General features: G+C 39.6%; 5 protein-coding genes across 5 annotated transcripts; all 5 read right to left on the minus strand.

Annotated features, from left to right (window-relative positions):
• Nucleotides 1-723: 723 nt before the first annotated feature.
• mrc2 (mannose receptor, C type 2) lies at nt 724-37,085 on the minus strand. The gene is made up of 28 exons (XM_056239804.1): nt 36,741-37,085; nt 30,090-30,527; nt 25,280-25,453; nt 24,962-25,126; nt 24,670-24,783; nt 21,615-21,758; nt 21,142-21,333; nt 20,753-20,907; nt 19,900-20,004; nt 16,767-16,882; nt 16,504-16,652; nt 16,152-16,369; nt 15,121-15,263; nt 14,146-14,233; nt 12,147-12,309; nt 11,840-12,003; nt 11,194-11,362; nt 10,853-10,995; nt 8,679-8,793; nt 8,308-8,465; nt 5,533-5,641; nt 5,209-5,447; nt 4,964-5,129; nt 3,512-3,661; nt 3,301-3,420; nt 3,027-3,206; nt 1,932-1,958; nt 724-1,802 (listed from the first exon to the last, which is right to left on the minus strand). Exons 1-28 carry the CDS (start codon nt 36,865-36,867, stop codon nt 1,582-1,584), a joined length of 4,452 nt encoding a protein of 1,483 aa, XP_056095779.1. The 5' UTR covers nt 36,868-37,085; the 3' UTR covers nt 724-1,581.
• Nucleotides 37,086-41,498: 4,413 nt separating this feature from the next.
• tlk2 (tousled-like kinase 2) lies at nt 41,499-59,681 on the minus strand. Its single transcript, XM_056239794.1, has 21 exons — nt 59,045-59,681; nt 58,129-58,211; nt 53,577-53,648; nt 51,679-51,745; nt 50,549-50,592; nt 50,329-50,427; nt 48,625-48,732; nt 48,441-48,533; nt 47,662-47,772; nt 47,420-47,556; nt 45,464-45,616; nt 45,305-45,371; nt 45,103-45,200; nt 44,864-44,945; nt 44,474-44,565; nt 44,093-44,182; nt 43,746-43,915; nt 43,505-43,640; nt 43,212-43,323; nt 43,000-43,107; nt 41,499-42,065 (listed from the first exon to the last, which is right to left on the minus strand). Exons 2-21 carry the CDS (start codon nt 58,207-58,209, stop codon nt 41,892-41,894), a joined length of 2,094 nt encoding a protein of 697 aa, XP_056095769.1. The 5' UTR covers nt 58,210-58,211; nt 59,045-59,681; the 3' UTR covers nt 41,499-41,891.
• A 669-nt stretch (nt 59,682-60,350) lies between these two features.
• mettl2a (methyltransferase 2A, methylcytidine) lies at nt 60,351-66,364 on the minus strand. Its single transcript, XM_056239878.1, has 9 exons — nt 66,186-66,364; nt 65,201-65,289; nt 64,498-64,745; nt 63,946-63,995; nt 63,800-63,860; nt 63,575-63,714; nt 61,482-61,588; nt 60,986-61,051; nt 60,351-60,810 (listed from the first exon to the last, which is right to left on the minus strand). Exons 1-9 carry the CDS (start codon nt 66,347-66,349, stop codon nt 60,662-60,664), a joined length of 1,074 nt encoding a protein of 357 aa, XP_056095853.1. The 5' UTR covers nt 66,350-66,364; the 3' UTR covers nt 60,351-60,661.
• A 20,565-nt stretch (nt 66,365-86,929) lies between these two features.
• Nucleotides 86,930-108,622, minus strand: itgb3a (integrin beta 3a). Its single transcript, XM_056239876.1, has 15 exons — nt 108,460-108,622; nt 108,151-108,236; nt 106,084-106,288; nt 104,935-105,187; nt 104,674-104,836; nt 104,196-104,357; nt 102,424-102,519; nt 101,879-101,968; nt 101,395-101,529; nt 100,255-100,684; nt 96,828-97,050; nt 89,936-90,033; nt 89,449-89,568; nt 88,947-89,113; nt 86,930-87,178 (listed from the first exon to the last, which is right to left on the minus strand). Exons 1-15 carry the CDS (start codon nt 108,518-108,520, stop codon nt 87,113-87,115), a joined length of 2,355 nt encoding a protein of 784 aa, XP_056095851.1. The 5' UTR covers nt 108,521-108,622; the 3' UTR covers nt 86,930-87,112.
• A 6,639-nt stretch (nt 108,623-115,261) lies between these two features.
• On the minus strand, nt 115,262-116,028 carry rprml (reprimo-like). Its single transcript, XM_056239833.1, has one exon. It carries the CDS (start codon nt 115,696-115,698, stop codon nt 115,354-115,356), a length of 345 nt encoding a protein of 114 aa, XP_056095808.1. The 5' UTR covers nt 115,699-116,028; the 3' UTR covers nt 115,262-115,353.
• Between the last annotated feature and the right edge of the window lie 28,151 nt (nt 116,029-144,179).

The raw sequence follows: 144,179 nt of genomic DNA on the forward strand, positions 1-144,179 counted from the left end.
TCCCTTTGAATTAAGTTTATTTTTCTTACCCTATTGGCAGATACTTCACCTTGTTTGTTTTAAGAATAAACTCACTTAATTTTGATACATCTTTCAGAAAGCAAGAAGACTAAATAGTTATTTGGCTTCTCAAGTAAATGTATCTTGATTTAAGAATGTTTAGATATTTGTGCTGGAAAACAATACTAAGGACTTTTCTTTTGCAGCGTAACAGCAACAATCCATACAACTTTACCCATTTGTAATAATAATTTGACTTGATTTCTTTGGCAAACTTATCCACAGCACTAAAACACACTTATCCACAGCACTAAAACACTCTTAGATCAGCCATCTGTGCAAATATCCAGCAGGGAGCAGTAACGCAAGTCCCCTTTCAGTCGCCAACACTTCCCGTAACTCCTGCTCACCTAAAGTCCCTCTGTACTGAAGCCCCACCTCTTACTGTCACCTCCTCTCCATCTTCTCCTCCCTTATCCCTTTTTGAAGAACCCATTCAAACCTTCACTATTCTCTCTCTCTAATGCCTTGCCCTCTTCACTCCTGTGTTCTGATTGGCTCCAGATCTGCTCCACTCGCTGACTCGACATTCCACAGCTGGCCACAGCAACGTTTCACCTCGAGGCCTTGCCAAGAGTCGAGGGGGAAAAAAGCAAAGCAAGAAAACAGGGAAAAAGAAGAACTGGAAAGAAGAACTAGAGAAAGTAAAGAAAGAAGTACAAGTTTAAGTTTCATTCCATGTACTGTTTGGATTGAGCTTTTACATGAGCTCATCACACCGGCTGAGATCAAGCAAACCGTTACAGTGAGATCAGACTTCCTGTTAGGCAGCTCTGCGTTCAGCGTGTGATTAGAGAGAGAGAGAGACACTGCGGTGCTTGTCACAGGCTCATTCACATGCACTTTCATCTGTCTATTTCTGTTCGCAGTTCTTTCTTTTTTTTTTTTTGGGGTTCTGCACCACTGAACTTCAAACATACCATCGTTTCATTTGATGTGTAATTATTATGATTATCATTTTCAGACGGATCAGCGAGGGACCTGGATTCTGACCCAGAGATAATCAAATTCAGCTGCACACATTTTGAAAAAGAGCAATAAAAAAATGGCACAACAAATAACTTCAAAAGTCACAGTCTGAAAAAGAAATACTGTTGTGGCGTTACCTTGTAGTGTGTGTGTGTGTGTGTGTGTGTGATTGTGCGCTCATAGTCTGTAAGTTCCAGTCAATGTGATTTTTAGGGGGCACTGTTCCCTTTTGGCACTAAAGGATAAAACTATGAGATTAAAAAAAACACATATAAACTATTTCAACTTCCGGATAAAGAAACAAAAAAAAAAATGCTATTTTCCACACTAGCCAATCAAAACAGCTCCTCTGAGATGGTGGGATTTGATTGGCTGACAGACTTAGATGGATTGACCTTAGGAGAAAAAAAAGTGTCAGCTCTGTTGATTTTGGTTGATCATCTGCTGCGCTCTACACAGCTCTCTCAGTGTCTTTAAAAAAAAAAAAAAACTATTTTTTCCTAAACGTAAATTCTCTCAGTCAGTTGCGAATCAGTTTGAACACATCCAGCATTATTCGCTCTGTTCGTTCAACTCCATGTCTGAAACAAGAATGTTTTTTTCTGATTCTTCAGAGGGGGCGGAGTTAGTGCGGCTGTACCGAGCGCTCTCATAGGCGCCCGTAGAGCCAAAGCTCCGCCTACGATACAGATAAATCCCACCCACCACCAGAGCGATCAGAACAAGTGCTGCCACCAGGACCTGAATTAAGACATGGAGATGGTTGACCTCAGCTGGAAGAAAGAGAAAAAAAAAAATAAGAAAATGACAAGCAACTTTAAGATTATTCATTCAACAGGTTTTTGATAATGTTGTCACCATATTTTAGGTAAATGTGAGGTTTAAATATGATTATAACTTACGGTGAAATACAGGATCTATTGCGGCTCCTAATGAAAAAGGGAAATACAAAAAAAAAGGAAAATTGGGCTCAAGATTGTGAATCATTGTATTAGCATTTCTTCCATTTCATACATTCTTAGATATTTATTTTTTCCTTGAGGTCAACTTATCATTTTCAACATTTCTTGTTATAAACTACTGTTTTTGGTTGGTAAGATATTGTACTGTTTTAGAAGTCTCTTATGTTCAACAAGGCTGCATTTATTTGATAAAAATACAGTAAAAACTGTAATATTGTGAAATATTACAATAAAGCAATTTATTATTTTAAAAAGCAATTTATTCATGTGAAGGCAAAACAGTCATTACTCCAGTCTTCAGTGTCACATGATCCTTCAGAAATCATTCTAGTATGCTGATTTGATGCTCAAGAAACATTTCTTATTATCAATGTTAAAAATATTTGTGCCACTTAATATTTTTGTGGAATTGTTTTTCAGGATTGTTAATAAATAGAAAGTTCAAAAGAACAGTTTTTATAATATCATACATGTCTTTACTCTCAGTTTTGATCATTTTAATGCATCCTTGAATGTATCATTACTTTTGCATGACCACCATTTATCACCTGCTTATTGACCTTTAAAAATCAATGAGTCAGAAAAATCATTTTTTCTGTTGTGCTCTTGATTGATTGATTGATTGATTATCCCAATGGGGACATTTTTGTTGCTTGTGTTTCAACAAGTTCTTAAAGGTTCATCAAAAAATTCTGTCATTTTTAATTCATCCTCAAATCGTTCCAAACCCTTAAGACATTCGTTCATCTTCAGAAGACTAATGAAGATCTTTTTAATGAAATCTGAGCTACCACTTCAAGCCCCAGAAAGGTAGTAAAGACATCATTACATGAGGGGGATTAATTAATGACAGAATTTTCATTTTTGGGTGAACTAACCCTTTAAGAATTCTATGTACACATACTTTTGGAGTCTGGATGAGTCTGGATGAAACTGTGGTTACACATAGGAATGTTTAAATAAGTTGGTGCTCTTGTGTAGCATTTTTCTATATGCAGATATATCATGTTTCCATATGCATGTGACAGTCAATACCTCGTGGTCGTTTACAGATGACTCCATGTGTACGGTTTTTACAGGACCCAGGCCTCCAGAGGCCCGTGTTGCTCTGAACCCAGAAGCAGCTGTTGGCGGACAGCATGCTCAGATTAGCGTCCTGCTGCTCCCAGTTACTGTAGTCCACTACTTCACTGTCGGACCACTCCAGACTGCCTTCTGTAGAATCAAAGACAAACATGGAGGTCTAAATAAAGGAGATCCAAATTTAAGGTCAATAAAGAAAACAAGTGTTAATTATTAACCATCTTGCCTTTGGAGTTAAAGACCATTCCAAGCCAAGCGCCGTGGGCCTGTTGTTGAAAACTTTGCATGTGCTCCCACACAAAACCATTCTCGTTTTCATCTAATATTGACAACAGCTTAGCTCCCACTGAGAAAAACAACAACAAGATTACCGAAGTTTTATTGTGTAATATGTTCCTGTGCTGTTCTTGTTGGCTTTTCCTGTGTGTGGACGTTACCTTTGCCACACGTGCGTATGGCCTCGTGTTTAAACTGTATCTCGTGCAGGATGAACGAGTAGCAGTGATTTCTGAAAGGAACCCAGGACCAATTACCTACAGGATGTGGGCAAATACCTGGATACATCCACCTGTGGTCTATCCTTCTCTCTGACAGAAACAGAACAAGCAAAATGCTATTAGAACACGCCTGCAAATGTAGTGCAAAAATAACACCACAGACACAGATCCAAACACACATTGGCTATGTCTGGAATGGAACATTTGTAAAAAAATAGTTTTTGGTCATTTAAAATAATGTGGAAATAAAATACTGTTTAAATATTAGATGGAAAACTCAAATTTAACAACTTACAAAAATTAGATATGCCTTATAAACTAAATGAAATAAATACGTTTTAGTGCTAAAATTACTCAAACTAAAACTGAAATAAAAAAAGCTGTATAGAAATATAACACAACTAATAAAAATGATAAAAGCAAATGACTTAAACTAAAATTGTCTGAAAATAATACAATAATCAGGGGTGCACATAACGATAAAAATAAGGACTTTTGCTTTGAGTACCAACATTTTTGGGAACAGGTGAGTTACTGGAGTAGGATTATTCTCCATCTCTGGTAAGAAAGCAATCATGATGATAAGTGTGTTCATTAGTGATGGGAAACCGAGGCTTTCTGAAGCGTTTAAAGCTTTCATCAAATTGTGCCGAAAATCGGTCCAAAACATTCAAACGGAATAAAATGGAATCCAGAACAATTAAAACGGAATTAAAAAATAAATTGGAACATCATCTACCATGTTTGAGAGAAAAGAAGATAGTGAGGAGAGCAGTCAGGTGGAAAGTGATGACGACAGATTGTAGTAAAGTGTGAGGGCAGCAGTGGCTCAGTGGTTCATGTAGGTTGTCTACAAACCATAAGGTTGGTGGTTCAATCCCCGGTTCCACCTGACCAAGATAGGTGTCCATGAGCAAGACACCTAACCCCAGCTGCTCCCGACGAGCTGGATGGCGCCTTGCATGGCTGACACCGCCGTCGGTGTATGAATGGGTGAATGTGAGGCAATATGTAAAGCCATTGGGTCTGTGAAAGCGCTATATAAATGCAGTCCATTTACCATTTATCAAGCAGCATATATGGTAGGTGCTCCCTTGAGAACCAGACCTAAAAAAGTTATGTGCACCCCTGGATATAATAGTATATAAATACTACTACTAAAATAACTATTTTATACACTGAATATTGCTTGCTATAATAAAAAAAAGTACAGAAAATCTGTATCCCAATCAAAGAGTGAGCTAACTTTGGATGCATACTGCACATTTTGGTCAGTGTAGTAGGCTACTTCATCTGGAAATTCCATGCATTTAAAAAATTTACATTCTGTCCAAAGAATATTACACAAAAGTATAGCATGCCATTCTGAAATATACTGTAACATTTCCTTACCTGTGTTAATTTCACAGATGGCTGCATTTAATTTTGTATTACAAGCGGCCACAGTCCATTGGCCCTCAGTGGTCATGTGACCACATCCATACATATGATTGGGCTCTCCATCCCGCCAGTCACTAAAAGAGATCTCCTCTTCGCCCAACCATGTGTAGCTTCGCCCCTGGAAATACAAGAAGCTTTTGCTGAAGCTCTGACATGTCAGGAGATGAGACGTACAACATGCACAACATGTCACTCACCCCATCGTTGTGTAGTGCAATCCAGGCGGGTTTGCGGAGAGTGCTGAGGAGAAGGGTGAGGTAGGCATGTTGCCGTGGGTCCCGTACTGCAGCCAGTGTTCCATTAATGGATTCACACACCTGTAGAGCTGCATGCCAGTCCAGACTCTTCTGCAAGATCCGGTACTGCACGCCATCGAATTCTAATGAGCCATCTAATGATGGGGGAAGAGGGTCCAGGCCAGGGGGCAGGGCAGGGTCTGGAAACACATGCACACAGGAAATATAACACAGCATATGCAATGCATATTTGTGTGTGTCTGTGAATTTGAGATGTTCCTGTACCTTTATCCTTCATGCAGATGAAGCCATGTTTCTCTGTGTCACACTTGCGAGACGCCCACATGCCCATCATCCGTTGAGGACTACCGTGGAGAAGCACTACGCAGTTACCCTAATGGGACACACATATTCATATTGATGGGTAAATTTCTAAGTTTACAAATAATAGATACTACAGACAGACAGACAGATAGACAGACAGATAGATAGATAGACAGAAAGACATATAGATAGATAGACAGACAGACAGACAGACAGACAGACAGATAGATAGATAGATAGATAGATAGATAGATAGATAGATAGATAGATAGATAGATAGATAGATAGATAGATAGAAAGATATGCATACAGACAAATATATAGACAGACAGACAGATAGATAGATATATAGACAGACAGACAGAGAGATAGATAGACAGACAGACAGACAGATAGATAGACAGACAGAGAGACAGACAGATAGATAGATAGACAGACAGAGAGACAGGTAGATAATAGTTATAAGACAGAAGACAGATAGATAGATAGATAGATAGATAGATAGATAGATAGATAGATAGATAGATAGATAGATAGATAGATAGATAGATATACAGACAGATGTATAGACAGACAGACAGATAAATAGATAGATAGATAGATAGATAGATAGATAGATAGATAGATAGATAGATAGATAGATAGATAGATAGATAGATAGATAGATAGATATACAGACAGACAGAGAGACAGGCAGATATATAGACAGACAGACCGACAGACAGAGAGACCGATATATATATATATATATATATATATATATATAGATAGATAGATAGATAGATAGATAGATAGATATACAGAAAGACATATAGATAGATAGACAGACAGACAGACAGATAGACAGATATACAGACAGATAGATAGAGACAGATATATAGACAGACAGACATATAGATAGAGATAGATATATAGATAGACAGGTAGATCTATATATTGATAGATATACAGACAGACAGAGAAACAGACAGATATATAGACAGACAGAGGTAGATAGACAGACAGACAGATATATAGACAGACAGAGAAACAGACAGATATATAGACAGACAGAGGTAGATAGACAGATATATAGACAGACAGACAGATAGATAGATAGATAGATAGATAGATAGATAGATAGATAGATAGATAGATAGATAGATAGATAGATAGATAGATAGATAGAGAGACAGAGAGACAGGTAGATAATAGTTATAAGACAGAGGACAGATAGATTGATAGATAGATATACAGACAGACAGACAGAGATACAGGCAGATATATAGACAGACCGACAAATAGATATATAGACAGATATATAGACAGACAGACAGATATATAGACAGACAAACAGACAGATAGCTATATAGATAGATATACAGACAGACAGAGAGACAGACAGATATATAGACAGACAGATATATAGATAGAGATAGATATATAGACAGACAGAAAGACAGACAGGTAGATAGAGATAGATATACAGACAGACAGATATATAGACAGACAAACAGACAGATAGCTATATAGATAGATATACAGACAGACAGAGAGACAGACAGATATATAGACAGACAGACAGATATATAGACAGACAGACAGATAGATAGACAGACAGACAGATATTTAGACAGACATACAGATAGATAGATAGATAGATAGATAGATAGATAGATAGATAGATAGATAGATAGATAGATAGATATATACAGACAGATAGATAGACAGACAGAAAGATAGACAAACGGACAGACAGACAGACAGATAGACTGTCTGTATCTATCTATCTATATGTAAGAATGATAATGTCAACAATTAAGGAAGTAGCTACCTTTGTTTTTCTTTATTGTTTTTCGCTTAACTGTAACAGTCCGGGGTGGGTCTAAATAAGTTTGACTTCTTCCCACTCCATTTCGAGCAATTGACTGATTTATGTTGTCAAAAATCCAATGCTTCTTATTGCCTTTGTTATATGTCACTATATTGCTCGAAATAAAATAAATTAATTCATTCATTCATAGACAGACAGACAGACAGACAGACAGACAGACAGACAGACAGACAGACAGACAGACAGATAGATAGATAGATAGATAGATAGATAGATAGATAGATAGATAGATAGATTTAGTCATTATAGATAGATAGGTAGATAGATAGATTCAGTCATTATAGATAGATAGATAGATAGATAGATAGATAGATAGATAGATAGATAGATAGATAGATAGATAGATAGATAGATAGATAGATAGATAGATAGACAGATAGATAGATAGATAGATAGATAGATAGATAGATAGATAGATAGATAGATAGATAGATAGATAGATAGATTCAGTCATTATAGATAGATAGGTAGATAGATAGATTCAGTCATTATAGATAGATAGATAGATAGATAGATAGATAGATAGATAGATAGATAGATTCAGTCATTATAGATAGATAGGTAGATAGATAGATTCAGTCATTATAGATAGATAGACAGACAGACAGACAGACAGACAGACAGACAGACAGACAGACAGACAGACAGATAGACAGACAGACAGACAGACAGACAGATAGATAGATAGATAGATAGATAGATAGATAGATAGATAGATAGATAGATAGATAGATAGATAGATAGATAGATAGATTCAGTCATTATAGATAGATAGATTCAGTCATTATAGATAGATTCAGTCATTATAGATAGATAGATAGATAGATAGAGTCATTAATACAAATAAAAAAACAATCCAGTACCGGGCTTTTCATTTGTCTGTTGTCCACTGGTTCTCCAGGGGCCCAGTTAGTGTAGCTAAGCAACCCAGGTTCAAACCACCTGAACTGAGCCTGAGATTCTGAAGTGAGCCCCACCCACACATGGAAACTGCTGTTGGGTAACACAGTCAAAAGGAACGCTGACGAGAGAGAAAGAAATCGATAAAATTCGAGGTTAGCCTGGTAAGTTATTGCAACACAAAAAACAGGGCCCTAGGCACCACACACGTTGGGGCATGTTAGTCCCAAGATTCATAATAGTTATCTATATGATTCTTATACTTTCATAAAAAAAAAATTCTTTTTCGCGTAACCTAGCTTCACTTTCTATAGTGTGAGTGGGTTTGATTTACCCTGAACTCTGTGGTTTGGCACTGTCACTAGCGTGGCTCTATGTGTCAGACACGTCTTGGAGGCAGCCTCCCAAGTGCTACGACTCGACAGGTCCTCTCCAAACACCTTATAACACTGTTGGAAAATGAGGGAAAGAAACAGAATTCAGAGATTACTGATATGTGAAAATGTGCAATGTGAATATTCCTGGGAGAAAGGCCAGCTCTGTATTTCCTTACATTCTAAAACACATCAAGAGAGTCAGCACACTCTACCAAAGAAGAAGTCATCAAATGTGAGATAAAAACAATATTTTACTGGAAAAAAGGGCAAATGTTTCGGTCACATGTGACCTTTGTCAATGTCAAGCTTACAATCATAGACAGTAAAAGAAATGGACACAGCGACCCCATAGACTTCAACGGAGAAAGTCAATTAGAAGCACTCACTTCCTAATTGCCAAGCGCACTGCGCAGGCTCAAACTGAGCTTGACGACGTAGATGTGACGTGAGCAACCTGTCTCACAGTTGTACGTCTTCTAGTAGCTGTGCCAAGGGGAATCTGAATCATTCCCTTCCGAATCTTGCAGAGCCGGAGATCGTGAGTATTAGCTGTCCATGAGCTAGCAGCAGGAGCAACTTTACAACTCTCTATGGGCTTCTCCCTTGACTTTATCAACCTCCACGTCCCCCATATTGCGCGCGAGCTTCTACTTCTGTCTATACGGTAATTTCTCTACTGTGCGACAGAGAGTCGCGTGTTATGACGCAATCGTTAGCCTATTTTTACAAAAACTGCTTCTACGGGGCCATAACGTAAGATACAAGGTAATGGAGGCTTTATACATTGTCGTGTTTCTTTAGAAATAAACAATGGACAAATGGAGTCTTTAAACGCCTCAGATGTAAAGTTATTAAAATGAATGGGAGTCAATGGAATGCTAACATGAGGTGAAGGCTTGTTAGCCAATGGCGGCCCCCGGGGAGACTTCAGTTTCCGGCTGGTGGATTACCCCCTTGCTTACAATCAAGGGGGTAATCCACCAGCTGGAAACTGAAGCTTCGCTTGGGAGCCGCCATTGTAGCAGACTATCACTTGCTGTTAGCATTCCATTGACTCCCATTCATTTTGGCGTCACTTTGACAGCGAATAACTTTACATCTGAGGCGTCCAAAGACTCTTTTTGTCCATTATTTATTTCTTAAGAAACACGACAATGTATAAAAGCCTCCATTACCTCTTACGTTATGGCCCCGTAGAAGCCGTTTTTGTAAAAATAGGCTAACGATTGCGTCATAACCACGGGACTCTCTGTCGCACAGTAGAGAAAATTACCGTATAGACAGGAGGAGAAGCTCGCAGGCAATCTTTTACTGTCTATGAGGCAATCAGGTGGACATGGAGGCATAAAGTCAAGGGAGAAGCCCATAGATAGAGAGTTCATAAGCAACGGGACAAAATATTTCAACAACAGATTTGTTTCAGATTTCAATTCAGATTCGTCTCGGCACAGCTACTAGAAGGTCAGAACGGTTGCTCACATCACATCTACGTCGTCAAGCTCAGTTTGAGCCTGCGCAGTACGCTCAGCCATCAGGAAGTGAGTGCTTCTAATGGGCTTCAATTTTCTCCATTGAAATCTATGGGGTCGCTGTGTCCATTTCTTTTACTGGCTATGCTTACAATGCTTAGCGCAGGAGCCATCTTAATTTAAGGAGTCACATGGTTACATAGATCACATGATCAACCAGTATTATAAGCATCATGATATAAATAGATAGTTTACATCAAATTAGAGAACAATAACTACTTATATGATTAACAAGAAGAGTTCCTGACTAGTCTTACATTCTAAAGAAAAAATATATATAATCAAAATGTAATATCTTGCTTCATCAGTGAAACGACAGATTTTCTGACTGGTCTGATTTTTATCCATTTATCCCTGTTTTTACCCTACCTTTAAAAAAAAAAATCACTTTTCCTGATCTAATAAATTCCTGAACAGTTGCAGTTAAGACAAAGTAATGATACATTTCTTAAAAAGTATAAAGTTTATATATATAAAAAAATAGATGAACCTAAAACCAAAAGGCTGAAATAACAAAATTTGAATGCAAACTATTTTTTTTTTAACTACAGCGTAGCCTTGCAAGTGTAAAAGTAGACAGGTTATGGGAGTGAATTTCTGACCTTGTGTAGAAAAGGACTCCAGCCCTGGGGGCAGCCGGCGGGTATGAGAGGAGGAGCGGGTGTGGGAGGGATGGTACCCGTCACATTTACCCTCTTACACACGTACGGAAGATCGACGTGACACCTCTGGTCTGACCAGTCACCTGAGAAAACATTAAAGCAATTCACTTAACTCACTGCTGTTGAATCACATTATTCCACAAAATAACCTGGACATTCAAAAGTGTTGAACCTTAAGCCCATGGACCACTAAGTTTATTAAATTATAAATGTTTTAAAATGTGCAGTCAAAACCGGTGCATGTCAAATCAAGGTAAAGATGACATATTTTCTGGTCAAACCTTTTGAGGCGGAGATTTGGACACATTTGGGGTCTTTGCTGATTGGTCGAGGCTGTCCTAGTCCCCAGGACACATAGTTGAGCACCGAATGATCAGACCACCTTAATCTCCCATCGTTCTTAAATGTGTGTAACCCAACCCACCACAGATCATTTTCTTTGCGGGACATCTAGACACAGTGAAATATACAAATCTTGGTTGGTATTTCAAATACATTTCATATACAGTTAAGATTAAAAGTGTATATATATATATATATGTGTGTGTGTGTGTGTGTGTGTGTGTGTGTGTGTGTGTGTGTGTGTGTGTGTGTGTGTGTGTGTGTGTGTGTGTGTGTGTGTGTGTAAACTATCCATTTAAAATATCCACCCCAAAATGAAATATTTTAAATTTACTCTCATGTCATTCCAGCTCCATATTACATTCACAATACAAATCACTATTACCAGTCAACGCCCTGATATTCTGTCTGAGATTTAATTTTGTGTATCATATAAGAAAGAAAATAATGTAAGGTTGTCATGACATGAAGGAAATGCTGACAGTATTTTCATTTGGGTGAATTATTCCTTTAAGTCTAGATCACAATAGCTGTCATAAGGATACATCTTAGAGGAGAGTGTGTGTTTGTGTTATGTGTGCATACCTTGCGTAAAGTGCTAACCAAAAACTGATTCTCCTTAGGAGAGTGCATGGAGACCAGAGAGGCGTCGAACCAGGAGCAGATCCTCTGAGCCTGGTCCCACGTGGAGCGATGTTCAAACATTTTATACTGGGCCTCCTCAAAGTCAACCCACTCTAAACCAGTGTCTACACAAAGACACACACTTATAGTAATCTCACATTACTTAGATTCAAAATCACAAACAAGCTTGTTTCGATTATATTACGGTGTTATATTTCTAAAGGCAAAAAAAAAAGAAGATAACATGGTAACGTGCACTGTGACAGACCTTCATGGCTCTCGGGTTCCTCATCTACCTTCCCTTTAGGTATTTTGCAGATCCAGTCTAGCTCAGACTCACAGTGTGATACCAGCCAGTTGGTGTCAGCCATGTTAGCTGCTCCGCACTCAGCAGAACCATAATTCCCTCTGCCAAAGTTCTGATAGGCCACCTGAAAGAGAAAAAAGATTATAGACTTTATATTGTAGAATTCCAAGAAAAAAGCTAGTGTGGCGGTACTATAGTAAAGTAATGGTAGCAGATCACAATACCATGGTACATTGATATTTGCCAAGGTACTTCAAAGAATACAATGGTAGTACATTTTTGTTAATTTGATATTTTAGTTCACCCAAAAATGAAAATTATGGTCCGTAAGATTTTTAATTTTCTTTATTTTTGAGCACAAAAAGTATTCTCGTAGCTTCATAACATTAAGGTTGAACCACTGTAGTTACATGGACTGTTTTTAACGATGTCTTTACTACCTTTCTTGGCCTTGAAAGTGGTAATTACATTGCTGTCTACGGAGGGAAGAAAGTTCTCAGATTTCATCAAAAATATCTTCATTTGTGTTCTGAAGATGAACGAAGGTCTTATGGGTTTGGAACAACATGAGTAATTAATAACAGAATTTTTATTTTTGGGTGAACTAACCCTTTAAAGGGGTCATATAATGGTACATGCACTTTTACAAGTTGATTGTACTGAAATGTGTGTTGGCAGTGCCTGTACACCACCATCATAAACTGATAAAAATCCATCCAGTGTTTTTGTTTTAATCTCCTTATATGTTTTCCCCTGCCTCAAATTGAGCCGTTCGTTTTTGTGACGTCAATAAAACGGACGCCCCTCCCACGATTGTTGATTGACAGGAGTCAGCACAGGAGTTTCAACACAGACCCGCCCTCGCTCGTGAGAGCTGTCAATCATAGTCTGCGCGGACCGGCGCGATCATTGTTGATATGCTGGAGCACTGTCTATGAGCAGAATGGCGTCTAAGCGATTGTGGTGTTCTGTTCTTGGGTGTAATAACGAACACAGCAGTCATTTTAATGTTCCCAAATCCGAACCGCTGAAGACGCAGTGGCTGAGTTTGTTTTCGAAGGGAATATTCCCCACGAGCAACGTCAATGCTTTCATGTTTGCGCGAATCATTTCACACCAGACTGCTTTATAAACGAGGATCAGTATAAAGCTGGATTTGCTAAGAAGCTGCTCGAATAAAGGAAGAAGCTGCCATGAATAAAGGATCGGTACCAGATATTCGTGTTCCTGCTGAATCTCCAGAAGAACTGAAGTGAGTGTAACGTTTTATTAAACTTTATATTAATATATTAATCTTTGCAAATCGCTAGCTGCACGCTTCACAATGAATGCGGCTAAGGTTTACACTCAGGGTACATTACGGCATGTTTTCTATGTACGACGTTCTCAATATAATTCATAATCCCACGTTTATACTGAACAATCTCTATGGCTCTGTGAACAATGCGTTATGGTTATTGTGTTACAAACGGTGTATGCACAGAACAGAGGGGCGGAGTGAGCGCAGCTCATGATCATTTAAAGTCATATGCACTGAAACGGCGTGCTGAAAACAGAGCTGTTTTTGACCAGGTAAAATAAGTGTTTTCTTACAATACTAATGAGAATTTTTAATTAAAGTATATTACAAAGTTTTAATTTAGACCCTAAAGAATCATATTAGCTTGTACAAAAATGGCATTATATGGCCCCTTTAAGAATCTATTTTTGCTCTATGGCAGTGGCTCTCAAACAGGGGGTCGGGGCCCACTAGAGGGCCTCAGCAAACTTCCAAAGGGCTCTCATAATTATTGAAAATTAGACAAAACAAGCACTAAATTCAACATTCTTAATTCATACTGGATATCATTTATTATCCTGGCTTAGTATTAACCATTCATATTATTAAAATATTCAGTATACACACTGCTGTAGTACAATGAAATACAATGAAAAATTCACAGTATTTTCAGAAACTCACAGCTGATCCGTCACTCCATGTCCAACTGTCACTATTCCGGCGTGAAATCCCGATCCATATCCAGTGCTGCTCATGATCCTCCGCCTCCCTGTCCACACAGCCAATCAGAAAGCATATACTACTATACCTTTAACAGGCAGTTTTCACATGATGCATTCTACTCATAAAAGGTAAGTTCGACTAAATGAGGCGCTGCGCAGACCAATCGCAATGAATTCTGATTATACATTTTGTTAAAGACGAGACCAGCCGCCCCAAATCAGCTGCACAGGCTCTGAGGACGACACAGCTGTTTCACTATCGGCCTGATTCGCATTCAGCTCAGCTGATGCTCACAAATTTGTGTTTTTAAAACAGTAAAAACTCTTCTCATGTAATCTTACTGTTATATTGTGTCATATTTATCCAAATAAACCTGATTAACATCAATAAAATTATAAATATATAATATATACATTTATATTATTAATGTCTATAAAAATATAGAGCCACTTTATTGGTATTTAAATACTACAGGCTTATGTTGAACTTTATTCTTGTACATTTTGCACTGTATTAAGCAGTACATAAAGTAGTGAATGAAAAATGTTTCTGTTGCTTCATGAAAACCTCTGAAACTTCAGTGTATTTGACAAATATTGCATCTAATGCACTTCATCTGTGATAATGTACGCAAACACCTCGTGAGCGTCACTACAGGACTACAGGAAGTAGAAAGTGTCTGACTTCTTGTCTCCGTTTTCAACTCCTCCCCGCCTGCAACAGGCACATCTCGCCCGTCGGCGGAAGCCTAGCATAGTTCAACTATTGTTTAAGATAATAACTAATCTTACACATAAAAAACATAAAGACATTCTATTTCTGGAGTATTTGAGTGTAAAAACTGGTGAATAAAGAAAACTTTACAAAAACATGAATTCTCACACCCTCATATGTTACAAACACAAACCTGAACCCTTCATCACACACACCTACCCGAAGGCCTCATGGAGGATCTGGAAGACAAAGGCTTCTTCCTCCGGTGTGCTGAAGCTGGCGAGCTGAGCTCCATGTTTCTGGCAGAATTTGTGAGCTTGAATCCAAGTCAATCTCTTCTCCAGTGCGCTTGCATGAAAGACCTACAAAAGCACAGCGATCACTGACACCAGGGCTGGACAAAATTCAGTTTTTAAGAATATGCTCAGTTTCTGAATTGAACAGCAACACTAACAGGAGGTTGATCTGGAATTTGAATCGGAATGACAGGAAGAAGAATTTACTGGATACTTCAACTCAAAAGATTTGTGATTATTAATTTTGTGATAAATTTGTGGTCATTAATTGTGACATTTTATTCCATGATAGGTTTACTTATTTCTAAACAATTACTGTCAAAACAATTAATGCAGTCACCAAAAAGAGATTTTAATTTCAGCACCATGAAATATCCATGATTTGTTTGACTGCATTGTAAAGACTTTAGGTTAAATTAGAGAGCAATCTGGGAAAATAAATGTTTCAATTGTTAATATAATATAATCTATCTGAAAAGATTCATACAAAAAAAACCCGACACTAACAGAAATTAATTTGTTTAGCACTTTTCACAATACACTTTGTTTCAAAGCAGCTTTACAGAAAATCATGATGTTAATTTTAATAATATCTAAATTTCTTCATGCCTGGTAGTTGCATTTAGCAGACTAGTGCTGGGCCATAATATAGTTTACATTTTGCAACGATACAAGCAATCAAGCAGTTGAGATTTACTAATATATATATATTGCCCTATGCGAAGATAAAGCTTTTTTATAAAGAGCTGGGTGATAATAGAAATGAATTTTGCAATTTAAAAACATCAGACTGTTTGATTTGCTATATTGTATATATCGCTGTATGTGAGTGAACTGTATAGATCTAGATATAGATTTATATATAGAATCTGCATCCAAATACAAATTCAGTTCAAATTGGAATTTACAAGCCGATTTCAATTCCAAAGTGGTGCACAGCTGTGACAGACACACCTTGTAGCAGTGGTGGAACGTATTGGTGCTTTTCCATTCTGATGGGCATGACCCTGTCAGGGAGGGCGTAGGCTGAGGAGCAGGAGGGCTGGGGATGAAAGAAGTGTCCTGATTCTGTTTGCAAATGTATTTGGAGCGGACGCTGGCACAGTCCTTCACCTCCCACAGACCCATGGCCTGACCTGCCACCATCACCACACAGCCTCCCTTCATCCGTACTGCACATCAAGCCGGTTCATGATTAGCATTTTTATGGTTTAGTACCAAATGATAAAAGGAATGATATATAGACACAAGCTATTCAGCTCCACACATGCTCATCTCATAAATACGGCCGTGTGTGTTTCTGTACCTGGTTCGTCTCTGTTCCAGTTGGTGTATGTGAGCTCGTCTCCCGTTATCCAGTGGAAAGGGCCGGTGCTATTCTCATTATACAGGCCGAGCCAGAACTGATCAACAGACCGTCCGAACACCAGGCTGCTCACAAAGGCCTGCTCAAACCTGGAAACACGCACACAAGCACCTCATAAGTTACTCTATAATTTAGTGATTTCAGGAAAAAGCACACAAGCTGAATACAAATCCAGTCCATGTTGCTAGGCTTGTGTCCAGTACCTGTTATTAATAATGGCGAGCGTAGCATTGTTGCTAGCGCACATTCCTTTTGCATCACCAAAGGGTAGAGATTCTTCTCCAACCTTGAAACAGGAAGGACTGTGCCATCTCCAGCCCTGAGGAGATTCACCAGAGGAAAAGAGTTTGCTGGGTTATAATGCATTATATTATTCTTGCTTGAAAAATATTGCACTGATAGATGCTCCCAAACAGTTCAGCATTTTTTTTAACCTAGAGATTTTTAAATGTTAAATGTTTTATGTATCGATACACCTGAAAGAAAACCATTTGTGGGGGCATAATCTGGAAATTTGTTTGAAAATTATTTCAATTGTTTGCATTTAATTTTTCTAATTAAATGCATGCCCACCAGCACAAACTAGCATAAACCAGTCTGGACTAGCAAGGAATTAGACCATACTGGTCTAAGCTGGTTCTGTTCGTAGGTGAATTTGACCTATGGCAAAATTAATTAAGTCCCCCTTCCCCCCTCCCAAAAAATTAGAAGAACAAAACATGCACACACACGTTTGTTTCACTATATTAGTGAGGACATTGCATAGACTTCCATTGTTTTTATATCAGGTTAATGATATTTTATTTTGCCTACCCCTACCCCTAAACCTACCCAATTACAGAAACATGTGCAAAACACTAGATTTAAATAGAAAGATGTTTTGGACGATTTTTAAGCCTTTTTAACCAGTGAGGACCAGTAAAATGTCTTCACTCATCAGTTGTCATAATATTTCACTAAGTGAGGACATTTGGGCTTCACAAGTACAGAATAGCCAAACTTGTACACACAAATACACACATACACACACTGACACCCACATTTTAAGGAATGTATCTAAATGACACGTCAGCACTTGGCACGAGGCGGTAACTTGACCTGTCTGCCGGCTGTCTGTTTAAGACATAACTGAGAGACAGATGTGTTCTCTCATTGTCTGACAATGACAAACTCACAATGACTTTAATAAACATTATATGCTCTAACTAGATTTTCATCTACAGAAAGTGCTTGCTAAGCAGCAAAAGAATAGTTTTAATGCCTTATAAATTAATTGCAATTTGTAAAGCTCAATACAGGAAGAACGTGGAAGAGAGATTAACAATAATATGCAATGTAGATACATTTTGATTTCAAAAGTTTGGGGTCAGTAGGATTTTTAAAAATATATTTGAAAGAAGTCTCTAATGCTCACCAAGGCTGCATTTATTTGATAAATAAAATGTATTATTACAACTTAAAATAACTGTTTTCTATTTTAATATTATCATGTTTAAGGTTTTCCCCCCTCCATGTTAGTTCTTGTGTCTTGGTTCCCTTGTGTGCGCTCATTTGTTTTCATAGTAATCCATTGTGTTCACCTGTCTTGTTTAGCTCCATATTTTGGTCTTTATATTCATACCCTCACTCTGTTCAGTTCAGTTCTGTGTCTGGTGTTGTGTATGTTAAGCTTGGTTTATGTTACTCCTGTGTTGCTCTCCTGTGCCAGAGTGTTTTGTTTTATTTAGTTCAATAAAGTAAGACTGCTGCTAACACATCCTCTCCTTGCCTCATTGTGAAATCAACCATGACAAATATATTTTAAAAAAAATTACAATTTATTCCTGTGATGTCAAAGCTGAAATTTCAGCATCATTGCTTCAGTCTTCAGTGTCACATGATCCTCCAGAAATCAGTCTAATACGCTGATTTGCTGCTTAAGAAAAATTTGTTATCATTATCAATGTTAAAAATAGTTGTGCTATTTAATATTTTTGTAGAAATCCTGATTATTATTTTCAGAATTCTTTGATGAATAGAAAGTTTGAAAGAACAGCATTTATTTGAGATAAATCTTTCTTAACATTATACTGTAAATGTCTTTACTGTCACTATTGAGGAATTTAATGCATACTTCCTGAATAAAAGTAAAATCTTTGAATGGTGGTGTAAATAAATCAATCAATCATAATAAACCAATCAATATTCAGTAGGCAGATTTTGTGCTAATGGAATTGCTGACGGTTAGATTTTAATGAATGATCATTCTATCAGTGTAAGTCAAAAATTGCTGAAATGATCTACAAAATGAAGTTTTAATGGGACTGGAGTCCCATAAGTTAATTGTGGAGTAGAAAAATAAAAGGAAAATTTAAAAAAAATACTGGAAAGCACTGTAATTATATGAAACTGACGAGGCACACGTCACTTTTACTAATGCTTTAATGTGATTAAAACAACCCCCAACCCTAAATATTCAACTGGAACAAACAACCATCCATTTGTGCTACGGATATGAATGAAATCTCAAATTGTGCGGCTTACTAAAGAAATGTGTGCTTTTATTTCTTAGATCCCACAGACCTGCATTAGAGGAGGGGCCTGAGTCATATCTCTAGAGCAGACCATCACAGTGCAACCACCCAGACCTGCATAGCAAGCATCATACTAAAAACCAATCTGAACACTTTTACGACCAAAGAGCAACGCCCTGGTTTTGCATGTGCAAGAAAAGAAGGGAAAGAAGTAACTTAGTCAAACAGTCTAGTAACCTCTGAACTCTGACCTAGCTGATGGCATCCAGGGTCACAGTTCTTATTTAACAGGGTCACAGCAAGATAACTGCAATAATGCACACATGCACACACTCATTCAAAACAAAGGGGTTTCATGTAGAGAGACCTGAAAGAAATGGGTGGAGGGGTGACAGACAGAGGCAATGAGAATGAAATTTCGCCGATATATGCATATTTTGTGTCTGGGAGTGCAACTTGGTCCATGACCTCAAACTTTTTTGAAAACAGTTATGAGTTATGAAGACTAGCGTGTGTGAGTCAGACTTCACTGTTTATTGTATGCTTCTGGCAGGTCTGGGTCTACTGACCACATCTGGAGTTTTAACAGCATGACACAGCAGCGACTGTGAATAGAGGCTTTATGCAGAGAGAAAGAGGGCGATGGGGGGGGGGGGGGGGGGGGGTTGGGGGGATCCAGCTAAACAGAAGAAACAAACAGAAGTCTGCAGGAGCTGCAGAGAACAAAACAAGAACGGATAATTACAGGGTTAAACCAAATGAAAAGGGAAGAATGACAAAGACGAATGGAAGACGGAAGGAATAAGGCAACAGAGTGATTTACCCGTTTGCAGCCGTGGTCCTCTATCCGGTCGTCAGCCTTCTGAGCCGGTTTCTTACAGATCGAGGGCAGCGAGTAATTACATGGGCTATCGTTCCAGCGGCCCTCCTACAAACACACAAACACACACACATACTGTATAATGAGGGGTTATCGCTATGAAGCTGCTGTAAATTTAGCCTTTTAGGACCGCTGTCTTAATCATGAGTTTAAAGAAAAACTGATTTATATCCATTAGCATCAGTCAGACAGTTCTAAAAAGGATAAGGTTTGAAAAAACATTGCATTAACACACTGTACCTTTAACTGAAACTTTTAATTGAATCCCAAAACACACCTGCCAAGAACCCGTCTGTCTATTTCATTCAAAAATTATATTTTGTAACATTTTTAAATTACAATTAAGCTCATTCTACATTACCAAATGTTCAAAAGTTGTTGTAATTCTTTCCAAATAAAAAAATCTTACTCACCCCAAAGTTTTGAACGCTAGTGTATAATGTTACAAAAGCTTTCTATTTCAGATAAATGCTGTTCTTTGGAACTTTCTATTCATTAAAGTATCCAGAAAAAAAGAATTTGTGCACAACTGTTTTCAACATTGATAATAATAAGAAATGTTTCTTGAGCAGGATCATTTCTGAAGGATCATGTGACACTGAAGTTATGAATTCAGCTTTGCCGTCACAGGAATAAATTACATTTTTAAATATATTCAAATAGAAAACAGTGGATCAAATAAATGCAGCCTTGGTGAGCAGAAGAGACAACTTTTACATTAAAAAATCTTACAGATCTAAAAGTTTTGAACAATACAGTGTGTAAATACACACAACATATAGTAATATATACTCACAGGACCCCAGATGGTGACACAATCCTCGTTAACGCTTCGGAAATTGTTGGGTTCAAACGGATGCCAGTAAGTGAAGATGACTGGAGTGCGATCTGTCCATTCAAAGTTCATCTGCATAGCTGTATCATGTAGACCAATCCACAACTCCTCTATGTCTAAGAGACAGGAAGAGAGAGAGTCTGAAACATCATGGAGATTGTGCCAAATGATATAAAATATTAAGTTTATTTTTTTCTTTTTTAATGTATTATCTTAAAATGAACCAAATTTAGTGAGGTTTATGCTCAACAAAAAGAAAAGGCAATTTCTTGTTTTTACTGAAAAGACTAAAAGACTGATAAAGAAAATGCTCTCTGTATATTTATAAATGGGCATTAGCATGTCTATACCTTTTTTCATATGCTTAGTGATAAATTCGAGTGCTGGGAGGGTGTGAATGCTAACAAGGTTAGCCTCCATCTTCTGACATATTTTGTGGGCGGAGCTCCAGTCCAGGTTGTCTGAGTTTAGCCTATAGCAGCTCGCCTGGAAGTTCTGCCAGCCTACATCACATTGGTACCGCCCATCATCTGCCCAGGAGTCTGTTTCACACACAGACACAGGTGAAATCTTCGAGAACAAAACAGACTTTCAGGTAGATCAGCAGAATCCAAACTCTAAGGCATGTAAAAAAAGCATGCAATTGAATTTTGGGTCAAGATACTTAAATTGCATGGCTGGGCAAGACAAGGTTTACCTATGAAATAAATCAAATCATATTTAATCATTTAAAGTATAAGTGTAAGCAGTGGTAACATTGCTCTGTACATTTATATGTGAACCACAAGCCACAAATGTGCATTCACACACACTGCACACATACCTGTGGTGAAGGGGTCGAGTGTGGCATTCGGTCGTTTCTTGCAAATGTAAGGCAGAGCTACTGAACAGTCCCGGTTGTGCCAGCGACCCTGAGCATCGGTGCTGATCACTCCACAGTTTTCCTCCTCGTCATAGCTTGGCATTTCTACAACACAAGCACAAGCACACATGAGATAATAACACATCCTCCCTAATAGAAATGCAAATGAGCTCATACATATCCTCTGTTCCAAATAACATAAAAACTACTAAGAACTCTAAAGAGAGCAGAACAATGTAGAAAAAAGTCTTAAAGTAAAATCTTGTTTCATATGTAAGAAAAATATATAGTCAGCTGGTTATTATTGGTTTATTGTTTGGTCATTATCAGAGGTCTAATAATGACCTGCTGACTGTACATTATCCTACTTATTACATGGCTACTCTGCAGTCTGCTGTATTTCCTCTTTGTCGCCATCTCTGTTCGAAATCTGCAATTGCAGTTATTCGTGGAATTATCAACTTTACGTGAGTTGTGCCTCGGGCACGGCACAGCGCGGATGAACTCAATGTTTGAGGAGAGTGTGCGGCTGTCAGTCACTCCGCCGGTGTGGATACTGTCATTCGGAATCACAGATTCTACTTTTTGGAAGTATGACCAACATAATAATTTTCACCGGAAAATGTCATCTGAACAAGTAAGTAACATCCACTTTTGTTCTGACCAACTAAGGGGAAAAAATCATTGCAGTAAATCGCGCTGATTAAATCTAATCGCTTATCATATCACGTCAAACCATGCAAATTAGACTTTGTTCTCAAATTGTTAATGTTCAACATCAGCATTGCGTGTGTCACGGAGCGCTCAGCTACGCCTCCCTCTGGTCTCTCTCCGGAATTTTAGAACTGCACTTCCCATCTCTCCCTCTGGTCATTATCAATCTCCATCCCTGCCTGGTTTATCTGATCATCCTCATCACCGTCACCTGTTCATCATTATCTCCCCTTTATCTGGACTGTCCCTTTCATTTTTTTGATTTGCGAAGTCTTGTTTTGCTCTGCAGACATTACCAAGCGTTATTCCCTGTCTCCTGTTATTATCTGGAACTTAGATCTATGCCTGGACTCTAGACTCTGTGAACCTTTGCTGCCTACCTTGACCTTTGCCTGTGTTTCATTACGAGTACTGGATTGTCCTTTTATCTGAGCCTGTTTCTGTTCATGTCTGCTTCTCTCTGCTTTATTGCATGTGTGAATAAACTACTGCAAATGGATCCAAACGCCTCTGACTCAACATTACAGAGTGACTACATTTAATGCCCTTCCGATATGTATCCTTGTTTTTGCATGGGCCCAGTTGCAGTCTCTTTTTTTCTGTAGCCCCTCCGAAGTCTTTTGCATTTTACATCGGGTGAATCTCCAGTTGTCACTGGTGATTGTCGTTTGAAACTTTCTGGATCCTCCATCAAATTGAAAAATTTAATTATAAGTGCTGTGAGAAAAGGCTATGAATGTCCACCTCCAGCATCCTCACACGCAATATCGCCTACTAGCCGAGACTCCTTCTTTATTGTGTACAGATGTGACGTAATGACGCAAAGACATGCTCGAATTTCCCACGGAAATCCACCAGTAACACTGGAATTAAAAACATTATTACAAGCTTACCGTTTTGAATCGAGCTAAGGCAAGCCGATCGTTTTGAACACTGGCTGGTTATGTATTTGCTCAAAAATGTATTTGCTTAAAAAGCTACGGACTGCTAGCCTGGATGCCAGCCGAACTTAGCCCCGCCCACAACATTTGAGGATGGGAAGTTCGGTCTGGACTTGATCCGTTGTTAAGCAAGTATGCCCGAACCAAAGCTGTTAGGACCAATCAAATTGGCAGGGCGGGCTTTATACGATGATGGACAGATGATCAACCGTAACGTAATCATCCACGTCACCAAATAGCGCTTGGGATGAATTCGTTTACAACTAAGAATGGCTGCCACTGGCGAAATTAGATGTGTAGATTCAGCCATCGCGTCTGTTATAGAAGATGCAGACAGCGCATTCATTTTAAAAGAGGAACAGAGAACCGCGATCAAGGCATTTTCTTTGCTGTTTCGGTTGAAACACGCCCCATAATCACAGCCCAATGGAGGAGTAGGAGGTCTCTGCGGAACAAAAGTGGGTGTTTCTAAATGTGTGGGTGTTTTCACACTGGTGGGTGTTTATAAATCATGCAATGAAAATGATGCCCTTCTCCCGACCCCACCCCTAAGACCTACCCACACTGTGACGTGGGCAAATCAGGCGGTTGAAATCAATAACGCGGTTGAAAACGCCCCTCTGTTTATGGCCTCGCCCCCTGATCTGGTAACTCCTATTACCGTCTGCAGAGACCTCTATTTGCAATGGAGCAGTATCAGACTCACATTCTGACTAGAATCAGGCTAACGGACTGCAGCTCAAACAAACAAGTAACTAACTAACTAAGTACAAATATTATAAATAAATTCAGTACTGTTTAAAAGTTTGGGGTTGGTAAGATGTTTTTAATGTTTTCAAACCTGCATTAATTTAACTAAAAATACAGCAAAAACAATAATATAACATTGTGAAATATTATTACAATTTAAAATAAACTGTTTTCTATTTAAAATATTTAAAAATGTTATTTATTCCTGTGATGTCAAAGCTGAATTTTCAGCATCATTACTCCAGTCTTCAGAGTCACATGATCGTCCAGAAATCATTCTGATACGATAATTAGGTGCTCAAGAATCATTTCTTATTATTTGTTTTTATCATTGATTTTAGTTTAAATAATGTAATTACTGTATGTGAGAAGAAACTGTGCTAAAAGTGCTACAAAAGACATGAAACTACCACATAAACTAGATGTAGCTAAACTTAAACAGTGTAGCTGTCATTATATGAAAATATTTGACTGCAGAATGCTTCAATTGTCCAGAATCACATATTACACAGAGCCATGAAATAAATGAATTGTTGCTAACATTTTTAATAGCTAAAGTTCTACTAATTCAGAGTCAGGGTGGGTGTGGTTATATGAGGCTGTGGTCTCACCTGTTTCCCAGTTTAGGTATTTAAGAGGGGCGGAGTCAGCCCACTGCCAGCCACCATTGAGATCCAAGTCATTCAGTCCCATCCACAGGGTGGCGCTGTACCCAGTTATCAAACCTACGGTACACACACACTTTATAAACACATTCCACAGAGTTTAAAACAAAAGTGAGAGAAGCCATTTTGGTCTAGTTTTTCTGCATTTACCAGAATCATTTAATTTTAATCTCTTTCCAAACCAAATCATTCACTAATGTAATGAATGTAATCGCGTTTATTTGCCTCTGTCTCTCACCGTTGATATAGATTTGTTCCTCAACTTTAGTGATGCTGAGCAGGTCTGCTCCCTGCTGTTGGCAGCTGGTTCGTGCTTCACTCCAAGACAGCGTGGCCTGAAAGTTAAACTGGTAACAGTTATCCATCAAAGGGTTTATGTCCCAAAATGTCTCACAGTCGGCACCTTTGGAAAGAGAGAGGGATGCATTTTAGTGAGCAGGAATGTGTACAGTAGTCTCACATTCCCGCTGCCAGACTAAAACAGTGGAAGAATGTCCTGAATTTAACAGGTCAGGTCTGTTAATGACGTGAACAGGATTCAGCTGAATTCACTCACTCTTTACTGGGCAGAAGCCCCAGCGTTGGTCCTTTCCGTAATCATGGGTCGTGGCACACCAGTGAAAACCATCTTCCCTGCCCACACTGGTGCAGCTGTGGAACCACTGGCTATCATACAGGAAGGGAAAGTAGCATGGGCTGCCGTGAGAGTTTCCTTGGATGGTGTAGATTTCTATGGAGAAGAAGAGACAGAGAAACACCGGAACCCTTACTCCAGAGAGCACTCATGATTCCCCGGGGTAGACAGATATAAATATAAAGCTTGAATATACAAACCTATAATGAATAAATGTAAATGTATAAGAGGAGAAAGAAGGATTTATCATGAAGAACATAACAGCCGTAGCCGTACTATATTTTATTGCCGTCTATTACAGTTTTTCTCAGTCGCTTTGGTGCATTTCTCACATCACTATTTACATTTGCACAACGGTTAGTTCAACCTCCACAACATTTAGTCATTTGTGCACATCATAGTAGCAGTTTCTCATTCCTTCCAACAAATTGCAAATGCTTTTGGACATGCATCAATTGCTTTCATACAACTCTCTGCTGTTTTATAACATTATCATTTGCTTATGTCATGTCAAAATTATGTCAAAATTAACTATACTTGTGAATGCTGAACAGTCATTCCATATATAAAACTAATAGTCCTCATTTCATTGCTTGAGTCATCACATACAAAAATGTTAAACTAGTTGTCAAAATCTGTCAAGCAAATTTTACAATTATTTTAATCTTTTTTTATCTTCTTTTTTTTTTAAATAATCTTTTTTTATCCTAAATTGAACAATTTCTCTCAGGTGAACCTCAGCTTTCACTGATGAGAAGGGATGTGCATAAATGATTTACAGTACTATGTTGTATGTTCAGTTCCAATATGTACTGTAATATTGTTTACAGTTGTGCACAGCTCTAGCCAAAGGGAGTTTATGTTTTTTGTAAATAAGGGTGTCTTTTTTCTTTTGCACAATGCTGTGAACAAATTAGAATTGCAAAGAGCATATGCAGTAAAAATGTGAAACATACATATTCAGTGTACTCAGTTACCTCACTAAATACAGTAACGTGTAACTTTACTGTAGTTTTCAAATGGCTGTGCAAATAGTATATAGTGCTGTCTTGAGCATTTTCAGGTAGTGTCACCATGATCTGACTTTTTTGCATTGGAAAACATTTACAGAGTAAACTGTCATAATGAAAACATGACAAAGCCATTTGACTATCTTGTTCATAAACAATGGTGTCAGGACTTTTCATCTTGGTGACACTGACACTTTCATTGACATGAATACTTGCTTTTGAGGAATGAGCTATCCATTTTGAGCAAGTGACACGCTTTTGCAGGTTATCAACTAGGCCTAGGTTTAACTGCATTAACTGTTGTGAAAATGTAAATAGTGATGTGAGAAATGCACCAAAGCGACTGAGAAAAACTGTAATTTTATGCAAGTTTTAGTATCAATAATCCATTCCACCATATAGAAGTTATCCCAGAAGTAACTTGCTTGTTAACTATGTTAACTTTACCTGCCAGTCATGGGTGAAAAATGCTTTTCATTTGGTGAGACTATGTGGCCAGACATAACTGTTAAAATAGGTTCCAATACCACTAAAAATGGCATTGTCATACCCACTTTTAGACGGACAGACATAGATAGATAGATAGATAGATAGATAGATAGATAGATAGATAGATAGATAGATAGATAGATAGATAGATAGATAGATAGATAGATAGAGACACACAGATAGATAGAGACACACAGATAGATAGAGACACACAGATAGATAGATAGATAGATAGATAGAGACACAGATAGATAGAGACACACAGATAGATAGATAGAGACACAGATAGATAGATAGATAGATAGATAGATAGATAGATAGATAGATAGATAGATAGATAGATAGATAGATAGATAGATAGATAGATAGATAGAGACACACACACACACACACAGAGATAGATAGATAGATAGATAGATAGATAGATAGATAGATAGATAGATAGATAGATAGATAGATAGATAGATAGATAGATAGATAGATAGAGACACACAGATAGATAGAGACACACAGATAGATAGAGACACACAGATAGATAGATAGATAGATAGAGACACAGATAGATAGAGACACAGATAGATAGATAGATAGATAGATAGATAGATAGATAGATAGATAGATAGATAGATAGATAGAGACACACACACACACACACAGAGATAGATAGATAGATAGATAGATAGATAGATAGATAGATAGATAGATAGATAGATAGAGACACACAGATAGATAGAGACACACAGATAGATAGAGACACACAGATAGATAGATAGATAGATAGATAGAGACACAGATAGATAGAGACACACAGATAGATAGATAGAGACACAGATAGATAGATAGATAGATAGATAGATAGATAGATAGATAGATAGATAGAGACACACACACACACACACAGAGATAGATAGATAGATAGATAGATAGATAGATAGATAGATAGATAGATAGATAGATAGATAGATAGATAAAGACACACAGACAGATAGATAGATAGATAGATAGATAGATAGATAGAGACACACACACACACACACACACACAGACAGACACAGATAGATAGATAGATAGATAGATAGATAGATAGATAGATAGATAGATAGATAGATAGATAGATAGATAGATAGATAGATAGATAGATAGATAGATAGATAAAGACACACAGACAGATAGATAGATAGATAGATAGATAGATAGATAGATAGATAGATAGATAGATAGATAGATAGATAGATAGAGACACACACACACACACACACACACACACAGACACAGATAGATAGATAGATAGATAGACACACACAGACAGTTAGATAGATAGATAGATAGATAGATAGACACACACACACAGACAGTTAGATAGATAGATAGATAGATAGATAGATAGATAGATAGATAGAGACACACAGATAGATAGATAGATAGATAGATAGATAGATAGATAGATAGATAGATAGATAGAGACACACAGATAGATAGATAGATAGATAGATAGATAGATAGATAGATAGATAGACACACACAGACAGTTAGATAGATAGATAGATAGATAGATAGAGACACACAGATAGATAGTGGAACTTTCAGAACTTACACAGTTTCATTCTTGTATACGCAAACACACTCTCACACACACACTTAACCACAAAACAGCTCTCTGTTGGCATATGTCTGTAGCAACTTTCTGTCAAGAACGACCCGCCACAGCACTGAGACCAAGAAACACAGAAGTGAGAGGAAAGAGAAGGAATCTGTGCTGTGTGTGAAGTGTCTGCTTCTGAAGGACTTTAAGTTACCATTCCACTTAATGATTCTGGGTCCTAAACAATTCCATAGACAATTCTGCTAGGTTTTTTTAAGACCACCACCAATAAATACACATAAATAAAAATTAACAATTAAGCTCCATCCATCGACATGGGCAGAAGAAATCAGACTCTCAAGAACCATTAACATAACCAAATGTCATGAAATTAAAAAAATGTAATGGCTCTTTAGCCTACTATAAAACCACAATACCTATCAGTAATGATATGAACTAAAAATACATGTATGAAACTATACTGGTGGGTAATGAATGACTGTGATTTGAGATGTAAATGAGTCACTATGAGACAGATTGTCTGATGAGACGACTGGGCCTGTATACAAACACAGGCAGACTTTTTAATTGGCTTCTTTTTTGGTGAGTTTCTGATCCAAATTTGGAGTTGCCCTTTGCAAAAAGTCCACACTCATGGAGAAAATCCTAGTTTAACTATTACCGAGGTCCAAAAGATATGTGGCCTTAAAATGCCCTTTCCTCTGTCCAGACTACCTTCCCTTACCCTTTGTTTCTTTTTTAAATCATCTTCTAATTATTTATTTGTTCCATGACCTTTAATATATATATATTCTAAAACACAATGTCCTAACCATGTGTGACAGCGACAAAAGTAATGTAAATTGAGTTTTTGTCCAAACCATCTGCGAGCGACAACAGGCAGGACATTTTGTTGATTGCTTAGTTTATTTGTCATGTTTGGTTGCCCCGCCCACAGTGCAATCTCATTGGTCCGAAATCCCGATCCACATGGCTGTACACTACTGTCCAAAAGTTTGGGGTGAGTAAGACTTTTATATTTGTGAAAGAAATTAATACTTTAATTCATCAAGGACACATTAAACTGATGAAAAGTGACAGTAAAGACATTAATAAAAATTATTTATATTTCAAATAAATGCTGCTTTTTGTTTTTACCTTTTTATGCATCAAAGAATCCAGATTTTTATCACAGATTCCACAAAAATATTAAGCAGGAAAAACTGTTTCCAACATTGCTAATAATAATAAATGTTTCTTGAGCAGCAAATCATCATATTAGAATGATTTCTGAAGGATCATGTGACACTAAAGACTGGAGTAATGATGCTGAAAATTCAGCTTTGTATCACAGGAATAAATTACAATTTAAAATATATTAAAATAAAAAACAGTTATTCCAAATTCTGATAATATTTCACATTATTACTGTTTTTACTGTATTTTTAATCAAATAAATTCAGATTTTTCAAAAACATAAAAAAAAAAACCTTTCCAACCCCAACTTTTGAATGGTGTTTTATATTAAACATCAAATATGTTCTGATTGGCTGTGATTTGCTTCAGTGTGGACAGATAAATTACTGGTTAGGATATCATCTAGTAACTGTGAGAAAGAGAGAAAATAAACAAAAACATTTAATGTGCTGACCTCGGTACGACTTGGCGCAAAGGTCTTGATTGTCATCATAGACTCGCCACAGGAGCTTTTGGGAGGGGGGTCTTGCAGGCGGGACGGCTGTGTCCGAGACATTGCCGCTGTTGAGGAGTAATTTAGGGGAGGGCAAGTAACTTTCAAGTATCTCCAAGAACTTGCTGCAGCTCCAGGTCCAGCGCACTCGCGGAGGCTCGTAGTCGCACCGAAACACGCCCAGTCGTGACTTGTTGCCAAAAGTGCTCACGTTGCCCACGGTGATGCCCAAGCAGAGGGAGGAGCCAATGTTGAAGAGCCGCCCCCTGGTTACCCACTTCCAAAGCTGGGCGTCACCCTTGCAGGAAGAGGAGAGGTGCAGCATGTGATCTCGTACCCCCAAGCAGCCCTGCGCTCCCTCATGGAAAAACGCAAAAGTGTCCGATTCATCTGTATGTGCTGTTGCAGAAAGAGAGAGAAAAGAAGAGTTATTAGCCAGACATATTGTAGAAGAGACATCTGATGACCCTATAATTGTAAATACGGAAAGATCATAAATGCTTTGATGCCAAGCCTAGACATTTACAGAGGTTTTTAATGATTTTACCCACCATTAAGCCAAATGACTGATCTGACAGAAACAATTTCCATCAAACTCTCAATGTCATGTGAATGTCATGTGACCAAAACTGTTTTTGTCTCACAGCTATTTTCATAGTATATTATTACTGCAGTAGGATAAGCAAGCAAACCCGTTTTGATTCTCTTTCACCCACTCTAATGTTCAATAAAAACAAGTAGTTCACAGCCAACACAAGCAAAGCACAAATCCAGCTCAAACAATCCCACAGAAAGTTTTTATGTGCTTCAACTCGCCTCGATTGTAAAACACTGATTTAATTACAGGTGAAAAGTAATTGTTTTTAGGGAAATTGGAATTTCAGGTTACAGTCTGTGTGTGTGGCTTCTGTGTTTTGCTTTGGTTTTGGAACACATCATATCTCTGACTGCAAATAGATAGTAATTAACAAGAACAAAACGAAAAAGTGCAGCAGAAACAGCCCTGAGAGAACGCAGACATTGGCAATATTCCTCTTTTGTGTGAACACACACTTTTATCCCAGTTTCATCATAACTGAGAATACTCCAGCACCCATCAGTGGTTTGTGGTATTCTGAAAAGAGGAGGCGAAACAACCTCTCTGTGTTTAGATTTTTTTTTTTAGTCCATAAAGATGTATACATTCAAAAGTTTTTGAAAGAAGTTAGCGCTCATCACAGCCTCATTTATTTGCTCAAGAATACAGTAAAACGGAAACATTATGAAATATTTTTACAATTTAAAATAACTGTTTTCTATTTTAATATATTTTAATTTAATTTTCAATCATCATTATTCCAGTCTTCAGTGTCACATGATCCTTCAGAAATCATTCTAATATGCTCATTTGCTGCTCAAGAAGCATTTCTTATTATTATCAATGTTGAAAAAAGCTGCTTAATATTTTTTTCAAAATTGTTATACATTTTTTCTGATAGGCTAAATAGAAAGTTAAAAAGAACAGTATTTATTTGAAATAGAAATCTTTTATAACGATGATATCCGAGTGGATGAACTGTTTCGATGATTTGTAGACCAGTTGCAAACATAATAGGTGGAATTACCCTGTTGACAATCAATTACTGATGTCAAACTTTATTTACTTCATTGAGTTTAATACGTCATTGAGTTTAATCTCATATTTCACAATTATTTGTTTTCATTTTGTTCTGTTGATTATTTTCCTATTGAGGAGTAACTTCCTTTTCTTGCCTCCTTGGAAAAAAAAGTGCCTGCATGTCATACATTATAGAGCTGCTGTACAGGATACTCACAATGCATTAAGAATAAAGAAAAACATTGGTATTTGAGTATATGTGTTGTTTAGCGAGAGAAGGAAAAGGAAAAGAGATGGCTAGGAGGAGAGTCAAGTAGAAGGCAGAAGAGCCAAACCCGGCTTCCATTCTGCTTTTCTCTCTCTTTATCTGTCTCTCTAGTCTAGTGCACCCTCTCATTCCTGCAGGGGGGAATGCAAGGTTACAACCACAACGTCAGAAAGAAAGAAAATCAGAGCAAAAGAAAGAGAGCCTGAACGAGATACCCGAGAGCTGTGTTTCCGAACACAGTAGTTCTAAAGCTGGGGAATGGGAAATGGGATCACTCTAAAAACAAACAGGACTTCTCTAAAAAAACAGAGACAAAAAATTAACTGAGACCCTGGGAGACTTTCCGAATATCATCAAGCAATGCTCGTCTCAGACATATATTTCCATTTAAGCATTCTGTAATTTAGATAAAAATATAGATATATAGTGTTTTTAACACTATATATCTATATATCTGTTGCCCTGGCAACAGATCACATATGGAAAAATCCTAGATCAAGTGTCTAACGAACGAGATGTGAACAAATCCAACCTGATTCCACTTAATGACATGCAATCCGTGACTAAAACAAGTCTTTCCGTCTTCCTGCAGAAGATTTGAGAGCACCATGTGATCTGAGCGAGTCATATAATTGGTGGAGGTAAGACCCTGGGGAGACATACTTCAGGAAGGAAGGACGGTAAAGACATGCGTGTTCACACAAACTTCAAAGCGTTTCTCTCCACTCCTGACAGATAAAGGGCAAAGCAGGCTCAGACATTTCTTCAGCATCATATTAATGTCTTCACCATGAATCAGGGCTTTACTGCATGAGATGAGTAATTATGGGCGTTTGAATAAAGGCAACAACAAATTGCAATGTTCGTTTATGATCACAAACTCTGATCAAATATTTCCAACTTTTGATGATCAGGTCAGGATCTACATTTCCAGGTTTTGTCTCAAACTAAATACCGGTATATAATTAATGATAAAGTCAAGTTTACTTTGGTACTACTTAATGCAGAATAAAAATAAAATAAATGATAATAATAAAATAAAATAAATTTAAACATTAAGTACTACTACTACTACTACTAATAATAATAATAATAAACCTAATTTTCATATCAATAAGTTAATTAATTTAAATAATAAATAAATAATTACTTAATAAATACTTAATAAATAATAATAATACGTTTACTCTACTTTTTCTTATTGAGGGCCAAATAAATAGAACTGAAAATTAAAAATAGTACTTAAATTTAATATATATATATATATATATATATATATATATATATATATATATATATATAAAATAGCAAAAGCAGCAGCACTTTTAGTAGTAAATAATTTTAGATTTAAATTTAAAGTAAAAAAAATTAAGTTTAAACTGGTAAAAAAAAAGTAAAAAAAAGATCTGTAAATCAGCAGTGGTTGTGTGATTAAAGAGAGATGCATAGCTATGATCTGTCTAAAGTACAGTTCTGAGAGGCAGAACAGCATCCATTAGAAGGTTTTCGGACAGTTATTGAGTAGGCTCACACAGCTTACAGGAAGAAACTCTTTTTTCAGCCTGTGGTTTTGGCACAAATGCTCCATTAAACCACCGTCTTCCATGGTAGAGATGAGAACACATCATGGCACGGATGCTGCTGCACAGCTAAATAAACTGTTTTTGCGATTACTGATTACATAATGCTGATGATGACATCGATAAGTCTAGTGTGGGCGAAAATGGTCTCTTTGTCACAGTCTGTGGAATGTTCCCGATGAATTGTCTTCTTAAGGTTTAAAGTTGGTAAAAACAGATCTGACGCAAAACTTCCCATCTGAAACAGTTACCTATCAAACGCCAACTCGGAGCTGAAGCCAACTCGGAGCTCGGAGCATTTAACATACTTCTATCGCCAACATATAACTAGTCGATGCCTTCTGAATTTAAAGTGTAATCCCCATGACAAAAATACAAAGGACACCACAGAAGGGAAAAGGCAGAAGAAACAGGCACACATTGGGGGGGGACTAAAGTCTGAGCGTGAGCTTAGTCATGTGGTGGTATGTGGTTTTCCCGAACCCTTATTCGAAGCTACCAAAACTAAACGTTTATTATTATGACAGATGTATTTTTGTTTCTCCCTTCCCTTTTTGGAGGAGGGCAATGAGTCTGGGATATAAAATGAGAGAGAGAGAGAGAGAGAGAGAGAGAGAGAGAGAGAGAGAGAGAGAGAGAGAGAGAGAGAGAGAGAGAGAGAGAGAGAGAGAGAGAGAGAGAGAGAGAGAGAGAGAGAGAGAGAGAGAGAGATGGAGTTGGGGGAAGGAAGGTAACAAGCCAGCTGGGAGACAGGGAGGGGAAAAAAAGAAGGAGTGAGGGAGCAAAAGGAAGGGTGCAGAGAGAGGTCAGGGTTTTAGTTGATTCTTTTATTCTGTAAACACAGGTGATTGACCAACACACAGGAAATTCCGGCCAGTATTTGTTTCTTAGCTCCCGTTACTGAGCCCTCAGTCAGACTCTGACCTGAGATCAAACCCCAACTGAGGCAGAAACAGGTCTAATATAAGGGTCCCCACACAGGTTTTTGCATGCATTGACACACAAAATTAGAAAAGCATCAATAATTTGAAAAATAATAATAACACTCAAATATTATGAACAATATATTGTTAGGCCTATATTAAAAGTGTCAAAAGGCATGTCTAATCATTAATATATATATATATATATATATATATATATATATATATATATATATATATATATATATATATATATATATATATATTTGACCATATGGATAATAAATCTAAAGCAGCTCTCAGAAACAAATCTAAATCTGAAGCATCACATGGTCAGTGGTAGAAGATGCTATTTATTTTCTATAACACCTGTTACCAATATTTGGTACCAAAAAGTTTTCACCTGCTAAATGTATATAAAACAATCATTTATTAATTATAATTTTATTTTAAATATATACAATATTTTTAAGTACTAAAATATTAAAATGTATCAATAAAACTACTAAATTAATTACTAAATTAAATTAAAATTACTATATTAAAATTGATAAATAAAACTTGGCTACTGCTGAATTTAAAAAAAAAATTATTCACTACAATAAAATAAACACACAAATGTTAAATAAGTTCAAAAGATTTTGTTGTGTGATTAGTCAAAAAGCTCAAGACCAGAGGTGACACGGGCAAAAATAACCATTTTAGGATCTAGGCTACAAGAGAGAATAAGAAAACTTGCAGCTACTCATGCTAAGAATATTCATAATTCTGTCTGCATCCTGCAACTCCTACAGCAATCTGCGCTGTCAGGTCTTCGGTGACGTATTTTAGCTCGTTTAACAACACTGCTCTGTTCTTTAGAAGAAAAATTCCCTGACACAGAGGTGCAAAACCCTATCCTGTGTCTGCTGAACTGTGAAGTTGAGAGAAGCCCTAAAAAGTATACAAGACCTGCGAGACGTAGACAGCCCTCAGCTGCGGCTCGTTATTGTGTAACCGGATATTTAGGACACATCTGCTTAGCTTACTTACGGGATGAGAATCAAGCGCTTGAGAACACAGGTTAACAGAGCAGTGAGAAACCAAGAACATGCTTCTGCAAACAAGCACAACGACTGTCCCTTTATAATTAAAAATGTCCTTAGTTTCGCCCACTAAAGTTGCGGTATAAAACATAAGAGAAATGCCTAATGGTGTTGCATCCGATGATGACCCCTTTAACAAGACACGTAGGCCTACTCGTTGGTGAAGGAAATGAAGCGAACCGAGTCTTAGACCAGCTAACAATTTTACGTTCTGGGAACGTTAGTTTTTTCCCAAGAACGTTCCATATTGGTGATCCAGGAAAGTTTTCTTAACGTAAATAGAACGTTCCCTTAAGGTTAGGGGAACGTTCTGGAAACTTTATGGAACGTTCCCTTTAGGTTATAAAAATAGAACCTAAAAATAACCTACAGGGAACATTCCCAGAACGTTCTCCTTAGGTTAAACCTAAAAATAACCTACAGGGAACGTTCCTAGAACGTTCTTGTTTGGTTCCCAAAAAAAATAACCAAATGGGAACCGTACGGGAACGTTAGGGGAACGTTCTGTGTTTGCATGGTTTGATTATGCCAAGCAGTGTACAAAATGAAGGAAAATTACAGCTATTGTTTGTTGTCAGTTTTAGAGAAATACTTATGATGCCTAAATGTCATTTGTAGAGTTTAGCTTTCTTCTTTATAGTAGCTATAGCCTATCCATGAAATTTTTGATAAAGCATGTAAAATATTTTCTGTCGCGATCAAGCGACTCCGTGTTTTTAACGAATCAGTTGAGAAAACGATTCAGCGACTCAAACAACACACAAAAGGACATTCTCTTGTCGCCACCTACTGGTGTACTACGTAACCTGAAGAAAGCATCAATAAACGAACCAGTTAATGAATCTCTTAGTGAATCGATTTAAATGATTCGAATAACTGGAATGAATCAATATCCACACCATCAGCGCTTGCAGCCTCGCACTCCCCTCCCCCTGTTCTCTCTTCCTCTTTTCACATCTGGTTCCACTCAGAGTTTGGACTTTCGTGGCATTCCTTCACATCAGTGCACCCGGAGCCAACATTACACAACAGCACCCCAAATAAAACCAAGCCTCATTATTAGAGTTATTTCTAATTCACGAAACACTTCAACAATCACGAAAACAAAGAAGTCAGGGGAAAAAAGCAAAAGTGATAATAAAGCGTGAATATTTCCTACCTGAGTGCACGGTGGTGCTCCGCTCCAGGCTTAATACTAGAAATAAATATAAAGTGCATCTGCAAACATTTATCCACGCGCGACTCCAACAGCCGTCCCGGTGCCCGCCACCGTGCTGATGATGCATACCCGCGGAGAGGTGAAACGGAGAGAAACACGTCTGTTTGCCCCCTTCCCTTTGAAACAGAAGCAGGGCTTGTGAAGGACAGACGGGCTTTGAGAGTGTCAGTGTCGCTGTGTGCGTGGACTGTGATGAGTTCGGAGTGAATGAGCGGGGCAGACCGTTCACTTTCACTGCACACGCACACACTCACACGTCCCAAGAAAATGAAGTGGAAGAGGCGGAGAAATAAGTTTGAATGACTACCCGACACCCGGGATAAGTGTCCAGGGCTGAGAATTTAGCAGACTTTCTTAACACTTTGCTCTCAGGCAACAAAAATACGACATTGTTCTTTGTGTAGCCTAATAGCCTATTTACTCACATGCAACACTAGCTTGAGGCTACTTGGGGAAAGAAATAGCGTTTTTGGAAGTCTCCTCTGACAAAAAGCAAACGTGCTACCTATTTTCTGCACATGAAGTTAGACAAAGACTTACAATGCATTCCAGACCAACATTTCAGTGGAAAGTTTATCTATTTCTTAACTAATCAGAATCATTCAACCTGAAGTAATGACGTAGCTTAATGACCCGTGTAAAGTATTGCTGTGGTTTTATGAATGTACAGCAGAGCAGTGTGATGGATTTTTTCATTAATAAAATAGTAAACTGTTTATTAAACTAACCATGTTTCTAAAAACTTACCTTACTTCCCTTTTAGGCCTAACAGGCTAACAATTCTAACACAATGTACTAAAACGTTCTGTCCTGTGTTTTTGAATGTTGTATGTTGTTTTGGCATACCCCTTTAACTTTGGTTGTGTGAGTGTAAAAATAACAAATATGAGAAATTAAACTAGACAGATGTCTAATTTTGAAACCAAAAACAGAGTTTGGTTCTACCTGGTAACAGAGGGGTTTGCATGTGAAAACCAATCATATTGTGGGGAAATTATGTAATGTCTTATGTTATTTTTCCCATACCTCATTATATCCAAACTGTTTCGTGTTAACTGGTGGGATTCTCAATGGAATTTGTCTGAGATCCTCAGGCCTTGCTTAATGCTTGGAAATGTCGAGAACTCCCTCCCGGCCGTGATTAAAGCATTTAGAGGACATTTGCTGAAGTCTGTCTGTTTCTTACTGCTGCGCAGCAGGTTAGTTTAGGGAAGCAAGTCAGTTAGGAGACCCAGATATACTAAATGTCGTGGAAGTTAGGGGACGTCGATTGGAGACGAGACCCAGGTACGTAGTTAGGTTTAGGAAAAAATCTACCACAGTGGCCTACAATCTCCTTGCTGAGTATTGAAGCTGGGTTCTGCTGATGAAACTGCAAACTATCCTTCAGTACATTTTTCTTCAATTGATTATACTTTTGACCCCTGGTCTTCATTCATCATATCTGGTCCTTGGGTCTTTAACTGTAAAATCCCCTACAATTTCAATTATTCCAATTACAGGAACAGAAAAGTAAAGTAAACTTTCTATGGACATTACATTTACGAAAGCTTGCAGAAAAGTGATTCAAACAGGAAGCAAATGTTGAAGGGATCGGTATTGTGCTTTTGGCATTTTCTATTTCTTGCACGATTCAGTTGAGCAATCTTCGTGAAACTACGAAGAGGTGAGAGAAGAATACTTGAATTCAAGCTGTGGTTGTTCTCGACACTCCTTGTACCATTTGGTAATCCATGACCGGTTCTGTAATGCAATCGCACACATGAGATCACAAGGCCAGAGTAAATAAGTGGGTGGAGTAGTTGGGTTGGAATAGTTAGACAGGCCTGGTTTGGTGGAAGTAATCATCTACAGGTTCCAGCTGAGCCTAAGTGTTTGTCCAAAACAATCCCCAAATGGTGAGTCACAGAGACTGGAAGTCTTAAGCTGGGGGAAGGGTTTTTTGGGTGCCAGTTTGGTAAAAAATAAAAATTTAACATGTATAAAAATAAATAATGCAGTGTTATTATCTTCACAGAATGTCTGAAACTATTCAGGTTCAAAATAATTATAATCCTCCTTGTAATTGGGTTTTGACTATGAAGTTCAACAGCTGCTGAAGAGGGTTGAATAGTCCAAATGCATTTGGCTCGGCTTCAGACTGAATAGGTCAATGATTCATCAAGCACCCATCCAAACTATCTGTTTCTGATTGAAAGAGAAATATAGGGTTTCAGAGATTTCACAACCCATTCCCTAACACCACATTCTAACATCGAAAATCCACAGGCCATCAGTATAATGCCTTGCCTCCCCAACATTATTCCAGCAGCTTTTACATTGAATTTGACTTCAACAGTCACTCTGCAAAGGCAACGCAGTTGGAAGAAAATCACAGCGACAGATACCCTGAGGTGAGATGCGGCCTTTAACTGTATGTATACGGGTACATCTCACCCACTGAACGAATGTGTGACGGATAACAGAAAAAGAACAGTTCGAACCACATTTGAGAGCATTTTTTAAAACAGCAGGTGATTTATCCATAAGTCTGTTCAAGTCTAATAATCAACTTGCGTCAGCATCATGTTGACAGATGATGTAATTAAAATTACACTGTTATGATTATAAAAGTATATATTTGAGACTTTAGACTATATAGATCTATATTTATATGATACTAGAATTAATCCCTTTTGACATTACAGTACAAAACAGCTCTTTCGGCATTATCCTGAAGATTGTAACCATTCATTTCATGTGTAATAGAATGTAAGAGAGGCTCTCAGTAGCATGTGTAAAAGTCACATCCTTTTTGATTTTCCCTGCAAAGTCCTTCACATAAAAATCAGTCTACAGGGTTTCATAGACAAAAAAAACAAGAGCTTACCCAAATTCCTAGGTTAAGTTTTGTAACAAGCTGTTCACACACTGTAAATAAAAAAAGTGATTCATATATGACAAATACTTGAGGGAATAGTTCACCTAAATATGAAACAATTTTTCATCTTTTACTCCGCCTCAAGTTGTTCCAAACCTGCATGAGTTTCTTTCTTCTGCTGAACACAAAAGAAGATATTTTGAAGAATATGGGTAACCAAACCCCATTGACTTCCATTATATTTGTTTTTCCTACTATGGAAGTCAATGGGGTCCATCAACTGTTTGGTTACCCATATTCTTCAAAATATCTTCTTTTGTGTTCAGCAGAAGAAAGAAACTCATGCAGGTTTGGAACAACTTGAGCCGGAGTAAATGACAAACATTTGGGGTGAACTATTCCTTTAAAGTCCCCATGAATTCAAAATTGACCATACTTACTTTGTTTGCCTAAAATTGATGGTTTTGTGGTGAACAATTCATCCATGCAAGTCAATCCACACAAAAAAAATGTTTTGGCTTCGTAATCTTTAATCAAAATCTGACATTTCCCCTCCCCTCTGCATTGGAGGACCTTTCCTTGATGACGTAGGTTTGACGGTTTGGGCGTCTGCTTAACATCCGTAACCACGCCCCTCCAACTGACAGTAGACAGGCTGAATGACAACACCTACTTTTCTAGATCCAATCAGGTGCTAGTTGGAAAAAAGCCACGCCCACTATTTTGCCTCATTTAGTATTCCGTTTCTCTCGGAAATACGTCACAACACTGGAGAAAAGTCGTTTGCAACTTCCGGTTCACGGGGACTTTAATATTAGAACACTGATTTAGTGAACTGGCAGAATTAAATCTGTTTAGACCATATCTGTAAACGAGAGCAATTTAGAAGACAAATAAAGCAGACAACACAATATATTAATAACCAATAGTATTTAATGATCGCTCCGATTTTCTGCCCTGTACCCCTGAACTAGCTCCGCCCCCGCTAGAGAGTTCTTTCCCACAAACAGTAAAACAGGATCAGGCAATTAACCGCATCACCAGACCTAAACATATATGACTGTGTAATTTTTGAACGCATTTGTGTCTGTATGTGTGAGGCACAACACTTTTAATCAATGAAAAATAAAATCTAACTTTATCTCATTTTCCAACATTAGATTGAGTCCAAAGACACAATGAGAAACAAGAACATACTTGGGGAGGAGGAGGGGGAGGAGGGGGGGGGATCACTTAGTGTCGCTAAATCTAAAAGAATATGCTTCCTAAAATTCATGACATACCAGCATAAAGAAAAAAAGAAAAAAAAAGGACAAGAAAAAGAAAAGAAAAGTAAACACTCAAGTCAAACAGCACCACCTACCGGTAGAGCTCAGCTTTGGTCATAGAATACGGGTGAGAAAGACAAAGACAAACACCTCCAGAGACAAACAACTGGGCTAGACCTGTCCATCTCTCACAAGGAACAAACATCTGATTCCCAGCATAGACAATCAGCTAACAGAGGTCCTGATGCTGATTTGGCCTCAGCATTTATTATGTGATCGGAGATCAGAAAGGCGTTTAAACTAGGGCTAACTATTGTTGAAATGAACCCACTGACAGTATTGCTTCCAAAAGTTCATAGATCCATTCCAGAGGCAAAAAATAACAAGTAAGAGCGAGGAAAATGGGCCGGGACAGGCTTTGTGTCAGCAGGGAGCGTCTCCAGATTCTTTAGGAATATTGTACACTTGAATGCACATTAATATGAGTGGGCTTGTCCCTTCAACGGTGTTGCCATGTAAGAAAAAAGAAAAAAAAATTCAAGCTGACCTCGTTATAAATGTGTCTATACATGTGTATGCATGTATTTGTGTATTGTGGGGTGCAGGGCATATACCAGTCTCTCCCATCAGTCTGAGCCATTGCAGTTCAGTCCTTCTCATGTAATACACCCTTATTTTGAATTCCTCTCGCTCTGTCTCACACTAGGGGGCGCTTTTTAGTCCCCACCCATCCAAAAAACATTAAATAAAAACAAAACAACCCTCCAGATGCCTGGGAGAGGAAAAAGGGTGGAGGGGGATGCGTCTCGTCTTAATCCCTCTCTTACTCTTTCCTCCTGCTCCCTCGTTTGGCAGGTAAGGGGTTCGAGACCCCTCCCACTACACTGCAGAGAGGGGCGGGGCAAAATGCAAATGCCCTACAACCCTTCCTTCCATCAAAACAAGCGAGGATGGACGGGGCTCTCAATTTGAGGCGCTGCTGTTGGAGGAGCTGGAGGTGGAGGCGACGGCCATGCTGTTGTTACCGGTGGCAGCCACTGACTTGCGTATGTGTGGGAGGAGGTAGGGATCACTGGCTAGCTGGTGAACGTCAATACGATCCTCCTTACGGTACACCAAACATCTGCGAATGAAGGCCTGAAGTAGACAAGGAATTCATTCGCATTAGCAAATGTTCATTTATCATAGCATGTTCAAGCAGAACACCATCATAAAAGTCTTTCAAAAATATACATTAGACACCAAACTTTTGCATGGTAGTGTAACTAAATTGTTATTATTCCAATAAATATGAATAAATGTCAATTTAAAGAACTAGGGATGATTTATAATTATAGTCAAATGCAGAAGAGAGTCACGATGTTTAAATCGAAAAAATTGTACCACACTGGAGATATACTCCTGGGACAATTTGGATGTAAAAGGGATTGATAGGAGAACAGTAACCCTTATTCATGACACTCAGATACTTCAACAATCCTAGGACTGAACTTCTCTGCTCTGAGATCACACCATGGCCAGCTTCAACTCATCCTCCCACCAAATGCTGGAGTGATGTATCCCGATTGTCAAGCAGAAGGAGTTGGATTAAAATATTCCGAGTGATATCAATCCACAATCTGCCTGGAATCATATTCACACAATGTTGGCTCATTTGTCCACAGCAGAACTGGCCCCCCGATTGAGCCTAGTTTCTCAAGGTTTTCATCTCCATTCTGTCACCTGATGGATTTTGGGTTCCTTGCCACTGTCACCTCTAGCATGCTTAGTTGGGGACACTTAATATTCAGTAATATTATTGATTTGACTGCATTGACACTATTGGATTGAACTGAGCTGGAGATTACATCACTGTTCTCATTCCATAATTGCTGAACTTTGAACTATTGTCTTTTTAAGAGCTGCTTTACAGCAGAAATGAATTCTGTTTGCACTACTGATCAGTACTTTCCTGTTTATCCCTGTAAAGCTGCTTTGAAACGATCTGTATTTGTAAAAAAAGAGCTACATAAATAAAAGTGACTTGACCATGAAAGAAAAGACAGAGACAATGAACTGTTTACAAAGGTACCTTAGCTTCAGGCGAGACTCCTGGTTTGGGAGGAAACTGCACCTCTGTGGCTTTGAGAATAGTGTTCTCCTGGAGGATGTCCTGTTGGGATTGATTATGACCGAACGGCTGTGTGGAAAAGTATGAAAATGATGAGGTGAGAAAGCTACTAATATCTCAGTGGACAGTGAGTATGCAACCAGTATTAGAAAATGTACAAGTGTGTCTTTTACCTTCTTCCCATAGAGGCACTGGTAAAAGATGACTCCAACGGACCAAACATCCACTTTGTTAGAGATCTTAGGTGGCTCTTTTCCAACCACAAAGCATTCTGGGGGAAGATACCTAGAGCAGAGTAAGGCAAGAGTTTTGCATTTTGGGCTCAGCTGCTTATCCAAACTTTCAAACCATAAATGACTTAACACTACCTTAAAATCAACATTGTCAACTTTGTGTTTAGGGAGATTTCACAAAATTTGACCAACTTCAAGAACTTCACAAATTCTGGTCATTGCAGACCACTCACCAGTATGTCCCCGCCCCCTGTGACGTCAACTCCATGCCGTCCACCCCATAGTTGTCGTCGTCCATGATCTTGGACAGCCCAAAGTCTGTGATTTTTATCTCTCCACATGCTGTGCCATTCACCAGCAGGATGTTACCTAGACAAACACAAGGATCAAACCTCTCCATCAAAATGGTGCCGTTCTCATTCTCGGCCCAGTATAGAAGTTCAATGGTCTGCGGGTGTCATACGCATGTCCTACCTGGTTTGAGGTCGTAATGGATGATTGGTGGGCGGATCTCATTTAGGTACTTAAGAGCATTGACGACCTGCATTATGATGGATCGGGCCTCTTTCTCTGACATTAGCTTGTGCTGCTTCAGGTAGAAATCCAGATCGTTCCCCTCACAGTACTCCAGAACAGTGCAGAATCTAGAAACAATACCACATAAAACAATTTATCTCTCCACTTTAAGGAGTGAAACAATGGAAAACAAAACTGCACCAATCAAATAGGTTGATTACCCCAAATTAGTGAAAATGATCTTGAAATGAGTTTCAAATCAGAGACAATTCGTATTTCAATAAGACAAGAGCAAGTTTACTCACGAGTCAGTATCCAGGGAGAAGTAGTCATACAGTTTGACTATTCTGGGATGGTCCAGTTCTTTATGGATCCTATATTCTCGACAGGCATGCCTAAAAACATTTCATGTCAACCCATTTTAATTAATAAGTGGTGCTGAATAAACTTTTCTTTGACAGAATAATGAACCATATCTGAATCTTTAAACATAATGAGAACAATGGTATTGGTATACAAGTTAATCAATTTTAGTCAGGATTTATATTTTATATTTTTAGAAATCAGGCCTCAGAATTCCAGTCTGGTTCAGAAAGAGGAATGCATTCTGGGACAAACACACTTGGCTCCTAATGCTGAACCAGTAGTTTTTAAGAAACAAGGCTGGAGAAGGTGTTTGCACTCACTTGTGATAGTTCTCTTTCTTTTCATCTCTCCAGTTCTTATTAAGCTGGTGAATTTTCACAGCCACGTACCTCTGCTCAGTCAAATCAAAGGCCTGAAGAAAGAAAATAGAACAGGAAGAGTGAGTCAGACATAAATATCAGCACCAATCGATTAGTGAAGCTGCCTAATTTATCTACTTTTTTTCTTATATTTTCATTCTATTGCGCTCCCTCCAGCTGTTATTGAAACAAAGAATGTGTCTTATGTGAACAGCCCATGATTTCTTCTTTAAGATGCCCAAGTCTTCCAGTCAACCCAATGACTAGTTGATTATGAAGATATGTAGATTTGACCATCCCTAAACCCAACTACACATTCACATACATGTTTCCCATCACAGATCTGCTTACCTTGTATACCTCACTGAAGCCTCCTCTGCCCAGCAGATGCAAGAGCAGGTAACGGTCATTTAGCGTAGGATGATCTTTAAACCTGAGAGTCGAAGAGACAATCGGACAATGATGCAATAGATAAATCCACCATAGACCCCGTTTAAACTCAGAAAAACCCTCAAAAGCCCTCTAAAAAATAAACCCTGTACTGAAACCAAAAAGGCGAAAGTGTGGAAATAAACTTTGAAAGTGCATACTGGGAGTTATCTTCATTGTGAATTCTCTTGAGCTCTCGGATGTGAAGATTACGCACGCGCTCCAACCGTTCCAGCTCCACTTGAATCTCCGCTTCCTCCTGCCAGACAGACACACACACACACACTTCAGACATTAAGACCTGTTTCCATGACAACACAAATTTAATCACACTTGTATGTGTGAATGTGATGATTTGAATACCTTCTTCAGGTGTCCGAGTCTCAGTTTAAAAATTTCTTCTTGCTCATGGTATTCTGCTAAAGATAACCTGTGAGGACATAAACAAATTAGGACAAAATCCATTTAAGTTGAATCGCTAAACTACTCAAAGCCTAACATGAGGGAAGAAAGAAAACTCACATCTCGTTCTCCGCGCCGTTGCTCTTGCTCTTGCGTTTGTTGGGTTCTAGGTTGGGAGGAGGAGTCTGACTGGCGTTGGGCGGTTTCCTCTTCATCAGCAGTTTCCTCTGCCTCTCTATGTCCTCTCTCTGCCCATTGACTCTCTCCTGTTGTCTATACAGACACACAGCAGCATAAGAAAGTTAAAGGTGCTCTAAGCGATGTCATGTGTTTTTTAGGCCAAAACATTTTTTGTCACATACAGCAAACATCTCCTCACTATCCGCTGGCTGCCTGTCCCCTGAACACACTGTAAAGAAACGCGATCTCTGTAGACAGCCCATGCTTCACAAACAGCACCAAAAACAAACTGCAGCGACCCGCTCCCCAAAACATAACAAACTGTTCCAGCCAATGACCGACAAGAAGGGTTTGGGGGTGTGGTTTGGGGGGTTAGTGTGCGGATGAGGAGGAGGGAGGGTCTAGCTAGCCTCCGTTTTGTTTGACAATAGTTCGAACGTCAACAAGAAGTGACGTCACCCAGGATCGCTTAGAGAACCTTTAAGTCTGATGATCAGTAGTTTCAGGCTACAAATTCAAAACATTTTTATTTTATACAACACATTTCCTAGCTTTTCTTTCCATATTTCATAGTATTCATAAAGTTCTACACACCCTCCACTCTTTGCATGTTTGTTTCTTAAATATTTTGGCTAATATGATTATACTATCTTATACTAGGGATGCACCAATACCACTGTTTCCAAAACTAGTACGATACCGATATGTTTATTTTTGGTACATGCCGATACCTCTATTTTCATTACATTTATAAATTTAAAAAAAATATTGTGTAAAAAAAAACAAAAGAATACGAATCATATTAGTTGGCTTAATAAATGTAGCTAATTGATATTTCCTTCAATTATTAGTTGTGCTTAATTATGCATGTTAAAGGGATGGTTCACCCAAAAATATTTTTTTTGTCATCAGTTACTCACCCTCAAGTTGTTCCAAACCTGTATGAGTTTCTTTCTTCTGCTGAAATCAAAATATTTTTTTGTACCATTCAGTCCTTAATATCCTGACTATTCCCAGCTTTATAATTTAATATAACTCCTATTGTGTTTGGCTGAAAGAAGAAAGTAATATACACCTAGGATGGCTTCAGGGTGAGTAAATTATGGAATAATTTTCATTTTAACCCTTTAATGTGTCAAATCAAATTTATAACATGCATCATTTTGAACTATTTATTTTTTAAAATCTCTTTTAGTGGAGAAAATATGAAGAAAAAAAGGGTCTGGGGTTAACCCAAAAAGCACAATACTACATTGTTATGAAGAGTTAACATTCTTTTAAAAATTATGTTCATAATTTTAACCTAACATTTACTTTTTTTTTTAAGTCATATCCATTGCAATAAAAAAAAAACCCAGATAATTAAAAGAACACAATTTTTATCTGCTCAGCATATAAAAAAAATGCTTACTTTTTAAAGAGTTGACTATGATAAGAATTTACTGTGATTCTGAAACAAAAAATCCGCAAACAAAGCACTTGCGTCACTTTACAAAATTGAGGTTAAATCATTAGAGTCACATGGATTACTTTAATGATGTCTTTACTACCATTCTGGGGTTTGACAGTGGTAGTTGCGTAGCTGTCAATGGAGGGACAGAGAACTCTCAGATTTCACTAAAAAGATGTGTTCCGAGGATGAAAAAGTCTTCCAGGTTTGGAGAGAAACGAGGGCGAGTAATTAATGGCAGAATCTTTGGGTGAACTAACCCTTGCTGAGAGGACAGTGTTCACCAAGTTGTTGTCTGTTCGTTCGTGCTTAACACCATTCCAGCTTCCACTGATATGTTCATGGTGAAACGGACCATATTCTGTCAGCGCATGTCAAGTGTGCGTGTGTGCAACATTTGCGTAGTCTCTGAAGTTTGAGAGCGTGTGTATGTGCAACTCACGTACTTGACTAGATTCTGAAAGGCGTAGCCATCTGTCCACTGCTCAGTAAATGAGGCCCCGTGCCGTACGGTGGTGAAATGGCCCAGACGTAGCCGGTCCTGCATGCTCTTTTCTCTGCAAGCAATTTTCTCCTGTTTGGACTGAAAACATACCCACAATTTATTAATTGCATTATTATAACAACGTAACTCATACAGAACACTACCAGACATTAACCATCACGTCTTCTCTGAACACACATTTACCTTTTCGATAAGCAGTTTCTTACTCATGGTCACACATTTATTGAGTCGTTCTTTACATCGTTCCAGCATCTTCTGCTGCTCATCGATTTGTCTGCGAAGGTCACAGTTCACCTGCAGCGCACAAACACACCAACATAAACACGGTATTCTTCAGGAATGCATTTTAAAAACAGATATAAGCCAGATTTCATTCATGTTGAGTCAGTGGCATTCACGGCTTACAGATTCATAATTAAATCCCACTTTGTGTGTACACTTTTGTTCAAAAGTTTTGGGTCAGTTTTTTTTTTCAGCTTTATGAAAAAAAGTCTCAAGGCTTTTATTTAATACAAAATACAGTAAAAGCAGTAATATTATGAAATATTATAATTTAAAGACTTTTATATATATATTTTTTTTTAATCATTACTCCAGTCTTCAGTGTCACGTGATCCTTCATAAATCAGTCCAATATGCTGATTGGCTGCTCAAGAAACAATTCCTAGTATTATCAATTCTGAAAACAGTTAATATATTTGTGGAAACCATGATTTGTTGATGAATACAAGATTCAAAAGAACAGCAATTATTTGAAATAGAAATCTTTTGTAACATTACAAATGTCTTTACTGACACTTTTGATCACTTTAAAGTGACCTTGTTGAATAAAAGTATTAATTTCCTTTAAAAAAAAAAAATTCTAACACACCTGACACTTTTGAACAGTATTGTAAATAGCAATGATGGGCAGCAAAATATCTAGCAGATTTTCATATCGATGCTGTGTGTGAAAGTCGTACCCTGAGCAGGTCGTCAATACGTCCCTCTTTCTTCTCCAGATCTGAACTCTTACTGCTCTCCAGCGCTGCTAACTTCTCCATTGTCAACTCAGACTGAGAATGAATGACCGAAGCTGGGTGTTAGCGTGAGGATCTGAAAGTGTCTGTGTAGGTGTGAGCGTGTTTTTAGAAGTGTGCGTGTTACCTGTGTGGCTCGGTGCTGAGTTTGTGTAGAGGCTGGCTTGTGGGAACAGGAGGAGTGGGAGAGGTCTGTGGTTACTGAGCCGATGGAGGAGGGGCTTCCTTGCTGCACCTGTCAATCAAAAACAAAAACTTATTTCCATCAATACAAAACACGACCCTTTGTCTTTGATTAAACGAAATTGCCACTTTGCATTTGCCAGTCCTCTGCACTGCAACTATAATAATTTTTATTATAATAATAATAATAACAATAATTACTGCTAATGTGACAGTACATGAATAAATATAATTATAACTTCGATTATAATGCTTGTTCTGAACTGCTTGGGCACAGCTACAGCAATAACTTGTCATCTTACTACTAAGCATCAGTTACAGCAATACACAATTTACAATGCACACTATATGTATGCACACTCTCATCCATATGTATGCACCTCTCTATATTCAGGATCTTCTACATAAACATTCACCGGGTCGGCTCTTACGGTTTTCTGGTCTGGACCTCTTACTTGTCCCTAGAACACGTCTTAAGACTAAAGGGGATTGTGCTTTTTGCACTGTGGCACCGAGGCTTTGGAACTCTCTTCCATTAGCACTGAGAACTGTGGGTTCTGTTAATTCTTTTAAAAAACTCCTGAAGACGCATCTTTTTGGACTTGCTTTTATTTAACAGCAGTGGTTACTTGTCGTTTCATGTTTGTGAAGATTGTTTTGTGTGTTGTGTTATGGTGTATTTATTGTATGCATGTTTTGATCCTTTTTATTAACAGATTGTAAAGCACTTTGTGACTTCTTGTCTGTGAAAGGTGCTATATAAATAAATTTTACTTACTTACTTACATACCTATTCAGGTATTTAAAATTTAATTTTTAATAATCTATAGTATTTATTGTTGTAGAGCATTGCTCAAAGTGTTGTTTTTACTGCCTAAATGCAAGTTAAATATATATACATGGCTGAAATTACATAATCGATTAAAATACTACACCCAAAAATTTAAATTCTGTCATAATTTACTCGCTCTCATGTTGTTCCAAACCCATAAGCCTTTGGTTCATCTTTAAAACACAAATAAAGATATTTTTAATGAAACCCGAGAGGTTCCTGTCCCTCCATTGAATGTCCAGGTAAACAAAACCTCATAAATACGTTGTAAAACAAATCCATATGAATCAAACAGTTTATTGCCAGTCTCGATCGCTTTATATGATGAGCAGTTTTAAATTACATCTAAACAATTATCGACAGATTTGACACGGATAGATAGAGCACATCACATCTGGTAAGCGTGTGTGTGTGTGATGGTCGAGAAACAATGAGGTTTGTTCTAGTGTGTGACACACATGATTCCGTGTTTACCATATGTGATGCGCTCTATGTATGCAAGTTAAACCTGTTCATCATATAAAGCGATCATATCTCTTCACAAGACTTGTATTAAACTTTCCGATTTATAAGGATTCATTTAACTTTTTGGATCGTCTAAATTTTAGTTACCAGGACTTTCAATGGAGGACCAGAAAACTCTCAGGTAGGCTTGCTTGGGTAGTCGATGTTACCGGTGTTACACAGTGTTCAGAGGGTTTAGAACAACATGAGCGTGAACAAATGATTCAATTTTCATCTTTGGGTCCCTTTAATAGTTATATCAAATCACTACATGAATAGAAAGAGAGGTCTGGCAGCAAGAAAGAAACTCACGGCAGCAGGAGGGTTGGAGAGAGAGTGCTGAGGAGAGGACCGCACCACTGGAGGAATGCCACGTGCTGGACTGGTACCAGTACCACTACCCCCTGCAAACTACACAGAAACACATGACTGAGAGGTTAAATCAGAGGAAAAGAGCATGGAAATAGAAGTCAAACCACAATGCGGGTCAAATGGCTATTAATGACAGAATGAATGAACTACATGCACCTACCTCAAAATAATCACTAATTTTGTGTCCTCTCCCTCCTCCTTTGCCTAGGTGGGGGAAATCAGAACAATAGTCATTAAAGGGATACTTCACCTCTGGAAAGATGAATGTGTATTTAAAATGGGTCATTTATGTAGAAGAAATGTGAAATTATTTTTGAATTTGGAGCTTTCTAGACTGAGAAAATCCAGAAAATGTATTTTTGAAAAACAACAACTCCCAGAATGCACTTGCTTCGCTGCCCTAGGAGGCCACGCCTACCGGTAACAGAGCGCAGTAGTTAAACAACAAGTCTAGGCTACTAGTGAGTCTCCGTGATGAGTCTGCCCGAAAATGTGTTTCGAGATCGCCCAAAATGTCCGGGATTCGGTTTTTGCGTTCTACAGTCGCCATTCATTATGTTTACTGTGGCGAGCAGGACGAGGCTAGGCCCGCGGGAGAACTGCGCGAGGCCGGTGGCGTGATTACCGATGAGCGACAGCTGTGAGACGCACCGGTCTCAAATCTCTCACGGAGGAGCAGGAATTTTCTTAGCAATGTTAAAACGCACATCAAGCGATCACTTGTTTAGCGTTCATGTAAACACTACATTCAGATTCACCAATCGGAATGAATTCAGTTAGATTGAAACAAAAGGTGTGCGTGTAAACAATGAATGGCGACTGCAGAAAGCAAAAGCTGAATCCCGGACATCGACGGCCGGACATGTCCGGGAAAAAGAGGATGGTGACCCCTACTACTCAGCTTTCTCCACAGAACAAGAGCCTGATAGCTTAGCTTCCAAAAAAAGATGGCTGACACTGTGTACATTCTGTGAGTGAGATCCCACCCTCTATGGGCGGGTTGAGAACATGCGGGACAGCCCCTACTACTGGCTGTAGTCTTTAGCCTCTGGCCAAAAAATCGATTTTTGCATCATCTGAGGATTTTTTTCCAGACAAAAAATACATAAATCTCTCGTCTCAGGGGGATATGAGGGTGGAAAGCACGGTAATTCGAAAATACTACAGGTTTTCTACTAATACAAAGCTTAATGCTAAATCCTAAAGTATCCCTTTAAGAGAAAATACACTCTAAAAGACATAACATTGCCAAATGCTCTCATAGCAGGTCTATCAATCACATCAACTTACCCTGGTTGTCAAAGGGGTCTCCTTTCCTTTTACGTGTTCTCTGGTCATTAGATTTCTTCTCTGGGGTCTGAGTAGGGAGACAGAGAAGAAGAAGAGAGAGAGAGAGAAAGAGAGACAGACATTGTAAGCTGCCAGGCGAATGCTAGAATCCATGACATCACCTCATTCCACAACCCCATTCATTCCAGAAGTTTCCATTGAAATGTTAGAGGCTCATACAACCTGAAAGACTGGACATCAACATACAAAGACACAACAATCTCTGTATATCTGGCCGGTTTCAAATAAATTGCCTCAGTTTTAGTTTACAACATCTAGTAATGCTGTTTTTTAACAAAATGGTTAAAGTGTAACTTTGTAACAATAGAAAGCGGGTTGAGCGGGCAATGTCGGTACTAGTATATATAAATGATGGTTACTACCGTAGTTGTCCATGTTACCTGGACTTCCGTGAAAACTACAGATTATACTTTCAGCTTTATCACTGAAAACTGTATCGTTCTACGTCTAGACCTGAATTGTTGCACCTGGGAACAACAATACAAGTCAACAACATTATGACTAAAAGTTTACTAAGAAGTATTTCCTACTGGGCATTATGGATGTTGTTTTCCTACCTATTTGGCAAAAGGGAAGACAGCAGCCTTATTTCTCTGTTTTCTCTAGTCAGGTAGCACAGATTTATTTTTTCTTCACCTTTGCACTGTATAGGCAGCCAAGTTTATTTGAAAGCCCATTTTGCAAGCAGTGAAGTAGCCCTTTAATTGTTCTTCATATTTCATTACTTCCCTGTTCACAACGTGGACGTCAACCATAACACTTTAAAAGTTGTTCTAATTCGAAGTCCAGACCACAACTATAACAATAACAACACAGAGGAATGATATTGTTGGAGTCATTTTCAGCAGGGCTGCCCCCTCACAGTCAACCAAACGTTAGTCAACCAAAATTTATCTAGGCAGTAGGTCTCCAAAAAAAAAAAAAAAAAAAAACTCCACAAGAAGTGGCGAAGTCTCGCAGTCCGTGAGGGACAGATCATTAATGGTGAGTCCTTGTGACAATTACAGTATGTCCGGTAGGAAATCCAGACGTTCGTCAATCATCAATCGACCTCAAATATGGCTTATTTGAAATTGAAACGTGCAAGTGGCAGCAACTTTATATGGCTGCTAGCTATAAGGTTAACCTAGATAGCATTATCCGTTAGAACACAGCACGATCACTAGCATTTTTTCTGATAACAGCGGAAACAACTTAAAATACTAATTTATCACGATACAGATAAGAGCAATACATCATTTGAAACTTATTTGCCTAAACTCCGTTAACAAAAAAAACAGGATGCGCTTGCTGTCGTCTGTCTCCGTGAACTAGAGCACGTCACAAAAATTAAACGAAACTCAGCATAGACTACTTGCCTCAGACATGAGCAAAACAAAAACTCAGTTAAATAGTCAGTTCTTTGAGAGAACATTCATTCTAAAATTCATTGTTAATTTTTTCTCTACACTAAAATGACGTACTATCTGTTTGCCTGCCCAATGGCAGACAGGGTCATTATTTCTGAAATTTCTTAAGTTGAAAATATTTGCACACTTTTGTTGTGCATTTCAATGACTAACAAAATCCAGATGCCAAATATTAAAGAAAGGAAAAACTAAATCCAGGTGTAAAAGAAACAGAAGCAACAAAGTCTTCAACCACAAGCACTGTGTTATCTTATTGGTGAAATAAATAAAACATGGCACCAACTACAACATTTTGAACACCAAGCTGGACCTCCCTGACTGTCAACATGATGCAATTGTCAGCTAACATGTTTCATCTACTATAGACCGAAGCAGAGATACTTTAGAGACTCAATGACTTTTTCGCATCAACACAAAATGTGTACTAACCTCCAGCTCTTTGTCACTGAGGGAGCCCACGCTACACAAGCTCTGGTTAGATGACTCGTTGTGTCCAGAACCCTGTAGAGAGGAAGACAACGGATAACTGGATTTGCATTTCCTAAATCTAAAGATCGGTGCTTGTAAGGCAGGAAAAAAACAGTGATATAAGTCTTTAGTTCAGTGAAAATGAAACACATAAAAGCCGCTTCGTAGTTGGCACCAATACCTTTTCAACTTCAATCCAGCAACTTTGCAGTGTACTTCGCAGCATGAAAAACTAAACTTGCATTCAGATTGTGAATGGGTAATAAACAGAAAGCAAGAGAAGAGCCCTTTATGATCACTAAAGCAGTCAATCTCTAAAGCAATGAATTCTGCACTCTCGCTAAAACTCCTGTTATAATAATAATAATAATAAAAAGCTGTCTTGTACAATGAATCTCTAATTTAGATTATGTGTTCACTTTGTTGGTTATAATGAAAGGAATCACAAGCGTGCGGCTCACATTGTACAAGACAAAACCTTGTGAGTTTTAAGCAGTGTTAAAGCAACACCAAGTAACTTTTCCTCTGCGGTCGCCCTACAGGTTGGAAGCGGAATTGTCCATTACCGCTGTCGTAAATAATTTAGCCTACCGCAGCCTACTGTCGCACGCACACTCGTTGCTTATCCAGCACCGGCTTTGGAATGAACAATGTCCACAGACAAGGTAGAGTATGTTGCATGATTTCATGAAAGTATAATGTATTGCGACATCAGAAACGAAGAAAAAAAAAAAAGAAGACTATTGTAACGCTTGACGTAAAGCAAGTCAAATTTGTAGTTTTCTTATGTCTCATTAGAACAAAAGAAACGCGACCCGATCTGGCAATCTTACAAATATATAAATATAAATGATTTATGTAGAAAACATATAGTAGTATGTATACAATTATGATTTCTTTTTTTTTCATTTTCTTTATCTTGATTTTCTTTGGACATTTCTATGTGAGATGTGACGTTATCCTGCATGTAGCATTTTGTCATAAGGCATATTGATAAATGACGCATTAGTTGTTTAATGCATTCGGTTGATTAAATTGTCAATATACTTTAATATGTGTGCTATGTTAATTGTGGGGGTAAGGGCAGGTGAGCGAGTTATTGTTTTGTATATATGTCTATGTTTGTATTGTGTTTTTGTATATGTACTGTGTGGTTAACCTTTGTGTCTGTACATATGTATGCTGCAGGACCCCCTTGAAAATGAGATGATACATCTCAAGGGGTTATCCTGAAATAAATTCAAATTCATATGATTGTGATTTGCTTTAATGCTTAACGCCTAATGTATATATATATATACACACACACACACACACAGTCATGCTCAGAATTAATGGCATCCCTGGTAAATATGATCAAAACTGGCTGTAAAAAATAAATCTGCATCGTTTAGCCTTTTGATCTTTCATTCGCAAAATTGCCAAAACTCTAACCTTTCATTGAAGTAAAAGAATTGAAAGTGGGGGGGGATCACATTATGAAATAAATGTTTTTCTCCAAAATACATTGGCCACAATTATTGGCAGTGGCACCCTTTTATTAAATACTTTTTGCAATCTCCTTTGGACAAGATAACAGCTCTGATATTTCTCCTACAACGCCTGATGAGTTTGGAGAACACCTGACCAGAGATCAGAGTCCATTCCTCCATAAAGAATCTCTCCAGATCCTTCAGATTCCCAGATCCATGTTGGTGCTTCTTCTCTTCAGTTCACTCCACTCATCAGGTCAGGGAACTGGGACGGTCATGGCAGAAGCTTCATTTTGTGCTCCGTAACAAATTTTTGTATCAATTTTGATGTTTTTTTGGATTGTTGTCCTGATGGAAGATTCAACCACGGACCATTATAAGATTTCTAGCAGAAGGCGTCAGTTTTTGATTTATTATCTGTTGATATTTGATAGAATCTACGATGCCATGAATCTGAACAAGAAGTCCAGGACCTCGAGCAGAAAAATGTACCCACAGCATTAAAGATCCTACGGTATATTAAATTGTACACATGGGATACCAAACAAATACAAAGCAGCGTCTATCGGAGGGTACCGAATATTCCAAGTCCTCTGTACTTCCGGTGCTGCAGAAATTCTGGTACCGACATTTTTTTTTTTAGCACTGACTGGTATTGATAGTACCGGTAGGTTTGACAACTCAAATCAAAATTTTCTTGAGGTCAATATCAGCCATGTGGGGTACTGGAAAATGTTAAAAATGCCCAAATAGCTTTAAAATTATTATTTCTGGCATTCACGTATACAAGACCAACACTTTAATTATCCGATCAATTCTGATCCCATCACAAAATAAATTGGGTTACAAATGGCAATTCATAATGACTTCAATTAATTTAGCTAATTGTCAGATTTTTATCAACAAAAAGCAAAATGTGGATTTTTTTATCTTTTTTTATTTCTGGTTTCCCTCTCTGTTTTCCTATTTCAGAGACTAATAATTGCTAAACCTGCCTCTAATTCGCTCTTCTCATTGTCTGTAGACCTACAGGTAAATTATCTAAAACTGAAAAGAGTTTAATGTTTTGGGTGAAGAAATTAACAAAAAAAAAGTACAAAAAGTGTCGCTTTTTGCTACTTTCTCGCTGAAAGCTCTAGTTCAGCGAGAAAGTAGCATACGAGTTATTAATTACCTCATTACCTCAGTTTTTATACATGTTATTAATGAGCCCGTGTTAACTCAAATAAAGTTGTGTAAATAAAGCCTTCCTGCTTTGAGCTAAACATGCAATGAAATACAGAGAGAAAGAGTGACAGATGCTGGTCACTCTGGTCAGGTCAGGCTAAAACCCTCCACAATCCAATAACAAAGTGATAAACACCCGTGCAGCAAACCTACAGACTATTCTTAATCATTTACTTGGTAAATTCTCACACCAAACCAAACAGATGCAAAGAAAACGGTCATACTAACTCTCACACAACATCCAGCATTGGCCAGTCAGTGGGGAGGACTCTCATGGCCATGGCAGTGACCAATGAATGAACTAACACTGAAAAACTGGCAAACCTATTGTCCTACTCATAACTGATCCAAATCTTTTCCTCAGTAAAAGACACACATTGCAAATGCCGATTGATATCCAAAGTCTTTCTGTGGTTCCCCAATACTAAAATGACTGATTCAATAGAAAAACTGAGACAGATCAGTCCGCAAGCTGTTCAAACACAATCATAACTACTTCTCGATGCATTTAGAAAAGTATTATTTAGAATGCATGTAAAACAGCTTTTTCCCCCAAAAAATGTATCTGATGCTTGTACACTAGATGAATTGCTCTTTAACAGACATCTTGGAGATGTACATGTGCTATCTGGGTACATTCAACTTTGACTGAAATACCTCAGAGAGAGAGACAGAGAGAGAGAGTTCAGCAGAAATGAGTTGTTCTTAGCGGACTAATAGGACTAGTGATGCATGGAATTTTCAGCAAATAAAAAAAAAAAAGGAATTTAAAATGAAGTAATCAATTAATTTCGGAGGGCCGAAATAATGACTGTAACAGAGACGTTTAATTCGATATTTTGTGCAGACAATGTGGGTAAGCTATACAGATAAACATGTCAGGAGTGTGGACACACTTCACTGTGATCAAAAATTATGCTAGAGTAGAAGTAAAAAAAAAACTAATTCGGTTGAAAATATTGAGGGGTGGCTTGTTGCCAAAGACCTTTAATACAACTGGTTTAATTTATCACATGAGAAATTGACACCCAATTCAGTTACCCAGTAACCCAAATTTTAAAGTCACTGTGAAATAAAAATTCTTGTTTTTTTATTGCAATATTTCCTATAAATTATTTATTTGTGAACATCATTGTTTTTAAATTCATGTACCCTCATAATATTTTATTAAAATAACTTCCCCTCTCTCTTGCAGTGACATCTCTTCTCTGATGATGTGAGGCCGTCACAACCCGTCACTCACGTGACATCACAGCAATAGCAAACCACAGCCATCCATCCAATCAAAATCAAGTCCCGCCTTACATTTCTTCTTGTTCGAGAGTTTCACTCATATGGGACAATAGGGAAGAATAGACTATCGCAACTTACGTTTCAGGCCTACTTTAATTACCAAATTTTTTTTTTTCATTTTTCGATTACATGAAATCTTTAATAAACAATAAAATAAAATAATAATTTAAATAAAAAAATAATAATTTTGATGCATCATAAATGGGACACCACCTTCACTTGACAATCAAATATCTTTTTGGTCCAAAATGCTGTCCCTTCTTAGACTAATGCTAATGACATACATGAGCTTTTGCGGAAAATGAGTGAAACAACAGCTGGGCAAAAGCAAGAGGAAAAATGAACTTAACATGCAACTGAAACTGAATGTACGAAAGCAGACAGGCCCAGGGCCTAGAAAAACACATGAATGAGTGAAGATGATCTAATGTGAGAGGGAAGGTATGTGCAGGGGTTAATGATTATCATAAACAGATAGGGATGATGGGGGCAGAAATATATCAGTTTGAGACCGGACAGACCTTGGCAACTCCGACTCCTGTGAAACGGGCCTCCAGCAACTCCTGCCTGCGAGGATCCAAGCTGTGCAATTCCTCCATCATGGCTGGAAAGAGAAGAAGAGAGTGTGCATAGCATTATGTAGCCATAGTGATGCTGACAGATTGACGGGACAGTGATGTGTACGACATGTTGAGTCATGTGTCCCCAATACATGTTTTCGAGAGCATTCTGAGATTCATGACTCAGCCTCGCCACCACCACTCATTCAGTCATAACTCACTCCAATCTAAAGCCATTTATCCTATAGATAACCTCTATCATGCAAGATCTTAAGACATGTCAAACCACATGCAACACATAACCTGCAGTGCATTTAGCAAAGGAACGTTGTTTCTTATTAATCAATCTTGTTCGCGACTAGAAAACAAATGCAATCGGTTCAAAATCATACACAGTTATGAATATTATTCGAGGAGGAGGCAGGGGGAAACAGGCACAATGAACAACTCTATATCTACTTCCTAACTAACCAACCAACCAAACTATTACAACGTTAGAGCCACCCCACCACCGATTTATATTTTAGTTAAATCTCACCCGTTGCACGTCTAATATGATTTAAAGATTCAATTAGTCAGGATTCCCTTGAATTTTTAATATTATTTCAGGATTACTTGATGAATTGGCATGGTTAAGTTCTCATTCTAGTCCAATCATTAGATGTGTGCGATTGATTGAAAAAACCGATACAAATCAGAAGAAATAACGTTTTAAAGGACAAAGGGTTTCACACAGGATCAAAACAAAAGAAACAGTATCTAAATACCGTCTCAGTATCGCTTTACCCCTGGGTTTTGCTTCTATTGTCTGTTGTTTCTATATTGCCCAGCGAATTCTTCCGCTAGCCTCCTTAAACCGCAAGATCTGTCTTGGTACCTGTTTTATCGAGGTATTTTCTCCCGCTTGCCGATTAATTAGATCTCCTTTCTTCGACCGTTCTCCTCCTCTGGTCTCCCGTCTCGCCCTTCCCGTCTCAGCCCGACATCTCAGGGCTAGGCCTCAGCCGAAACCGCGAACCTCGCCTGCGCTCGGTGCCTGCTGTGTCGCTAGGGGACGCCAGCTCCGCGTCCTACTGTAGTCCGAGGACTGCGAGAACTTCGAGGCCTTGATCTCCCGAACCCGCCTTTCTCCGCTGGCCTTCTGCGATATCTATTTTCTACCAGATCTGAGGCATGTGGAACCTCGCTGCAGATCCACACCTAATGATTTCCCATCCAACATTACTCGATTCGCTTCGAAGTTATTTAATTGTGGTGTTGTTTTTGAGATATTTTGTTTCTCTTGTTTGTCTTCGCTGCTCTGGGTCAGCACCGAACCGGGATCAAGTCCTGGAATGATAAATTGGCTCTTTAAATTCCGTTCCAGTCTAACGTCTCCTTTTAGAAAGATTAGTTGATGTAGACGAAAAAAATAATTCCCCCAATCAGATTCGCGAAATCAGAATCGATTCGGTTCTCATTTTGTGCAATGTAAACAATAATCGGTAAATCTCATATTTTCTCGTGAGATTGTGCAAAACATTTCTACCTTTCAACCACGCCCATTTCCACTAGCAAACACTTATCAATGAAAGGAAAAATAAAGTTTTTTTTTCTATATTTTTATTATAGGGTTTTATGCTGTGCACATGCAGCAACATTATTAAAGAAATATTTCAACTTTCCTGTGGAATGTTTCCCCCCAGCTTTTGCATTCAAACAGCATTAAATAAAGGGTATTAAACTTGAAAAGAAAAAGTAACAACTTCTTGGACAGTAACACAAATTGTCTTGTATTATAGTGAGTATTTAGGTGAAATGACAGAAATAGTGATTACTGCTATTGGTATAATATTTCACTTCTCAATGGATGTATACCATGTAAAATGTAAATAAAAATGTGATTGTTTTCACTATAATTTTTTCAATAAAATCATCTGCTAAATTAATAAATGTAAATGAATAATTTAACTGTAAACTTTTTTCCATTTTGAAAATAATTTTTGCACTTACAAAGTGTAATCTTTAGCCAATCAAAAAATTCCTCATTTACAGGTTTTCCACGAATGTGGGAATCCTGTTTTATCGACCTCAGAGCCCATGAAATCAACATAGGAGTTATGTGGCTTTTAGTCCACATTTAGCTTTGTGTCCAGTAAAGGACTAAAGGCAGAAGGAAGAAAAAGTAGCTGACAATCAGAAAGATGCTTTTATTTAATACCGTCATGTAGTTTATTCATAACATTTAAAAAGTCCTTAAAAACATCACTCAGTTGATGAACAAACAGTTTATGGTCCTCAGATGCATCATGTCCTCCATCAGCATTTCCAAGTAGGCTGCATAAGATTGAGTCTCCATTCCACTCAGTGCGTTCAGCACGCTTAATGGCATGTTTCAGCACCGCAATCTTCAAAGTTGTTACAACCTGTCCATCATCTTTAAAACAACCATGTCACCACATCTTCGTGGTTCAGCCCAGATGTTCTCTATCTCTCCAAATAAGCAACCTTGATTCTAAGGCGGCGCCAGGACCTTACGATACTTGCACTGTAACCAGACTCTGTACATTGTCAGCTGCTTTCCTCTGTTCACCTGTAAGCGCCGGTCCACCATGTTCTGGACCTTCTCCAAGCCAGCACTGGAAAACAGATCATGCAGCTCATCTAGAAGAAAATGACAAAAGTAAAAAATATATATCCCTGTAAAATGTGTGCCATTCTTTTATTAACTGTATTCATATTACTCTGTTATTCTGTCATGATATATTGTGCAACCAAAGCTTATTCATCAAATAGAGGTTCTTATAAGCGTACAATTCAAGTATAAACAAGCAATTACCTTGTGTGAAAAAGTAGACGCGTGTCCCATCCCCTCTAACATAGAAATTTTCAGACAAGCACCTCCCTGATTGAGTAAAGGACAAACAATTAGCCCTGTTGTTGTATTGCTGTTGTTGTTTACTGCAATATCAGCTTCACAGGCCATTTATAGGCAGATGTGGTCAATAAACACAAACATTTAATAATGACAAATTAAAAAAAATTGTACTCAAATTTTACAAAACAAGTTCTTCAAAGTTTGTGCTGATAAAAATCATGGTCTCTTTACATTAAAAATAGTGCAGACCAAAATATGTTTTACAGTAACGGAATGCTACAATATTGACATTTTGGTGGTTCTTCTCCCATCACAATTAGGCCTACTTGCTGCATTTGTGCAAGTGTTTTGAACGTGACGCAAGACAACCTACTGCAATCCGAAAATCTTCTTTGAGAAATTATTTTTAAAAAAAGTTGTAACATCAAGGATGAAAAAACAAGGATGTAACATCTACCTTTTTTGAAACGAAGCTGTGCCATGTCATAGCGACCATAGTCTCTCAATAGTAACACTCCTCCGGGTTTCAGCAATCGTGCTAATCTATTAATGGAGTTCTGCATCCTGAAACAGATGGAAGTTGAGAAGTTAATGCACTGCTAGTGGTGGACAATCAAGAGGGACGACAGGTCACTCTGTTATGTTTATTGTGTGATAATGACATTGGCCCTGCTGTCAGCCGACTTACAATAGCACACTCATTACACAGTTACATTTTAAACAAATTAATAGACATGAAATAGTGGCTATTTCAACCAAAACTGACCAATCAAAATTACATATCATCTACCAATAGTTTCGACAGCTTTTAAAGCCGTGGTTCTTCAAGACAATATTCAAAGACCTTTGTATCTAAGCTGATATGTACTTATGTTGTAATTAAACATAAGTACATATGGAAGATGGTTGAGAACCACTGTTTTAAATATTACTTGCTTTATGGTAACAAATCATTTGCAGGGTACAGGCCGTTCTAATTAAGCATTTTCTAATATAATTTTCAAGACCTTTCCAAAAAATGTTCAGACCTGCACATCATTCCATCAGCTTCAATGCGAACAAACAAAAATCACCCTGCTCAACGGTGATAAACAAATGAACACTGGACCCTTTTCACATTCCTGTTAAAGCTGCAGTCCGGCATTTTTCCTCTTTGTCGCCATCTCTGTTTGAAATCTGTAATTGCAGTTATTCGCGGAATTATTAACTTTGCGTGAGTTGCACATCGGCATGAAACAGCGCGGATGAACACAATGTTTTGAGACTGCGAGTCTGTCAGTCACCGCGCCGATGTGGAAACTGGCATTCAGAATCACACATTCTACATTTGGAAGTAGGCCTACAGTATGACCATGACAACATACGAATTTTCATCGGAAAAATGTCATCTGAACAAGTAAGTAACATCCACATCAACTAAGGGGGGAAAGCCTTGCAGTAAATCGTACTGATTAAATATAACGATCGCGTCAAACCTTTCAAATTATACTTTGTTCTCAAATTATCAACATCAGCATTGTGACTACATTTAATGTGTATTATGATTACCCTGTAGTTCAGTTTCTATTTCTGTGCAGTCTAATTTCTAATTGTCATACCAATAAATTAATGTTTCTTTACTGGTTTTCTTTGAGAAAAAAGAAAAGAAAAAAAAACACGTATCTGTAATCCGATGCATAATTAAAACTATATATAATTTCGGACGAGGCCGGTTTGGTTTGCTTGGAGTAGAGGTGAATTGCTCCCTCTCATAGCTAGCTCAAAATATTTACCATAATAGCTAAACGAATAAAGACAGGAAACTCAGTAACTGTGTGAATTAAGCGAACAAGTGTGCTACTGTTACACGATTGAACTATTGAAATGTCTTACCTGTCCTAAAAGAAAAAAAGCCGTCTCTGCGTCCGTTTTGAACCGATGTTTATCCTTGTTTTCGCGTGGGCCAGTTGCAGTCTCTTTTTTCTCTAACGTTACCCACTCCGAAGTCCGAATTATTTGGGGTTTTACAAGTGGTGAATGTCCAGTTGTCACTGGTGATTGTCGTTTGAACCTTTCTGGATCCGCCATAAGTTTAATTATTTAATGCTGTGAGAAAAGGCTAAAAATGTCCACCTCCAACATCCTCACGCAATATAGCCGACTAGCCGGGACGCCTTCTTTATGTGTACAGATGTGACGTAATGACGCAAAGACATGCTCGAATTTCCCGCGGAAATCCACCAGTACCACTGGAATTAAAATCATTATTACAAGCTAACCGTTTTGAATCGGGCAAAAGCAAGCAGATATTTTTGAACACTGGCTGGTTATGTTTTTTTTAATTATTATTATTTTGGATAATTTTTAACCCAAAAAAGTTACGGACAGCAGCTTTAAATTCTGTACATTATGTTTTTTAAAGAAGAAAAAAAAAATCTATTTAGTACTGAAAAAAAAAAAATAATAATAATAATAATACCTTTTTAGAGGGAGGGGATACAAATAGTAATATAACAAGATAAATATGTCTGTCCAAATTCAAAACTCACCCACGGTGTCATTAACACTCACTTCTGTGGATGCAGGGCAGACAGCACAAATATGAGGACAATGACGTCCAGACTGCGGTCTGGCATTGGATACTCTGCAGACGCATCACTCATATCATGGACAAATGCGTGACAGCGCGACGAGTCATACTCAGGGTTTGACTGCCAAAAAAAAATGTATCAAACAAGTTTAAATAAAGGCCTGCTATGTTTAATTAAAAGAGATTAAAAGCTTCCTGTTACTTACTTTGACAAGGTCAACAGCCGTGCTGGAGAAATCACAACCATAAACAAAGAGACCTGGGTCACTGTAAAGCAAATAGAAAAGAATTTTTCATCTGCATGAGTAACAAACACTCTGGACAGGTCTGGTTGGTTTATATCTGGACTCACTTGTTGGTTTTTAAGATGGGAAAGACTGTATTGCCTACTCCACAGCCCACCTACAGACCCCCAAACACACACACAAAAGGTGAAAGTGAGCATATTCTACTGACAGGGCTTTCATTTTATTACTGAACAGTTCACCCAAAAATGTAATTGCTCACTCTTAAGACCCATTCAAACCAGGGATGATAACTATAATGTTTACGATTAAGATCTAAATATATTAACAAAAATAGAGTCCATACCACAACTATAATGATAACAGCACAGTGAAACAATATCGTTGGAATCACTTGCAGAACAGTTTTTCCACAGCCAATCAGGATCTATCCTGCTTTAAAAAACTCAAGCATTTAAAGTGGCAGAAGGGCAGGCCAAACTGCAGAAATATTTCCCACTGGTGCATGTTTTAATATAATCAACATTTTTTTTTATAATTATGATCATTCTTGGTGCGAACAGGCCTTTATTCCATATAATGAAAGTCAATGGAGTGAGGTTAATAGTTATTTTGGTGAACAGCCCCTTTAAATGCATCTACTGTATTACAAAACTCACCTCCAGGATGCGATAGGATGCAGAGGCTCCAGGAAATGTAGTGTCTATGTGCGACGAGGGAACATCTTCACCACCATTTAACCCATACTGAACTGCGGTTCCCATCTCCTCACTGTCATGTGGAGCCTTTTGTCGAGGGGCCAGCTCAGGGAACTCTGTAAACAGCCAGTGGCGATCCTTGAAGAAACGGTTCTCGTGAATGGTGTAGAAATCGTTCCAGTACTCATTAGCCCTGCTGTCAAACTCCTCTGAAAGAGAGATATGAACAAAGAAAAGAAAAATCCCTATGAGCAAGTCTTTGTAACCAAGGCAGCAAAAACCTGCTGATAGAAACAGTGTTGTTGTTATTGTAAATTAAAATTATTTAAAATTGTTTTATAGAAAATTGTAATAAATTAAATATAACAGAATAAAACCTAAACTTAAAAAACTTCAAAGAACCCCCCCCCCCCCCCCCCCCCCCAAATGCATTTGCAACTAAAAATAAAACTGAAATAAAATCTAAATAGAAGTAAAACAACTAAAACTAATAAAACTGACAAAAGCACATAAAATTAAAATGAAAACCGAAAATATAAAGATAAACTAAAAGCTAATTAAAAATATGTAACTATATTTAACTGTATTTTTGCATCTTTCAATTGTATTTTTATTATTAAAGCATTATAAACATTAGGTGGGTGATAGATGAAGTGTTTGATACCTTGTTTTTCTGCTGGGAGAGGTTGACCGTTTTCCTGCACTTTCTTCTGGGCAGCCTCCTCCTGTTCTGCTGACCACTCTACATTATCCCTACAAGAGGTGAAACACCATCACAGTGAGTGAGAACGAAAACAAATCAGGTGTATTAAAATGACGGTCGGACACATATTATTCTACTACAATGACGGACAAATATAATTGTACAATTATGTTGATTAACTAACTACAACAGCATACTTTTTTGTTACATATACTATTAACTACAGCTAATCAATGCTTTATTTTGTCATTCTACATCCATCATATGTGACCCTGGACCACAAAACCAGTCTTAAGTTGCACGATTTGTGGCAATAGCCAACAAAACACTGTATGGGTCAAAATTATCGATTTTTCTTTTATGCCAAAAATCATTAGGATATTAAGTAAAGATCATGATCCATAAAGATATTTAGTAAATTTCCTAACTTAAATATATCAAAATTTTATTTTTGTAAGTGGATGCAGCACAATCGGCAACAGAAATGGAAACCTTTAAAGGTGATTTTCTCAATATTTAGATTTTTTTTTGCACCCTCAGATTCCCGATTTCAAATAGTTGTATCTCGGCCAAATATTGTCCTATCCTAACAAACCATACATCAATGGAAAGCTTTCATTCAGCTTTCAGGTGATGTATAAATCTCAATTTAAAAAAAATGACTGCTTTTGTGGTCCTGGGTCACATTTTTCATACATATTCTTCATATTATACATTCATATATATTCGGTATTCTGATAATGGTCAAATATAAGTCCTTTAATTTAATCACTCCACAATATAAAATATGACATGTTTTGAACTTTCTAAAGAATTAAGTTCCCACCCATTTTGACATCAATTTCCATGACTTTTCCATTCATTTGTGATTACTGTAATATTGTGTTTGCAGTCTGGAGTTTGTAAGTGTGTGTGTGTGTGTGTGTGTGACAGCCAGTTCACATACCACGCGTTGTGCTGAAACACCTGTCGCGGGTCTGTGAGGAAGCGAGTGCCGAACTGCGGTCGCTTCTGGGCCTCGGTGAAGTCCTCCGTGGGTCCATTAGCAGTTTCTGGCATGTTTTCTACGGAGGAAGAATCAGCAGCAACAGCAGGTACCGCCATGATCATGTGAACCGGATGAACATGGTTGTTCAGCTGTTGTTCAGTGCGAGTGTCTCCGCCCAGTTCTGCTGTTCGCAAGGAAATATCGCCACCTACCGACCGTTATCAGATATTGCGCATAGACTCCATCGTGAGAGAGTGGCTTCTTTTATCACAATATCACAATTAACGTTAAGTTGACATCATGATTCAGTTGTTTGGATTTCAATGGTAGGCCTACTATGTAGCATCTAACAATTATATAATAATATACAATAATAATAATAATTTTTGATTGGAATATATCAGCACAAACATGATTAACATGGTTATAAAACATTTTTAAGGCTCAGTTCGTTATAAGTAAAGTTTCACAGGAGGCAATCGTAACAATAAAACACTTGTTTTATTGGTTACAATACAAAGCAGTTAATGCAAAATAAAATTAAATAAAACTTAAAATCAACTTAAGCTAAAAAAAACTAGCCTTTAACCAGCAATATTGTAGATGCTGTTAAGCGCCCCTCGGGTATCCTTCACACAGGCAGCATCAGGGACGGACTGGGACTAAAAAACGGCCCTGGACTTTGACTAGGCCCGGCCCAAAGCAATCGGCGCGCGGAAACTCGACAACAACAACAATAACGCCTGCTGCCTGGCATGAGTGTCACAAGACTTTAATTGTGGCTCATAATACTATACCTAGCTAACAGCAAATTATACAATCTATTCCATGCTGTCTTAAAATGAATTTATTACTTAATAATCTTAATTAATTTATGCAGTAATTAATCTTAGCTACTGCACAAATAATAATACCACATCTAAATGAAAATAGGCTACACCATTACAAATGTAACTTCTGTATTCAAAATCTTCAAAGTTTGTAAGCATTAACTGTAACGTTACCAACATTTTTAAAAGTAAAAGCACAACATATTTCTTAATATTAGCTACTGCATGTGGCATTTTACAGCTAAAATGTTGAAGTTTAGCTGTTTTAACTACTGTAATCATTAAAAATGTAGCAAGCTGAATATCACTTCCTAACATCATAGCAAGTAACTTGCAAAGTAATTTCTGATTAATTCGGTTCGTCAGTAGTAGAGATAAAAGCCCGCCCGCACTTGATTGGTTGGGTCCTTACATGCGCTTCGTGAGGCACACGCGCATACTAGCACACACACGCAAGGTCTCTAGCTCGCTCCCTCTCTCTCCCGTGCGCGCGCTACGCATGCGCACTCTTATTCGCTCTAGATTCCGAGAGATTTTAACTAATTTGCGGGCATCAGTGAGCCGCTATAAATATGCGGGGAACTTCCGGGAGACTTGGGATGTCTGTGACTGCGTGTGTGGCGGGTGGTGGGCCGGTGGCCCGGTGGGCCGGCCCGCCGGCCGTCCTGGAGTACCGGCCGTTCTGTGATTCTCCAGATCACACAGATGGCCAGTCCGCCCCTGGGCAGCATCTGAGGAGGCCTTTACTCCTCAGACTTTTTTTTTATATTATTTTTTGGGCAATTCCACCTCAATATTAGTCATTAATTCATCAATGTCCTGTAATATCCAATCTTCATCAGTCTCTGTATCTCTTGCTTAACCCGTCGGACTTCTTCACTGAAGCGTTCATCTGGCTCACTTCTTGAGGTTGCAGCATGCTCTCTTCATCCCAGTTTGTCTTCTCGTTAACCTTTTGTGGTTGCCGGTTACAAACAGTACATACGCTACAACTTTCACAATTTTCTGCTCATCTCATCTTGTTTCAATTACACACAAAATGCAACATCATTCTGAGTTGCCATTTGCACAACATAGCATTTCACCCGGCATTAAATCGAAAGCAAGTAAATAGCATAACAGGTAAATAATAATAGCAATCTAAGGCATTAAATCAAAAGCAAGCAAAATAACTTTGAAACAGCAAAATATCAATATCCAAAACAATATATATATAGAGAGAGGTAATAATGCAATTTAATACATCACCAGAGAACAGTGGCGTCATGCCCATTCAAAGTGAGGGGGCACGTGCCCCCTCAGATTTTTCCTCCCTGATAATTTTTTATTTCTTCAGTCTTGTTATAATCAGATTCAGCGCGTTGTTCATCTTCAATCCGCAGCGGTGCCGAGCGGAGCGCACGTCAGAAACAGAGGACAGGGTGTGTGTGTGTGTGTGTGTGTGTGCGTGTTCATCTGAGCCTCATTGGTCTGTCACTGCTCGTCAATGTCAGAATATTTGAGATGACCAATCAAATCAAAGTAGGCGGGCTTTATGTTCACAGAAGCTGAGCGCGAATTTTAGCAGTGAGACTCGACGCTTCAGTGTACAGTCAAGTGCGAGATGTAAGTAGCTAAACTAAACATTTCATATTTGACAGTTTTTTTAGTTCATAAATGTTAAACGAAGGACAAACATAATCAGGCACACGAATGTACTTTTGTCTAATTTCGCCATTTTGAGCTGAAAATAGGCCTATGTAACATGACTCGTAATGTAGGCTAATAATTAGTTTACTGTCATTGTGAGGGGAAAAGACGTTTTCATTGTTAGGCACAAGAAAGATTAATAATGAATGTGTACATATTGAGAATTAATATAGTACAATTTGTAGCCTTAAGTAAATTAAAAAAGCTCAGCTTTAGGAGGGGAAGGAAAGATCAGGAGACTGAGAGAAAAAGAAAGAGTGATGAATAAGAGGTGAGAGCAGGTATTGACAAATAGTCTGCCCACTGACATGGTTTCAAAGCTATTTCTTATCCTTTTTTTGGCCTTCAAACGTCTTGAAATGCACATATCAGAGAAATAAAAAATTTGAACCCCCTACCCACCTCAAATTTAGGACCTCTGTGATTATAAAGCCCTGTCTACGGCCCTGTATTAGGCATAAGATCAATAATGAATGTGTACTGTGAATGAATTTAATAAACTTAGTTAGGCTACCTAGCTTTCCTAGTAGCTTTCAGTAAATAAATTCGTCTGAGAAAATGATTCATAAATCAACCTATCAGTTGACCCTATGTTTACTTTCTTCACTGACAGACAAAAATGAAAAGCCTATCAGTCAAAGCTCAACTTTAGGAGTTTTTTTGGCCTTCAAAACATCTTATAATGCACATATAAGATACACATATACTTTAACTTAGTCCTCAGATAGAGGAGGGTTGCTGCTAGCTCCGTTAAGGTATTTCTGTCCCTCCCAAACTGCATTGAAATAGTATGTTTCGCAGCCAGAATTAACAAATTTTTAGGGGGAGAAACCCCCTGACCCCTCCTAACATGATCCATATCACCCGTCAGAAAACAATTGCAACGTCTCAGATTGTGCCCCCCCAGAATTTTGGCTTGCATGACGCCCCTGCCAGAGAACCATCTAGTGCAGCTGCTGTCATGGAAACAACAGTTCTAGAAGAGTTCGCTGAAACTCCAGAAGCAAGTGCATGTCTTGTATCTATGGCAACAAAAGTTTCAGAGGCAGCTGCAAGAATGTGTCAAACTAAGCCTGGGAGCAATGTAAAAGTGTTATTTTACGTCATACTTTGCACTTCATGTTGCACTTCATCATTATCATAAGACGGCTGTCATCAATTGCTCATATTCATGTCAAACTGAAGAGCGTTCATATTAGAACAATATTTTCTTTAAAATCTCTTCTGGGCTTTGACACTTCATGCATTAATGAACCCACTTGTGATTGATAAAGACATGGATTGTTGTTGATATAAATGTTATCTGTGCCTGACTGGGATATGACAGACCACTCTTCTCTTCAAACAAAGGAATCATCACTGCAGTCACGAAGAGCAACAGGATAATAGAGAGACCACCATGACATCAGGACCCTTGGGACTAAAAATAGACCAGAAATGACAGATTGGGATGTAACGACTCGTATGGCAGTTTATAAGAATGAGAGATTACGTGCAGAGTATCTCTGAATAATACTTGACAACTTGACAACCTCTCCCCTGGGTCTTTAACAGTGTAGGGATTTTCACTAAACTCTTTTAGTCTTCATTTTTTATAATGTGAATTTGTGTAGTAATTACATAAGTTACTTTCATTTTTTATGTCCTAAACCTGTTCTGTTTTTCTTTTTAGAGAGCCTAAAATCTAAAGGCAATTACTGGACCCCAAAAATGAAAGGCACACTGTGGAACTTTTCAACCTTTATAATATATTACCAAAACCCATTGAGATGGTACATCGACTTACAATAGGTTGAATGACACGTCTGCCGAAGCCTGAAGGTGTCTGTATCGCTTTTACTAGCACTATGTAACTTCGGGTTTCGGGTAGGAACCCGAGCACAAAAAGAACTACAAAATTCGACCGCTTTACGGTACACGTCACTTCCCCCACCACCACAACTTCCTCAAATTCTAACGTGAGAGCTCAACTCGCGTTTGATTGCCGGCGTCTGTATGTTGTCGTCATGGCTGAATCAACAGCTACTCGGAAGAAAGCGAAGAAAGCAAAAATTTTGTCAGAGGAGACCAAAAAAAGAAAAAGGGAGAGTTTAAAATAAACATCGGCATAAAAGTGTATATATAATGTAATATTTACTGCGAATTCGTGTAACAAAACTGATATAAGTCACAACATACTGCCGTATACAAATGTAAATGTTTTTTTTTCCTTTCCGCTCATATATGTTTGTATTTGTGTAAAAGGAAAAACAAACTGAAGACTACAAATAACGGAAATATGTAGTGAGTTATATCAGTTTTGTTGCACGATTTCCCGACTACTCGATTTCATCTCCAACCCATTGCAAAGAGATCCTGACGACCCTAATTGTTTGCTTCAGGTGTGTTTGATTAGGGTTGGAGATGAACTGTGCAGGACAGACGATCGGCAGGAGCAGGATTGGGCAACCCTTGTCAATGCGACTTACCTGATCAGACATTGTTTTCTGCGAATGCTACTTTTATTCAATTTGTTTTTTTTATAGGATTTATATTATTAATCTTATATTTATATTATTATTTTGGTCAGTAGTGAATCGATTAACTTTCTCCAACATACAAATCAAATGCCGTCTGCACACACATAAAAAGACACGGGAGGTTGACCGGTTGACTGTTTGTTGACTTTTGCGACAATGCTGCGGCGCCTGTGCCCTCTAGGGGCACTAAACATGAAAATTACAGGTCGAGCGCACCCTAGTGGGCAAAAATTCCACAGTGTGCCTTTAAGTCTGTAATTACACTATAGGCCGTTCAATTTCTCATTAATGCAATTATCTAATCAACCAATCACATGGCAGTTGCTTCAATGCATTTAGAGGTGTGGTCCTGGTCAAGACAATCTCCTGAACTCCAAACTGAATGTCAGAATGGGAAAGAAAGGGGATTTAAGCAATTTTGAGCGTGGCATGGTTGTTGGTGCCAGACGGGCTGGTCTGAGTATTTCACAATCTGCTCAGTTAATGGGATTTTCACGCACAACCATTTCTAGGGTTTACAAAGAACGATGTGAAAAGGGAAAAACATCCAGTATGCGGCAGTCCTGTGGGCGAAAATGCCTTGTTGATGCTAGAGGTCAGAGGAGAATGGGCCGACTGATTCAAGCTGATAGAAGAGCAACTTTGACTGAAATAACCACTCGTTACAACCGAGGTATGCAGCAAAGCATTTGTGAAGCCACAACACGCACAACCTTGAGGCGGATGGTCTACAACAGCAGAAGACCCCACCGGGTACCACTCATCTCCACTACAAATAGGAAAAAGAGGCTACAATTTGCAAGAGCTCACCAAAATTGGACAGTTGAAGACTGGAAAAATGTTGCCTGGTCTGATGAGTCTCGATTTCTGTTGAGACATTCAGATGGTAGAGTCAGAATTTCTGACCATGTCCATCCCTTTATGGCCACCATGTACCCATCCTCTGATGGCTACTTCCAGCAGGATAATGCACCATGTCACAAAGCTTGAATCATTTCAAATTGGTTTCTTGAACATGACAATGAGTTCACTGTACTAAAATGGCCCCCACAGTCACCAGATCTCAACCCAATAGAGCATCTTTGGGATGTGGTGGAACGGGAGCTTCGTGCCCTGGATGTGCATCCCACAAATTTCCATCAACTGCAAGATGCTATCAATATGGGCCAACATTTCTAAAGAATGCTTTCAGCACCTTGTTGAATCAATGCCACGTAGAATTAAGGCAGTTCTGAAGGCGAAAGGGGGTTTAACACAGAATTAGTATGGTGTTCCTAATAATCCTTTAGGTGAGTGTATATATTTTTACAAACCTAAATGAAGGTCTTACGAAAGAGTTAAATAAATCAGAATCAGAATCAGAATGAGCTTTATTGCCAAGTATGTTCACACATATGAGGAATTAGTTTTGGTGACAAAAGCTTTTAGTGCACAAACAGAATGACAGCGACAAGACACTGATAATAAAAATATATAAAAATATACAATATACAAAATAGACAATATGTGTATGTACAGTATGTTAGTTAATGGTGAGGCAATACCAACAGTTTCTGAGAAGCCAGTGAAGAGTCTTGGGAGATGGTACGATGGGGATCTAAAGGACACAGCTCGAGTGGGAGAAGTTAGACGACAAGCAGTGGAAGGGTTGAAGAGCATAAACAGCTGTGCTCTACCAGGCAAACTAAAACTTTGGTGCTTTCAGTTTGGTCTACTGCCAAGGTTGCTGTGGCCACTGACCGTGTACGACGTTTCTTTGACAACAGTGGATAAGCTGGAAGCGTTGATAAGTTCATACATCAGGAAATGGTTGGGAGTTCCACGCTGCCTCAGCAGAGTGGGACTTTATAGTAAAGGAATATTGCAGCTGCCAGGCTCTGCTATAACCGAGGAGCTTAAGTGTGCCAAGGTCAGACTGGAAATGACCTTAGTAGAGTCACGCGACAAATGTGTAAGGGAGGCAGCACCTGTGTTAAAAACTGGTACAAAGTGGCCAGCAAAGAAATCTGTGGTAGAGACAAAGGCTGCCCTTCAAATTGGTGATATCGTGGGACAGGTACAGCATGGAAGAGGGGGTTTTGGGGTCAGTTTAGCTCCTCCTAAATGGCACAAGGCAGGCCCAGCTCAAAGGAGGAAGCTGGTAGTCAACGAAGTGCGAAAGCAGGAGGAGAGGATGAGGTGTATAAAGGCCATTTCCCAGGCCAAGCAGGGAGAGTGGATGAGATGGGAGAGTGTGGAACAACGCAAGATGGGCTGGCAAGACCTTTGGTCAATGGAAGAGAGTAGGATCAGTTTCCTTATCAGGTCAACATATGATGTTCTGCCCTCTTGTGTCACAATCAAAAGGCGGAAGCAAAGATGCAAGTAACACTTATTTATTATGAGGACAGACGAAAGTTCAGAGATACGGGTGGGCTGGTGGCATAGGGACTAGATGGTCAGGATGCGTGAAGTGGTGCGGTGAAGAGACGATGGTGAGACAAACGTAGAACTCGAATCCAGACGAAGAAACAGGAACACAAGGCAGGAACTGGACACCGGAACACCAACACGAACCACATGAAACAACGATCTGACAAGGATGAGAGAATGACGGTGAGTATAAATAGTGTGGTGATGATCAACTGCAGCTGGTGAAGGATGATGAGCAGCTGGAGCGGATCAAGTGATGTCATTCAGACACACCCCTCACACACGTGCATTCATACAACAACATAAACACGAGACTAGAAGGAAACAGAGAAAACGTCTACCGTGACATCTTGTCCTTTGTGTTCATCACCTGCCACATTAAGGCACATTTTGACAGGATGTAAGGTGGCTCTTAGCCAAGGTCGGTTTACTTGGCGCCTTGACCAAGTACTGCGATGTTTGGCTTTAGCATTAGAAGGCAAGCGTAACATGACCAATAAGTTGCCACCTGTTCTAGCAAAACATTACACGCAGAAGACAATATTCCTCCGCCCAGGCGAGCAACCACCAAGAAAAGGTGTTAAAACCAATTCTCGCCCAGGACAACTGGAAGCTGCTAGGGACTGGAAAATGCTGGCTGATCTTGACCAACGGCTTATTTTTCCACCTGAGATTGCCACCACTAACCTACGACCAGATATTGTTTTGTGGTCTGGATCAGCACGCATTGTTCAACTGATAGAGTTAACAGTGCGGGTCTGTGAGGAAACAGATTCTAGCTGGCTGTGTACAGGCCGCCACGCTACGGTTTCGTAGAATTCTTGAAAAACTCGAAGAGTCTGTTGGTTTATTTGTATAGTTTGCATAGTAAGTACAGTTATTACGTTCCTGTGTATATTGCGTGAATGAGGGTTGGTGATTGGGCAGAAATGGTGTTTTGCGGTAGGTAGTATGCCATACGGCAACATGACATCATGACTTTGCGTAAACATACACGCCACTTTCAATTCAAGTGGCGTGTTATCTATACGCATTTTGAGGTATCCGCGTGTATGTCCACGCCGAAATCTTTTGCGTGTATGTCTACGCCATTAAATGTCCGAGTGATTCCGCGTGTATGTGTACGCCGTTAAATGTCCGAGCGAAACGAAGCAAAATCTATATCTAGATCTGTGGAGCGATATTTCTTTTCCTAGGATGGTAGGAGAAGACTCATAAATGGTATTAACCCCAGTGACGGGTAGGTTTAGGGACGGGGTTGGGGTAGGTCATATATTTATATATACATAATACAGTAATATAACGTTAAGTCAAAGGCGTTGATAAACACGCTGAAAAGCGATTATGCGTGTTGATAGCACGCCAAAAATGAAAATACGAATTGGCGTGTCATACATACGCCATTTCATGAGATCAGTCTGCATACGGAACCGTTGCCACTGAACCTACTTTAACGAAGACAGTGGGGCTCGACAGCCTTAGTCAAACGGGTTGGCGCGTATGGTTGGGTTGCGTAGAGATTGTGAGATTGTGGTTAGGTCTCAGCAGCAGGAGGGATGTAGAGGTCAGTAAGCTGGGCTGATTTGAGTTGGGGACGGAGGGGGGTGACTCTGGGACGCCAGAGTCACTGTCAAGCCCTCTTGAGGTGTCGTGGGCTAGTCGACGAAACATTGAGGACAGAAGGTGCCCACTTGAAGACCCTAGAGATGTCCCCTACTCGGCTCAATCCAGACGGTTGTCGTGCTGGTCCACTAGGGAGACCACACTGTAGTTGCAGCCGTTGTGTGTACTGACACGCCAAGTACACTGCTGCCGTTAACGCCGGACAGAAGGAGATTCACATCACCACATGGAAGGAAGCGTAAATGGATGGAGAGGCATAGGTTACTGTAAAGCTACGTCTTAGTTTTACTTATCTTGGCGAAAGCCGAGTACAAATCAGCATGAAATTTTAACATCTACTCTCGTGTAATGGAAATCAAAATTATATACAAATGTAAGGGACGGTAAATAAGCGTTATAGGTCCAGCAATGTCCTTCAGGTATGGGCCAACAACAGTCTTTCAAATAACTTCAGGAACGCATGCGACAGATTTTCCTTCTGTTCGTGTAGATATGCACGACTTAGAGCATCTGCTATTTATAGTTCCTTACCAGGTTTGTACATCACCTTCAGATTGTATCTCTGTAGCCGTAAAAGCATTCTTTTCGTAAAAGCATGAGCCTGATGCAGCGGCTTCTTAAATATAATCTCTAATGGCTTGTGGTCACTTTCAATCATGATTTCCTTTCCGTACACATACTGGTGAAATTTCTCACAACCATAAACTATGGCCAACAACTCCTTTTCAATTTGTGCGTATCTATGGTGACAGTTGTTCAGTGCTCTCGAGCCATAAGCCACTGGCCTTCCTTCTTGCCGAATCACAGCTCCTATTCCTTCTGAACTGGCATCTACCGACAATGTGACCGGTTTGCTCACATCAAAGAATTTCAAAGTAGGACTTTGAGTAACCAAATATTTCAGTTTTTCAAAACTTTGCTGTTGAGCATCCTCCCAGTGCCACTCTGTCTCTTTCTCCAGCAATTTCCTCAAAGGTGCACTTATGTCAGACATATTGGGAATGAACTGTTGAACTGCACTGGGAATGTGCCAGATATTGCACCACTCCAAGAAATCTTTGCAGTTCTTGCTTGCTTTGTGGTGGTGGAATTTCAGTCACTGCCCTTACTTTTTCTTCGTCTGGCTTAACTCCTTGAGCACTCAGTTTGTGTCATATATTTGATCTCCGTCATTCTTATTTTGCACTTGTTCCTGTTCAGCTTTAAATTGTTTTTTCTTGCACATTCCAGCAGCTTTATTAGCCTTTCATCATGCTCTTGAATGGAATCTCCCCACACCAGCAAGTCATCGATGATATTTACCACACCTTCCAGTCCTTCTATCATTTGTGCAATGGATCTCTGAAAGACTTCTGACACTGATGATATACTGAAAGGTAACCTAAGAAAACGGTATCGCCCAATTGGTGTGTTCATTGTGCAAAGCTTTGAACTTTCACTTTTTTATTGCCAGATTAAGATCTTTAGGATCCATACAAATGCGCATTTTCTTCGATGTAACTAGTTACCATGCTGTTGACCCATTCAGTTGGCTCAGTTTGCTTTGCGATGACCCCCATCTGCTCCATTGTTTGTAGTTCTTCAACCACTTTCTCTCGCAGAGCTACAGGTAGGTATCCTTCTTGGCGCATACACATCTGGTCTGATATTTGGATCAATTTGTATGTGGTGTTCTCCTGGTAACAAAACAGCCTAGTCCTTCAAATAGATCATCAAAATCCTTGAGAATGTCTCTGCTCTTTTCAATTTCATACAGTCTTTTAATCATGCCCATTTTTTGACATGCAGATCGTCCTAGAATGACAGGTGCATCATGCTTCATTATTTCAAACAGGATTTTGTATTACTGTCCTATGTACACACAATTTAGTGCTTTCTTGCCCAATGGCGCCATCTTGTGTCCAGAATATGTAACAAGTTTGCAGCTTGACCTCTGCACCCTGCTATGTTTAGCAACTTGTACTCTCTTTCTGACATGACATGACATTACATTCAGCTCCTGTATCCAGTGTCACTTTTACATCATTCTTGTTTATCTGGATTGTCTCGATCCATTGTTCATCCTCATTACTTGAGTTGATGGACATTACCCTCATTACTTGAGTTGATGGACATTACATTTCTTTCATTTTCCACTGTTACTGTACCAATAAACATGTTACCATCTTGTTCAATCACGTGCATTCTTTTACTATGACTCTGCAGGTCTTTGGAATTACACATCTTTGTAAAATGGATGGAATGGAAATGGAAAAATGGAATTTTCTTCTGACATGATTTACATGTTTTCCCGTAGGTTGGGCATTTTCTGTACTCGTGCGTGTTGCCGCATCTGCTGCATTCCTTTCTCATCACTGACGTCTGCTCTGATTTGGTGTCTCTTTTCTTTGGCTTTATGGATTCAACTTTGTGTAGATTTACTTCATCATTGAGTGCTTTCATCTGACTCGACGTGATCTCGCTGGCCCTGCAAATGTCTATGGCCTTTTCCAATGTGAGATCCGTTTCTCTTAGAAGCCTGCCTTTTAGTTGATCGGATCCTCTCTTATGCCACATACAATCCTAATCACGAATTAATGAATCGTGGAGATCACCAAACTCACAGTCTTTTGCTTTGCTTTTCAGATCCGTGACGTACATGTCGATTGTTTCAGCAGGCCCTTGCGATCTCGTGAAAAACACATGTCTGATGTACGGTAGGTTTTTTCGAGGCTCACAGTAATTTTTAAACTTGTCTTTTAGTACTTGTATTTTATTTTTCTCCTCTTCTGAGAACTCAAATGTATTACATACTTGTATGGCCTCTTCCCCCGCCACGTGCAGATGTAGCACTCCTGTAAGGGAGCACGTTTATCAATAAACAGTCAGACAAGATGCTTCATTTACAGAGTTTTTACTTAGAATGAATTGTGGCAATAAATGAACAATTATTACACAACAATGCATGAGCTCTATTATTTATATAATGTTATACACAAGTGCATGAGCTCTTATGTAATTCCCCCTTTAAATCAACGCATCCCAAGTTCACCGTGAATAAATGAGTGCACTTAAAGTATGCGCATTGCGCATCCTAAAACAGCGACACTCTCTATATTCACAAGCCCCAATCTCACATAAAACACACGTGACAACACATATCATAAATCGATCTTTAACTAAACAACGTTAAATAAATTCAACCGCATACATTTAATCACCCTACCGACACACACATGAACGATTTGCGCGCGAACCACGTGCTCCCCAGCTGATAACTCTAGCGTTTTACATCGGATTCGCCCCGTATCGCACTTAACCCAACAATACAACACAATACCTAGCAAAAATAGATTTAGTAACACTAATATTCACATGTGTGCAAATGTACGCTTCATGTACCTGTAAGGGAGCACGTTTATCAATAAACAGTCAGACGAGATGCTTCATATACAGAGTTTTTACTTAGAATGAAGCGTCTCCTGAGAACTCCCCAACTATTAATAACCGCACGCGCACACACACGACCAATCAGATACACTCATCCCAAACATGTCATCATTACATTTTTAACCTCATACGAAATCACTAAAAATATGAATTAATGCAGAACATAAACATTTCAACGTACTTAACAAAATTAATATTTTATAATTATTTAAAGTGATTACTGGATTAAACCTCAGGTGAACACATACAGTCAATCTTGTTCACATTTTACTCAGCATATTACACAGAAATGTAGCACACTGCACCGTCTCAGACTTCTCTGCTACTCCGCTAGCTAGCGAGAAAAGACCGAACCTCTGTATCTTCCTCCAATTTTCCGAGAGATTAATGGCGGTGGTGACTGTAACTGTGTCATCCTCTGTTTCTGCGTTTCTATCCGTTTTTGTTTTTATTCTGACACCATGTTCTGTTCTTTAGACCGACAGACGAACATCAGACCCTGTCATCACATAACTTTATTATACTCCAGTAACAAAACATACACACGTGACTCTCGATGTCATTATATCAGATGACCACTAGATGTCCTCATAACCTCATATATGTATAACATATCTAATATGTTACATTACAACGAATCTATTATTTTTCCAGTCATAGACCAGCGCTCAAGCAAATGTGTTTTCGCACTGACAACAATCTGGTGGTGGCTGCCAACTCTCTCACGCATTGCAGGGTGAGACTCACGCATTATTGATCCTTTTCACACTCTCTCACGTGACGCCACACATTCATTTTCTCACGCAGAAAAAAAAATGCGAAGCAAAGAGGACACTGACACCGACAGACTAGAGAGCAGGTTACTTTTGATATGAAACAAATTCTCAGCTCTCAGATTCTGTCCATGCTGGACATAACTGCCTTCCATAATTCTCGCTCCAAGCTAACTCAAAAGTTGGCAGCCCATGACTCACGCAGCGGAGGAATGGAAAGTTGACAAGCCACTAAAAAAGTATTGACGAATCACTTAATCTTTCAATTAATTAAAATTGATTAAACTAAATTCTATTTATTAGAGGTTAAACTACTGGAGTCACATGGATTACTTGGTTTCTTTACCTTTCTGGGGCTAGGGTTGCGAAGCTGTCAATGGAGTGACAGAAAGCGCTCATTTCATTAAAAAGATCGTCATTTGTGTTTCTGAAAATGAACGAAAGTCTTACGGGTTTGGAACGACATGGGGGCGAGTATGCCAGAATGTTCATTTTTGGGTGAACTAACCCTTAAAATAAGAGTTGGGAATAGGGCCAGCCACTTTAGACTTAAAGCATTAGGCCTCTCACACTGCAATAAAAATCATCATACCTGAATTCCACCTGTAGAACAGTCATAGTTCCCAAAATGTTTTGACAAATATGACCATCTGAGCTTTACAGAGATGGAACAGGTGTGAATTCTCGCAGAAACCAGCCTCACTGCAATTAGTGTTTGAGTTGCACGACAAGATGTAATTTGTGTTTCATTTTTGAAATGCTTTTTCTCACCACCTGTTGGTACAAGTCACAGAGCAAGTGTGCGCTATTTTGCCTCGCGGTTACTCCCATCTGGAGGAGGATCTTACTTCCTATACTGTATGTTCACACAGAATATGCAGACTTTTCCCATTTCCGTACTGATTTTGTAGTAAAAACTGCCAGTACAATCTGATAAACATTTCCTGCTGATAAAATGCATTGTGTTTTTTAGAAGGTGGCACATTCTGATATTAGATTGTTTGAGGTTTTTAATTTTTTTTTTTTAGATAATTAGGAATTATAAATGAGCATAATCACACAAAAAATTATAAATCATCATTTGAAAAGTAGTTTTAAATACAACAAAATAGTACAAATAAAATGAAGCTGATTGAAGTGAGGAAGTGAATAGTAACATTGTATCTAAAGCAATTTTGATGTCCAAACACAGCAGTGTCTTACACAAGTATATTTCAATGTGAGTCATTTGCAGGTGTGTTTGTTTGGGTATACGGATGAAACTGCAATTAGCCTATTACCTCCTGTGTGAAGGATCTAAGGATTCCCAATAGCAACGTGAGTGTTACTTTAAGAGAGCAACCATACATCTGTGTTGTTTTATTTTCTTTGTTTTTTCTATATAGGCTATGATTTAATTTTATGATGAGTCATGTAGTTATCAAACATCCAGACCAAATCTGAGCATCAAGAAAGTCAGGCGAAGTCCGAGTATTGAAACATATAGCCTACACAACTAAGATTATTCAATATAATCTTTTTAGTACTTCGTCTCCTGCCTTTTTAGTACTTCGTCTCCTGCTCTTCCCTGGCTTTCTCAAACTCTCAGGCCGATAGAAGACTGATATCTTCTGTCAGCGATTCGGCATCCGGGGTCAGATCTGATATTTCTGACATTTCTGCGTGGAGATCCATCCGAGAATCATGCACAAATCGGATTAATTGAAAGACAGTCTTTACAGTCTCTCAATCTTCTAGAAATGTGCAAATGTGAGAGCCTAGAAACAGATAAACAAACTGGAAATAGAATCTGTTGCTAAATGATAGGTGAATAACAATGTAAGCACCTAACCCTGGTTGTAAACCTTGATGCAAACTAGCCCCTCAAATCTGATTGGTTGGTTGGAATGTTGTTCAAAGAGGAATATGTTTGTGGGAGCAGGGGCCTGTTTCAGAAAGGAGATTAAGTGATAACTCGCAGTATGTTAACCCTGAAATGAGGGGAACTCTGGGTTTTCCGTTTCAGAATGGGAGGTATGTCAAACCCGAGAAAGCAGAGAGTCAAGCCCGTTTCTGAAAGAGAGGTAACTTATACTCAGAGTCAGTTACCATGGCAACTTACTCTGTGAACCTAACCTGGTCGGGAGCAGGTTTTCTTCTGTTAACCCAGAGTTTTTCTTTTAGTAAATGCATCTTGATTTAAGAATCTTTAGACATTTTGACTGGAAACAACAAGACAAAAAGGCTAAGTATGAAAAGCATTTTTTGCAGTGCAGTACTACATTCATTCATTGCACATTTTTTCTATATAACATCGGAGATGCAGCAGAGCACATTAGTAAGGCCACTGTATCACAGCGGGAAGGAAATTAGAATTTCCTTTAGGATTTCCAATGTGGTCGGATGCATTGATGACACACATATTCCCATCATCGCACCTTCCGAAAATCAAACATTACTGTATGGAATGGGAGGATGCCAGATGGAAGGATAGTCCGAGATATATGGCGTAACCACCACAGCTGTTAAATAAACACTAATTATTCACAATTTATTTGGTCATCTTTATTTCCTACAAATACAAAAGCAACAGTAATTATTTTTCCTGTTGGATTTTAATATTCTTCCAATATTGTGTATCTCCTCTTCTTCATCTATCAGTGCTGGTGCAGGTCCAGCCTCTCGATTCTTGCTGTTGGCCCAGTAAGTCAAATGTTAATTTCATTAGCCTAATAAAAAAATGTAACAGGTTGGATTAGAGAACATTTAATTGTGTGAAAAGAGCATTGTACTACATGGAAACCGCTGCGGCACATGGAAATAGACAATTAATTATATTTATTTAATATGTCAAATGTTTGTCATGTAAGATTTAACTGATTGAATTATGGTTTTATTGTTCATTTTTAGTTGCTGCCGCGTTCTTTTTTGTTTCTTTTGTTTGTTTTTTTTGCCTGTGGGATACCATGAAAATGAGTATTAGTTCAATAACTTACCTTTCTGTCAGTTTTCACCTGATAATATAACAGTGATTAAGAATTACACTTGTGTATTGACTCGGAAGTATGCGGATGTCTTTTTGTCGGGTGCTGTATGGTGAGCTTTTAATAGGTTGGCCTGCGTTCCAGTCCAAAATTGTCATACCCTTCTCTCGTTGACTTGGCTAACTGCCCTCCGTCTCGTTCACTCGGATGTACGTCATTGCTTAGGTTTTACAACAAGTGAAGTGCCCACTATGGTGGAAACTGCAATGGGAATGTCCTAAGCCCTTGATCACTGGAATCAGCTGGAGTTGATTTATTATTTACATTTGTTTTCCCTTTAAGAATTTTTTTAATGCAGCATCCAAGTGTATATAGGTAGCCTATAGGTGTGTTTGGGCTGGTTTAAATAAAAAAATATATAATTAATATATGGGGTTGTTAAACTTGTTCAAACTTTACTTGTGCAAGGTTAACGCTACACAATGATCCAGTCGATGAAATGTTTTTTTTTGTTTTTTTTGTTGTTGTTTTTTTTACAGCAGAGCATAACCGGGAAAATAGATTAACTAGGCCTAATTGTATTTTTTATTTTATTTTTTATTAATGCTTAACACAAATAATAACAGATAACAACAGAATACAAAAACAACAACAAAAAATAACAATGGGGGAATAATATAAATTAAACATATTGATAAATTATAAGAATTAGGCTACATGACACTGAAAAAAGGAAAATAATTACAAACAGATAATGTTTTTAAGGCTTTTTTGTTCTCAGACAACTTAATTGAAAATAGATATTTTTCAAGTTCTTTCACAAATATAAGAAAGAGAGGTTTGGCATTTAGTTATTTAGATTTATAGACTTTTTTAGATTTATCATAATCAACAAAGCCTAGGACCACATCCTTCCAATACAACACACATTCATTATAGATTTCAGACCTAATAAATCCTAAAACATCTTGCCAAAACATTTTTCGTAAATGGACAATACCAAAAAAGATGAACTACAGTTCCGGCAGAGTTGTCACAGTCACAGAAAGAGCAACTGGAGGAAATATCCTTTTTGAACTTTTGAACTAGATAGTGTTTTGCAGGGTTATGAATTATTTTAAAAGAAATCTCTTTTACTTTATTGGTTAAAAAAAAAAGAGACATCCACACTTTTTTTCCAACAGATATTACCAACTGCATTATTCCAATAAGCGATCACAGGCGATAAAGTAACAATGTCTTGCTGATATAGTGAACGGACTGATCTATTATTATTTTTATTGGGAGAAGCAAAGCACAATTTGTCAACAGGAGTATTGACCAAACTCAGAGAGACTGGAAGAAGAGAATTAAACTACCTCTCAATAAAGCAAGAGCACCTGATGGGATTTAATCCTCAACTATTGAAAATTCTTTGGGAGAAACAGGAAATTGAAATCTAGAAATTCTTTATATGAAAACAACAACCCTTGAGAATTGATTAATTGACTCAATAACAAGATATTTTTATCAAACCAATTCTGAAAAAATATAGATTTATTCTTGTATAAAATATTACAGTTATTCCAAATAAAATATTTATGAGGTGAAAAGTTGTGCTTAAATATCAAATACCAAGCCAAAAGTAATTAGTAATTAGACGAGATCTGCGTTGACGTCCCAATCGTGTTGCATTGTGGTATATGGAGCTGCCTGAAGTGTACTAGGGCTGCGTTCCAGTCCACTTTTAGACATGCACTTGCAAACTTCCCTAAGCACTTCCCCTCAGGGGAATCCCTGCCGCCATTTTGAAGTGGGTTTCACTACGTGAAGTGGACGAGGGAAGTTTATATGGACAGACACTCGTTCCCTCGATTTAGACAGAGGGAGCGAGTCTACTTCGTACACTTCAGGCACCTATATGTCCCACAATAAACAACAAACCACTCTATGATATATTAATTATATTTTTTTATTTATTTAAAACAACCCAAACACATACATATGCTGCAATAAACAAATTCTTAAAGGGAAAAAAAGTAAATAATATATCAACTCCATAGCTGATTCCAAGTGATCAAGGGCTTAGAACGTTCCAATTCGCTCATTGCGTGGTTTCCGTCAGTAGTGGGCACTCGTGCAACGTAACCAATGACTTACATCCAAAGTGAACGAGACGGAGGGAAGTTAGCGAGTGAAGGGTATGACAATTTTGGACTGGAACGCAGCCCAGAGCCCGTCTACGAAGAGCCTTGGCAATTCCTATTAGCCCCATTGTATCATCTTGGTTGCAGTTTCATTACAATTCCACTGGAGGTGATCGCGGGCGAGTGCAGACTGAATGGGAGTCTATGGAGCTACGGCTAAATGTATCTCTTTCTCCTGCTTGTCGTTGAATCAACGTGTAGAATTATTGTTGATTCTGCAAGTTCAATATAGATTAAAGGCCAAAAGTCGAATTAATGAGTAGGCCTACTTATGTCCTTTCGATTTCTTACAGGTTGGGGCGTTGTTGGCCGGAACACGCTAGCATTCTGCTAGACGGATTTGCAACTGATTACAACCAGAGACCCCGTTTGATGGCACCTGAAGCTAAAGCAGAATCAGAAACATTATCTTAAGGAGGACTTTCTGTCGAAGTTAATTTTTGTGTACTGTATTTATATTTTCCTCCTTATTGAAACAGGCCCCAGGACGAGGCCGGTGGCGTGATTGCTGATGAGCGACACCTGCGCAACGCACCGGTCTCATATCTCTGGAGGAGCGGAAGCAAAGGAGGAGCGACGACAGTGAAGTAAGAGAGAGGCCAGGCCTGGACTTATGTTATATGTGACAGCAGTCATCCATGAGGGGCTGCTGTCATTACTTTCATTTTATTATTAAAGTTGTTAAATGTTCGCCTCCTACAATGTTGTACTTGGTAAAATCATGTTCACCCTATAATGCATTAAAACTAAAGCAAGCTGTACCTAAACCTGACAAACAGAAGAAAAAGAAAAGAAAAAAAAACGAACAGGAAAACACACTGACCATCTTAAAATTTGCAATATACTGGAATTAATATTCAGAAGATGACAATTGTAGAAATCATTCATCAATTTATATAATAATTGCTATATATAATTGTAAACATTGGATTTGTGTCAAAACCTCCAAAAAAGTTTAATTAGACTGGACCTGTGCAATTCCTCTACCAACAGCGCCACCAAATGGAATTGCAAAAATAATGACCATTTTCAGACAGGTTTCCCCAAATTCAATCCCAGTCTGCCCCTGGTCGGCAGAGGAATGATTTAATACAGCAAATGACATGATATTTTTGTCTCTGTATAATAAAGGAAGTACAAGAAAGTACACCGGAAAAAGTTACACTCATTATCTTTAAAAAATGAAATGACAATTTGAGAATACATGATTAAAAATTACTTTGACTCTTTCCCCCACCATTGATGGAAATTTCAGGCTATCCGTGTTTTCACTGTTATACGCTAGGGGGCGTTATGACTCATCTTGTGAAAGAGTAGAGAATCTCCAGATCAAAACATGTGTAGAAAAAGCAGAAACAAGCGATAAAATATGTAATCATGTCCATATGTAAAATAACGCAATCATCAACATTAAACAGTATAAATAAAAACTGCCTAATGTTACCGAATGAAATGTCGACCCAGGATGAGCTATAGGACTGTGCAAGCATTAGGGGTGTTGATGGACTCAATCTACTCCATCTATGTTTTGATCATCGTTCTGAATCAGATCCAGACGTAGTCTTTGACAAAATCATAAATGTGAAAATTATCAGAAATTCTGGCGTTGGCAGGCAACTTTTTTTTCACAAACGCTGGTGGAGAAAGAGTTCAAATACAGTAAATGAATACCAGCAGTGCAACTCAAAGTATTTAGTGCAGGAATGTAAAGTAAGAACAGAACAGTTTAGGGGACATTTACATAACACCATTTTCAACTAAAAAATGGAAACGTTTTGTCTGTTCATTTATACAACAACAGCGTTTTGGGGGCCTGAAAACACAAACTTTTGAAAACAGTTTTTTTGAAAACGATACTGTTATCGTCTCCATGTAAACTACAAAAACATGAATTTGTGAAAACTGACGTCATGCACATAGGCACGTAGTGTTTCTTTAAAAAGTGACATCGCCAACTACTGGCCTGGCATGAATAATACAGCATTTTAAGTCGTTTTCGCGGATCAGTGTGAACAGGGATCGTTTTGACAACATTGTCGTCTGTATGCGAAAAACACACAAAAAAAACTTGATAGTATTTTTACTATTTTTAGTAAATTGTTGTTTAAAGTCCCTTAAAGTCACACCAATTCCACAACAGCATTACAGCATTGTCATATGCTGCAAAATTGATTTAAAATAACAACTGTTTGTTTAACATATATAACAACATTTCTTATTAACAAAATGACACCCAGGAAGTAACTGTGGTATAAGTGTAAAAACTGACTTTGGACCATTGAATTATTAAAAATTGTAATTGCTGTTGCACTGACCATGTTCAAACTGTAGCTAATTGATCCTGTTCTATACACATTCATATAAGATTAAAGTTATTTAAGATTAAAGCGTATTCCTGGCTGAGACATGTTGTAGAGATGATCAGTGGTTGTTCTTGACAGAAGCAGATGTGGTTTCCTTCTTAACTGCCACGATACGCCACATTTTGGAAGGTGCTGGTGGCTCCTTTGTAGAGCGGATTATTAGCCTTAAAGACAGGAAAGAGTTTCATAATGACCAGTGCTGCAGAGCTCATACATATTAATAATGAAAGTCTGCAAGATTAACCACAAGCACATCTGTACTTCTCACTTTGACCACTTGGTGTCCATTTGACACCATTCTTGGTGTTGAATGACGTTATCTTTCCTGAATGTTATCAAAATGGTAACACTTTACATTTGTTAAAGCTGCAGTCCGCAGTTTTTCCTCTTTGTCGCCATCTCTGTTTGAAATCTGCAATTGCAGTCATTCGCGGAATTATCAACTTTACGTGAGTTGTACTTCGACACGGCACAGCGCGGATGAATCCAATGTTTGGGGAGAGTGTGCGGCTGTCAGTCACTGCGCCAGTGTGGATACTGGCATTCGGAATCACAGATTATTCTTTTTGGATGTAAGACCATAATAATTTTCACCGGAAAATGTCATCTGAACTAGTAAGTAACATCCATTTTTGTTCTGGTTCTGACATTGCAGTAAATTGCGCTGATTAAATCTAAAAATCGCTTATCATATCACGCAAAACCGTGCAAATTATACTTTGTTCTCAAATTGTTAATGTTAACAACGTCAGTATTGCGTGACTACATGTAATGCCCTTCCGATATGTATCCTTGTTTTCACATGGGTCCGGTTGCAGTCTCTTTTTTTCTGTAGTCACTCCGAAGTCCGAACGAAGTCTTTTGTATTTTACAACGGGTGAATCTCTAGTTGTCACTGGTGATTGTCATTTGAACCTTTCTGGATCCACCATCAAATTGATAAGTTTAATTATATCAAGTGCTGTGAGAAAAGGCTATAATTCTCCACCTCCAGCATCCTCACACGCAATATAGCCTACTGGCCGAGACTCCTTCTTTATGTGTACAGATGTGACGTAATGACGCAAAGACATGCTCGAATCTCCCGCGGAAATCCACCAGTACCACTGGAATTAAAAACAGCATTACAAGCTTACCGTTTTGAATCAAGCTGAGGCTAGCAGAGAGTTTTGAACACTGGCTGGTGATGTATTTTCTCAAATATGTATTTTGGATCATTTTTAACCCCCAAAAAGCTACGGACTGCAGCTTTAATATGAACTAACAATGAAATAATTAATAAATCTTAATGTATTAATTCATTTACTCAAACGTAATTAAAAATCAAAAGTGGATCTATTCATATTTAATGGACCTGAGCTAACAAGGAGTATTTTATATTATTAACTAATGTGAACAAAGATAAACACTGTTAGAAATGTGTTGCTCATTGTTAGTTCATGCATTAATGGGACCTTTTTGTAGAGTTACCATTAAAATTATATTACATGTCTATGATTCTACACTCTGAAATTGAAAAAAGGTTCAATGGGGTTCTATATAAAACCATAGGGTTCTTGACTCAGTTTTTCAGGAGAAATGTCACTCAGGAGAAATGTCACTCTATATTTAAAGGTTATTTAATTTTTTTCTGTTTAATTCATAAAAATTTAAGTAAAATGAATTAAAACTAAATTGATTTGTAAAGATAAAGCCATAAAATGATCCCATGATGGGAACCCCTAAAATGTTCTGAAGCAACAGACAGAACATTTTAAGGTTCTATATAGAACCTTTTCTTAGGTGACAGTGTTATTTTGTCTGAGATTAAACATGGCAAGACTGTGAGCATGCTGGAAGTTCTGAGAGGAAGAAAGACTAAGAGAAATGCTGATAACATAATACCAACAGAATATGGATGGTATTGCATAATAGTCTGAATGCTCATCTCACCGCTTCCCACTTAGCCTTGGCTTTCTCTTCCTCAAACTTGGCAAATTCATGACGGTCGTGAATGGTGATCAGGAGCTTCCACACCAAAAGCGCAGCCAAACCCAGCAGCAGGACCGCACCAGCAACCGATAGAGCAACCACCAAGATGTCAGGACCCTTCGGACACTCTGTGAAAAAGAAAAAAATCATACTTTATATTCAGTTGCCATTTGAACTGATCTCTTCAAGATCTATTATTCTGTTTAATAACTAAGTGTCATTGTGTGGTCAAACATGGAGAGGGGATGAGCATCTAATTGATTCAGTTTAGATTTAATAAAAGAAACAAAACACTCAGGAGCACAGTATTCGATTTCAGACGCAGCGAGAGAATATGTGACAGTAGGAGAGGTACAGCAAGTATTTATCAGTCTCTCACAGAAACACAGATTTTATTAGCATGAGCAGTGTTTGACAGCTACATGTCACATATTGTCTCTCTCTGCCCCTTCTCTTCTCTCACCTGCTTCTTTAACAAGATAGAGAAAGGATTTTCCACTGGCATCTTCATAATACTGGAAGTTCTGAACACAGTCATCCTCATCCTTGTAGCTGCAGTTCACTGCGTTCTTCTCGCGAAAGACTGGAGAGAACAGATGATTATTAACTCTGCGAGAAGAACAACTGAACACAATATACTTCATGAAAAACTTAAGGCTAAGTCACATATAGCCAAATGAAGCTGAGGTAAATAATGGCATTATTAACAGAAATCAAAATACTGAAGTATACTATAGATTAGGTGTATACACTTTGTCTGTGTACAATGGAAAACAGCTGTTTCAAATTGTAATAATGTTTCACAAAATCACAATTTTTGATCAAATAAATGCAGCCTTGTTGAGCATAAGAGACTTCTTTCAGAAACATTTTAAAAAATCTTAGTGTAGTAATATAGGCTACTGCGGTTGGAAGGCATGTATTGTGGATTGGTTGGAGGTAGAGATTACCCAGCTCATCCACCGGCACAATCTCATCTCTGCAGACGTGATTGCAGTTCTTCTCAAATAGATCCCCTCTCTTATAGTGTTTACACTCCACACACTCCCTGCAGATGCACACATAAATCCACTTTAAACAGTTAAGTAAAGAAAGAAAAAAAGCACCTAAACATACATACTCAATGTCCACACACAAACATTAAGTTACCTAAATAAAGATATACTGTGGTTTATTGATTTTTACATAAATGTTCCAAACTTTCACCCTACTCTTTAAGTCACAATACTGTATGTATATTTTTGTTGTATCACTCCAAAGTAGTTTCATCATGTTCTGCAATTCTTCTAATGTCTGAACCAAGGTTATTTTCGTAGACGAAAACTGAAACTAAGACTAAAACTATTTGTTAAAAAACATTTTCGTAAACTGAAATAAAATAGAAATTTCAACAAAGGAAAAACTAAAACGAAACGAAACGTCTCGGTTACTATTGTAACCCTCATTCCCTGAAGGAGGGAACGGGAGACGTAACGTCGACGTGACAACGTAATTGGGATCACTTCAGGGAGCCCGAGCATCTACAGAACGAGCCAATGAACGTTGGCGTGCGTGAAACGCGTCATGCGCCCCGCAGGTATAAACAGGAAGTGGGCGCACGCACACATTGTTTTTCGCTGAGGAGCCGAGATTGAGACGGCCATGCAGCGATGGTCAGCAACCGTGGCGACGGGACATTACGTCTCCCGTTCCCTCCTTCAGGGAACGAGGGTTACAATAGTAACCGAGACATTCCCTTTCAGTCGCTCATGTTCGACGTAAATGTGACGACGTAATTGGGATCCCATGGAAAACGCCACGGTTGATGCCACATCTAGCGCCCTACGCAAGACTCTCAGACCCCCAACTGGCTGGGGCGGAAGGCCTGCGTAGAGGGAGTTAGGATTGCTGTTCCGTTATAACCCACACAGTGGAACTCTTGGATAACACTGGAAAAGCGTGCCTTTCCAGGGGAAAGGGACGCTGCAGAAGCTACATCCTGCCCGAAGGATGAACACACATATGGACTGGCCGGTTTAGGGGCAGTGCAACATATGGAATGTCACTGGGGTGGCTCCAGCCTGAGAAGGGGACTCTGCCAAGGGAAAGACATGGGCTCACCGCAGGGAGCTGGTTGTGAAAGAATACGCATATGGGATCGCCGCAGGGATCACCACATATGGAACCCAGCCTAGCACAATTTACACAAGCATACGAGTACTAGGCCTGACGAAGTGGTGCGGAGGAACTCTACAGGGTTCGCCTAAGTGGGGAACTTGACTGGAGCAGAAAAGCGAACGTATCCGCTCCATGTGGAGGGGAGTGGCGCAGCAAGCCGAAACTAGAGCGGGAACATCGGTGTTACCGGCTAGTTGAAGTGAGCACACAGGAAGAAAGCGGCTCAACACGTAGGCTATAAAACCCAGTGAACGTGTTAGGTGTCGCCCAGCCCGCAGCTCTACAGATGTCTGATCTGAGGTCCTGAGGCTTTGCGTTCTGTCCACGTACAGGCGCAGAGCGCGGGCGGAACAGAGAAAAGCCAGGGCTGGGTCTGCCTCCTACGAAGGCAGCACTTGCAGGTTCACCACCTGGTCCCGGAAGGGAGTGGTAGGAACCCTGGGCACGTATCAGGGCCGGGGTCTCAGGATCACGTGAGAGTTAGACGGGCCGAATTCTAGGCACGATTCGTCGACCGAAAATGCATGCAGGTCCCCCTCTTTATGGAGGCCAATGCAACCAGGAGTACTGTTTTACCAGACAGAATTTTTAACTCAGCTGATTGCAAAGGCTCGAAGGGTGGTCTCGGAAGAGCCGAAAGGACCGGAGACAAATCCCAAGAGGGTAGTATAGAGGGTGGGCGAGGAGGATTTAGTCTCCTCGCCCCCCTCAGGAATCTGACGATCAGGTCGTGCTTTCCCAACGACTTACCTTCAACTGCATTGTGATCAACATACACTTTAAGGGTGGAGGGAGACAGCCTTCGCTCCAACCCATCTTGCAGGGAGGAAAGCACGGCTCTGATCGAGCAAGTTCGGGGGTTCTCCTCATGAGAACACCACTCAACGAATATGTTCCACTTCAACGCATAGAGGCGCCTCGTAGAGGGGGCACTAGCGGAAGTGATGGTGTCAACTACCGCTGGGGGTAGGTCACCTAGAACCTCCGCGTCCCGTCTAGGGACCAGACATGGAGTTTCCATAGGTCTGGATGCGGGTGCCATAGGGTGCCCCGTCTCTGAGAGAGCAGGTCCTCTCTCAGAGGAATGGGCCAGGGAGGGGCTGTAGCGAGGAGCACCAGCTCCGGGAACCAGGTCCGGTTGGGCCAATATGGCACAACTAACAAGACCTGCTCCTCGTCCTCCCTGACCTTGCACAAGGTCTGTGCAAGAAGACTCACTGGGGGAAACGCATACTTGCGTAGGCCCGGGGGTCCCCTCGGTCAGGGAATAGAACAACTGGCAGTGAGACGTGTCCGGTGCGGCAAACAGATCTACTTGTGTGGTCCCGAAGCGCCTGAAATCAGCTGGACCACCTGGGGATGGAGTCATGGAGTCAGGTGTGTACATAAATTAACTCGATTCATTATTCTGTGATTGACTTTTGTTTGTTTTTTTATTTTGTCTGTGTTAGTTGAAGCTGCTCCTAATTTTTTTTATCTTACACCACCTGCTAACGTGCTGCCACCTGCTGCCGTGAGAGCTCGTAGGCTGCATGGTTGAGCAGGCCCGGAATATAAACGGCACAAAGCGGCCTCAGATGCATCTGACTCCAGAGGAGGAGATGGCGGGCGAGTTGTGACATGCAACGGCAGCGTAGACCACCCTGGCGGTTGATGTACGCAACGGTCGCAGTGCTGTCCGAACGGACCAGTACATGCTGGCCTAGTAGCAGCATTTTGAAGCGGCCTAGCGCTTCAAGATGTACTGCTAACAACTCGAGGCAGTTGATGTGCCAATGCAGTTGAGGTCCCGTCCACAGACCTGAAGCTGCATGCCCATTGTACGTGGCCCCCCAGGTGGTGGCAGAGGCATCCTAGGGCAACACCTGCCCGCAGAAACGAAGGGTCCGACCACAAGCTGAGAGTTTGGCGACAGTGTGGGGTCACATGGACCCGGCACGAGCCGCTCTGCCACGCCCATATCGGAACTCGATCATGGAGCCAGTGTTGGAGCGGCCTCATATGAAGCAATCCGAGCGGTGTAACCGCGGCTGCAGATGCCATATGGCCCAGGAGCAGTTACGCCACTCGGATTGCTTCATATGAGGCCGCTCCAACACTGGCTCCATGATCGAGTCCCGATATGGGCGTGGCAGAGCGGCTCGTGCCGGGTCCATGTGACCCCACACTGTCGCCAAACTCTCAGCTCGAGGTAGTTGAGAATGCGAACACCACGCTCGCACATGGGAGCAATGGCCGCCTCCGCGACTTTCGTGAAGACACGGGGCGACAGGACCAGCCCGAAGGGTAAGACTTTGTACTGATATGCCCGTCCCTCGAACGCAAAGCGAAGAAACGGTCTGTGTCGAGGGAGAATCGAGACATGAAAGGACGTGTCCTTCAGGTCGATCTCTGCAAACCAATCTGCACTTGAAAATGCGTTTCTGCGTAAGCATCTTGAACAGCAGCCTGTGAAGGGACCGGTTCAGGACACGCAGGTCCAAGATTGGTCGTAACCCACCGCGTTTCTTGGGTACAATGAAGTACGGGCTGTAGAAGCCAGTCTTCATATCGGCTGGAAGGACCGGCTCGATCGCGTCCTTCACCAGTAGGACAGCGATCTCCGCCCTGAGCACAGGGGCACTGTCCGCCAGAACACGGGTGAACTGAATGCCCCTGTGAGCTGGGGGGCGCTAGGCGAACTGAATCGCATAGCTGAGTCTGACAGTACGGATGAGCCAGCAAGACGGGCTGGGAAGCTCTAGCCAGGCTCCAAGACACCGTGCAAGCGGGACCAGCAGCACCACTGACGTACCCGGGGTGGGGCACCGCAGCGGAATACAGGGACCCGACTCAGACGGCATAGCGGAGTGTGTGGTGCAACACGTACCTGCTTCCGTCGAAGGGCAGAGTGAGTGTGCGGAGGCGTCCGGGACACAGCCACTGCTGCTCGCTGGCGATGAAAGAGTGGCTTGAGGGTGACAAGGCATAGCGCCGTCGACCGCCAAGACGAGCTTGGCGGTCGACGGCGCTATGCCTTGTCACCATCAAGCCACTCTTTCCTCTTGGGACCCAGAGGTTTCAGAAATTGAAATTGAAATTGAAATTGAAAATGTGGGTACACAAAGAAACACAAAGAAAAGGAAACAAAAGACTCTTCGCCCAACCCAACCTGGGACAGAAGGGCATCCAGGAACCAATACTTATCGGTGTCCCTTATGGACCACCAAGGTGGACATCGCCTGACCCACGGAACGTGCGGTTTCTTTCGTCGCCCGGAGAGCGAGGTCAGTTGCCACACGGAGCTCCCGGAGGAGCACTGGGTCAGAACCACTCTCGTTCATGTCCATGAGCGCCTGGGCCTGGTGGACCTGCAGGAGCGCCATGGCATGGAGGGCGGAAGCAGCCTGTCCACAGGCCTTATAAGCCTTCGCCGAGGGACCGGACGAAAACTTACAGGCCTTAGACGGGAGGCGAGGATTACCCCACCAAGAGGAAGCGGACACTGGACACAGCTGCATCGCAACGGCACGCTCCACTGGATCAATATATCCACATACCCCTTAGCTGCCCCGCCGTCGAGGGTGGTGAGGAGGGAGGAGGCACTAGGACGGCTTCTGGCACTATACGGTGCCGTCCACGTCCTAGTGAGCTCCTCATGCACTTCAGGAAAGAATGGTACCAGGGAGGCGCGCTGAGAACCAGCACGGCCCGCCCCGAGAAACCAATCGTCCAACCGGGAAGGTTCGGGACGTGGTGGAGGGTTCCACGCAACCCCGACCTTCTCGGCGGCCCGGGAAAGCATAGCCGGCCATTCTGGATCGAACTCAGGCAACGCTACACTCCCCGAAGGGGGCAATGCAGCCGAATCGTCATCTCCAGAGGACTGAAGCTCCCCCTTCGATGCTGCGATTGACATCTGGTTGTCAGGCGGAGCCCCAAAGGACACGGCTGGCCGTCCATGAGAAGGGCCAGTGCGTTCCTTTGGAGGCTCCACCGGTGGCAGCGCTTGTGAGGTGTGAGGGACCCGCGGAGATTGCCTCGGCGGGGAAGCCCTCACGGTAATCTTCAGATCACCCTGGTCATGCACTGAAATAGGTCTATTCTGAGGTCCAGAATAGATGCTAGATCGGGGCATAGGCGAGGGGACTGCACCTCCCTTGAGGTAAGCGAGTCTCGATCTCAGCGCTGTCATAGTCATATTCCCGCAATGGGAACATGAACTATTCACAAAAGCTGCCTCAGCGTGCTGAATGCCCAAACACGAGAGGCAACCTATTGTGGCCGTCTGCTGGCGCCAGGGAACGACCGCATTCAGAAACGCACAAGTGGAATGACATCCTGAAAAGGACGCAGGGTCACGCTTGAGTTGCTCTTTTAATGAAAACAAAAAACAGAAAATAAAAACCTCTTCAGTGCTGAAGCACCCAGGAATAGCCGCGGTGTAATCGGGGTACACACTCAAAAGTGGATCACCCACCGAGACCGACACACACACACACACACACACACACACACACACACAAGCAATGCTGCGAAAACAGCAGTTGTGAGCTATAAATGCTCGCGGCCACCGCTGATCGCACCATCACACCAGCACTGGAACAGAGTTCTCCTACCTGTCTTCAACACAGTCTACACAATATAGCAGCAGTCTGTAGAAACTCAGAGTCAAAACGAAAGCTCGGCTCCGATGTGTGCGTGCGCCCGCTTCCTGTTTATACCCACGCTGCAGGGCGCGTGACGCGTAACGTTCATTGGTTGATAGGGCTCCCTGAAGTGATCCCAATTACGTTGTCACGTCGATGTTACGTTGAACGTGAGCGACTGAAAGGGAACTAACAACAGTTACTGAAAATAAAACTGAAATAAAATAATAATTAGCTAAAATAAATAATCGTTTTCGTAATTAATAAGCTCTCATCCTGTACCGGAAAATCAAGTTTTTCCATTGGACTGCGCTACTTTATTTTTCAATGTAAACAAGACAGATGGATGTATGACCGTTGCGGCTCTTTTGCAGCCTTAAGAAGCCGAAATGGCCAAATAAATAGGCCTATTTCCATCATGTCTAGACCGTATGCAAAAACAGCTGTAGGCCTACCTTAATTCGAGGTAAAATAACCATCTCATGTGAAACTTAATAATCAACAAGATACCACACATATTAAACAGAAGACCACACTGATGAGAAAACAGAAAAATTATAATTATCATACGCATATTTTTCTTTCATTTTCTTATACACCATGTTTAACAAGATTTCATCTTTAATATGAATGAGTATGAATCAATAATTTTTACTTTTAAATTGCATTTGTTTGGTTATTTGTTCAATCCCAAACAATTATTTTATTTTATTTTTTATTATTAAGAGGTTTTCACAAAAGTTAACTGTAAACTGCAAACATTAAACTTTGCTAAATTAATTGTCTTTTACTGGAAGTATTCTGTTAACTCTGCTTAACTATAATTACAAAAACTGAAACTAAATATATAAAAACTAAATATAAATGTGTTCACAAAATAAAAACTAAACTAAAACTAACAGAACCATTAATGAAACTAACTAAAACTAAACTGAAATTTATAGAAAATTTGAAAATGATATTAAAATGCAAACTAATTAAAAAATGCAAACCTATAATAACCTTGATCTGAACTTCATCCTCACCAAGATAGGAAAAATTGCCGACACACACTCACTTTTTGATGGTGCAGGCATCTGGGCAGGTGGGGCACTTCTCACAGGTTGATCCATAAGCTCCTGGCTGAGTGCACTCACAGACACCACACACACAGTGTCCACGCCCACTACAGAGCATTCCTCCACTCCCCATACATGTGTCTGTGCGGGTCGAACAGTCACAGCTCTCGCCAGACCATCCCGGACTACAGTGACAGGACCCGCAGTTGCACTCACCATTACCTAACGGAGACAACAAACATTAATGGCTGTTAATGACTTTATAGGAAAGTAATTTTAGGGCATTGCTGAAGGTGAGGGTTTTTTCACCCAAAATGAAAATTCTGTAAATGAATGTAAGCTATTATTTTTTCAATGGAGCATAAAAGTAGAAATTTTGAAGAATCTACAAGCAGCTCTTGATATACGACCGTTCATAGTGACTACAGATGCAAAACTCATTAACAAGTACTGTATTAACAAGACAAGTATCATTAACATAGTCCATATATTTCTATATGCCACTAATAACTTTGTGTGGCGATAATTTAAGTGTATTGTTACATTTTCCAAAAAAACATCACTTAGTATGATTTATAAGCTGTTTTCCTCATGTAGACCATGAAGATGTGTATACAAACTACTATTCAAAAGTGAGAAATATTTTTGGTAACACTTTAGTTTAGGGTTCAATTCTGAATATTCATTTTTTATTAGCATGCATATTACTGATATTGGCTGTTTATTAGTATTCAAAAAAGCACATATTAATGCCTTATTCTGCATGACCATATTCTACATCCCTTAATCCTACCCAATACCTAAATTTAACAACTACCTTACTATTAATAAGCAGTAATTAGGAGTTTATTGATGCAAAAGTCGTAATTCATATAGTTAATAGTGAGAATTGGACCCTAATCTAAAGTGTGACTTATAAGTGTGACCATATTTTTTGTTTAAAAAAAAAAAGAAGTCTCATATGTTCACCGAGGGTGCATTTATTTGCCCAAAAATACAGTAAAAACAGTAATATTTAGAAATATTATTACAATTTAAAATAACTTTTTTCTATTTTAATATATTTAAAAAAGTTTCTGTGATGGCAAAGCTGAATTTTCAGCATCATTACTCCAGTCTTCAGTGTCACATGATCCTTCAGAAATCATTATGCTGATTTGCTGCTCAAAAATTGTCTTATTGTTATCAACGTTGGCAGCCGTAGTGCTACTTAATATTTTTTGTGGAAACTGTGACATTTTTCAGGATCCTTTGATGAATAGAAAGTTCAAAAGAACAGCATTTATTTGAACTAAATGTTTTTTGTAAGATTATAAACGTCTTTACTGTCAATTCACATCACAATTTACAATCCATTCCATGCCGATTTTAATCAACTTCATGCCGTATTTAACATAAAAATCTTGACCCCAAACTTTTGAACAGTAGTGCATGTAAATATACTGTATATATTCTAAATTAAACAACAGTATGTGTGTAAATCCTGAAATACAACATGCTGTTACGTAATACCAACATAGTGTTTGTTATTGAAGCAACAAAGCATTAAACTAAAACATCAACATTTCCCAATTCAACATATTCATTTCAACACATAATTCAAAAGAAAAGCAGTTGCATAACCACAGTCACTAAGACTTAAGTCTTAAGAGTCTTAAGTGAGTCTTAAGAACCAGCAGCCATATCACCCTGTAGTCCAAGACTGGTTGCCCACTGAAGCTAAGCAGGGCTGAGCCTGGTTAGTACCTGAATGGGAGACCTTCTGAGAAAACCAGGTTGCTGCTGGAAGAGGTGTTAGTGAGGCCAGCAGGGGGTGCTCACCCTGTGGTCTGTGTGGGTCCTAATGCCCCAGTATAGTGACGGGGACACTATACTGTCAAAGAGCACCGTCCTTCGGATGAGACGTTAAACCGAGGTCCTGACTCTCTGTGGTCATTAAAAATCCCAGGATGTCTTTCGAAAGAGTAGGGGTGTAACCCCGGCATCCTGGCCAAATTTGCCCAGTGGCCTCTGTCCATCATGGCCTCCTAATAATCCCTATATATATACACTGATTGGCTTCATCACTCTGTCTCCTCTCCACCAGTAAGCTGGTGTGTGGTGAGCGTTCTGGCGCACTATGGCTGCCGTCGCATCATCCAAGTGGATGCTGCACATTGGTGGTGGTTGAGGAGATTCCCCCTTCCATGTGAAGCGCTTTGAGTGCCTAGAAAAGCGCTATATAAATGTAATGAATTATTATTATAACTAGCCTTACCAACTAGCAGTTAGCCAAGGAGTAACCAGTCTTACTTTTCAATCTACCCGTTTAGGTAACTTAAAAAAAAGTTATGACCGGTCTTTAAAAAATAGATGACTAACTTGTAAGACTAGTCTAAGCAGTTTATGCGACTGACCACTAGTTTGTACACTGTTTTGTTCATCGTGTGTGGTTCTGGTAAACCTCAAGTTGTGGAGACAAAATGTTGCAATACCAGAAATCTTTGTCCTTGTGGGGGCATTTTTTGGTCTACCCGGTTCCACCTGACCAAGTGTCGAGGTGTCCATGAGCAAGACACCTAACCCCAGCTGCTCCCGACGAGCTGGATGGCGCCTTGCATGGCTGACACCGCCGTCGGTGTATGAGTGAGTGAGTCAATGGGTGAACTTGAGGCAAATTGTAAATCGCTTTGGTGGCCATTAGGTCTGTGAAAGCGCTATATAAATGCAGTCCATTTACCATTTACATGAGGAAAACAGCTTATAAATCATACTAAATCATGTTTTTTGAAGATGTAACAATGCAGAATGTTTTCTGTGAAGGGTTGTGTTTAGGGATCGGGTTAGGGGATAGAATATACAGCTTGTACAGTATAAAAATCATTGTCTCTATGGAAAGTCCATATAAAACATGAAACCCAACGTGTGTGTGTGTGTGTGTGCGCGCGCGCGCCAGTGTTTTCAGTTATTTATACCCAGAGGCTATACTTGTCGACTCTAATTCTTCATATAGTTCAAACACCCACACATCAGCTCAGATATTTAGCTAATGCCTAATAAAAACTATTTCAAAAGGCATTTAACTAACAATACCCATCACACAAGCTACTGAAAGTCTCACTTTTCCAACCACATTTCATGCATTTAACTGTTTAGCTGAATAGAGAATATGACGTGAGCAACATAAATCATGTGACAGGCTTCAGGCTGCTGGAATTTCAAACAGGATGTGCACAGACATGCAAAATTGAAGATCATCCTCCCATAACATCAACATCAAGCATATCTGATTGAGTCGCTGTTTGGTTCTAAACGTGCATGGATCAAATGGCCTAATATGGTGAAACACTGTCTTCGCGATGAGGCAAGAACAAAAAGCTGTGAGTGATCCTTTACAAACATGCAATGCTTTATTTGTTCTTTTAAGGCCATTGTATCCAACCTTACCTGAGCACATCAGTCCTTTGGAACGGAGGCAGCTGAAGTCGTCACATTCACAGTACGGCCCCCAAACCTTCCCAAATTCACTCGAGCGACAGGCACATTGGCCGCACACACAGTCTCCGCGTCCGCTACAGGCCGGGGTTTCTGGGTTGGGGCTGCAGCTGCCTTGTTGGCTGGGTTTATATTCGCCCTCGGAGCACTCGCATCGAGAGCCCAGTCGGCCCGGATCGCACAGGCACACGCCGCACTCCAGGGTTCCATTGCCGTAGTGACAGGACGGGCTGGCGGGCTTGGAGGACTGCTGACAGCTACATTCACAGGCAAAGTCCACAGTGACATGAAGGCTGTCTTTAAAGCCCATTGGCTTCACGATGAAGGTCCGACTCTTTTCTTTGGGACAGCCGTGAAGTTTCGCCTCAATGTTAAATGAAACCTATGGGAAAGTAAGATACGGAACTGTAGAGCATGGCACTAGCAATATTGAGGTGATGAGTTCGATTCCCAGAGAATGATTGAGCTGAAAAAAACGTATGGCTTGCAATGTCAGTCGCTTCTGATAAAAGCATCTGTCAAATGTGAATACAGTCAAACCTAAATTTATTCAGACACCCTCAACATTTCTCACATTATCACAGTTTTTTCGCTATAGTTTGATATGCTAGTTGCAATCATATGCTGATATGTTAGTAGGTTGTTTGTTTTGTGAGAGTTGTTAGATATATGTATTACACTGTATAATTGTTCAGTTTGTGGTGTAAAAAGGTCGCATTAGCAATTAAAGAAAAAACACTTCAGCAAAAAATGGTCAGGTCAAGTGTCTGAATAATTTTTGGTCCCAAATTTTTATAAATGTTACTGGTAGTCCACTGTATGAAGAATCTTTGGGGATAATATGTCACAGGTTACTTTGTTTTGCTATCCTCACTTACATAAATTAACTAAAGTGTTCTGCACCCGCCACTAGTAAAAAAAATATCTAAAATTATATCTGGTGTCTGAATAATTTTTGGTTTGACTGTATATTCCTTGTTTACAAAATAAACAGTGTTTAAATGAACCTCACAGAGTGATATTAATGTATACTGATGGGTACACAAACTATATAGTTGCTAAATTTCTAACATCAGTACATCAGATGCTGACCATATCTCCGATTTTGAGTCCGTCGCAGGACCGGACACCTGCAATGACCTCTCCACCCATGCATGTTGCGTTGATGAACAGAGATAACTCATCCGGCACACCCAACAGCTCCAGCTCAACCTTAGACCTGATCTTCTACAAAGACAAATGGCACATAGAACAAAGGTCAACCTCTCTGACTTCACCCTTTATTTGAGTGTAAGCCCTGCTGGCTTGGAAAGGTAAAATATAAGACTGGTCAGAGTGGCATACCACCTACTACGATTTAAACGAAAGTATGTATACTTTATGCACATATACATTGTATTTTTGTAATATAATCGGAGAACACTGACTTGACTCTGGATGCTGTATGTATTTGCAATGCTAATATCTGGTTAATTTTTAGGAACACATTTAAAGATATCAGAGAACACATAATAATTCAAAGCAAAGCAGAACACGAAGTTCTCATAACCAACAAATTCCTGCCAAAGTGACTTACTGCATATGCATCCAGAATGAGTTGCACAACATTTCCAGAGTCTTTAGTGAGCGTTCCAACTGCAGAACCAGGAATCAGCTCACTGTAATTCTGTAAGAATGCAGGAAACATGAAAACATATGATGTTCTATTAACAAAGTTCGGGAGGAGCACGTTCAAATAATTGATCCAATTATCACATCATTCCAACCAGCTGTCGACCATCAGTAATCAACATGTCTATCCAATCAGCTCGAGTTGGAGACCTATATATACACACATTTGACTCACCAATGTTCTTCGACAGTTTTTCAGCATCCCTCCACCAACCCGTCTCCTCACACTCACCTGGTTACTACTTAAACCAGCAATACGGGGGGAGTACTTTGGGTTCGGGCCAAATATCCGAACCCGGAGCCCTCTCCCCGGACAGCACGCCAAATATGCATACCATTTATTCTATCTAACTTATTTGTAAGTGTGAACTAGTGAACCCATTAATGTGTGTAAATGTTATGCACAAACGTGTTGTAAGTATGTATTTGACAAAAATATAGAAAACTCACACGATATAATGGCACCATAGTGCTGGTTACAGCAAAGATGAGGTTGATGTTATTCTCAGATATCTTGTCCGTGATCATGCCAAGTGAGGGATAGTCCTACAAATACACATATAAAAATAAATATATATATATATATACGTATATATTATACAATTTATCTATCTATCTGTCCGTCCGTCTGTCTATCTATCTATCCATCTATCTTTCTATCCATCTATCGTCTGTCCGTCTATCTATCTGTCTAACTACACATATATGACCAATCAAAGGTTTGTGGTCAGTAAGATTTCTTTTTGTTTTTGAGGTTGCATTTATTTGACCACAAATACAGTAAAAACAGTAATACTATGAAATATTATTATAATTTAAAATATCTTTTTTATTTTAATATATTTTAAAATGTAATTTATTCTTGTGATGTCAATACTGAATTTTCAGCATCATTACTTCAGTATTCAGTGTCACATGATCATTCAGTATGAAGGTAATATGATGCCATAAAGAATCGCATGCAGGGTAAGATTTGTAAAAAGTGTACATAAGATTGCAAGCGTAAATTAAATTTGCATGCGCAAGAGAAGATTTGTAAAGGTGTAAATCGCCTTTCAAGTGTAAGAAAAAAATATTTGCAGCATTTTACTGTTATTCGTAAGTGTAATTCATGTATTATGAAGCTGCAGCTTTATGCTAACGCAAAATAAATGTGATCTGTATTCTTCTGACTTTCTTTTTTTTTCCGCTTACACTTTTGGGACGTTTTTTTCGCACAAATACGGTCAAAAGCATTGCAGGCCTGTGAACAGAAATTTGCAAGAGAAAACAACAGAGTCAGGAACTGCAAAACAGATTGATCGCATAAAACCAACCTTTGTGTAAAAAAATTAACTGTTTCAGATCCCTAAATGACTTCTTGTATGCATGGGGCAAAAAAAGTTCCCGAAATAACCCTGCACAGTTGCGTCTTTCTTTTAGCTGCGCTAAAACTTATTTATTCAACATGTATGTGTGCATTAAAAGTACCATTTCGGCCACGAGAACGATGCTGAGCCAGAAGAAGATAAAGATGTGTTCTGGCGACTGGCGTGTTTATTGAACCAATCAGATAAGAGTAAATCGAGAGTCAGCGAGAAGCTCATTTGATTGGCTACATGATGAAAGTGGACCCGCTTGCAAAACTCAACGAGTTTTATTACTTTCATAATTCAGAAATATAGTGGCCCCAAGAGCTCAACGCGCTGCAACTGAAGAAAACACATGCAAATAGAAAAACACCCGCAAATTAATAAAATATCTTCAACAGTGTCACAACACACGTGTGCTCCAAATACTCACAACACAACCAAATACAGAAACGCGCTGCAAATAGCACAGACCACAACGGAAATGTTTCCAGGGGATCCCAATAAGTGACGAACCCGGCTGGGACATGCTTATTGCTCGTGAGCTTCCCTATGGGCTGGCCTACTCCCTTCGAAGGGCAGAGCCCTTGAAGTGGGGACTTTGGAGTGAGCAGGGCACTTTTTTTCAGCTCATTGTTAACTCTTCTTTTCTTATTTGTATTCTGATGACATTGACATCTTTTGTCTCGACTACAGGTCTTTACTGTCACTTTTGATCAAAACATCCTTGCTGACAAATTTTAATTTCTATATAAAAAAAGCTTATTTTTGAAAGGCTACACACACACACACAAACACACACACATATATATATATATATACACACATAGCGAGAGAAAGAGAGTGAGATTTGTCCAATATATGTTGGCTGACCAGTATAGTGGACTTGTCATATTCATTGTTGTCATTGATATAGCACTCTCCATCATGGGGCTGGACGATTCCAGCCAGCTTGGCATCCAAAGCCAAATGACTTCTGTCATCACTTGTGAAGATCAGCAAATGAGATGCATCAGGCCTCCATCCAATCTTTTCCTGGAAAAAAGAGAAAGGAGGTCATACAGAAAGGTAAAGAGAACGGATGAAATGGATGAGACACAAACAGAGTACGAGGATATCATAGAGTTGTTTAATTTGTAGACCAAATCCAATCACAGGATATGCCCATTCCCCCATATCCTAGGGGTTATGTTGTACATCCATTTTTGAATGCGTAGCTCAAAATGCTCATTTTCTTTAAGATTTGGGATTACAAACAGACCAGCTTTACTCAGATTTATTTTTACATATTTATTTGTATTGTGTAAAGGATTAATATTGTCAGTTTTTCTTTGTGTGTGCTTTTTGTTACCTTGCATACTACTGCTTGTATGATAGCATCAAATCCGCCCTCAGGGGCATCTCTGTTTCTGGACACTTTCTGTTTCTTCACTTCCTCCGTGAACCGCTCTACCTGCTCCGTCAGAGACAGTACATTACGATAGCCGAATTGCGGTGGGCAGGGTTCAATAGACCTACACCACACACAGCAGGGAGACAGAAAAAATGTAGTCACTCTCTCTAAATGTCATGTGCTTTTCTACAGGACAATGTGAGATGAATTTGACCTTACTTATGGCAAGGGTTCTTGATGACTTCTTCAGAGTACATGTACATATAAGGTGAGAGCGTTTTGTCTACAAAAGCTCCAAATCCCATTTGTAGATTACTGGTGACAACACGCAAGGCACTGGCCAGATCATTGCCAAGGGCATAAAGCTTCTGCAGGTCGTCCTTCATGGTGTTGGTCATGTCCATCAGGTAATACAGGTCAACTGGGTAATCAGATACTTGCTTCACTTTGACGGTGAATTGCTTTGAATCGTCTTAAAGAGATCGAAGGGAAGAAGGAGTTAGAACTATCTAAATCTGAAGACAAAACTCATCTTTTTGACTTCTTTTTCTAATGGACATGGATTTTTTGAGAACATGATCTGTTTGCGGTTAGAGAGACAATAAGACCCTTTTACTAGCTCATGAAACATACTTAATATTTAAATATCAGGTTTAAACATCATGATTTGTTCTACTCGTAATGATCTGTTCATAAACAGATCCTGAAATCTGAAACTGCAATATGATGATACATTTAATATTGGGCTAGGGTTTTGATTTGGTCACAGTAACATACAATTTGTATTATTATTATTATTATCATTATTTAAAATAAAAAAGACAATAAGAAAACAATAATGTCAAAATTCATGCTCTTTTTTTTTCTCTGGGACCCCAATAATCAGATAATAATAAATTATTATTACTGTTGTTGTTGCTGTGGTGGTATTATTGTCAGTGTTGTTAAAAAATAATAATAATGGAAAAATTTCATTTTTTTTCCCTCTGGGACACCAAAGATCAAGAACATAAAATGAATTTTAACCTTATTATTATTATTGTTGTTAAAAAATATAATAAAATAAAAGTTTAATAACATTTTTTTTCTGGGACCCCAAAGATCAAGAACATAGTATCAGGGTTTAAGGCGAGACAAGTGAAGAAGTGAAGTGAAGGTGAAGGGGAAGTGAGCGGAAGAGAAGAGAAGAAAAGAAAAGAAAAGAAAAGAAAAGAAAAGAAAAGAAAAGAAAAGCTATGGGAAATTTACCAAAAACTATGCAATGAGAAACATGTAATTGGATTGCAGTGGGAAATATGAGTTAATATATTGAGGGAATATATGTATCTGTAATAAACACATTATGTTTGTTTTGTTGAAGTAGCATACCTGGCCTGAGGGTCAGGTGGATTTTTTGTGGTTGGATCTGAGTGATGTCGCTGGCTGAAACCCCTGCCTTGTTACTCAGCGGTACATCCTCTAGGATCCTCATGCTGCTAACTGGAAACTCAATAAACCTTACGCCACAACCAGACTGAATGAGACTGTCTTTGACATCACACCGGGACAAACTTGACCCTCCCTTTCCGAAGATCTAACAGACACACACATACACATAAGCAGGGCTGCCAACTTTTGAGTTTAGAAAAAAAAACTTGCATCACAAGTGTATTGTGATTGTCAAAAGATTTGGTAACAGAATTTTATTAAGTTTAGTGTGTGACAACATGTTACAATGTTTACAGGGTAGGCTAAAGACTGGTAGACTATTGTTTTTATTATCGCTTGCCTTGACACAAATTTCACGATTTCAATTCAATTCTTGTGATTTGATTCCGATCTTGATTCAATATCGATTCCTTTGGATAAATATTAGGTACAGTAGATAGCCTTAATTTTTCTTAAGAAAAAAAAAATATCTCACCTAATGCTGTAAACATACAGAGAGCCCTGTCAGCTGGTATTATTATTAAAGGTTAAAAATTAACTAATTAAGTTAAACTGTATCTTTCAACATACCTATTGTTCATGTGTGTTTATTTACTATTTACTAGTAGAGTAAGGGATCGGTTCAGGTGCCGCTTGAACTGAGGCGAGCCTAGCGATCTGTCACGTCACATTTACAAGCTCCAAAACGGTATTGTTTGAATTTTGTGATAAAATTGATAGAATATGAGAGCTGGGAATTTGTTTTATATCAAAAGTAACCTCCTCTGTGTCTGTGTCCTCTTTGCTTCGCAATTTTACTCTGCGTAAGAAAATGGATGTGTGGCGTGAGAGCGTTTGAAAAGTGTGTGTGTGAGAGTTGGCAGTCCTGTGATAACAACCAGAGTGAGACATTTCAAGCAGCCATTTGTGTGTCTATGCGAGTGTGTTTACTTGTGCATGTGGTAGGGTTGCCACCTGTCCCGGTTTTACCGGGATTGTCCTTCTTTTTAATAACCTGTCCCGGGAAATTTACGCACTCTCCCGGGACACTGAATGTCCCGGTTTTCGAAAGGCTACGTGAATATGTATGTTCAAACTGTGTAGCGCGCGCAACGGCAGAGAGCGAGAGACCTTGCGTGTGTGTGCTAGTGTGAGTCGAGTCTGCCTCAAGAAGCGCATAAGAAGCGCATGTAATCTGAGTGTGGAGCGCGCTTGCTGCACGAGGCGCGGGCGCGAGCACTTCCGTTTTTCTATCAACAGTGGAAACAACTTAAAATAGGCCTACTACTCTATCATTTCTGGTCATAGAAAATAAACATCATTCGCAACAATACATCATTCGCAACTACTTTTATTTGTGTAAACTCACAATAACAAGAAAACGTTGTGCTTTTGTAAAATAAAATAAAACAATCAGTCGCGCTCTTTTATGGTCTCCGTGAACTGGATCGCGTCTCAAAATAAACAAGCCCATAGGCTAAAGCTTGAAATGTCCACTTTTAAACGAACAAATTCGAATCAAAAGAAAATACAGTCTGATTATGTAATCCATATGAATTTCTTCTCTAAAGGCGCATCTGCTTTACAGCGGAGATGGAGATATGTTGCAGCCGATTTAGAAAATACTAGTTTATTAATAAACAATTAAAATGCCTCGTTACTTTTTCAGAAACATTTATAATAGCCTATAAATCATCTATAGCCTTAGAAATATAGTGTTTGGCCTTAGAAAACCATTTTATCCATATAATTTGTGAATATTTTAAATGCTTATTAAAGGGGCAAAAAAAAAATCATGAACAAAAATCTGAAAATACGCGAATATAGGATATATTTTTGCGCAGCATTTGGTGTATAGGCGGGCCTACAGTTAAAATTTAAATTTTGGTGTTCAACCGTTCATTTTTGGTCTTCAAACACCCCTCTCCCCCCCCCCCCCCCCCCCCTCATTTGGGCGGGTAATATGTCCCGGTTTTTTATCAGACATAGGTGGCAACCCTAGCATGTGGATGAAATTGTGTTTATTACCTCCTGAGTGCACCAGGCACAGGTTGGATGGATCGACAGACATTCTTTACAGCTACTCACTCCTCTGGAAGTGCAAATGTTAGAGCCTAGAGAAACAAGACTAATATCATATCTATGCTTTAAATGGTTTATAGCCTACTCTTTAGAAATTTCTTCTTTCAGGTTCCATTGTACAGCCTCTCAAGTGTGTTGTAACAAGTGAAAAAGTAATCAAATGTAGGAAATAATAATAATAATAATAATGTTTGCAGCACATGCACATTCCTCTCATTCTGTGATTAACTAAACAATAACAAAAGGCAAACTTACTTGTAGCTGAGGAAACTAGAAGTAAAACTGGTATCCAAACTTCCATCAAATTTAGTCCCATTTTAACAGAATCAAACTACTGAATGCCTCCTGCTGTAGAAACTCTGTTTCAACTCTGATTCCCTGATGCACAAACTGGGAGTGGAAACTACGGTTCCGGGACATGTAAGAACAGGTGACCAAATGTGTTTCAGCATTTCGCAAATGTTATCTGTTTCATCATCAAGATGCAAGGAAATGTATAACCACAGGCAAGTAAAGACTCAGCAACACCCTGCTGAAAAAAACCCGCTTAGACCAGCTTTGATACCTTGGGCTGGGCTGGTTTGTTGGTTTAGAGGGGTTTTGGACACTTTAGCTGGGCAGGATTGCTGGTTAAGCTGGTGGAAAAACTAGCATAAACCAGCATGGAAATTATGCTGGTCTTTTCGGCAGTGCACTGATAAAAAAAAAAAAAATTCTGTGGATTCCTGTGCAATTTACTTAAAACTTACAAAAGAAAACTTAAATAAATTTTACGCATTGTTTTTTCAGTGTAATGAACACTGAATGGCAGCTTGGGGCCTCTGTATTTCCGACAAAATCTTACGGTAGTGATGTGACATTTGAACCGAGGCATCGGAGCTTGTGTCGAGAAAAAATGGGCGTGCCAGATGAAGCCGCGATTCGAGGCGTGTGTTGTTAACGTGAAAATCACGTGACTGATGACAAACGAGGCCTCGGTTTGTGTGGATACGTCATCGGTTCGGTCTGAGTGTCGCTTCTGGATAAAGGGGGTTCGAAACTCGCGCCACCTTGTGGGTGTTGCAGGAGTAGTAAGCACTTGTAGCGTGTCAGAGAGTCAAAATTTAGAGAACTCTCATTGTCGTTATTGTGTCATATATGTGTTAGGGCTGTATATTATTACATTATATCAGGTTAGAATAGTTATTAATAATAATGAATAATTGTTATTATTAATTATAGTAGCTATATTATAGTCTTGTTATATTAATTAGATAAGATTATTTGGATTGCTTTGGATTTTTGGTAGCTTAGATTTTTGGATCTGGACTGGACTGCTTTTTAATTTGGATTGCCCTTTTGGATTTGTTTGCTTTTTATGACATCTTCCTTTTTCATGGTAATGGAGCCAGCAAGAAAGAGCAAGAATCTTCATGTATACCCGCTGGCACTGACATTTTATGTTCCCCTGCATCCTCTGTTCCTTGTGAAAGGATATTTTTCCAAGGCTGGTGAGGTTTTGTCCAAGAAGAGGAATTGTCTAAATCCCAACACACTTCAAAAAATTAATTTTCTCAATAAAAATCTATTGCAATCCTTCCTTTATCCACCCCAAACTGGTGTTTACTGCAGTTTACTTTATTACACTTCCTCGAGTCCCTCCACCATAAGCACTGCACTCAACACAGTCACTTTTGTTGTTCATACTGTCCCTATCCAATATTTTTTGGAATAATTAATTAACTGTGTGTGTGACAGTTGTCTCTGTACAAATAAATGCAGACAGAGAAATATACACGTTTTATTTCATACCCAGGCAATGGACAAATGTCTGCACAGATCTCTTTATTATTGCAAATGAAAGGTTACAGAGACATTAACTTATATTTAGAAGAAGATAAATAAATAAAACATTGCGGGAGGGGGGCGGGTCATTGGTTCAGAATGAATTAATTTGCCTGCAATTTCTTTGCACAATAGCTAGGTGTCACTAGTGAGCAATGCTAAATGAAGCTTCGAGTAATGAACCTTTGGTTGAAGCAATGGGCTGCGAGGTCTCAGTGGTTCAGGAAGCCTCATCTTGCCATCACTATCTTACGGCAATTCCGTAATTCATTTAGCCTAGCTAAATCGTATGTTTTACGAGTTGCCCAATTCGAATGAATTCGTACGAATGACCTACCCCTGACCCCGCCCCTAATCCTACACATCACTGGGGTTTAGACCAATTAAAAAGCGAATTAGCAATATCGTACTCGTACACACACATGTAGTTAAAGGCACAGTATGGAATTCAATAAGTACTAACAGCTTCCTCTGTATTTATAGAAGTAACCGCCTTACATAATATAATCATCTAAAACAAATCAAACTTTTTAGAACATCCTATTAAATATGAGGCATTTACTATTCTTTGGGCCATATTTTCTATTTTTCCATGTATTCTTTTTGTTTGTTTTATCTATTTATTAAGATTATATTTAAGACGTTTGTTTAAAGAAAAAAACATAAAGGTGTATAATAACCAGCTTGCACCTTCTTAGCCACAAAGTTGAACCAGGTGTTTGCAACCATCTAGTGGCTATATTACTGTTGCAGAAAAGCATGCCAAATATTCACCTCAATTATGTTGATTGCATTCACAGCATATTTCAAGGCAATTTATGCACTTCACTACTGTAAGAGATAAACATTATACTTATGGAATTTTACTGAAAATTATGAAATTATACTGGAACGATTAAGATCCGATAAAGTAGTAAATGGAACTGTGGAAAAACAAGATCAAAGAAAGAAAAAAGTATGGCATGGTCATATAATAAAATATACACAATAAAAAAGCAGAATAAGACAACTAGAAAAATGTGGCTGTATATATATTTTTTAAAATGAATTCGCAGTAATGCAAAAATATAATTTATAATAAAAACAAACAAACTAAATATATGAGAGAAAATAGTAATGGTAAACTGTTAATAAAAATAAAAAGAGAGAATCATAGACAAAAACAATTTTCATTTGTGCACTTATTTATGTGTGCATGCTCCTGAATTTTTATTTGGCCAAATACTTTATAAACATCCGACACGGCAAAGCTCTTTCATTGCTTTAATATTTTATGAAACAGGTTAACTCTGTGAATCTCTCTCTTTCCAGCTCTCAGCTTTCCCTCTACTTACCTTCATTTTTACAGTCCATTAAAGGAAGTGGGAATGAAGGAAAGGATGAGATGCACGCTAGAGAAAAAAACACATCTCCATGCTGAGCATGAGACTGAAGCCTGACACATACTCAGACCTCCTCTACAGAAATATAAGACTACATGCCTTCCTTTAAAAAAATATTTTCCTCCTAGGTGGCTCACGCTTCCCCTTTCCTGTTATCCATCCTTCTCTTTTGCTTGTTAAACAGTAGATTATGCTTGATGCTTGCAGTGTGTACTATTGTGTATCTCTGTGTGAGAATTAGGCCTACTGCTATTTTTGATCGCTCAGCAAGCGGCCCTCATGACACTGTAGTGAAAATTAGAATTTGCTTAACATGCTAATTGCTTTTAAACTCAACTATGGATTTTGACTGTGCTACTGCATGTATAGGCAGTGTTGTGGAAAGTTACTTTTAAAAGTAATGTGTTACAATATTGCGTTACTCCCCAAAAGAGTTACTAATTGCGTTAATTAGTTACTTTCTATGTGTTTTTGCATTACTTTTTCTAACCTGGACTGGAAATAACAAAAAAGTTATATTTTTGGCAAAATTAAAGGCCGTTCACACCAAAAGTAAAATGCTCCAGGAGAAGAAAATTTAACACACAAAAAAAACAAAACAAAAACATAAATCTGATGTTTAACTAAAGTAATTTCTGCTAATTAGATTGGTTGAATTGGATCATCGAAGGTCAACAGCTAACACCTTGGTTAAAGTCCCCCTGTGGTCAATAATTGTATCCCTTATCTTTGATCACTAAAATGAAATATTTAAACTTCATATTTAAATTTCTTCATGCCTTAAAATAGCTTGAATGTAAATCTACACCCTTGCCTCATTTACTATACACGGTTCTATGAATATTCAAATTAGCCCCGCCTCCACTCACTCACACCAGCTCAGAGATCCACTCATTGACAATCACGACATGATGGGTCACAACTCACAGGGTAGTTTATGACTTCAGTTTTAGGGAGATAATACTCAGCATTGGTGTTTACTTATGAAATTGCACATGTTTGTCTTAAAGCATATTAAAAACACCACAAACAACATTAAAAGCTTGATTTTTCACCACAGGGGGACTTTAATAAAGTGAAATTAAATACATACATTATGTATTTAACATTTAATTATTTCAGGTTTCCTTAATAGTTTTCATTTCACTGTTTTTATTTATTTTGAGGAATACTGTTTTTCTGCAAGTGAGATGAGTAAATGCCTGCTCACATTGAACTACAATAACCATCATATTCACAGCACACAAAAGACCTGCACAATACTCCCAATTTCTCTCAACATGGAGTCAGGAAAAGTGTCAGTCAATAAATGGGAAAACAAAGTAAACTTGAGTTACTTATTTAAAAAAGTAACTCGGATATTTACCCGTTACTTTAAAAAAGTAATCTAATCACGTAACTCATGTTACTTGTAATGCATTACCCCTAAAACTATATGTAGGTGCCACTTCAGTTCAAGAACATATGCCGTAAAACAGCGATAAAGACTTGATGATTAATGGAATATATGGCCACTATAGGCCTGGGATGAAATGAGGATGGGAAATCAAGTCAAATGTGTCATAAGCTTGTGTAAGCAGAAAGGCCTTTTTGGAACCAGACTCTGGTGACAGGAGAGGAGACTATATTAGCAGAAAGACACCATGACAACCTGCGTTTAATTCACAAATCGAGAATTTTCAATCACAACAGTTGTAACTGTGTGTATGCATATGTGTGCAGGTGATAGAATTAGAAACAAATGACTCAAAGAACAATTACGACTGATTAAGATGCACGTTTACAATGATCATGACAGAAATTTTGGTTATCAGTTCAACAGTTACATGCTCAAAATAATTAATTGGTTTGAGTAGGGTAAACTTAATTTAAAGAAATTAGTTCAATCAAATTAACTTTTATGAATATATAGAGGTTTATTTTTCTTTTGCGTTCACAAAACTGACATTTAATTAATCTGCATAGTTTCATTGTTTTGAGTTTTAAAAAATTGTTTCTTTTAATTTAGACAAACTTAAATTTAACTGAAACTCCATGGGCAGGGATTTATATTTCCCAGCATGCTTTGCCATGACGCTCGAAAGGGAGAGTAAATATTAAAATTAAGTGTTGTATTATGTTTTTTTGTGCAAGATTAATGTTAAGTGGGCGATTTGTTTAATGTTTTGCTTTGCTAATTTAGAAGAGTTTCTGTTATGTGGTTACCATCATGGTGACGAGTGGAGCATAAGCTTAGTTTAAACTTCTATTACCGGTATCTCATATTGACACAGCAATTGCTATGCTTATACAATCATAACAATGTGAAACCACATAGCAATTTAACATTTTCTGATTTAGCTAAAATACTAAATTTGAGATAATTTTAAGTGAAATGTATGAATTGTCTCAATTAAAATATAGAGTACAAAATAAGACAGTTCTGCTTGCTTAAAATGTGAATTTCTTAACTTAAAAATGTTGACGTAACTGAGTTTTGCCAACTTATTTGGGTTTGCAGTGTGCTTCTATCACCAAATATAGCATACACTTGAAAAAGCTACGTTATTTTCTTTTCTCTGACCTGGAAAATAAATTTAAAGTGATTTTTCATACTACTCATTTTGAAGGCTATTATAGGGTTAGGGTTCCAAAATCAGCTTTATTAATCCACATTTGTTCAATTAAAATTTAAAAATGGTTAATTAAAAATTAAGGTGCATCACTGGATTATCTATGCTAATAACCTATCGAAGATTATGCATGAATAACCTTTTTTATAGATTTTTTTTTTTAATGTGGCAAAATTGGCCAGTTATTTCACTTACCCTGTTCTGCATGGCTCACCATTGGACTTGGAGAGAAATAAACTAAATGCAGTGCGATGTTTTAAACAACTTTATTCAAAGCATGCTGCACAGTTGCATGTTTGCAAGTCAATATTACAAAATATTCCATGCTTCATTGAGGTGTTACTTAGAAAGTGTCTGACACACAGCGAGCACCGCGCATGCAGAGGGAGAGACGTCAGCCGCTGCGATCAGGGAAGAAGTATTTGGAAAACGTGCAAGTGCCACAATAGACGAGCATCTCCCCCTCTCGGCCACAAGTTAAACTCCAAGAAAAATACATTTTGACATCTTCATAATCAAAACACCTGTGATTTAAGGTACAAAAGTCAGCGTTCACAAAACAACATGCTCTTGGAAAAGATTGTCTAATACAAACCAGGGTGGTGGTGGGTTTGGGGAAGTCAGAATTTCTACAAGGCTTGAACCCCCACCCCCAAAAGGGAGTCAAAACAAGATTTAGAGGGTCTTGGCAAATGCACATTTTTTTTACCCATATAAGTAGGCTACTATATATGTTTTACATATGGTTTTCAGTAATAATAAAAGTTAGACCGATTATTTTTACATGTCGCTAAATTGCGCTGGCAAGGAAGTAACCATGACAACACGTAGCTCATGCGCTTTCCATTATGACGAAGTTTGTGCGGGTGCGTCAATAAATCATAAGTTATCGTGTCACTTTATGACAAAAACATTTGTGTTCTATATTCTAAATAAGGGCAACTTTCTTGCGCCCAAGGAGGCTACAATTTGCGTTTCGCAAGACGAACCGTCGAGCGTCACGCTAAAGTCATAGTTCGCATTCTTTTACAAATAATGCAGAAGGTAGCTATAGGCTACTCTGCTTTTTATGAGGTAAAAACGTGTAAACACTTAACTGTAAAAAAAAATCACAAGCAAAATGACCTTAAAATACAAAAAGCTACGTAAACATGAATAAATACATTCTTATTTTGTAAACGTGCAGCTGTCATCTTTGTTTCAGGAACAGTTCATCCACATGGCCTTTTCTTCCCAGAGCACAAAGGGAGTGAATGTAAAAGTTGCATATCTTCCTGCCTCCCAATCTGAGGATAGGCTAATTGCAGGCCGGTTACAGGTGACACTCGTGGCTAACTCAGTCCGATCATCACCGCCTCGACGTCTTTGGATGGTCTCCGGTCCTTGACAAGGAAGTTAATCATACTTTCGGACTTGATCATGAGGTTGCACCCGAGAAAGAAGATCCCGAACATCACCGTGAGTGAAAGAACGCACAACACCGCGATCTGCACCACGCGCGTAACGAACAGCTTGCGCTCGTCGTGAGCGAGAACTAAAGACCCGCCGCCGTCGTTTGCGGTCACCTCGCTCCCGTTACCCGTGCAGCAGTCAACGAGAGTCCCCGCGAGCTCCTGACTGCGGTTGAGCAGAACGCCGTGCGTAAACACCGTGTGGTTGAAAAACGTTCCGTTCATGCTGAGCGGAGACGCAGAAGACTGTGGCTGAAGACGATCGAGCCTCTTATGGCATCAACTCACTTTCTGCAACTGCCTGTTGAGTCTGGCAAGTTTTATGAGGAGAAAAAGTAATAAAAGTATCTCCTAAAACCATTTGGGATGGTTCATGCCTTCAGTTTACACGCAAATTAGATTAAAAAAAGTGCCCCGTTTCTGTTGCGTTCTCTCACACTTGGCTGTCAATAAGTAGTCTTTACTAGCACGATCAACGCCCAAGGCACTTGCAAAGCCAATGCAACTCAGCTGAAATCTGCGCGCAGGTTTCGTGCGTGTGCACGTGCGTGCGTGTGGTCCATGGGAGGGGGAGAGGGGAGGTGTGGGGGCCGGGAGGGAGAGAGAAAGAGCGCGATCAGCCTGGATGTCGCCAGGGAGACTATTCTGTGTCAGAGCTAGAGAGGATGCTCTAATCAATGTGATTTAATCCAGTGGTCAAAAATGTCAAACCTTGATCGCTCTGGAAAATCACAAGAAGCCCATGCACGCCTTGAGCTGGATGGATGAACCTCTATGGTTGGTGATTTTTGAAGTCTTTCCGTCTCATGTTGTCCTATTCAGACCCTGCGTTTATCCCATGGACATCACTTTTTTGTAGTGTTTTTAGAGTGAAGCCAATGGCACTTTTTAAAATAAAAAACTTTGGAAATCAAGCATGGCAGACACAATACCTTTGTTAACCCCTCTAAAGCCAAATATATGAACTAATAGTCAGAATTTTATTTTTTTATTGAACTTAAAGACAAAATATTTGAAAGAATTATTTAAAAGTAAAAAAAGTTTGCATTTTTGTTTTTTGTTGAGTATCATTTGATATATCAGGCTTTTACCCTCTAAGGGACCTTTCGGTTTTATGGAAAGGGCCACCGGAGGAAAATAGGGGAGGGTCATGTCTTTTTATTCTTTGTTGAGGGGAGGGTCATCCAACTTTTTTTAGTCTATAGGGGAGGGTCACCCAACTTTTGTATTCATCAAAACAGCTACATTTCAAAGTGGCTTGTTTGGTGCATATTTTTTCCATGTAGCTCTTTCGGTCTCGGCCCCCCATCGCTATCAGATGGGTCTGACCCAACAAAAATCCAGTTTGGCGCTGTTTGACAGTGCGCGCGCACTTCAGTACGCGCTCAGAAAAAGTGTATTAGAACAGAACGCCAAAGTAATGGTTTACCCGGCAAAGCTTTAAAGCACGAGCAAATAATGAACTTTTGCGATTGCGAATAAGTGCAGTGTCCTGTGAGTGTAACTCTACCGCTGCATTAACATGTGATGTGAATGTACGTCGAGTTTTACTGTATTGGGACTGAGGCGCCAGAACTCCAGCTGATATAATGTGCGCTGTAGCACGATACTATTTTAGTTTCCATTCTTATTGTGTTTCCACAACAATGTTAGTGAGTAAATCTACTGAAATTGCCCCCATAACAGTGGAGTGTGATGTGTTAGACGTAGGGCTACCACATTTTTAAATTACTATTAGTATTATTTGAAGTTATAATAAAATAGACCTACACCAAAAAAACTAGTTGAGGATAAATTCTTTAAAATTGGGCAATTCCAGCGTTATGGATGTCACATTTGCTGTCAAAACATGAAATATAAATTCTCAGAAAATGCATTTAATACTGAAACGCCTGTTTATATATTCATACTCCAAGGCGGGCTTACACGGTGCGATTTTTGTTGTTGTTGCTGTTTTAGGAGCTCGCAGATGATTTTTTTTCACTCGGGAGAAATCGCGTGGAAATCGGTTGTGCTCGCATGTTGCGGCTCGTGTCGTGTGCTAGGAAGATACGAGCCGAGCCGAACCTCTCGACTTCACGATAATTTTTAAACATGTCTAAAAAGTTCGGGAGCTGTAGGCTTGAATTCGTGAGGTGTGTGCGCTGTGCGGTTGAATGAGCCGATGTGTCGATCTATCTGAATTTGACCAACCAGGAGCTGAAGAAATCCACAGAAGAAAGACGAAAATGGCAAAGCCACCGCGAATTTGGACTATTGAAAGGGAAGCCTACTACTTTATTATGATTTTAGTATCATAATGATTAATAAATGCATGCACAATTATCAGTGAACTTGATAAATGTTGCAGATATGTTTTAATATGCACAAACAAATGCCTTTCAACTTGTGTGCAAAATTCAGAATTTAATAAATGTGCAGCAATTTGTACAAATAGAGTCTGTATATGTGTTGTAGCCATAATAAGCGCATTTTCATATTATAATGTTTTTTTTTTCTTCATCTATGGTAATTATGAAAAGTATAGCCTACGCAATATATCGGGAGACATGGCCAGACATGATTTTGACCACTTCATTAAGTGTTGTTTTGTAGAAAGCCTTTCTTTAAAGTGAATTTCGTTTTGTATAAATTGTATCTTAATTTTAATCAATGTTTCATCAACAAATTGTCTGGATTTAATATATAAGAAGTAAATAGTAGAAAATCATCATGACACGGAGGCGCCTGCGCGTGAACTGGACTCTTGTCAAATAAATTAACCGAAACATCATAATAGGCTGTAGTAGGCTACTTGCCTCACAGATCTGATAAATATATAGAAAGCTTGACATGTCTACTTTTTAACAGAACAATTCAAAACGAAAGAAAACAGACAGACTGCTCTCTGCTTATGTAATCCGAAATGTGCATTTCTCTCTGGCGCTTTCACTATTGCGAAGATCGCGAGTCAGCATCGTCACCTTTATATTTGCAACCGACACTGACAAAGACTTGTTTATTAATAAACAATTAAAATGTCCCCTTGCTATATTATTCATAATCGTTACTTTTGCTGGTTCTTTGTGGCAGCTTTAAGATACTTTATTGGCAGCGCCACCCTTACATTTTACATGAACGCGTCACCACTGCATCAGCACCGAAAACATGATTTTTTTATCCAAATCAAAAATTGTGATACGAACCGAATTGTAGGTTTGGTCTATCATTACAGCAAGATGAGAAAGCAGGAGTTTAGTCGTTTATCATGGAATGGCTATCTGAACATCTTTGCCAAGCACAAACCAGAAAAGTAGCCTAATCAATAAATTATCGGGGAGGGTCATGCCTTTTTTCACAATCATTTTGGAGGGTCATATAAAAAATTATTGCTGGCGAAGGGAGGGTCAAGTCTTTTTTGACTACAGATCTCAAATCTCCTCCGGTGGCCCCTTAAATAAATAACGAACAGTCCCTAATAAATTGTTTCAACTTAAAGGGATAGTTCACCCAAAAATGAAATTTAGCCCATGATTTACTCACCCTCAAGTAGGTGTATATGACATTCTTCTTTCAGACGAATACAATCTGAGTTATATATATATATATATATATATATATATATATATATAAAAAGCCCTGTCTCTTCCAAGCTTTATAATGGCAGTGAATGGCTGTTTCTGTTTTGAAGTCCATAAAAGTGCATCTATCCTTCAAGCGATGAGTTTGTGTAAGAAAATATTCATATTTAACGCGTTACAAAGTAAAATTCTAGCTTCCATACCTAGTCTACTTACGCCTAGTGCAACTTACGTAACTTGTGACGTCATTTAGCGCAGTGCGTCATGGCGTACCGTAAATATCAGCAGTACATCGCATTACTCGCATAAGTTGCGCTTTAAGGGGGTCGCACACCGGACGAGAAGCGCAGCGCCGCGCCACGTCTAGGACAACTCCAGGTATCGCACACCGGACACGCACATTCTATTCGAGCGAGCTCAATTTTGAATCAACTCCTGGTAGAAGAGCTGCACAATGTGAGTTTTAACTTGATTTATTTTTTACATTTTTTATGTTAATTGAATAATAGCTGATGTTTGAACGTTAATCAAGTAAAAGTGTCTATCACGTTAAGTCTGTTATTTTGTTGTAACGTTATTCGTTGTCTAGGCAAATATGTCACATAATACAATAGTATTTATTTAGCTAGCGTTTAGCTAACCCGAGTGAAAACAGCACAGGGTGAAGCCATGTACATTAACGACGATGTGAGACAAATAAATGTACATTTACTATAAAACTATGCAAATGGCGCTCTGTGGCGCGGCAGGGTATTGAACAAGGTCCTGAGCCGTACCTGGGCGCCGCGGACAGATGCCGAATGGCGCCGCCGGTGTGTGTACACTCATAGAGAATAATGTGTTCGAATTTAAAAGATGTGGCGCTGCGCGACGCGGCGCTGAGCTTCTCGTCCGGTGTGCGACCCCCTTTAGACTTAAGTCGAATCCGTATGTTCATTTGGCCGGAAGCTAGTTGTTTTATAAAGTTTTAAATATTGGATATTTTTCTTACACGAACGCATCACTTCGCTTCAGAAGGCCTTTATTAACCCCTCGGAGCCGTGTGGAGCACTTTTATTATGGACATATGCATTTTTATAATGGATAGATGCACTTTTATGGACTTCAAAACAGAAATGGCCATTCACTCCCATTATCAAGCTTGGAAGAGCCAGGACATTTTTTAATATAACTCCGATTGTATTCGTCTGGAAGAAAAATGTCATAAGACCTAGGATGACTAGCCTAGAAATCTAGACGCACCCTAGCGGCAGCGAAAATTATTTCGCAGCCAGTGTGGTCTAGCAACTCTCCATAGGCTTTTGAGCTGGAAAAAACAAAAACTGGTCAGGCCAATCACATCGTGTATAGAGTCGGCGGGCGGGCTTAACACAATGACGGCACAGTTCATGACGTTCCGCGCATGGTTCCGCGTGGCGTGATTTCCATAGGTGACTGATTTCCCTGCTACTTGAAAACAATGAAGATGCAGCGGTCTTTCGAATCGGCTTTGGCCGCGACTCTGGAGGACTTGGAGTTAAGAGAACGCCACTTAAGTCATTCTTAAAAAAGGAAGATGTGTTCGGAGTTTTGCCGACCTTATACGGCAAAAGTTTAATATATCAATTAGCTCCACTGGTGGAAAAACGCATGGGACTCACTCATCCACAGACGTTCGTTGCTCTGGTTGGTTGTAGCGTTATCCTATTGCGTGCAGAGGGATTTTGAAAGGTAACCGTTTATCTCGCCCCTCGGATTGAGGCATGTCAATGGAGAGTTCCCAGACCTAACATCTTGATGTAGGTCTGGCATGCCAGGCTATAGGATGACATGAGGGTGAGTAAAATCATGGGGTAATCATTTTTGGGTGAACCATCCCTTCAAAGTATTCATGCTGCCTTAAAATCTTAAAGTGACAACAGCAAAGAGACATGTCCCACGCCATTTTTGGTGGACAAGGTGGGCATTTTTACAATTATGCTAAAAGGCCTTTACTGATAATAAAAGTAGTATAAACTATCAATCAGATGACAAAAGGCATATAGAAGATTCTGTACAACAGGTTTTTCAGCAAAGTTTTGACCATGTTGATAAATTAAATCATATTTTGACTTGGTTTAATCAGGTCAAATATGATTTAATATTGCAGAATACACTCACCTAAAGCATTATTAGGAACACCATACTAATACTGTGTTTGACCCCCTTTCACCTTCAGAACTGCCTTAATTCTACATGGCATTGATTCAACAAGGTGCTGAAAGCTTTCTTTAGAAATGTTGGCCCATATTGATAGGATAGCATCTTGCAGTTGATGGAGATTTGAGGGATGCACATCCAGGGCACGAAGCTCCCGTTCCACCACATCCTAAAGATGCTCTATTGGGTTGAGATCTGCTGACTGTTGGGGCTATTTTAGTACAGTGAACTCATTGTCATGTTCAAGAAACCAATTTGAAATGATTCGAGCTTTGTGACATGGTGCATTATCCTGCTGGAAGTAGCCATCAGAGGATGGGTACATGGTGGTCATAAAGGGATGGACATGGTCAGAAACAATGCTCAGGTAGGCCGTGGCATTTAAACGATGCCCAATTGGCACTAAGGGGCCTAAAGTGTGCCAAGAAAACATCCCCCACACCATTACACCACCACCACCAGCCTGCACAGTGGTAAAAAGGCATGATGGATCCATGTTCTCATTCTGTTTACGCCAAATTCTGACTGTACCATCTGAATGTCTCAACAGAAATCGAGACTCATCAGACCAGGCAACATTTTTCCAGTCTTAAACTGTCCAATTTTGGTGAGCTCTTGCAAATTGTAGCCTCTTTTTCCTATTTGTAGTGGAGATGAGTGGTACCTGGTGGGGTCTCTGCAGAGACCCTGGTGGGGTCTCTGCCCATCCGCCTCAAGGTTGTGCGTGCTGTGGCTTCACAAAGGCTTTGCTGCATACCTCGGTTGTAACGAGTGGTTATTTCAGTCAAAGTTGCTCTTCTATCAGCTTGAATCAGTCGGCCCATTCTCCTCTGACCTCTAGCATCAACAAGGCATTTTCGCCCACAGGACTGCCGCATACTGGATGTTTTTCCCTTTTCACACCATTCTTTGTAAACCCTAGAAATGGTTGTGCGTGAAAATCCCAGTAACTGAGCAGATTGTGAAATACTCAGACCGGCCCGTCTTGCACCAACAACCATGCCACGCTCAAAATTGCTTAAATCACCTTTCTTTCCCATTCTGACATTCAGTTTGGAGTTCAGGAGATTGTCTTGACCAGGACCACACCCCTAAATGCATTAAAGCAACTGCCATGTGATTGGTTGATTAGATAATTGCATTAATGAGAAATTGAACAGGTGTTCCTAATAATCCTTGAGGTGAGTGTATATTTACTTAATATATTTACTACAATATTTAGTTCGGGAGAAAAATAAATGATACTCATGTCATTCAAAACCTGTATGACTTTTTTTCTGTTAAAAACAAAGATATTTTGTGTTTTGTGTGTGCGCTTGTTTTGTCCATACAATAAATCTGAATGTGGCCCTACACAACATTGAACCCAATTGCATTGCAATGCATGGACAAGCAATTTTCTAAAGAATATATTTTATGGCTGCATTTAGAGTAGAAATAAAGCATAGTAAATTAAAATCTAAAACATATAAATGGCCATTAGGGTTTGAACAGGTTAAAATGACATCTGCTTTCCCAAGAGACCAAGCCAATGCAGTTCCAAATATCACAAGAACTATGAAACAAACAAAGTCTATTTGATTGATTTACACAGAGTACAGTTTTCTCCAGTGAAGCTGTGACAATAATTTGAAAAAGCGAGGACAGTGCGAGTGTGTCGAGAGCGCGCGGGCGGACGGGCGGTGGCTGGCAAATGTCATACTGACAGAGAAAACCGTGGGAGAGAAGAGACGGGGAGATAAATTAAGAAATGAAAACCGAAGTGTCGATAAAACCAGAGCAAACTTTTCTGTGAAAGTCAAGCTGTTCTGCGCTCACCATTGATTCTTCACTTTCTTTAAGCGTATTTTAATTAATTGAGGCACTGAATAACAGGATTATAGGATTATTCTACTTCCAAGTAAATATCTATTTTCTACCTGTCAGACAACCTGCCTGTAAGAATGATTTGCTGGTTTAACAAAAGTGCCTAATTAATTTGTGCAAAGGTCACTTACAGACAGACTATAATCACCAAACCCCTCAGCATTATGATGTGGTCAAATTCCATCATTGTTTAGAATGCAATTAGCCCAGCTGTTGCTATAAATAAGACTGCACTGCCATGTTTTTCAACCCTTCTTTGTGTACTCGCCTTGTGCTTTTCATCATTATTGCATGGATTAATATGAAAGAAGCTTAAGAGCATAAACACATATGCTGCATATCTCTCACAGTTTCAGTGGACTTCACACATTACTAACTTCCGTAGTGCTCTCTCTTGCAGTTCCTGGCTAGATGAGACACATATATTACTATTCCTATGAGTCCAGCATGTAGCTGAAATACTGCGTATTTCACAAATTTAGATACTGACGTATCTCTACACTTCTTAGCAACAGGCAACCTTTATGCATAGTGACAGATGGCTGGTTATTTTGGTTGGAAAAAATAGATGGAGGAAAGGAATGAGATGCATGGATAGAGACAGAGGAGGTTGCAGGGTGAACGGTCAGAAAAGTGGGGAGATGTTTCCACTTAACTGAGGGAATTGGCAGCCTAGCAACAAAATTTAAGCAAAGATGTCCCCTAGCAACCAAGTAGGCTTCACTCTCTTATCCTACTGCACCGACACTTGCACACAGAAACTAAAGCGTTAAAGTTCAGCAATGAGACACAAAAAATGTACATACACAAATAAATATGCACAGTTAAACAGGATGCACATTTCAGTTTTCAGTATAATTACTGCAGTTGATTCTGAATAAAACAGGAAGATCACAAATGTTTAACCTTCCTTTGCCACATAGTTACAACTGTTTGTTGTCTGTGGGGGGTTCAAACCTCCTCTCTTTATCTAAATGGCACTTTGCCGAGATCACCCAGCGAGTGCATTAGCAGTGTAGCGCTAACCAGAAGACCCAGAGAGGTCTCGCAGCATGATGCTGTGCGCGCTCACATCTGTTTCTGACTCATTTGAGTTTGTGTTAGAGACTCGGTGTCACTGACATCATTTATTCTGAAAAAAAGCATCAAACTCTCAAAGCAAGCACAATTAGTTTCTCCATCTAGGCATTCAGCTGTGCATGTTTTTATGTGCATTTATTTGCATGGAAAATAAATGTGTCTGGCCAAAATATGTTTCAGAATATATTTTTTATACTAGAAATAAATATAATTTAAAAGTCCTCTTTAATCAAAAGCCCAAATATAAGGTTGCTTTAGTAACCCTGGTGCTGATCGTGTGGCAGTCAAAAATTATAATAAAAAAAAATGAATGTACTGTAGCCTATTTTAATTTAATGTTTTTTTATTTTTTATTTTTAAGGGATTTTATGGTACTAAATTATATTTATGCAATAGTTATGATCCATTTATTACCGTTTAATCAGTTTTTGACCCTGGAAATGAAATTTCCTTAAACTTCCTTTAATGACTTAAACTGTCATAGGCCTAAAGAATTAAGTTTGGTCTTTTTTTATAGAAGACACTTAGCAGATTATTGCTGAAGATATAAAGTGCTGAAGTGAAAAAGGTGAAAATAAAAAGAACTTATAGAAGTTTAAGTCTATTATTAAATTCTTTTTTTAATATATTTAATTATTTTAATATATATTTTCCAAAACATGTTTTACTCTAAACAAGTTGTGCTCCAAATAAGAGGTTGAGATCTCAAAAAAATTACCTCTCATTAAGATTTTGTTTGGCCACAGTACCAAATGTTTCCACTATATGAAATGTGCTTCCCATTTGCTTCCACTGCGGTCATTTTTGACTCCGAACATTACAAGTGTGACCATTTTTATCAGGACCATTTAACCTTTTCAAAACGTGTCCATGATTATTATTTTATTTTTTTCTGTTAACATAGCAAGTGGCAAAAACTTTACCAAGTTTCTGTAAGGGATCCACTGGAGGCAAGTTGTAGAGAACCCAAATGCAGTTTATTACAAACAAAAGCAAACATAAAACAAAAGCGTGGCGTGGCATGAACTCAAAAATAAAAGCGTGGTGTGGCATGGCGTGGCGTGAACTTAAAGCAAAACATAAACGTGGACATAAAGCTTACCAAACAGTGGTACAGTGGAACAAAACTTGACCAAAACACATGGCAAACATGAGGGGCTTAAATACACAGACTAATGACAAGACAAGAGACACCTGTGAACAATGAACAGACGATTAACCAATGACAAGACATATGGCAGGATCACATGACAAACAGGGAATCACATGACGGACATGGAACATGACAAGAACAAACCAAAACGTGACAGTTTCGTACTATTCAGATGAAGTAAAAAGAGGACAAGAGGGTTAAATAATTATTTAGTGTTTTGTATGTAGCAGGGTGAAGTTAACTCATGTTGATGATTGGCCAGTGTCATGTGGGAACGTTGAACCTATCAGCAGTTGCTGTCAGGGTATAAAATGAGGACGTTTCTGTCACCTGGGATGCGTTGTCATCCTTACCGCCCCTTTACGGAAGTTACGATTTAGGAATGGGAGAGTGTCTGGAGTACCGTCTCTCCGCTCTGTTGCTGTGCATAGGCTGCCCCTGGCATTGAGGTTGGTTAATTTGTTTTAAGTCAATTGATTTTTTTTTGTTAATGGAATGTTTGTTTACTATAAGTTTTTGTGTAGCTCGTCAACAAAAACCCACTGCATGTTATGGTCCGCGACCAGGCATAGTACCGCGTTAGGAACACCATCTGGTATGTATAAGAGCCATTCGCGTGGTTTGTCTTTTTTTTTATTGTTTCGTTAGTAATTTTTTCTGTTTCATGCTTGACAAATTGAGCGACAGATCAAGGGTTTCACCTCTATAATGGGACGAGATGCGCGTCTGTTGATCTAACGCACTGCTGTCTTGCCTGGGCTTATTTGCGTCTTTTTGGTTGGAGCGAACTTAAACTCTCCTAACAGCGAGCCGGGACGATTGCTCGCTGAGGCGTGAGCGTTAATGTGGACGCTTGTCCTCTCGCTGGTTTGCTCTGCTCTTTGAGTGTACGGCCGATCGTGGCCTGTTTGTTTCATTTTGATTTGTTTCTGGTTTTGCTCCGAATTGTAATTTATAGTTTTTTTTTGTTGTTATTTGTCTTGTGCTCATTTCTACGTATTTTGTAATATCATTTATTTTTATTTTGTTTAGGCTTAAGTTTGGTTGAGTCTGAGACTGAAATTAATATATTGTTTTGTTTCTTATTTTTATTTTGTTTGTGAACTGAAAACTTCTTTTTGGCGCTGGCTTTTGCCAGTTAATCAATGTTTATTGTTTGAGACGAAGAAAGTTTATATAGAGGAGGGGTTTAGTAGGCCATCTCCCTTCCAATTAAACTTTCTTGTGTATTTGTTTTTTTTGTATTTATTTCTTTATTTTGAAGTTTTGTAAAGTATTGTTTGTTTTCTTCTTTCTTTTTGATGTGTGAATATTGAGCCCTTGATGTTAATCTATTTGATGATTTTAACTTTTGTATTTGAATAAAGCTGCTTCATATTTGGTACTCCCTGACCTATGTCTCTCTGCTCACGCAGTTCTTTTGGTTACGAACCTGTGTGCTCCCCGTCTTGGGGCTGAGTTCCCGGTGAATACCGGGTGGTGTAGTCAACAATTATATAATTGTTTCATCCATTTCCCTCCAGTACCTGATGCCACTGGCCACATTTGGCGTAGTCGGCAGGGTCAGTTAGGGTACGCGGTCGTAGGGTACAACGCATCCCAGGTGGCATGTTACAACTAGTTACAGCAAATTGTTCAAAGCAGTTCTTGCATGACACTGTGCTTTTTGATCCCCCTGAATCTGGCCTGCCAGCTGGGTTGTTGGCTTCGCCATCGTTGGTGCAGGTAAATCAAGGTATTGTTTCGGTGCCAGTGGTGAATGTGGGAACCACTGACATTGTGCTTTACCCACGCACCCATTTAGGCACTCTAACTAGTGTCTATGTTGTCAGTTTACCATCAGGGGTCACGGAGGTTAAAACTATTGTGGCCACCGTTAACGTGCAGGTCTCCCAGGAGTTACCTACGGTTGAAGAACGGATAAAGACTACTGATTTGTCTGTGTTGTCACTTGATGATCAAGAACGTGTTCGGGCTCTGCTCTGGCAGTACCAGTCGGTGTTTTCTGCACATGAAGGGGATTTGGGGTGTACTACCCTGTTGTCTCATGAGATCCCACTGTTGGATGATACCCCAGTTCGGCAGCGGTACCGGCGAATATCCCCGTCAGAGTATGAAGTCGTGAAGGCCCATATTAGCATGTTGTTGGCGGCTAAAGTGATACGTGAAAGTTGTAGCCCTTATGCATCCCCTATAGTTCTTGTCAAGAAAAAGGACGGTGGTCTGCGCATGTGCGTAGACTACCGTCAGTTGAATGCTAAAACTAGAAAGGATGTGTAAGACTGGAAAACTGGTTATAGGGAACGACCACTTCTTGAGAAGACAAAGAACCCACTGCATAGTAGCATTTGGGCTCACTCTTGTGAAGGCCCCATCCGAGACTAGAGGTCTCACCTCTGAATCATCCTAATCTACATTTCTTCCCCTCATCCCCCACTCCTTCCCCTTCATGCAGATCACCTCAAACTCACATAAGAATATATGTATGGTTTGATGTGAATGATTGTCATTGAGTATTATGTTTGGCATTGAGTATTATGTTTGGTATCATTTGAAATGTCTCAAGAATGAGTGGTACAAATGTCTCATTCCCAAAGTATAAAACAAAAGGAAATAAGGTTTTTAAGAGTTTAGGAATAACTGGCACACAAAGGAATGTGGTCTCTAGGCACTCGCAAAGGTGTAAATTCATGAATGCTAATTTCCACTGTTCTTCGCAGATGGTCAAACTTCTACCCCCAGTAATGGTGGGGGAATACAGTAAATTTCCACTAAACTCTAGTTTTACATATCAAATAAGGTCTGGCTATATAAGGAAAATGCAACGAGAGCTCAGGGCTCTTTCTGTATCTCAGATCAGCCCGTGGATGCTGAGTCGCCGAGACTCAGCATTCATGTATTTCATGTCGGGTAAAAGATTTTCCTCTTTGTTCTAGAACATTTGATGATTTGCATTGATTATCTTTCAATTGATTATGGAATTGTTATAATACATTTACCTGACATAATAAATTGTTATATTTGATTATTCTAACAGACTTTGACTTTATTTTCATTGGAGTTAAAAGGAATAGTCAAACATTAACGTATATTTAATGATGCACAGATATCATTGAAAAACACTTTAATTTTATGGAGTCAGATGAAACAAGTTAATACATAAGATAAAATGTATTGTATTTAATTAAAAATCTCCTTGCCATGGGAAAAGACGGAACATGCGTTGAGACCTTTACCTCTAATCGATACCGCCATTGGATCGAATTAGACGGACTTACAGATGCGTTTCCTCTTCCTCGCATTGAGGAGTCACTAGATTCACTGACAGGGGCTCGTTGATTTTCCACTATGGATTTAGCTAGTGGATACAATCAGGTCCCTGTCAGTGAGCAAGACCGGCTTAAGACCGCATTTTGTACGCCATTCGGCTTATTTGAATGGAATCGCATGCCTTTTGGCCTTTGCAATGCACCTAGTATGTTTCAGCGTTTAATGCAGCGTCTATACGGTGATCAACAGTGTCAGTCATTATTACTGTATCTTGACGATATTGTATTTTTTCATCCTCAGTTGTACAACATCTGGAACGACTGGAGCTTGTCTTGAGTAGGTTGCAGTGCGAAGGTCTTAAGGCAAAGTTGGAGAAATCCGCTTTCTTTCGTTCGGAAGTCACATATTTGGGTCATGTGATTTCAGCCGATGGTGTTCCCACAGACCCCAAGAAGATTGAGGCGGTGGCCCAGTGGCCACAACCTACTAGTGTGTCCGAGCTTCGTTCCTTTTTGGGCTTTGCGAGTTATTACCGCCGTTTTGTGGAGGGGTTTGCTAAATTGGCAGCCCCTCTACATCGGCTGGTTGCAGAGTTTGGGGGCACAAAGTCTCGGAAGAGAGCAGAGCCGGGTTTTGCCAGCGGCTGGACTACCCACTGTCAGAGAAGTTTTGAGAGTTTGAAGGGTAAGCTCATTTCGGCCCCGGTGCTCGGTTATGCAGATTTTTCCCTCCCTTTTATCTTGGAGGTGGATGCTAGCCTGGGTGGGCTAGGTGCGGTCCTTTCCCAGGAGCAGGGTGGTAAAGTAAGACCTGTGGCATATGCAAGTCGTGGCCTAAGACCCACAGAACGTAATATGTCAAACTATAGCTCTATGAAATTAGAGTTTTTGGCTTTAAAGTGGGCTATCGCTGAGAAATTCAGAGAATATTTATTAGGCCATAAGTGTGTGGTGTACACTGATAACAATCCTCTCAGCCATCTGAACTCAGCTAAATTGGGGGCGACAGAGCAGCGCTGGGCATCACAGCTTGCTTGCTTCGATTTCGAACTTAAGTATCGGCCGGGGAGGTGTAATAAGAATGCAGATGCCTTGTCTCGCCAGAATCCACCTGTGCTGGAAGTGGCAGGCAGCCTGTTTCCAGGCACAGTTGTTCCTGCTTCAGTACATCAGGCGGTTCCTATACCATCGGCTCCTCTTGCAATTCAGGCTGTTGTGACTGCCTTACCGGGTCATTCAGTTGATCATATTAGGGGCCTACAAGAGGCTGACCCAGTTATTGGTGAGATTTTAGGGTTTTGGAGAAAGCAGGAGTTCCCTGGGCCTCTCGAGCGGCGGCAGCTTTCACAGGCTGCTTTAATTCTCCTTCGGCAGTGGGACCGCCTGGTGGAGAGGCAAGGAGTGATTTATCGTCGCATCTTTCGTCCTGATGGTGGAGATGAGATTTTGCAAGTAGTTCTACCTTCTGTGTTGCGGCATGACGTTTTACAGGGGTTGCATCAAGAACATGGGCACCAGGGCATTGAGCGCACTACTGAGTTAGTGCGCCAACGGTGTTATTGGCCCAGTATGACAGCTGAGGTGGCACGATGGGTCCAGGAGTGCGAACGATGCCAAGTGGCCAAGGACACTGAACCAGCTGCCCGTAGTTTTATGGGACATTTGTTAGCGTCCCGGCCAAATGAAATCTTGGCCATTGATTTTACGTTGCTTGAAGCCTCCCGTTCGGGCCTGGAGAATGTTCTTGTAATGACGGATGTGTTTACGAAGTTCACTCTTGCCATTCCTACTAGGGACCAACGGGCCGAGACTGTAGCGCAGGTGCTGGTGAATGAATGGTTCTATAAGTTTGGGGTCCCGGTGCGAATTCATTCGGACCCGGGCCGCAACTTTGAGTCATTTCTGATCCAGCAACTGTGTAAGCTTTATGGGGTTGAGAAGTCTCGCCATACCACCATACCACCCGGCTGGTAACGGTCAGTGCGAGCGCTTCAATAGAACCTTACATAACTTATTGCGCACTTTGCCAGCTTCAAGAAAAAGAGATTGGGTGTCATGCCTTCCTCAGGTGCTCTTTTCATATAATACCACTCCACACCAGGCCACAGGGGAGTCCCCGCACTTCCTTATGTTTGGTCAGGAACCACGGCTCCCCATTGATTTCCTGTTGGGCAGAGTCTCTGAGCCAGTGGCAGGAGAGGTGCATGAGTGGATTATGGAGCACCAGACACGGTTACAAGTAGCCTTTGATGGGGCAAGAGATCGTTTAAAAGTAGCCGCTGATCGTCGGAAAGCAATCTTTGATCTGCGAGTCCGTGATGCACCACTTGAGCAAGAGCAGCTGGTTTATCTCCGGGAATGTGGTTGGCAGGGCCGACACAAGATTCAGGACCTGTGGAGCTCTGTGGTGTATAGGGTGATGGAAGCGCCTAGGGCGGGTGGCTCGGTTTATACTATTGCACCGGTGGATGACATGGGTAAGATCAAGAGGGTTCACCGGTCATTGTTAAAAGCACAGGTTCAAGGGAGCCCTGTTCACATACCTTGTGTGGCTCATGTGGTTGAACCGGAACCGAGTTTACAGGACAGTTTAGATGAGGTGGACTTGTGGGTAGCCGTGCCAGAGTCATCCCAGGCAACTTGTGGTTCCGTCCCTTTGGAAGGATCAGTTGTGTGCGAGAGATCCGTGGCTATGGATGGGCAAGGTCCTCCTGGCGAGGTGGGAATAAGTCAAGGTTCAATAAGTCTGTTGATCTAACGCACTGCTGTCTTGCCTGGGCTTATTTGCGTCTTTTTGGTTGGAGCGAACTAAAACTCTCCTAACAGCGAGCCGGGACGATTGCTCGCTGAGGCGTGAGCGTTAATGTGGACGCTTGTCCTCTCGTTGGTTTGCTCTGCTCTTTGAGTGTACGGCCAATCGTGGCCTGTTTGTTTCATTTTGATTTGTTTCTTGTTTTGCTCCGAATTGTAATTTATAGTTTTTTTTTTGTTATTTGTCTTGTGCTTATTTCTGCGTATTTTTTAATATCATTTATTTTTCTTTTGTTTAGGCTTAAGTTTGGTTGAGTCTGAGACTGAAATTAATATATTGTTTTGTTTCTTATTTTTATTTTGTTTGTGAACTGAAAACTTCTTTTTGGCGCTGGCTTTTGCCAGTTAATCAATGTTTATTGTTTGAGACGTTTCTTTTTTTTCTTTATAAACAGCGTGACGAAGAAAGTTTATATAGAGGAGGGGTTTAGCCGCTGTTTAACGGGGTTCACATTGAGTGCTGTGCATTGAGTGACCTGACTTCACCAGGGTGGATGTGTGTAGATCCTAAGTGTGTGGTGTGAATTGAGGGTTACAGTAGGCCATCTCCCTTCCAATTAAACTTTCTTGTGTATTTGGTTTTTTTTTTGTATTTATTTCTTTATTTTGAAGTTTTGTAAAGTATTGTTTGTTTTCTTCTTTCTTTTTGACGTGTGAATATTGAGCCCTTGATGTTAATCTATTTGATGATTTTAACTTTTGTATTTGAATAAAGCTGCTTCATATTTGGTACTCCCTGACCTATGTCTCTTTGCTCACGCAGTTCTTTTGGTTACGAACCTGTGTGCTCCCTGTCTTGGGGCTGAGTTCCCGGTGTATACCGGGTGGCGTAGTCAACAATTATATAATTGTTTCATCCATTTCCCTGCAGTACCTGATGCCACTGGCCACATGTATATAAAACGTACATATAAAATTCAATGGTCAAGAAAATAAATTTCCAATTATAAAATATCTTAACGTCAATGCAAAATACTTAGTTTACAAGATGTTAACAAGATTTCTGTCAGGACCACTATCGTCAAATACCATTGGCAATTGCATACAGTTAGGATTGGGGGTATGGTTCTGTTCTGGGCAAGAACTCCCTGTGCATTCATGCAGCCTAGCATGGATAAGAGCAGGGAGAGCAGCAATAACCCCCCTTACGCCGGTTTCAAACTGCACGCGTTAGCAGAGCGTAAGCAGCGCGTATTTTTTTCGGCGCCCATGTTAACAGATTAGAGCATTCACACCGCACGCAGAGGCGGCGTGGAAGCGCGTAGCAGGAGCAGAGCAGGAGCAGCAGTGCCGCGATCGTTTCGGCGTCCTGTCTATTTTTGCCGCGCGGCTTACGCTGAATTAAAGTGACAATGCATTGAGCATGGCCAAAATACACAGCAGTTTGACCCAAAGCGCATTGGTGATATCTATTGTGTTTTAAACAGTCAATCAAATGACCTTCATCAATTTAAACGGAAAACAAAGTCAACAAAAACAAATATGAACCAAAAGTTATATAATATAGCCTATTAATTAATGAAATAAGCTTCTTGACAAGTCTTTTCTCTTAATGTCATGATTCTGTCCTTGAGTTCTCTAGTTCTGAGACAGGATCATGGCAGACCCATGTTTGTGTACAACACATGGTCTTTCGTTTGGGCCATGTGCTTGTGTGTCTCGTTACTTTACCCCGCCTCCTTGTTATCCTCGTTTGTCATGATTGTCTAGTTAGCATCACCTGTTCCCTTTATTGGTTCTCCTATTTAGTCTCCTTGTGTTTGCTGTCTTGTGTCGGTTCACTGTGATCCTTACCTCTGTGTGATCATTGTGAGTTTTGAGACCTTGTGATATCCTGTGAGTTTCCTGTTCCAGAATATTGTCTAGTTATTGTTTGTCATAATCTAGTTTAGTCTCTTTGTGTTTTGTCTACGGTTTGCCCCCTCGTGGGTTTTGTTTTCCCTGTTTGTTAGTAAATAAACTATTTGTTTTACATCCTGTTTGCGTTTGGGTTCACCCGTATTTATCGTGACACTTAAATGTATTTGAAAACGAAATAAAGCAAGGCCAACTTACCCATTATAGAGTACTTTGTCTGTAAACAAGCCGCGCGCGTCAAACGCTGCCAGTATGAAAGCAAAACGTGCGTGTCCTGCTTCCGCTCACCGCACGCACTGCTCCTGCGCTGCTTACGCTCTGCTAACGCGTGCAGTGTGAAACCGGCGTTAGAGTAAACAGAACAGAACCAACGTGCGCACTGTTGACGTTGACAGCAGCGCGGATTGATAGAAATGGATAGAAAATAGTGCCGATTAAAACTGAGGTATGAATTTTGACCAGCGTGTTTTTTGTGTGGTAAATTAATCAAGCTTTGAAACGCAAATCATTTTTTTACGTAAAAACGCACAGTTTTGTGGCCCCGGAAAATATCCGGGAGTACTTTATTGAAAAACTTCCAGCGGCCAGAACTCTGACCAGGGAGGTGACAACAGAGTGGGTCAGTGTGTATGCACTATAGTGCTGGTAAGGATTGCATACAACTTCATGTCTTAAATGGGCGAACTAACCCTTTAAAGTCAATTGTTTAATAAGCGATAAACGCAATGAAACACGGCAAATTGTGTGGACTTATTTTGGCCAGGCTGTCAAAAAGAAATGATGAACTAGGGCTGCAACTAACGATTATTTTGATCATCGACTAATCTGTCGATTGTTTTTTTTTTTTTTTTATTAGCCCGATGAAAAATCTAAAAACTATTATGCTACTGTCAGGATTCCACCAGATTCACTCACTCCTCCCACTCATTCACAGTCCCCTGGCCCTGAGTTTTAATCACCATCACCTGCACCTCATCAGTTCACCTCCCTATATATTCAACTCCTCTTCACACTCTCATTGTCTGGTCTCGTCTCTACATGACACTACAGACTATCAGGCTACCTACCCACTACCTACCTGAGTTCTATCGATCACCTGCTAACCTTCATACGGAAGTTCAGTCTCCGGTTATCAGCCTGTTCCCAGTGACTCTCCATCCGCATCTGTAAACAAAGACTCTGGTTATCCTTCAGCTAAGTTCCGTCCTGAATATCGTCTGCTTGCATACTCACCATATCTCTGTCTGGATCTGCAACCTGTAAATAAACACTATTTCACTTACCACCTGTCTGACTCCTGTTCCATCCGTGACAGCTACATTAAACATATATTTTTTTAATTAAATTAATTTTAATCTATTTTAAATAATTTTATTCCATATCCTGCCCAATGCTGTCCATAAAACAATGTGTAATATAAAGACTATGAAAACAAATATAGTGAATATAGCTATCCTTTACATTATAATCAAAAGAGGCTTAAAAACAAATATTACATCAAAACATATTTTCAAGTGTCTAACTAACAAACATATTTTAGAATATTTCAGCATATTTCACAGACAAAACATATTTGGGTAAATGGGTTATTCAATATTCACTGTAAAGCGTCCTGACTGGCTGATGTTTCCGAGCACAGCGCGCAGACGTGACTAATCGATAATCAATTTGTTGTCGATTATTTTCATTATCGATAATAATCGATTCTTTTGGATTGCATTTAAAACATTGCAGGGGTTTTTTTTAATCCATAAAATTGTTCTAGCAGGAGGATAGGGGCCTACTGGTTTGATGTTATTAAATGCACTCAAATAGAGCAAGGAAATAGAGTTTGGTAGATCAAACACCACTTGCTGGTCACATGATTTGATGCTAAAGAAACAGAAGTGACTTGGAACTGAATTATGTCTAACACAGAGTTAATTTAGTGTCATGGAGGCTGGAAGGGATTTCAGAGTTTTCTAAGACATTAAAGACATCTCCAATCATCAACTCACATAATATATAATATCATCCTAATATCATATAATATAATAATAACTTCATATAAAAATCATATGAAGTAATATAATTAATATAATAATTAATTCACTTTCCTTTCTCTTTCCAGTATACAGTATTGCTGCAAAGAATAGAGATGTTGCAAAGGAGAGGACAACTAGTAAAAATATGAAGGTAAATTTAAACTGAAAATTTTAACTATGTTGTCTGAAAAAGGAGTTTATTTGAATATGAAATTGTGGCAAGTTGTCATATGTTTTAAGTGTTTTTTTTAAAAATGTTTTATGTGTTTATTTTTTGACTATTTTTTATATAAAAATGTTATTACAAATATTAATATTAATTTAAATTAATTTTTCCGTATTGTTTATTACAAAAAGTTCAATGTGTTTAATGAGGATCTTTGTTTTCTGTGTAGCAGAAATGTTCAAAATAACTGTTTCCAACATTGATAATGAGAAGAAATGGTTTTTGAGCAGCAAATTATCATATTAGAATGATTTCTGAAGGATCATGTGACACTGAAGACTGGAGTAATGATGCCGGAAATTCAACTTTGATCACAGAAATAAATTACATTTAAAAATATATTTAAATAGAAGACACTTATTGTAAATTGTAATATTTTGCAATAATACTGTTTATGTTGTTTTATTGATCAAATAAATGCTTCTTTAATGTGAAAAGTTTTACTGACACGGTTTACTGACATTTTGAACGGTAATTTGTTCAATGGAGTAAAATAGTGTGACAACTAGCCCTGGTCTTTCCTATTAGGAATTATTCATCCAGCCTATTTCTGGATGAGACATCCTCCATCCTATCCCTAAACTTTCAACCACAACGTGAGATAACAATAATTGGGGAAATAAAAAAAAAGTTAGACCGTCCTGATTAGATCAATGCTAAAGAAACCGCAGATATCTGGACCCAATATCACCCCATCCCTTTGTGTCTCAGTTTTTTCCTCTTCCCCTCTCTGGTCTGTTGCTTAGTTACTGCTTAGTGTGCTGGAATTGTGGAATTGTGTTTGAGACAGAGAGGTAAAGGGATAAGCCACAGTACACAGGCTTGATCTGCACCATTGTGTGCGGGTAGGTGTTTGCGCCTCTGTTCTCCTGACAATACTTCCTCAATAATCTCCATTACTCACCTGTGACTCCACTTTTATTCATGCACTTTTGTGTTTAGAAAGAAATGCCTAATAGATCTGCGGAGCTCTAGACCCGATCTGGGGGTCAGCATGGGCTAATAACACATAATGCGTGTTTGGATTGAGCTCTGGTGGAGAAACTGATCTTTGACCACATAAAGCGAGTGTGTGATGTGTACTCCCAGAAGAGGGCTGAAAGGTGACAAAAAAAGAAGCAGGAACAATTTAGGCAGAAGGTTGACGTTTCTGCAGAGCAAGTTTGAACTCTGCAGTAAGAGGATCTCCTCACAGAGTGAGTCTGCCTTAAAGCATCATGATCTGACTGATATGCACTATACAGTAGTGGTGTCAGCATGTGTCGCACAGACAGACGACGAAGAAGGATAAAGTTCCAAACAAAATAGTAATCCACAGAATAAAACAGGACTAAAGGGAGTTGCATACACAAATTAACACAAACGAGACCGGACACTAAACATGGGAAAAGGCTGAACTTAAGTATGCTGACAAATGAGGTAATTAATGTAACACAGCTGAACTAAACGAACTAATGACATTAGTAACCATGACAATACAAGAGAAGCGGGAAAAGGTCAAAGCAACACAGGAAATTCATAAATACAAACTAAAAGTCCATGAAAACGAAACAAAGGACAAACTGAAACACAACTGAATATTTGTATCATAACGCCCCCCTCCCGGAAGGCACGACCTTGCAGTGTGAAGTGTAGAAGGAGGTGGCTTAGGAGGAGGACGAGGAGGAGATGGCGATGGAATGGTGACAGGGAACGGCAGAGGGATGGTGACAGGATGAAGTCAAAACCCTGGCGGTGACGATGGAAGATGCCCGTGCAACCAGACCCAGAGCATAGCAGTAACAGCAGCCCACGGTGGAGTCGAGGGAGGGAGGAGCCAAGGTGGCCCAACGGCATCTATGCGACGACCGACGGAGAAGGAGTCGATGGATCCCAGGGCGCAGACAGAGAGCCGATGGACCACTGGCACTGGAGACCTCGGTGGAGTCGCAGTGACGAGCGTCTGAGGCGCAGCCAGAGTGCCTGAGGGCAAAGGCGGAGCCGTTGGGGTGGAGGGCCTGACCGCAGTGGAAGGCTCGCAAGTCCGTGGCTTAGGCAGAGTGATGACTGACCAAGGTGGAGCCGGTGGGATGAGGGAACCCTGTTGGAGCCGCAAGGCCGAGGATCTCTGGTGGAGCAGAGGGTGGGAGGAGCCAAGGCAGAGCCAAGGTGGAGCGATGGGATCAGAGGCCGGAGGCTAAGCCAAAGGATCCTCTCACTCAGGCGAGGCTGATGATTGCTCAACCTGAGGCTTCACATCACAGATAGGCGTCCCCGGTGGAGACTAAGGGCTGCAGGCATCCAGCTGAGGCGGGGCTGGAGGACTGGCTGAACTTTGCGGTGATGGTGATAGAGGCAAGTTTGATGGGATCAATGAGGGTAATTCCAATTCCCCTCGATGATACCGTTTCACTGCTCTCTTGAAACAGAGATGATGAAGTACAAGCAGATAATGCAGGGTGGGAGGCAGTTTCTCAGTGTCCAAATTGATAAGCCAGTCCTTGTTACGTCCTGGGGACGTATTATATAAAAATCCTCACTCTGATTGCCTTGCAGCTAATTAGCCACACCTGAGGCTCGTAAGGACAGTTGCAGAGCTACACTATAAGGCCTTGTCCACACGGACACGGGTATTTTTATAACCGGAGTTTTTCCTACAGCGTTTTAAAAAAAATTCCCGTCCACACATGCTCGGTCTCCGTCTACATGAAAACGCAAAAACACGCTATCAAGCGCGGTCAAGAGCATGCCACGCCAGCAGGCAGCGATATAAACCTTGACCGTAAAGCCACGTTGGCCAATCAGAAGCGCAAATCTGACGTCAAACACAGCGGATAACGGCGCACACTCTGACGTCGCAAGGCAAAAACCCCACTGTCTACACGACAACACTATAACCGGCGTTTCTGAAAATCCTCACCCTGGCAGGGGTTTTCAAAAATGTTCGGTTTCAGTGCGTTTTCGTGTGGACGAACGGCCGGACCGCGTAAAAAAAGTCACGGTTATAAAAAATACCCGTGTCCGTGTAGACAGGGCCTAAGAGAGCAGAGTGAACACTGCTTGAAGAGGTTCACTTCTCCCCTGCACCAAACTTGTGTGTTGCTGCAACTAAGTGTGAAACTGGTGTGTTGTCCCTGTGTAGTACAGTTGAGCTTGTTTTTGGTGTGCTTTATGTGATAAAGCAAAATCTCTTTTTTATATATATTTTTTTATAACTTTGTTTGGTAACTAAAATGTATTGTATATCAACTTTTTGTTTGTTTGTTTTGGAAAGCATTAGGGAGATTGAGTCACCTTTTTCTTTTTATATATTAATCCTTGTTTTTGGTTAGTCAGGGAGTGGAGGGAAGCATATGTTCAATCAATCAATCAATCAAATTTTATTTTTATAGCGCCTTACAACAGCCAAAAGGTGCACAAGGCGCTTTCCAGTAAAAGCATCAATAGACAACAGAAAAAAGAAAAAAAAAAAAAAAAGAAAAAAAAATATCAGCCAGAGTCGGAGATTACATGTTAAAAGCTTTTCTGAACAGATGTGTTTTTAACTGCGACTTAAAAGCACTCAACACGGTGATGCTTCGTAGGAGTGTTGGTAAAGCGTTCCACAGTTTAGGGCCCTGGACAGCAAATGACCGGCCCCCAAACTTTTTATATTTAAATTTGGGAATGACCAAATAGGTGTGTTCAGATGAGCGGAGAGTTCTGGGTGGATGATAGACCGTTACTAAATCGGCGAGGTAGACCGGGGCCAGACCATTGATGGCCTTGAACACGAACAGCAGGACCTTATACTCCACCCTAAACCGTATCGGGAGCCAGTGGAGCGAGCGGAGGACGGGGGTGATGTGCGAGCGTTTGGAGGTGTTAGTGAGGAGACGTGCTGCCGCGTTTTGAACCAGTTGAAGCCGATTAAGAAATGATTGATTAAGTCCAGTGTAGAGGGCATTACAGTAGTCTATCCTCGAGCTGATAAAGGCATGAATGACTTTTTCAAGGTCAGCTCGGGACAAGAATGGTTTGACCTTACTGAGAAGCCTTAGCTGGTAAAAGCTCGCCTTAACAACAGCACTAATCTGTTTGTCGTACTGCAAATTTTTGTCAAAAATTACACCCAAGTTACGTGCAGTGGGTGCAAACTGAGGTGTTAGAGGACCAAAACTGAAAGAACTATTGGGCGAGTCAGGGCTGAACAGGATGTACTCCGTCTTTCCTTCATTCAAATGAAGGAAATTCTGGGAAAGCCACTGCTTAATGTCCCTAAGGCAGTTATAGAGGGGGTCCAGCGCAGAACGATTGTTCAGAATCACAGGAAGGTAGATCTGGAGGTCGTCTGCATAGAAATGAAAGTGAACGTTATAATTGGAGATGAGTTGTCCAAGTGGCAGCATATAGAGAGAGAACAGAACAGGACCGAGAATGGATCCTTGAGGCACACCGGATGACAGAGGGGCAGATGAGGAGGAAAAGTCATCGAGCATTACTGAAAAAGTTCTGTTAGTGAGATATGAGGAGAACCAATTGAGCACTGCCCCCTGCAAACCAACAAAATGTTGAAGACGGGAGATGAGGATGGAATGATCCACGGTGTCAAATGCAGCGGTAAGGTCCAGTAGGACCAAAACCACAGAGCTTTTACTATCCAGAGCTCCAAGAATGTCATCATGGACCCTCAGTAACGCTGATTCAGTGCTATGTCTGGACCTGAAACCGGACTGAAATTTATCACTAATGACGTGCAGTTGTAGGTGAGACTGAAGCTGGGAGAAAACAAGCTTCTCCATCAGCTTAGACAGAAGTGACAGATGAGATATTGGTCGAAAATTGGACAGTATGGTGGAATCTAGGTTGGGTTTTTTGAGCAGCGGTCTAACAATAGCGTGTTTGAGAGCAGTGGGAACAGTCCCCAAACTTAGACAGCTATTTATGAAGGTGACGAGAAAAGGACCTACGATGTCAATAGTCTCTTTCAAAATCCTGGCAGGAACAGCGTCTAGAGGACAGGTGGTAGGCTTCAGCTCATGGACAGCTTTTTTGAGGTCCTCCAGAGTAACTGCATCAAAGTTCTCCAGCATGCATTGCGTCGCTCGGGAGGAAAAGACAACAGCAGGAGCTTGTGTGATAGTTTGCCTAACAGACGAAACCTTGTCCAAAAAGTGTTGTTTGAATGCATTGCATGTTTTTTCTGATACATCATTCAAAACAACAGACACCGGATTAATGACATAATTAATAGTGCTAAACAGGATACCAGGGCGGTGGCTATTGCTATTGATGAGATTAGAAAGGTACTGTCCTTTAGCTTCCTTGACTGCTCTCTGATAGGTGGCAAGACTGTCTCTAAACTCTGAATATAAACCCAACAGATCACTCAGATCATTAGGATCACATCAGCTAGAAATACCAAGGGTTCACTCTAAGCAAGGAGAGTCTGCTTTTAGCTACTATGCCAGCCGCAGCTGGAACCAGCTTCCAGAGGAGATCAGATGTGCTCCTACAGTAGTCACTTTCAAATCCAGACTCAAAACACATCTGTTTAGTTATGCATTTACTGAATGAGCACTGTGCCACTGTCCGTCCGACTGTTTTTACTGTACTTTATTTTTTATTCTAAACTGTTTTAATTATTCTTATTTGTTTTGATTATTTTAATTTCTTCTATGTAAAGCACTTTGAATTACCATTGTGTATGAAATGTGCTATATAAATAAACTTGCCTTGCCTTGCCTAAACATCTCCAGTGACACCTGCAGCCTATCCTTCTTCCATTTTCGTTCAGCCTGTCTACACTGGCGCCTGAGGGCCCAAGTTGAATCATTGAGCCAGGGGTCGGATGGACCTTTGGTTGTCTTTACCTTGTAGGGCGCAACAGAGTCCATAATCTGGGAGCAGATGGTGTGGAAGGAGGAGAGGAGAAGGTCAGGACATAGAGGCGATGTCAGTTCAGCAGTGGAGACGATGTCAGAAACAGAGAAGGCAGCAACAAAGTTATCGACTGTAGATGAAGTAATAATGCGACGACGATGGGGGGCAGTGGATGAGGGAGCAGGAGGAACAGCACAGATGTCAAACCGTATGAGAGAGTGGTCAGAGATGGGAAAATCCAGAACCTCACAGGTTGACACTATCACCCCACGAGAGATAATAAGGTCAAGAGTATGACCCAACCTATGAGTGGGACGGGATATGGACTGGGTAAGGTCCAATGAATCTAAAAGTGCCTTAAAATCATTAGCAGCTTTATCAGAGGGGCAACAAACGTGAATGTTAAAATCCCCACAGAATAAAATATTATCAAACTTTGCCAGAAACTCTGTCAGAAACTCTGAAAACTCATTTAAAAAATCCTTATTTAGTTTTGGTGGCCGGTAGATTACTGCACATAAGATGGGACAGGGTAGTGTGAGCACAAATGCTTGTAACTCAAAGCTGGAATACCCTCTAGTGGACAGCTGGCGGCATATCAAGGACTGTCTGTGTGTAGTAGCTATCCCCCCGCCCCTACCCGTTTGCCGCGGGGTGTTTAGGTAAAGATAGCCAGAGGGGAGGAGTTCCGAAAAGGCACTGACGTCACCTGGGGGAAGCCAGGTTTCGGTGAGGAAAAACAAATCCAGATTGTACGAGGAGATGACATCATTGAGGACAAATGTTTTGTTATTGAGCGATCTGGTGTTACACAATGCCATGCGAAACGTGGTCGAGTTGACAGGCGGCGATGTCACACGAGGAATTGGACGCAACCCCGGGTAGATGTTTTGACGCGGCGGGTACACGGAAATGGAACGCCCGTGTTGGAGTTAACCGGCCGAAGCCATCGGTAGCATTCCCACGATCTTCTAGCACTGCCAAGTCCTGATTGATTTCCAGTCCTCGACGACGGAGAATCCAGGTAAGTCCTCAGCCTGACATGTAACCCCCTTCTCCGACCGCGTCTTCTGCGACGCTTACTGCCTGATAGCAGACAGATAGGGCGTCTCAGGTAAGAAGGAATTAATGTCAACAGTGGCGGTGGTGGTTTGAAGGATTTGGCATTTAGGAGGTGATTAGTTGTAAAACGCAATTCCAGCAGCGTAGTGCGATCGTAAACAATAATCGGCGAGACGGTAGCAAAAACAAACATGAAAAAACAGAGAAGCAAGTGGCAAGCCAAACATAGCGGCGCCATCTTCAGAACAATCTGAAGATGGCGTGATATGTTGTTTATTTATTTTCTTTTACCTGTGTAGGTCATTTAGTTTTTCTTTCAAAAGTAAGCTTCCTCCTTTGTTTGTTGTTTTGGTCTGACCTTCTCTTGAAGATGGAAAGCTTCCATTTTCTTTGTTTAAATACAATAAATCATTTTACTTTTGCATCAAGTGTTGGCTCACATTTCTGGGGCAGAGGACTGAAGGGAACCCTCCACGCTTACGTTCTTTTTTTTAATTTAAGTTTGTTACCCTCTCCCAACCCTAGACTGGGAGTAGATCGTAACAATGTCCAATTCCACCAGTATTCCCTCTGCCACTGATGTCGCTGGCTCCGGCTTGATGGTCGGTCCTGTCCCTCCCTCGTCAGGCTCTGGCTCATCATGGCGGGCGGTCGCTCTCCGTCTGCAGTGGGCTCTTGCGAATTTGCCACGGTCGAGGGTGATGGTGGGCTCGGCTCTAGGTTTAGCTGTGCCCTGGATCGGGAACAGATGCTCTCCCACCTGATGATGGCCTCCCTCGTCAAGTCCTGAGGTGTCTGGGAGGTCTACAGGGTGATTCGATTTGATGGTCTCGTTGTCGTAGGGGCAGGTGATGGCAAGACGGCAGAACTGCTCTGTGAAATTAAGAAAGTCTTAGACCATTTGTGCAATTGCTATAATTCAAGCAGCATAATCAATTTCTTTGGTGTCAGCATGTGTCGCACAGCCAGACGACGAAGAAGAAGAAGAAGAAGAAGGATACAATTCATAACATGAGTCTTTAATAGTTATCCACAGAATGAAACAAAACAAAAGGAAGTTGCATACACAAACGCAAACGAGACCGGACACTAAACACAAGAAAAGGCTGAACTTAAGTATGCTGACAAATGAGGTAATTAATGTAACACAGCTGAACTAAATGAACTAATGACATTAGTAACCATGACAACACAAGAGGAACAAAGGAACACATGGAACCCAAAACTAATGACATACACATGAAAGTGCTTATCTATACCACAAATTTAATTTCTCGTGCCATTTATATGCCAAAAATATTTTTTTGCGTGTGTATGATACGCAGTTTTCACTTGCATATGATATGCACTTTTTTTGTGTGTAATACGCACGCACTCCACACCCCTAATCCTACCCAAGAGATTTACAGTGCGTAGCATATGTATAAGCATAAGAGCATTTTACTTCTCTAGTTTGAGTGCTCAAAGAATCAGGAATAATGGGTTCCTTAGATAGTGAGGCAATTTAGACAGGCAGAGGGCTCTTCATCGGTTCATTACTGCTACTAAGTGAAGTGTACCCTGGATGTGCTTAACCTCAAGAATTTTAGGTACTTGAGCCATTTTACGTACTTGCCATATTGTGTCAATGATCCGGTGCTTATGGCAAACAGCAGAACATTAAAAAGCTTCCAGCTTGTGATGTAAGGGCACTAGGCATATCCAAGACCATAAAGCTCACTTTAAGTGCATCCAAAACTGATGTGATTTATTGTCTAAACCTTTAACTACTGAAAACCA

The sequence above is a fragment of the Rhinichthys klamathensis genome, unplaced genomic scaffold, assembly GCF_029890125.1.
Source record: "Rhinichthys klamathensis goyatoka isolate OS25496 unplaced genomic scaffold, OSU_Roscu_1.1 h1tg000571l_1, whole genome shotgun sequence".
Taxonomy (NCBI): Eukaryota; Metazoa; Chordata; class Actinopteri; order Cypriniformes; family Leuciscidae; genus Rhinichthys; species Rhinichthys klamathensis.

What these genes read in the sequence shown, in the direction of transcription:
- tlk2 (XM_056239794.1), bottom strand. Translation starts at nt 58,209, where the DNA reads ATGATGGAGGAATTGCACAGCTTGGATCCTCGCAGGCAGGAGTTGCTG. An exon ending in TCTCCAACCCTCCTGCTGCC is followed by an intron (nt 48,733 to 50,328) that starts GTGAGTTTCTTT and finishes TTTGATTGACAG; the next exon opens with GTGCAGCAAGGAAGCCCCTC. An exon ending in AGTGCCTCTATGGGAAGAAG is followed by an intron (nt 43,108 to 43,211) that starts GTAAAAGACACA and finishes TTTTCCACACAG; the next exon opens with CCGTTCGGTCATAATCAATC.
- mrc2 (XM_056239804.1), bottom strand. Translation starts at nt 36,867, where the DNA reads ATGCATCATCAGCACGGTGGCGGGCACCGGGACGGCTGTTGGAGTCGC. An exon ending in GGAACCCGAGAGCCATGAAG is followed by an intron (nt 12,004 to 12,146) that starts GTCTGTCACAGT and finishes GTCTTTGTGTAG; the next exon opens with ACACTGGTTTAGAGTGGGTT. An exon ending in ACAGACAAATGAAAAGCCCG is followed by an intron (nt 5,642 to 8,307) that starts GTACTGGATTGT and finishes GTGTCCCATTAG; the next exon opens with GGTAACTGCGTAGTGCTTCT.
- mettl2a (XM_056239878.1), bottom strand. Translation starts at nt 66,349, where the DNA reads ATGATCATGGCGGTACCTGCTGTTGCTGCTGATTCTTCCTCCGTAGAA. An exon ending in TCTCCCAGCAGAAAAACAAG is followed by an intron (nt 64,746 to 65,200) that starts GTATCAAACACT and finishes TCTCTCTTTCAG; the next exon opens with AGGAGTTTGACAGCAGGGCT. An exon ending in CATCCTATCGCATCCTGGAG is followed by an intron (nt 63,996 to 64,497) that starts GTGAGTTTTGTA and finishes GGGGGTCTGTAG; the next exon opens with GTGGGCTGTGGAGTAGGCAA.
- itgb3a (XM_056239876.1), bottom strand. Translation starts at nt 108,520, where the DNA reads ATGGGACTAAATTTGATGGAAGTTTGGATACCAGTTTTACTTCTAGTT. An exon ending in ATGACAAGTCCACTATACTG is followed by an intron (nt 102,520 to 104,195) that starts GTCAGCCAACAT and finishes GTGTATTTGTAG; the next exon opens with GACTATCCCTCACTTGGCAT. An exon ending in GACTCAAAATCGGAGATATG is followed by an intron (nt 100,685 to 101,394) that starts GTCAGCATCTGA and finishes ACTTTCCCATAG; the next exon opens with GTTTCATTTAACATTGAGGC.
- rprml (XM_056239833.1), bottom strand. Translation starts at nt 115,698, where the DNA reads ATGAACGGAACGTTTTTCAACCACACGGTGTTTACGCACGGCGTTCTG.